At 45.0% G+C, this 144,179-nt stretch overlaps 2 protein-coding genes across 2 annotated transcripts; both read left to right on the forward strand.

The window, feature by feature from the left end:
* The first annotated feature begins 5,869 nt into the window (after positions 1–5,869).
* Positions 5,870–88,169, forward strand: Iqsec2 (IQ motif and Sec7 domain ArfGEF 2). The gene is given in 18 exon segments (XM_028857698.2): positions 5,870–6,839; positions 28,854–28,883; positions 42,770–42,865; positions 64,542–64,803; positions 65,573–65,974; positions 70,781–71,676; positions 73,177–73,201; positions 73,203–73,296; positions 73,299–73,338; positions 73,806–73,928; positions 75,138–75,304; positions 78,618–78,757; positions 79,493–79,618; positions 81,908–82,007; positions 82,721–82,882; positions 84,554–84,727; positions 85,220–85,269; positions 85,858–88,169. Coding segments are annotated over 18 exon segments (4,560 nt in total). The 5' UTR covers positions 5,870–6,132; the 3' UTR covers positions 86,824–88,169.
* An 11,696-nt stretch (positions 88,170–99,865) lies between these two features.
* LOC114683381 (lysine-specific demethylase 5C-like) lies at positions 99,866–139,954 on the forward strand. The gene is given in 30 exon segments (XM_028857679.2): positions 99,866–100,367; positions 103,929–104,006; positions 106,373–106,495; positions 106,777–106,947; positions 108,545–108,679; positions 110,768–110,891; positions 110,990–111,171; positions 112,339–112,497; positions 114,820–114,939; positions 115,063–115,221; positions 119,945–120,126; positions 120,223–120,385; positions 128,968–129,087; positions 129,196–129,390; positions 132,959–133,140; positions 133,219–133,343; positions 133,495–133,604; positions 133,606–133,643; positions 134,289–134,394; positions 134,979–135,085; positions 135,087–135,190; positions 135,193–135,334; positions 135,952–136,090; positions 136,584–136,772; positions 136,924–137,061; positions 137,241–137,482; positions 137,484–137,820; positions 138,104–138,173; positions 138,320–138,519; positions 138,807–139,954. Coding segments are annotated over 30 exon segments (4,656 nt in total). The 5' UTR covers positions 99,866–100,217; the 3' UTR covers positions 139,173–139,954.
* Positions 139,955–144,179: the final 4,225 nt, after the last annotated feature.

Below are 144,179 nucleotides of genomic sequence, written 5' to 3' on the forward strand. Positions count from 1 at the left end.
TTGAGGCTCCCCAAAACCATGAAATAAGATTCTATGATCTCTTAATTCGACTTTGTATTTTTCATGCTTTCAAACTAGTACCACATGGATGCTACCCCTAAGTTCTGCCAGATCATCCACTTGGACCACAGCTGTTTCAATTTCTGTGTGCTGACCATTGGGAACACTTCCTTAGGCTGTTACCTTTGAGGAGCTGGGAATTCTTTCACTTTAGACTTTCTTCCTTCAAATGATTTGTATCTTTATAAGATGGAGCCTCTGATGAGTGTTTTCCTGTCTTCATGACATCATTCTTACTGTCCCTGTGCAAAGCATGGGGTTTCTCTTTAATGATGCTAGTCTTTTTAACAGTTACAGCTACTTTCAAACCTGCATTGTCTATAAGGTTAAATTTGCTTGCATTCTTTTCCTCACTAAAATACACGGTTCTAATGTCTTTCTGCTTCACTTTTTCCTTTCTTACTGTAGACCTGGATCAGAACAATAAACAGTAGCCTTGCCATAGCCCCAATACAATTTGTTTTGAAATTTCCTTCACCAAACAAGTTAGTTCATTCATTACCTTTAAATCAAACCTCACTCCTGTTTTTAGGACACAGGCAGAATGCAGCCAGATTTTTTGACCAAACTATCACATGAATAGCCCCCTTAGGCCACTTTCCCAAGAATCTTTGGTCCTCTCCGAAACCTCACGAACTGGGATTTCACTATCCACATTCCTTTCAGCTCTCTTGTCTTCCAAGTTCCCATGAGAATGGCCCACTAAGTCCTACTTCCAGCATGTTAGTTTTTGTAGCCCCAAGAACCACAGTTTTCAACATTCCAGCCACAGAACAGCTCCAAAAGCCTAAGAACTACATAGTCAGGTTTATCATAGCAAGAGCCCCACTTCAGCTGGGTGGTGGCGCACGCCTTTAATCCCAGCACTCAGGAGGCAGAGCCAGATGGATCTCTGTGAGTTCGAGGCCAGCCTGCTCTACAGAGTGAGTTCCAGGACAGCCACGGGTATGTGTAGAGACTTTTTCTCAAAAAAAAAAAAAAAACCAAACCAAACAACAACAAAATGCCCAACAAACAACCCCACAAAACTCCACAAAACAAAAACAAACAAACAAAAAGAGCCCCACTTTTTCGTACCAATTTTATATATTAGTTACTTTTCCTGTTGCTGTAATCCCTGACAGAAGCCATTTAAGGGGGAAAGTTTATTTCAGCTCATAGTTTTGAGGGTACAAGTCCGCCATTATAGGGAAGTCAAGTGAGCAGGAGCTTGAAACATCTGGCCACATTGCATTCACAGTCAGAAAGCAGAGAGACATGCATCCTTACACTCAGTTCACCTTCTCATCTTTAGACAGTTCAGACTGCCAGCCCACAGATGATTCTTCCTACCTCAGTTGAAATAATCTAGATAATCCTTCACAAGCATTCCCATAAATTTGTTTTTATTATGGTTTCAAATCCTGTCAAGCTGACAATCACTATTGGATTAGAACACATTAATTTCACAGGACATTATCTTAACTTGATTAAATCTGCAGGAACCTTTATTTCCAAATAAGGTTACTCACAGTTTTTGGGTGGACATGGATTATGGAGGAACACTATTCAACACAGTTCTACATGTTCTGTTTATTGTCTCTCTAACCTGCTAGAATGTTAGCACCAGAAGATTAGGACTTGTTGTTTGTTTGTTCTAGGGTTGGGTTTTTTTTGAGATTATAGTATAATTATAACATTTCTCTTTTCCTTTTCTCCCTCCCTGCTTTCCTTCAAATTTGTGGCCTCATCTTTAAAATTAATTGTTATCATATGCATGTGTATACATGTATGTTACTTCTATATATGTTTTCAGGGCTGACCATTTATCACTGGCCAACTCATTGGTGTGCTGCTCTTCCCTGGGTAAGGCCCCCTATTCACTCCCAGCTTTCCTCAGTTACCTGTAGTTCTTTGTGTAGGGTCGAGGACTTGTGGGTTTCGCCCCATCCACTTCGGCATGTCCATTGATGCTGTACTTTTCATCTCACATTTGGGCAGTCATGTTGATGAGACTTTACGGGTGTACCTTCTGAAATTACTAGGAGATTGTTGTCTGTTTCATTCATTGTTATATCTTCAGTGTTCAGAGAAATGCTTGATACATAGTAGACACAGCATTTTGTGAATGAACCTTAGTACCTATCTGCCTCCAACTCCAGAGGGAATTTGAATGACAGATGCAGGTAAGGATGAACATGCAGGTGTTGCTTGGAATATGAACAATGCTTTACAAATGTTTGCTGGATGAACAGAAATATTCACTAGATATATGACTTTAACATTTACAGAGTGCCTCTTTTGTACAAGGCACTGGGAGAATACACAAAGAAGTGAGAAGGAAGCTGTTGAATAAGTATCCTGGTTATCTCTCTGTGTGACTACTGGCAAGTCGTTCAGCCTTCATTTTATTTTCCTTATGTATTGAATGGCGACAATAACAGAACCTACCACATAACATTGCCATGAGGATTAAGCAAGCTCATATATTTAAGTTGTTTAGCATAGTGCCCAGAACATGGGAAGCACCATAGCAGTAATAACTATTACTATAGCTGTGGTTGTTATGTGCTAGTTTTGTAGAATACTTTTCTTTTAAAACAGCTTTATTGAGATATAATTCACATGCTATGAAACTGCCTCCCCCCCCCCCCTTTTTTTTCAAGGCAGACTTTTTCTGTGTAGCCTTGGCTGTCCTGGAACTTTTTCTGTAGACCAAGCGGGCCTCCCAAGTGCTGGGATTAGAGGTGGAAACTGGACCTTTTGAAAAGTACCATTTAATGGCTTTTAGTATACAAGCAATGTTGGACTATCATCACCACAATCTACTTTAAAATCTTTTTATCCCTCCAATAAAGTTGCATACACATTAGCAGACACCTTCTACTATCTATCCAACCTATCCAACCTCTACTCCTCCTCCTCTAATTTTCATATCTATAGAGTTGTCCATTTTGGAACTTCATATAAAAGGAATAATACAATATTTGTCTTTTGTGATTGGTCTATTTCTCTTAGTATAATGTTTTTACAGTTCACCCACTATATATATAAAATTTATTTTTTGTTTTCAGTGCATCCCAACTGCAGTTTCTACTCCCTTTACTCTTTCTAGTCCCCACCTACCTCCCCTCTCACCCACATTTTTTACGTATTAATAATTCATTATTTCTGTTGTTTTGAAACAGAATTTCACTATGTAGCCTAGGCTAGCTTGGAATTCACAATCCTCCTGCCTCAGCCTCCTGGGATTACAGGCACACACAACCACACTAGACTCTTCATTTTTTTAATGGTCAAATAACATTCTGTTTTTAATTTTAGATGTATTTATTTTGTTCGTATGGGTGTTTTGCCTACATGTATGTGATGTGTAACATGTATGTGCCTGGTGCCCACAGAAGGTGTTGAATCCCCTAGAACTGGAATTATGGATGATTGTGAGCTGCCTTGTTGTTGCTGGAAATCAAACTCAGGTCCTCTGCAATAACAGCAAGTGTTCTTAACCACTGAGCCATCTCTCCAGCCCAATATTTCAATTTTTGATTATGCCACAATTTGTTTAACCATTCATCAACTTATTTGTTTGGTTGTTTCTACTTTGGGGTTATTATTATTATTTATAAGGCAACAATGAATACTCCATGGATTTTGTATAGTTGTACATTTTTCACTGCTCTTGGACAGATACCCAGATGTAGAACAGTTGGCTCTATTTTTTTTTTTTTTTTTTTACCTTTTAAGGAATAGCTAGACTGCTTTACAAAGCAATGGCTCCATTTTACATTCCTGCTTGCAATGAATGAGGGTTCCAATTTCTCCATGTCCATGCTAACATTTTTTATTGTAAATACCTTTAATTTAGCCATCATAGAGCATGTGGTATCTTACTGTGTATGTTTAAGAAACGGATGTTTAGGGACTCAGAGGTAAAATGCACTTGCTGCTCTTCCAGAGTACCCAAGTTCATTTCCCAGCACCCATATCAGCACCCACCACTCACAGCCACCTGTAACTCCAGTTCCAGGGGATCCGATGGTCTCCAAGGGCACCTGTACATATGTAGCATACACTTACACATACACAATAGTAATAGTAATAATAATAAACCTTTAAAAAGAAAGTGATTTTGTTTTTCGTTAACTTTATTTCACTTTCTGGTCAACAGCCTGTGGAAGGATAGCATAAAAACATGCACTCTGTATCTATTTCTATCAAGGCAATCCTGAGCAGTGGGAACTTAAGCCCCGCATTCAGTGGCCACCTGAGCACACTAGAGAACTGCTGCACCGACTCAGAGGGCATTTGCCGTGCCCTCAAACCATTCTGGATCCAACCTCATGTCAGAAAGCTGGCTATTCTGTTGTCACTGAGCTTCCTCCTTAGTCACAGCCTTTTCAGCACCTTTCAGTCTGTCGTTCCTGTTCAATCTCTTCAGGAGCTCTGCAGAAATACAGAACATTTATCACTGAGAAAATCAGGAACGGCTTCAAAAAAGTGGCATCTGACTTACGACTTTCTTCTTCTCCTCTCCTTCTTCATGTGTATGAATGTTTTGCTAGCAATTATGTAGAGTGTCTGGTGCCCACGGAGGCCAAAAGAGGGTGTCAAATCCCCCTGGAACTGAAGTTACAGATGATTTGAGCCACCATGTGGGTGCTGGGAATTGAATTCAGGTCCTCTGGAAGAGCAGCCAGTGTGCTTAACTTCTGAACCATCTCTCCAGCCCTCTTTGTTTTTATTGTTGTTATATTGATTTTTTGAGACAGCCCAGGATGGTGTGGAACTCATTATTTAGCTTAGGTTGGCCCTGAACTCCTGGCAATTCTCCTGCCTCAGCCTTACAAGTGAAAGCATTTTAGACCCATGCTGAGCAATAATTTAAGTCTTGATGGATAGATAAAACTTTATTGGATGGCAATGATGGAGTGAAAGAAGATACCATTTCCATGGGGAATAGAAAATGATGGTTGAAGAAGGATGTTTTGACATCAAGTCAGACTCTGATGGGGAGTCCGGGGGCTTGTTGGAATGGATGATCTTGAGGCTGCCTTGGTCAAAAGACCCAGTGACTGGCTAACATGGGGAATCCTGAGGTTGGAGAGGACTGGGACTCTGAGCATTGATTTGGATGGAGAATTTAAAGGGTGGCTGGAAATAAATGCCTATGAAGTTTCGTGGGGGTGGTGGTGGTGGTGGTGGTGGTGGTAGTGCTGCTGCTGCTGCAGCTGCTGGTGGTGGTGGTGATGGGAGTAGAATTCCAGGGGATAGGGTACTACAGACTGGGTGGGCTGTAAGATCATAGAGCTAGAGAAACACAGAAGTGAAGGGATGGAGGGATGATCTATAGACTAGTTGGAATGAAAAATCAAGGGAGTGACATGGGGCTGGAAGGAGATCGCCTGAGACAGGAAGCCAGCTGCGGTAGGGAATGGGATATTGTTTGGGGTTGGCAGACTGAGAGGTATCGAAATCTGAGTTGGCTGAGTCTTGAGACTTCCTGGGATGGCTGTTTTGATGGCTTGGATCTTGGGCCTGTTGGACCAGCGCATGTTAGAATAGGTTGGAGGAGGACTTCGTTAGGCTATTAGGTGAAGACCCCAGGACCGCTGAAATGGAGATACCTCCTGCAGACTGAGCTAAGGCTGACCTCCAGCTGAGGTGCCAGTGCCTTGGGGCTGGTCCAGCTCTGGTGCTGGTGGCCACTGCAGGTGGGGCGCGCGGGGGCGGGTCGGGAGAACTGGGTGGGGGCAGGGGCGGGGGGCGGGCCGGCGGCCGGGGCGGTCCCGCGCGGCCGCGCTGCGCAGTGACTCCGCAGCGGGCGGAGCGCCGTGGGCCGCGTCCTTCCGAGCCCTGGCGGTGGTGGTGGCGGTGACGGCGGCGGCGGCGGCTGCGGTAGCCTCAGCTCCTGCGCCCCGTGCCGCCGGCCCCAGCGCTGTCTCCCGGGCCCCCCAGGGCCCCCGGGCCCCCGAGCCCGGTGCGCGCCCTCGCGTCCCGCCGGCCCCTCCCCCGGCTGGGCCCGGGGGAGGGTGGCGCCGTGAGCGAGCGGGGACTGGGCTCTCCTGCCCGTTCCCCTGTCCCTGGGCCGCCAGGATGGAGGCGGGGTCCGGGCCCCCGGGTGGCCCGGGATCTGAGAGCCCCAACCGGGCGGTGGAGTACCTGCTGGAGCTGAACAACATCATTGAGAGTCAGCAGCAGCTGTTGGAGACCCAGCGGCGGCGCATCGAAGAGCTGGAGGGCCAGTTGGACCAGCTCACCCAGGAGAACCGCGACCTGCGGGAGGAGAGCCAGCTGCACCGCGGGGAACTGCACCGGGACCCCCTTGGCGCGCGGGATAGCCCTGGCCGCGAGAGCCAGTACCAGAACCTGCGTGAGACCCAGTTCCACCACCGCGAGCTACGGGAGAGCCAGTTCCACCAGGCGTCCCGGGACGTGGGCTACCCGAACCGGGATGGCGCCTACCAGAACCGGGAAGCTATCTATCGGGACAAGGAACGAGAAGCCTCCTATCAGCTCCAGGACACTACCGGCTACACAGCCCGCGAGCGCGACGTGGCCCAGTGCCACCTGCACCACGAGAACCCAGCCCTGGGTCGCGAGCGTGGCGGGAGGGAGGCTGGGCCAGCGCACCCGGGCCGCGAGAAGGAAGCCGGCTATTCCTCGGCGGTGGGCGTGGGGCAGCGGCCACCGCGGGAGCGAGGCCAGTTGAGCCGTGGCGCATCCAGAAGCTCCAGCCCTGGCGCGGGCGGAGGTCACAGCACCAGTACCAGCACCAGCCCGGCTACAACCCTCCAGAGAAAGTAAGGAATGTGTTGGCAACCCCCACCCAACCCTTCCCTTCCCCTCTAGATTCCTCTTCAACTTATCTGGTGGATAAAGTATATGAAGCCCATGCCTGATTCCATTTCCTGCTTCTCCTATCCCAATCGGGAGAAGCCAGGTCCTCCTCAACCAGCTGACATGCTTTCCCTAGCCACCACACACTGGTTTGGTCAGAGGAGTGCAGGCTTTTTTTTTTTTTTTTTTTTTTTTTTTTACCTTCAGAACCAAGGCCAGTTAGAGACTAAAGCAATCCCCACTACCTCCTTCCACTTCTTCAGCCCCCAGCCGTATCCTTTCTGGAAGATGGATTAAATATTTTTTAGACAGAGGTGGTATCAACTCAAAGCCCCAAAGGAGAGAAACACTCCTACACATCTTTATTTTTTTTGAGGCGGGGGGCTAGTCTTGTCTAGAGGCAAGTGGGGACCAGAATGGATTCTGGCGACTGAGATCCCTCTGAGGGGAACTGCAGCACATATTGGCATGGAGGGGGGGGGTGATGGTGGCAAAGATGGGGGAGCAAAGATGGAAGCTAGGCCCTTGGTTAGTTTCTCAAAGTCCAGCTGGTCTCCACCCTTCAAGAAAAACAACACCCATTTAAAGAGCCCTACCAGGAAGGGAAGTCCATAGATCTCCCATCTGTTGGATCAGCTTCAGTTCCGGTGCTGGGGTCTGTCCATGTGTCTGAGACAGGATAGGAATATTTTCCGAGTTGATGGGACATGGGCAGGGTCCACTTTTCCCATATGGATCCCATTGTGTGCCGGTTGGGATAAATGTTTTAGGCTGTGAGTCAAGGGCATGAAGGCTCACAGGGATGCCCTGAAGGCTCTCCTATTGCTTTGCTGCTATAGTGGAAAGAACACTGAACTGGGAGACAGGAGAACTGGGTCTCCCTTCCAGCTCTGTTGCAGATTGGCTTTGTGACCTTGACTGAGTCCGTTCTTCTGTCAGTCCATCCTTTCCCCTACATTTCTTTTAAAGGCAAGGTCTGCCAACTGAGATTCAATGGTTATGTTACTAACCCAGCCACACCAGAGAGCAAGTCTGAAGTCCTTTAGCAAATGGACAGGCTTAGCCCTCCTCTCACTGCTCAGCTGGTCCTACCATGTGCCACAACTAGTGGAGTGTCTCTTGGAGGCTGGGCTGGGGGTGGGGAAGCCTTCTGCCTCAGGAAATCTGCCGGGAGACAGCTCTCTGCAACTCCCCCATGGTGAGGCAGCAGGCTGGGGTGCTGGGTTGAGATGGCTGGGCCCCAGGAGCAGCAGCTGCAGCTTGAGGGCTTGGCTGGGCTCCACTGCAGTGCACCCTCAGATGAGTGTTGGGGTGGAGGGACAGCCCCAGAATGGGGGCAGAGAAAGACTGGATGGGGCCTCGTGGTCCTTGAGTCTGGTTGCAGACTTCTCTAGAGGGGTCAGGCCTGTGATGGAGAGAGCAGCCTCATTATGTCTGACTCCAGGGAGCAGATCCAGGAGCAGTGGGAACATTTAAGATCAAATCAAGAGAACTTTTCAACCTAGCCAGTTGTGATGCAGTAGATTGCTTCAAGGGATGAGGATGGTGGCTGGCTGGACAGGTCCAGTTGAGGGCCAAAGGGGGTCCGAGCGAGCTGCAAGAAACATATAGTTCCTGATTTGGGCATTAAGCCCAGGGAAAAGACCCGAATCTTCCTCAATTTCAGAATTCTGTTGCTCTCAGCTTCTCCATCCTGCAGACATAGGTCTGAATTCTGGGCTGGCTGGGAGCCCATTTGCCCTTCTGCCTGCTTCAGACTCCTTCCTTCTTTTTTGTGCACTTTCCAGGTGGCTTGTTGGAATCCCTTGCATCACATTTCCTACTGGGCTAATAAAGAGGTTTAAATAGCACTTTGAATGTCTCTCAACTACATATTAACTGCTTGCCTATCTGTGATTACTTCATTTGGACTTCACAACAAAGCCCACTCAGTGAGCATCAGCAGCTCCATTTTAGAGAAGGAAGAACCAAGGCTTCAAGTCGTCCAAGGGGCCTTATTCAAGGTTATGCTACTAGTTGCTAATGGAGCTGGACTAGAATCGAAGTCTGCCTGTCTTAAAGGCACATTATTTGTTCCCTAGAGCTTAAGCACCCCAAGGAGTCTTGGCCTCAGGACCTGGTGAGGTACTGAACTGGGAAAAGCGAAGAGAGCCTTAGGTCTCCAGGTTTTGAACTAGAAGAGATGGGTCTGGGATGAGTGGAGGAGTCAATGGGGAGACAAGACGGCTCCCTTCCTCTTTCCCACCTTCCTCCTTGCCGGATGTCAGGAGAACCTGTAGCCATTGCTGGAACCAGGGCTGCTGCAAGCGACTCCCCTGCTAGGCCTGTTCTGGGTTTGTAAGGAGTGGGTGAGAAGGCTGCTGTTGGAAGCGCGGGCAGGCAGGGTGGGAGTTCAGCAGCTGAGGCTGCAGCATTGGGGGAGGACAGGCAGAGCTGGTACAGGCTGGGCTCGGCTGGGCCCCAGGCTCCCTCTGGTGGACAAACTGGGGAGAAATAGGGCCTGGGTCAAGATAGAGCTTGTTGGGAGCCCACTCGGCCTCGGACTCAGTTCTCCCAACCACCCTGTGCATCGATCACTACCGTCACGTCACAGCATAAGAAACTGAGGGCCCTGAGAAGTAACGTCCATCAGAGGTCATGCTACTCACACAACATACACAACATATTCCTGTGAACTTTGCCTTCTTTGCTTTGGGTATCACCCATCCATATCCATATCAGTTACCCAGAACTCCCTCATCCTTCCATACTGCTCTACTGGACAGGTTCCAGGATGCCAGAATCTCTTCTGCCAGGCTCTGGGTGTGGTCTTCCTAGTATGACAGAAAGCAACATGAATCCCTACCTCCTTCTGGTCACTGGTACATGAGGATTTAGTTATTTGCTTACTAGTTGTTGACCTGACTACTGCTTATCTTTTTACCTGGAACTGTCACCTCCTGCCATGATTTCAAAAGAGATCTTTTTGTTGTTAAGCTTGGTCTGATTCCCCCTACAGTTCTGACACCTAGAATGATTTATGGAGGCTAGGACCCACTGCTGAATGTCCCATGCTGAAGAGAGCTGTGTTCCTACATTTCCTGCACGGGCCCAGCTCCATCTCTGCTGTATGCAGTGGTGGGCTGAAGCCAATATGGTGGTAACCGTCTCTCCTCTGCCCCCACCCACCCTGCAAGCTGGCTCCCATTTGGATACTGAACCTAGAGGGGCCAGCCTGGTGCGCTTGACACCCCGAGCGATGCGTGGTCTACTGCATCACTGCTGAACTATCATCTGCTGCAGGTGGTGGGGTGCCAGCATTGAGGAGAGAGAGAGAGAGAGAGAGAGAGAGAGAGAGAGAGAGAGAGAGAGAGAGAGAGAACGAGCAAGTGAGAGTGAGCCCCGGGAGAGACTCTGGGGGAAGTCTGGCTCCTTTTGGCATGCTGGATTCTTTCTCTAGGGTGTCTCTCCTTCCTTTCACGAGGGAAACTATTTATCGTCCCCTCCACTGTGTTGTGAGCATTATGCTGGTGTGGGAGAAAATGATAATGTTGAATTTAATGAGAATTAGGAGTCTTGCTTCTCTGTCTAGATCTGGGGCAAGAATGGGGTTGTTGTCATCCACAAATATTTCTTGGCTGTGTTCACAGAGCAGGAGGGGCCACCAGGCTGAGCAAACACCATGCTCTTGGCACGCAGAGCTCTCTTCCCACCAGCCAGGAAGACAGGGTTGCGGGCTTAGGCAGGCCACAGACACAGTAGTGAGGGCGAAGTGAACGGAAAGGGTGGGGGTTCTCAGAGGACAGAGGGATCAAGAGAGGCAAGGCCACTGGTTGAGGACCTGGGCAGGAGAGGAAGGTGCTTGGAAGAAGTGTGCACAGTCCCTTGATGTCCAGTTGAGATGTGTGGCAGAGGGGAGACACCAGGCGTGGTGTTTGCTGACTGCTCTTCCTCTGTCCACCCCTGCCAACTACGGCCCCTACACTTTCCAGGGGCAGAGTAAAGGCCTGGAGCATATGGTGAAGAGGCCATGTGTGGACTGAGTGAGTCTCAGCTTTCTGTGTGGTAGGCACTCTCCTGTGCAGCTTTATGTAATGATAGCTAACATTTTCCCACTGCATTTACTGTGTGCTGGGCACTTCATTCTAAGTGCCTGCCATACAGTCATTCATTCTGTTTTCACATGAATCCTTTCATGTAAATTGTTATTAAGTCCATTTTATGGATGAAGAAACTAAGGTCTAGGAAGGTAACATATCCAAGGTTCCTGAGTGAATAAGTGGCAGGACTGCAGAAGAGCTAGCTGGGCTCCAGGTCTGTAGCATTCTTGGCATTCTTACTCATCCGGCAGCCCTGTTTCTTATCTCATTTCCACAGGATCCTTGCCAGGTGGGTGTTATTGTTATCCTCATTTTTCAGAGCAGTGAGTTACACAGCTGGCTGAGACCGAGAGCTGTATGGCTTCCAATCCTTCCGGGCACTGTTGCCCCCTCCCGTCCGGGGGTCGGGGGGTGGGGTTAAAGACGTGAACTCTAGGCGTGACTCTGCCTTGACTCCCTCCGAGGTTCCCTTTCAAAATCACCTCCTGAGTTTTTCCATGGTGTCCTGAGAGATTACTTCTCTTTTTTCTGTCAAGCCTCTGATAAATCTGCTGGAGCCAAGCCATGTCTGCAGTCTGGCTCCTCTGTTCTCGTTGTCTGTTTCCGTCCACAGATTCCCCTTCTTCTCTCATTTTTTTGCAAATCCCTTTTCTACAGACCATGCCTGAGTTACCCTGGCGGTGTGCTGCCATCAGTAGCCCACCCACGCCTTCTGATGGCCTCTGGGACATGGCTAATACCGTTCCCTTCTCCTTGGTTGCTTACTATTATTTCTAAGGTGGAATTAGCTGTCACCTCTCCTATCTTTATTTTCTGGTCCTTTTAAAAATAATTATTTTTATTTTACTTTATGTGTATGGCTTTTTTATTTTTATTTTTATTGTTTGCGTGCGTGTATGTATGTGCACCACATGTGAGCCCATGGAGGCCAAAAGAGGGCACTGGATCCCCTGAAACTGAAGCTTTGAACTGCAGTGGGAGTTGCTGGGAATCAAACCTGGGTCTTCTAGAAGAGCCTTAAGCACTCTTAGCCAGTGAGCCATCTCTCCAGCCCTTGTTGGTCCGCCATGATGCTCCGTCTATCCCTGACATTTGCAGTGAGAAGTTTAGTCTTTTTATTTTATATTTTAACTTTCATTGTTATTTTATTTGTAGGGGTGTTTTGCCTGCATGAGAGGACATTGGATCCCTTGGGACCACAGTTACAGATTGTGGCTTCTGGGAATTAAACCTGGGTCCTTATAAGAGCAACCAATTCTATTAACCACTGAGCCGTCTCTCTAACCCCAAGACTAGCATATCTATCTATCTATCTATCTATCTATCTATCTATCTATCTATCTATCTATCTTTCTTTCTATCTATCTGTCTATGTATCTATCTATCTATGTATCTATCTATCTATCTGTCAATATTAATCTATCTACCTACCTATCAATCATCTGTCTACCTACCTATCAATTATCTATCCATCATCTATCTACCTATCAATCTTCTATCTATCTATCTATCTATCTATCTATCTATCTATCTATCATATATATCTATCTATCATCCATCCATCCATCTACCTACCTACTTACCTATCTATCTATCCATCATCTGTCTATCTATCTATCTATCTATCTATCTATCTATCTATCTACCTACCTACCTACCTATCTATCATATCTTTCTATCCATCCATCCATCTACCTACCTACCTATCAATTATCTATCTATCTATCAATTATCTATCTATCAATCATCTATCTATCTATCTATCTATCTATCTATCTATCTTCTTAGTTGTTCATATCTTGTGCCTCCTACTAGCCTCTAAAACAGTGGTTCTCAACTTGTGGGTCTCCACCTTGTTGGGGTTGCATATCAGATATTTACATTAAATTCATAACAGTAGCAAAATTATTGCAATGAAAATAATTTTATGGTTGGGGGTCACCACAACATGAGGAACAGCATTAAGGGATCAGAGCATTAGGCAGGTTGAGAACCACTGGTCTAAAAGGAGTCAGACTTAACTGACATGTATTGAGTACATGTTCTATATCAGATTCGGTGCTTGGTGCTGGGGTGAAAGGAGTGAAAAACTTGGAAATACATCACACAGCAGCTGCTCAATCAATTCTGAGTAGACATAAGGATGTCTGATCAAGTGCTGGTGAACTAATGGCCAGGTCCCTCAGTTTTTCTTTATTTTGGACTCCTGTTGAGAGAAATGTCAACTTCAAATTCCTCTTGTTTTTTTTCCTCTTGCTTTCTGGAAGCATGGGCTTAGGATTTTTCCATTTTTTACACCCAGTGCTCTCCCAGTTGACACAGTGACAGAGAAGCCGAGTTGCATGAGACTTTAGAGGTATACAGGCCAATCTGCTCATCACTCCATCTCCCTAGCAGGCCATGTCTATGTCACGCCACATTCTTGACTCTTGGTGCAAAATCTTCTCTCCTGAATGAACCAGGGAGTCCTATATGGGACCTGTATGCACTTCGCCCAAGTCCAGTTGCGAGTTGTTTATTGGCACATTTTTTCATTTCTCCCCCCCCCTTTTTTTTAAATATCCATCGGTTTTTATTGAGATCATACGCTAGGCCAGGCACAGCATCTTAAGAGTGGGAGTAGACTTGCCCTCTTTGGCTCTTTTCCTGGCAGGTCGTATGCATCGGTCACAGGAGAGAATGAGGACTAGATGACTTATTTCCTCTTGGCGGGGGAGGATGATTTGCCAAGTAGTCTAGTTTCCCCTGCTCTCTACTGTCTGCCAAAGTGTCCAGTTTTTCGGACCCTTGAAAGCACGTACACAGGAAGCCCATCTTGGCTACTTAGTGGCTGAAGCTCCGTGGGGCTTGGGAACCCTGAATACTACCTGGGAGAATCTGAAGGAAGGAAGTGGGATGTTCTGGAACGTAGACTTCATGTGAGTCTTTAAGCATCATTTCACTTGCAGGGCCTGTTTCTATTTTTTTCCCCCTCAGCAGTACATGGGGATAAAATTGTATTTTCTAACATGTATGATTCATACTAGCCCCCATCCCCTTACCACACCCCCACCCCTCAGTGTGTCAGAAACTTTCCTGCCTGCTCCTCATATTCATCAAGGTCCTGGTCGGGATGGAAAGCAAGAGAGCCAAGGATAGAAAAGAATAGATGATACTGCCCTGCCCCCTAGAGGCGAAGTGTAACAAACACCACGAAAACAGTCCCATCATATCCAAAACAAAGATGGCTAGCCAGAGCTACAGGACGGATGGGGATTGTTCCTCTGATGCTTTAGATATAAATTAATCACCACCATCACCTAAGAGGTACCCTTCACTCATACAAGATACATTTCTATGGTATAGTGTGATTTTTTTTTTTAGACTATAGGTTTTATTTCTTTTTAGTTGGCACATAGAAATTAGAGTGAGGATGTATGAATTTTATGTTTTCTTAAAGGGTTAGGATGACTGCATATCCAGGCCTTATGATTTCCTACTGGATCCCAAGATACAGTGTACTACACTCACCTGAATCAAACGAATGTTTCCTTCTGTATAGCCATGTTAGAATTACTGTCATTAGGGGCTGGTCTTTGGTTAATATATGTGAGGCCCTGGGTTCATTTTCTGTTGTATTCCCTGAAGAATAATAAACATTGGTCATGAGGAAGAATTGTGAACCAACTAGTTATTTCCTCTTTAGGGAGGAGCTCAGTTTACTCCCAGCAGTGAAAAACAAATTCCTGTTGTTGTACATGATGCAGAGTACCTAAGTGGATCCGTACACAGCTGCACAGCCCAACTCAACTGTGCTTGTGCGAATTGAATATGACCTAGCTAGTCTCAGCACACAGCATGTGTTTATTCATTGGTAAACCTTACTATCACTGATAACTTTCTAAAGCTCTGTGCTATATGAAGGGAAGGAGGAAGAGGCGGAGGAGACGCTCCCCAGAATTCTGAGGGGTTAATGCAGTGAATATTTGTGTGTCTGGTGCATGTGTCTAGGGCACAGTGCACCTTGTGTCCTAACAGGTAGAGTTTGGTGACTTACACTGCACAGTTCTGGCTTCAGAGTAAAGAAAGCAATTGTGCAGACAGATGAATACAAAGTGATATCCAATGTTGTATTGCCAGTGGGAAGGACAGGAAGTGCCCTAAGGATTGGTAGCTACCGACCATCAGGGAAGGCTTCCTAGAGGAGGTGATCTCTAAATGGAGTTAACTAGGTGAACGAAGACTATATGTGGGTTGTTGGGAATTGGGGGCAAATGGGAGGTTCAGGCAGGGGAAACAGCCTAAGTATACCCATACATGACGTATGTGCAAAGAGAAGAAAGACTTTTATCGTCACAACAAACTCAAGCAGGAGATGGGAGGCAGGGAAGTTCATCAAGGAGGAGGAGATTCTGGAGAATTGGTCAGCCTAGATCATGAAGACAGAAGGATGACAGTATTGGGAACTTTAAGGGTTTAAACTAGGGAGAGAGGTGCCCATGGCATAGTACATTGAGAGTCACATTTTGGAGCAGTCTCCCTAGAAGGGCAGACTGTAAGAGAGATTTGAAAACGTCTTGTGAGAAAGTGCATGTAACAGTCTCGATGAGAGACTGTGAGATCTGCACTCCTATTCATAAAAGCCAAGACATGAAAGCAGTGAAGATGCCTATTAACAGATGAATCAAGAAAATGTGGTGTATATATACAGTGCAGTTTTATCCATCCCTAAAAAGAATTAAATAATGTCATTTGTAAGAAAAATGAATAGAACTGGAAACCATGCTAAGCAAAATAAACTAGACTCAGAAAGACAAATTTTGTATGTTTTTTATATGCATAGTCTACATTTAGATAGATAGATGGATGGATGGGTGGATGGATGGATGGATGGATGGATGTGGGGCTTGGGAGATGGTTCCCTGGGTAAAATGCTTGTACAATCATGAGGACCTGAGATTGAATTCCCAGCACCCACTGAAAAGCTGGGTGTGTTGGTGCCCTCCTGTAGTCCCAGTGCTGGGGAGCTGGAGACTGGAGGATTCATGGGCTTTGCCTGCTAGTCAGTCTAATCAATCAGTGAGCTCCAGATTCTGTGAGCCCCTGTCTTAAGGATAAGGTGGAGAGCTGTTTTGGAAGACACTCAACATCAACCTCTGACGTGACCACACACACCACACACACATGAACAGACACATACACAATTATATATGACATGACAGCAGAAATGGGACTATTTGGAAGAGAGAAAGGGACCAGTGGAGAGAGGAGAGGAAAAATAAGATGGTGCGTTAGGGAGCTAATATGAGCAAACGACAAAAATATACATGTATGAAAATGATATAATGAACCTTTAATCCCAGTACTCAGGAGGCAGAAGCAGACAGATCTCTGAGTTCCAGGCCAGCCTGGTCTACAGAGGGAGTTCCAGGACAGCCAGGGCTACACAGCCCTGTAGCAAAAAGAAAAGAAAAGAAAGTGACACAATGAAACTAATTTTAAAAAGAAAACAATTTGTTAAGAGAGTAGATCTCATTTAAGAAAAAAAGAAAAGAAAAGACCTGCCCACTTGGGTGCCGGAGAGAGAACGGTGATGACAATAAGCTCTTCAAGTGCCATCAGAGAAGGGAACATAGCACACTGCAGGAGCTCAGAGGAACAGCAGCCATTCATGATCAGCAGGGTTGTAAATGTCAAATGTTTGAGCTGGAAGGGCCTGAAGTATGCAGCTGAAGGTGATTTACTTTACAGGTGAGAAGATTGCTACCAGAAGTGACAAAAGACTGTTTAAGGCCCTGCAAGTGTGCATAGAAGAAAGCATTCGGACCGGAAGAGTCGCTGTAGTACTAATGCCAATGCTCAAAACAGCTTCTGTCGAATGTGCTGCTCTAAAAATCTTAGGATTGTTTTTGTGTTCTACTTATAGAAAAACCAAATGAAAGAAAGAAGAAAACTAGGGCTCCAAGAGATTGGGTGGCTTGTTGGGGATGAAGCAACCAAGAGGATTCATCTCCTAAAGGGGCTTTTGCTCTAATGGGAGGGAGACTGGTCTTCTGCTCTGATTTGGCTCCTCGGAAACCAAGGTGCTTGATTCCTAGCTGGGATAGGAACTCTTTCTTCTTTTTCTCCACCCAGCTCAGGACCAAACTTCTTGCTGCTAGTTTTTGTCTTGCTAGGACTTGTTTGATGTATCTGAGGCAGCTCAAAAGCAATTTCTGGTTTGACAGCCAGGCCTGGCCACCCCCTGCCCCTGTTTCAATTTTCATACAAAGGAGGGCTGTGCTTTTGAGAAAGACAGACTTGTGTTTGAATATAAATGCTGCCTCGACGTGCTGGATGACCTCAGTGAAGACATTTTATGTTTTATAAGCTTTTAGTTCCTGGTCTTTAAAATGGAATAACAATGCCTACTGCTCAAAGATTAACTGAGATCGTTTGAATTGCACTCACTGATGTTTGTACTCGATAAACAATCATTTTTGTTCTCTATCTAAAATCTCCTGTGGACAGTAATTTGAAGAATCCAGTGCTAGGCCAAGCTTTGCTTTTCCTCAAAATGGTGTATTTTCTCCTTGCCAAGATGGAGCTTTCATCGTTCATTGTATCTTCCTTTACGCCTCAGGCACCAGTTAACTTGAATGTATAGCTCTAACGTCTTTGCTGAGCTCTCTTTCTGAGTTCCCATTTTTTTTTGGTTCAGTTTTTGGTCTGTCCTTATCTGTGCTCTTGGAATAAATAATCTGAAATCCTTCAAGATTCAGGCAGGTATAAATAATTATTGGGTGTAAGTGGTTGAGTAAATGGAAGGCTGGAGGGGCTGGAATATTTGAAGAGGACCAGAAGGTGCTGCAGACTGATCTGGTTGAAATTTCAAGACAGCTGTATGGATTGTTGTGGGGGGCCAAAGTATTAATTTAGACCAGTGGTTCTCAACCTTCCTAATACTGCAACCCTTCAATACAGTTCACCATGTTGTGGTGACCCTCAAACATAAATGTTGTGGTGACCCCCAAACATAAAATTATTTTCGTTGCTACTTCACAACTTTAATTTTGCTACTGTTATGGATCATAATGTAAATGTCCGATGTGGAGGATATCTGATATGTGACCCCTTTGAAAGGGTTGTTTGACACCCCCCACACACATGGGGTCGTGATCCACATGTGGAGAATCACTGCTTTCGAGCGTCTAGCCCTGTACTTAGCCTCTCCTGCTCCTGCTCTAACCAGAGGCAAACGCTGGAGACCAGGACCTCCTTCTGGCAGAATCAGCACCCCCTCTGCTCGGAATGTACAGTGTGGAAGACAGAGAACCCACGAAAGGAAAGGGACTTGGTTTTAGAATTTTAAAAATTATACCAGCCAGTCAAGGTGGCAGCCACCTCAGCTGGAAGGCTGCGGGAGGATGATCACTTGAGTACAGGATTTCAAGACCAAACCTGGGCAACACAGTCAAAACCTCATCTCAAATATGACAAAAACCAATCAGCACAGCTCAAAGCAGTGTGTATATACAATATTATTTTTATTTTTAATTGACACAGTAATTACACATGTTTATTAGATACAATGTGACATTTTAATACATATATATATATAATATGTGATCATCAGATCAGAGTGATTAACCTATATGCAAACATTTATCATTTCTTTGTGTTGGGGACATTAAAAAGCCCCTCTACTAGCTAATTTGAAACATTACATTAGTTTTTGTCAACTATTGTTATCCTCTTGCGCTATAGAACAGTAGAAGTTATTCCTTCTATCTAGCACCCAATAACCATCTTCTTTCCGTCCCCTTCTCATTCTTTTCAGTCTTGGTAAACACTATACTGTTCTGTATTTCTGAGAGATGAACTTCTTAGCTTCTACATTTAAGTTAGATTATGCAGCATATATACACATTTTAAAATGAGTGAGTTGTAGAATAAAAAGCCAGTGTCTTGCCAGGCATGGTGGCACATGTCTGTAATCCCAGCTCTTGGGAGACTAAGGAAGAAAGATTTCTGGGGGGAAAAAAAAGCCAGGATGGGATATGTAGGGAGAACCTGTCATAAAAAAGGCTTGCCTCTTGCTTCCTAGACCCTGGAGGTGGCCATTTCTTTTTGTTGTTGCTGTTTTTTGTTTAGTTTTGCTTTTAGACAGAATCTCACTAAGTGTCCCTCTTGGCCTAGAACTTGCTACATATATCAAACTGGCCTCAGATTTGCTAAGCTCGTCCTGCCTGGCCTCCTGATTGCTGCTATTACATGCATGGATTACTATGCCTGGCTCTTGTTTTTTTTTCAGGCAGAATCTCATGAAGTCCAGGGTGGCTTTGAACTTGTTATATAGCTGAGGCTGGCCTTGAACTACAGATCCTCCTGTCTCCATTTCCTAAGTATATATGGAATTATAGACATGAGCCCCCATGCCCAGCTGCTGGATATGATCACTTTTATCATTTAGCTTTTCTGGTAGTGACTTCATATCTCTTTATTATTATTATTATTATTATTATTATTATTATTATTATTAATGTTTTCGTGTGTGCATGTGCACTCGTGCCCACAAATGCACACGCATGCATATACTATGGCATTTAGAGGCCAAAGAACAGCTCTTTAGAATCAACTTCGCCTTGGATTGAGTTCAGCTCTTTAGAATCAACTTCGCCTTGGATTGAGTTCAGGTCTTTAGTCCTGGTGGCAAGCACCCCAAACCTCTGAGCCATCTCACTAGCCCTGTGACTTCATGCTTCTAAGTAGCGTGCTTTAACAATTATTTCCTCACTTATCAACTGAAAACATTATCTCTCTTTTTTTGCTATTTAATTTTCACTAACTTTAAAAATTGTACTCAAAGTAATGGATTTAATTATGGGATTTTTATACATACTGTCAACAAATCAATGGGTAAAGAAAAAGTGATGCATATACACATGGAATTTATTTAGCTATAAAGAAAAATGGAATCATAACATTTGTAGGAAAGTGGATGGAACTGGAAATTGTGAATTTATGCAAAGCATCCCAGACCCAGAAAGGCAGATCCCACACATGTTTTCTCTCATATGCATATCACATATATGAGCGTGCACACACACACACACACACACACACACATATATGAGAACAAGTGTAGGTCATATAAAAAGGGACTATGAAGAGTGAGAAAGAGATCTTAAGGGAGGGAGGGGGTGGGGAGAAGAGAAAAAGAAGGTAACAGAAAGCTGAAGGAGGGGCTAGCAGAGTGTGAAGAGGACTCAGAGGATGGGGAGAGGTTAGGGGAGGGGAGTAGCGAAGAGGATCAACAAAAAGATTCGTTAAAATTTCTTTTAGCTTATTTGTAACACTGAATTCCTTTCCCCATCTCAAATTGTAATAGTATTCTCTACTATATTCTCTTTTTAAAATTATTTATTTATTTTTATTTTATGTGCATTAGTATATTGCCTGCCTGTATGTCTGTGTTGGGTCTCCCAAAACTGGAGTTACAGACAGTTGTGAGCTACCATGTGGGTGCTGGGAATTGAACCCGGGTCCTCAGGAAGAGCAGTCAGTGCTCTTAACCGCTGAGCCATCTCTCCAGCCCCCCTCTCCTATTTTCTGCTTTACAAACTATGACTGAGTTAATAGAAACGCTTACGGAAATGTTTGTATATCCAGAATCACTTGTGCACTCACTGGTCTTATTTGGTGATCCAGCAGGGAGATGATTGTTATAATGGGTGTCCTTCAAATACCAAAATAAAAAGCAGTTTAGTTGGGGTCACTAAAATGTCATTAGATACTCTAATGCATCCCTCAGAGTTTAATTCCTTTCTCCAGCAGCCCTGTGACATTTCGCCTTTGCGTAAATGCCAGGCAGCTCGTGTTCTGAGTCCAGCACTTAGGGTGGCAAGGAAGGAATGATTTTATTATTATTATTATTATTATTATTATTATTATTATTATTATTATTAGTGTGTGATGCATGTAGAGGTGAGCACAAGCACTCTCATGTCATGGTGTGCATGTCAGCGCACAACTTTCAGAAGTCAGTTCTCTCCTTCCATCGTGCAAGGTCTAGGGAGCAAATGTCCATAGCAAGTACCTTCACATGCTGAGCCATCGCCCTGGGCTGAAAGGACTTGGTATGTTGTCAGTTTATACCTTGTCATTTGCCCCCCTGGTGGTGTCTACCCCTCTCCATACATGCCAAGGCTAAGTCTAGCTAAGGATCTCCTGTACCAAGGGTCTGCCTCCTCAGCTGCAACCCCCTACCAGGGTTGGCTCTTCTTCAACTCTGCTAGCCCTCTGTTTAATTTTTTTCTTTCAGAAATTTGTTGAAATCTCTTACTCACTGATACCATCTTCTCCCATCTTTCCTTATATGAGTTCATACTTAATGTACTTATTCCTTTACTTTTGTTTTACTGCAGGGAGAGAGGAGATGCACATTTATTATGCTCTTGAGTTATAGGCTTTGGTTCTAGCTAAGCCTGATTGAAACTAGAAATTATTAGTAACTCCACATTCCTAATAGCCAAGCTTGGATGAGCTTGTTTTGACCCTATGTTACTGTTGGCCATGAACATTCATCTAGCACCCCTGGTTCATCCCTTTCCTTAACCTCCTCTATCCAGACTATAGAGTCAAGGAGCTTCAGCTGCAGAACAGATACCTGGGCTCTGTCCCCATTCTGGTTATTGCGTCCTTATGAAGCCTTCAAGCCTTCTCCTTCATCTCCCTGGGTGCCTCATCTGTGACTTGATAGGCTTCTGGTCTGCTGTGAGCCAGGCTTTTCCGGGATTGGCTAGGTACTTGGAGGGCAGCCCATCTTCTTTACTCCAGCAGTGAAAGCAGCTGGGCCAGAGATGACCCCCAAGTACACCGGAAAGGGCTTGGAGGCCGAGTTTAGGCTTCTACAACAGAAGACTTGCTCTAGTTGCTCCTCCTTTCACCCACACTTTCCCATCATGGCTGAACTTCCAACAGAGACAGGGGGCAGGGGGCAGAAATTAAGGACAATAGAGCCAGTTCCTTTTTCCTGCCCCCCCATTCATCTGTAACGTCTGTACCTACCCCCCACTTTCTTTTTTGGGTGCCCCCCTTTTCTGCATCTTCTAAGAGTGCTTGCTGGGGCTGGAAAGACAGCTCAGTGGTGAAGAGCACTAGCTGCTCTTCCAGAGGACCTGACTTCAATTCCCAGCCCCCACGTGGTGGCTCACAACCATCTGTGCCTCCAGTTCCAGGGGATCCAACCCCTTCTTCTGGTCTCTGATGGTACCAGACATGCACATGGTGAATAGACACATATACAGGCAAAACATCCTACACATAAAACAGAAATAAATAAATAAATAATAAACGTGTTTGTTAAATGTTTCTGATTTAGGGTGCCTTGAGCTATGCTTGTGTGGAGGGGAGTTGGGCAACAGGTCGGTCAAGTCTGCAGGTTGGTATGGGAGATGAAGTGCCTCCTGGCTCTGGTGTGACAGAAAGGAGCAAAAGTTGTGGCAGCTAAAGACATTTGTTGTGAGCATGTATGATGACACATGCTGACTCAGGAGGCAGAGGCAGGAGGCCCACAAGTTCCCCGTAAGTGTGCACTGCATAGCAAAATCCTGTCTCAAAAAGCCAAACCATCAGACAAATACAGATTTTCAACTCATATCCACCACTTATTGGCTGGGTGGTTGTGGGTAATTCACATTGCTCCTTCAAGCTTCGATTTCTGTATCTGGACAATGAGAACAACTAACTACCTTGTGCAGATGTTAGGGAGATAGCATGAGTATTGGACCATTATAAACATGTAATAAATAGTGCTGTTGTTATTATTTGGGTTATTGTAAGTTTGGCTATGATAAAGACCAAGAATACCTGCTTATTATATTTATTATGATTATATAATGCTTGTTTAGGATTAAAAGTAGGCATACCTTGGGTGAAGCCTCCCTGGTGCTTCTCAGCAATTATAAGGCAAAGTTCATACCCTGTTGTATGGTCTTTAAGTCTTTGGTTGTAGTCTATTGGTTTTCTTCAAGATATAAATACAATGTGATCTTTGTCTCTTTAGTTCTGGAACATGACATTTAAAAAGTGATAGCCCTGTGTAGTGGTACATGTTTATAATCCCAGTACTTAGAAGGCAGAAATGGGAGGCTCAGAACTTCCTGGCCAGCCTAAGCCACCTGGTGAAATCTTGTCGCAGAAGAATAAGAATAAATACAAACAAATATTTAGTTGGGAGTATGACTTGATCTTTACCATCATCACCACCATAGCATCACCTTTTTTATTCCAGACTTGTTCAGAGAGTTATGTTGAACAATGACCATAGAAAAACTAAAGACCCTTTCTACATAGTGGGTTTTTTTTCTCTAGAAGCATTTAATATCTTTTCTTGAATCCTCGGTGTTTTGAAATGCCATAGCGGCATATCCCGATATGGGGCTTTGTTTTGTTTTATCTCGTTGGCCTTTCATTCCTTCGGCTCTGGGAAACATTCTTACATTGTGTCTTTGAGCATTTCCTTCCTGCTGTTTCCTCCATTTTCTATTTCTGGAACCCCTATTGTTAGACGGAGGAATTCCTCAATTAATCCTCTAATTTTCTCATCTTTTCTCTTCTGTCGTCCTCTTTATTGTGTTATTTTGTTTCCTAGGATATCTCTTCACCTTATATCTTCTATCCCGCTGACATTTTTATTCTGGCTCTCACTATTTTTCATTTCCCAGATTTCTTCATTGTCTTTGTTCCTTCCAAATTCCTTCCTTGGTTTGTTTTCTTTGTCCATCTGCCTTCCAGGTTGGTGGTCTCCCTCACATAGCTTTGCTTCATACAGTAATCTTTGATTGCCTAGAACTTCGTTTCCTTTGAAAATAATGACTTTTATTAAGGCTTATTTAACATAAAACAAAATATACCTAGCTTGGGGGCTGGAGAGATGGCTCAGCAGTTAAGAGCACCTGTTGCTCTTTCAGAGGACCCAGGTTCAGTTCCCAGCACCTGCATGGCAGTTTATAACCGCCTATAACTACAGTTCTAGGGGATCTGGTCTCCTCTTCGGGCCTCTGCCAGCATCAAGCATGAATGCGGTGCACTTACATACATGCAGACAAAACATTCATGCACATGAAACTAAATGAACCGTAAAAACAGGAGCCCTAACTTAAGTGTCTCTGCACGATGACGCTTTGAGAAGGGCTCCCATGACACTACACAGGGAGGTGCACAGAAGCTGTGTGCACCCGACTTTGCTGTTGGAAGTAGGAGAGTAGAAGGAAGTTAGGGTCCCACCATTTTCCAAGGAAGATCCCTTTGCTTTTAGCTCTATTTCACCCCATCTGCCACTGCACCTGGTGTTCTCAAACCCAAAGCCTCCAGTTGCTGGGATGGTGCTGGAGGTGGAGAGAGTCTGACTGGACAGCATTGAGGACAGCATTGCAATTCACTATTTTTAGCTTTATCTCTCACTCTGCCTTCTGAGGTGTACAGTACCTCCAAACCCTGAGCACTGAAGAAGTTCTGTAAGTGGAGTGGTTTACTTCTGCTCAGCATCCTAGACTTTGTCTTTCTCTCTTTTTTTTTTAATTAAAAAAATTTATTTACTCACATTTTAGTGGTATTTGGGAAGTAACAGAGACAAATCAGTTTATTCAACTCATTGTACTTAAGTGAACATTCCCTTCTTCATTCTAGCCAACTAGTATTTATTCATCGTCCATGACTCATATAAGCACCATATCCTCAAAGAGTTTATGATCATGTCCATAGAGTGGGTTAAGGAGACCCTTCTCTGTTCTCCCTTGATAAGCGCTTCTTCTCTCCCTCTCAGCCATAATCAGAATGTTCTGAAATTGCCTATTTCAAGCATGACTGACACATCTGGTGGTCTGGAGCTATGCCTCATTTCTTCCCATAGCTCTAGCTTGGGATCCGGTTCATAGAAGTATAGAGTGAATATGTGCTAATGGAATGAATGAATGACTATAAAACCAGACATAGCTAGAGGGAATGACCATCTAGAAAGAGAAGTAAGCTGGATTCAATTGCTCCTATATAAGGTTAGTTTCCTAAAAGCCATGTGTTGCTTTAAAGCTATTTGCGAAAGAAAGTTTACCAAAGCACAATGTAAACCAATGGAAAAACATACCTGTGTCTATTCTCTATATTCAGAGGATGGTTAACTACATCATGACAAATAAAAATAATGATCTTGAAGAATATGTAGTACAAGGGGAAGCATGTAACAGAAAAAGCAATAAAAATCATACAATGCAAAATCATTTCTCCTGCATGCAGAGACGGAGAGGAGTAGGGCAACTGTTCGGAGTGGTCACTGTCTCTGTGATGTCATTGTGCACATTTTCCCTCTCTTTTTCCATGGGTTCCTAGATTTTCTAATGTAAGAATGCATTCAGTGCACATTAAAAAAAAAAAAAAAGCTGTTCAGAAGTGAAGATCGATATACCGGAAGAGCTATGAATGAAATACCCCAGTGGAGAGCCTGAGAATCAATGTATTTGTTTAGTGGGGTTTGCAGTGCATACATCACTGGGCACACATCCTGAAGGCCTTGGCCCTTCGGGCATCCCTACTCCCTGAACTGCAAAGCAGGACCTAGCTAAGGAAGCCAAAGGAGGCGGATCTTGGGCTCTATTTATTACAAATCCCAGTATCATGAACTGTACTGAGAAACAGAGGCCTGGGCCCCAAACTTCAAAGACCCCTCCCCACCAAGCAAGTACATGTGGAGTCAATGAGCCATACTCATTAGGATCCCATCTCTTCTAGACCATACTCTAGTTATCTGGAACTGCAATTCCCTGTCCAGATTTCTCAAGCTTACCTTTAGGAATTGTAGTCTTATTATCTAAGTCTACTCATTAAGCCCAAGGTTAGCCTAAGGAGAAAAGGGTACACACAAACAGATATGAACATATGGGCTGATGTGGGTGTGTATGTGTGTATACACACATACATAAAGACAGACAGACAGACAGCCATTCCCTTCTACTAACTTGAGTGTAAAAAAAAAAGTGGGGTGTGGTCCCTGGGTTTTGGTTCCACATGTGAACAGCTGACTCTAGTTGATAAAAGAAATAAACTTTGGGGTTCTAAAGAAAGTTAATTTTTTTTGAGACAGGGTTTCTCTGTGTAGCCCTGGCTGTCCTGGAACTCACTCTGTAGACCAGGCTGGCCTCAAACTCATAGAGATCTGCCTGTCTCTGCCTCCTGAGTGCTGGAATTAAAGGTGCCAGGGCACCACTGCCTGGCAGAAAGTAAATGTTTTAAAGCCTAAAGAGTGCTTAGAAGTCAACTAACACAGCTCCATCATTTTACACATTGAGGATCAAAAGTCCAGAGAGGTGACTTACCAAAGTTAATACTGCCTGTTAGGGACCAAATCATAATATATCCTATCTTCTACCACTTTATACTCTCCCCCAGAAGAATGGTGGCCCAGCTTCATGAAGTAGGAGGCAGATTGACCATTGGTCCAAGTGTACTGTTCCCTGAAGAGGTGCCAGATAGCACTATATTGATGATTGTTGTTCCAGAGTTTCTGTTGATGTGATAAAACACCATGACCTTTTGGGGAGGAAAGAATTTATTTCAATTTACACTTCTACATTACAGTCCATCACTAAAGGAAATTGGGGCAGGAGCTGATGCAGAGGCCATGAAGGAACACTGCTTTCTGGCTTGCTCCCCTTGGCTTGCTCAGCCTGCTTTCCTATATATCCCAGCGCCACCTGCCCAGGAGTGGCACCACCCCTAATAGGCTGTGTCTTCTCACATCAATCATTAATCAAGAAAATGTCCCCATAGACTTGGCCTACAGGCCAAGTTTATGGAGGCATTTTCTCAATTAAGATTCTCTCTTCCCAAATATGACTAGGTTTGTGTCAAATTGACAAAAACTGACCAGCATTATTGTTATCCATATATAATATACCAAATGCTTAGTGATAGACCCATGAGGTGGGATTCACCCCCACTTTGGATCTTATGATGCTATGTCCTCCCAAACTAGAAAGAATCAGTCCAATGTGAGAAGTGGCTAATACACTCTACATCAGGACTTGGACATTTCCCCCAACCCTACTGCCATCTTGAGAACTGTGAAACATCAGAGGGATATTTTAGAAGCAGAGAGACTATGATTGGTACATAGTAGATGCTCAATGATGGTTCATGATGATAATGATGAAGTTAGACTCCTTGAGTAGGCAGTTGTCTTCCCAGGTTAGAGCCTAGGGTATATATAGTGTGAGTAAATGTGTTCAGGATTTTGAGATGGGTGCCTGTAGACCAGCCTCCCTGGAGCAGGGGATTAGCGTTAGAGATGCTGAGGGTTCTGGATTCCATTCTGTAGGCAGCTGGGGAGTCATTCAAGTTTGGCTCCTTAGACTTGACACCTGAGAATAACTGAGCTGGGATTCCAGGAGCCATCTTGCTGCTATAGAGTGTGATGGAAAGTTTGAATAACTGTAATAAGGTGCGCTGTGGCCTTGGTTTTCTGTCCCTTTAAGGGGACAAAAAAGGCAACAGATTGGTTCCACTGTTATCAAATGAACATGCACCAGGTGTCAGGCACTTTGATCCTCAAAGCCATTCCATGAAGGGAGGGTTCCTTGCCGCTGCCCCATACTGCCCCATTTACTGTGTGAAGAATTTGAGGTCCTAGATAGCAAGGTGACTTCTTCAGGATAATGTGGCTAGTAAGCAGGCAAACTCATTTAGCGCCCTGATGCTTGCCTGCCCTACCTTGCTGGAGTAAGTGTGTGCGTGTGCGTGTGCGTGTGCGTGTGTGTGTGCGTGTGTGACACACACTCACTCTCTCAACAAATGCTATTCTAAAATCATCCTCTCAATGTACATATAGATAACACCCCCCAAAAAAAACCCTAAAATTATATCTTGGCTCGCTCAGTTGAGGACAGAGTCTCTTGTGTTCATCTCTGTGCCTTTTCGTGTTCAGCCTGGGAGAGGACCAGAGGTGTGGGGTGAAGAGGGAGGGAGACTACTTCCCAATACTCTCCCACTTCCAGGGGCCCTGGTTCTCCTTTCTCTCCTCGTCTGCTCCCAATAAAACAGCTTCTCTGTCCTAACTTCCATTACACAAGCATGTGCACACATACATGCACACATAATAGCCATGTGATTGCTTGCACAGGCATGTGCTCTCCGAAGAACACACATTTTTTTGTTCCCGAGGAGGAGGAGTGAGGGGAAGGGAGTGGTCCTGGTTTTGCTCATTTCCTGGCTTTTCTTAGAGCTGGCCCTCACTCCATTCTCTTTCACCTTTCTTTTGCATCTGGGGCCACGCATAATGAAGAAGACAGCCCAGTATAGTAGAAAGGAACCCAGCAGCTGACTCATTTACCCGCTCAGCTTCATTCTCTTCATCTGGAAAATAAGCAGGTCGGACTAGGCAGTTGGCAAAGCCTATTGTATCTTGTTAATAATATCTGGCATTTGTCTGCTTGGTTCCAAAGAGCTTAATCATCCCAGCAGCTCTTTGAGGATCAACCTTGTGTTACTGGGGAACTGAGGGAAACTGAGGCTCAGACTCAGAAAAATGAAGTAGCTTGCCTAAGTCACAGGGCTAGTAACTAGCAGAGACAATATCTGAACCTGGCTGTCTCTGGCTGCTTCTCAGGCCACACTCCAAGGAAAGCCATGCTCATTGTGATTGCTGCTACCTCCTTGACTTCACACACCTCCAGTGGCCCTTTGCTTGCCTACCTAGGCAACCAGTCCTTCTCCCTACTGCTCCAACTGACCTAGCACCCACCACCATGGCCTTTGCACTTGCTCTTCTCCATGCATGGATGAAACACGTGTTCATGCTTTCATGACATATGTTGGACCTCAAGGTAGGGTAGGGGAAAGAGTGGTGAGCCTATATTGACTGTTGCTTATTTCTTGTTTCTCTTTCAGATCTGATGGTGAGAATTCCAGAACAGTCAGGTCAGTACCTCGTTTCTTTAGTAGTATTCGGGGGGGTGGGGGGGGGGGCTGGGCCTGGGGTGGAGGGTTTTTCTGGCTGTTACTTTGGGATCCATGGGCAGGGGTCAATGGCAGGGTTCTTTCCCCATTGGTATTAGAGGTGGGTGTGGAGTGGAAGGGAGGACAGGGAGAACATGGCAGGCATAGACATGATGGTATTAAAGATCATTACTCAGTCTTTGCAGTCCTAGGGGACTTGAGAGCTTTGGCGCACAGTGCAGGGGCACGTAAGAGGCTGATCTCTGGGATGTCAGCTCCAGATCCAGGAAGTTTTCTACTTTCTTCTTCCAGGAAAGAAGGGAACAATGGATGCTGGGCTTGCCTGGTCTTATTTTCCCTCTCTATCCTGAATTCTGGCAGTCTCAAGTGATGGGACTTAGATTGACTTTAGATGTGATACATTCGAGACATTAGAACTATATATGGTGACGAGGAAACATTTTTTTTTCTTTGCATGCTTGGTTAAAAGTTATAAGCTTTGGTAAGGTATAAAGGTTATCAGCTGAGGAAGAAGAGGTAAAACTGGACTAGGACTGGAGCTCTTTGTGCATCCCTCTGGCCCTCATCTGTCAGAAACCCCATGAAGTCAGAAGTGTCAAAAATAGAGGTAATGTAGGGATGGTGAGGGGGTTCAGGGTGCGCTCTAGTCTTAGCATCTGGACTTGGAACTCTGGCTTTTAAAATGAGATGGGCCCAGGGCAGTAGAGGCACACAGTGGGGACAGTCAGTGCAGTCCAGGCCTGCACTAGTAAAGATGGCCTATTTGTGATGAGTAGAAAACAGTTCACTTAAGGAGCCGTTCTTCCTTCTGAATGGACCAATTGGAAAAATGGGCCCTTTCTTGTGAATCTTGCTCACCAGGCTTTCCGGGTTGGTGAACACAGAACAAATGGGATGCGAACCCCCATTTGCTACCTCTCAGCTGTAAACCCTAGGGTGGGGCACAGCTTGTCCAACCATATGTCACAGCACTGTTCCTGTCATGCAAGTTAGTGGATATGAGCCGGGGTCAGAAGTTGCCTGTGTATAGATAGTTTGTCCTAGCATCTCTTGCAGGAGGTCTGGGGGTGAGCACATTGGTGCCCAGGTCCAAGGGAAGGGCTGTGTGTGTCTGGGGGTGGGGTCGGGGGAGACACATGCTGAGGCCGACATTAAATCAGTGAGAATGTGGTGGATATAGTCAGCCCTGGTGTCTGGGCAAGAGGTCTGTGATGGCACATAATTAATCCTTGCATGCAGCCAAGGAGCATGGCCAGGCACAGCTTGTTCTAACACTTGGGAGGGCACTTGTCTAAGAAAGGGCATAGATCTCAATGTCCTTACTGTGAGTTTGAAGAAAGGCAGCCTGGGATGACCTCAAGCCCAGGCCTCCCATAGCATCTCTGTTGGTGTGCCTGCTAACTTGTGGAGGAACCAGACTGAACACATCTCTAGTTGTCAGCTCCTCCCCGCTGGGGAGTTCCTGGAACCTTTTGCTCATGGTAGTTAATAATAACCATAATCATGAGTCACGTGATGGCATATGTTGGGCCTTTATAACTTACAGAACTTGTCAAGGATTTGTTTTATTTGATCCACCCAGTGACACTGTGGATGGAACCTGTGCTGGCCTTATCGTCTGTGTTTTATAGTTGAGGAAACAAGCCAGGATTCAAACTCCAGTCTGCTTGGCACCAAGCCCAGATTCCTGCCTATACTGTCACTATAAGACTTCTTGACAGCTTTGTAGATGATGATCATCCTTGCTATCACCCAAATATTAGTAATCATAATAATTATCATTGATTCTTCATATACTAATCACTCTAAATATGATCTTTTTTTAAATGCTCACAGCAGCTACATTAGGCGAGGATTATGATGTCTGATTTACAAATGATAGAAAGGAGCCTGGTATGGTGGCGCACGCCTTTAATGGTGGTGCACTCGGAAGGCAGAGGCAGGTGGATTTCTGTGAGTTCAAGGTCAGCCTGGTCTACAGAGTGAGATCCAGAACAGCCAGGGCTGTATAAGTGAGACCCTGTCTCAAAAACAGAACAAAGACAAACGAGGAAGAGGAGATCCTAAGATGGTCAGTGCCTCACCCAGGGAAAGAAGATCAATGGGGCTAGTGTTGGCTTTACTCCGATTTGTTTCCTGGTGTGCATACTGGGTTCATATTCAAGGAGGCTATAGCAGCTTTGAGGACTCAGCAGGCAACTCCAACTCAGGCTACAGCAGTTGCTCTAGGGCAGCAGAAGAGCCTATAGCAACAGCACATATAAAACAAGGTCTCATGGAATAGTGAGTCGACCCTCTCATTTGGAACCACAGTTGGATGGGGCTCTCTGCGGATACTTGGAGGCCCCACATATAATAACTTCGAAAGTTCACTACAGTTAGGGAGTGTTTCTTGGAGCAGATGGTGTCAAAGCAGACTGGGCTGCAGAGGACTGATTTCACAGAAGGAGAGCCCATGGATGTAGAATCAGCATGAGTAGGAAAGCAAGGGATGTGTTTAAAGCCAGGGACCAGTCAGCTGGACTAAAACAGATGTGGGCAGGAAAGAACAACTTCTAAAGGTCAGAACCCTGATTGGGTCAAGGATGTGTCACAGATCTCTTCAGGCATGTCCAGCCTTTTGGCTCCACGACATGATGTTGTCATCTACAAAGTCCACACACAAGAACCATGTAAGCTGATGTTTACAAAACAATGCAAAAACAATCTCATAATAGCAGATGGGGAGATGGCTCATTTGGTAAAGTGCATGCTATGTAAGCATGAGGGCCCCAGGCTGATGCCTAGAAGCCATATAAAAAGCTGAGCGTGGCGGCCTGCTCTGGTAATTACACTGGTAGGGAGACAGAGATCCCTGGAGCTCGCTGGCCAGCCATCTTAACAAATCAGTGAGAGGCTCTGTCTCAAAAAATAGAGAAGAGCAATCGAAGAAGACATCTGTTATCAGCCTCTGGTCTTCACACACACACACACACACACACACACACACACACACACACACACGTCCTTGTGTACCCATATACATATGTATCTACAAACACACACATAACCAATCTCATAATGTTTTAAAAAGGTTCATACTTTTGTGTTGGCACCATTTACAGCTATCCTGGAGTATAGGCAGCCTGTGGCCTACAGGTTGTCCACACCTGAGTGATCAGGAACTAAGGGAAGCTCTGTGGCATAAAAAGGGTAGAAACTTTGGATCCAGGCTAAGGGCTCCATTTGGGGCTAGGTTGCTTTCCAGTGTTTTGAATCAGCATATCTGTTTGTCTCTTGTAGAACCCCCGTTTCCTCATCCAGGAAGCACCTGCATTCATGAGTGTGTACATACATGGGTGCATGTGTGGCTGGAAAAGAGTTAGGCGAGCCAAGAAGAAAACTAGACCTTAGCTAGTGTGAAAACTGAATAGCAAGGAGTGAGTAGGGCAGGTAGACCGCAGACCACCCCATGGTAGGGCCGAGGCTTTAGGACTCCTCAGTATTGAGTGCAAGAGTATAATTAAAGCTGAAGAGCTGGTGATGGGGCAGGGGGCAAAGATGGATGTCTGGGTTTCCTGTATATCCAACAGAATTTGTCAGACCTAAAGGTACCTTAACCTGAAGTCCAGAGTGAGACAGGCCATAGCTACAGATCACAAAGCTGTCAGCACAGCCTGCTTCCTAGCGGTCTGATTTTTGTCGTCACTTAAATCTCTGCTCCTTTGTCTCTCTTTTTTAAACTGGGAACGATGGTTCTGATTTCTCTGAGTTGGGGGAAGTTGAAGTAAAGCTATGCTCAGCGTCACATAGCGGCTCAGCCAGTTGTGCTGCCCAGCCTCTCTGAAAGTGACTGTATGATTTAGAGTCATGCTGCAAAATGTGGACAAGTGTAGAACTTAAAAACGGGCAGGCAGGAGGGGCTAGATTGTTCCCATCGGCAGAAGATGAGGGAGTTCCAGCTGTCCCAGAGGCAATCATGGCTGTAAGAGGTCAGGCTGGAACTCCATGGCCCCGGGGACCAGGCTGAGGTTACTAGGCATGATAAGAGCAAGAGGAGGTGGCCTGTTGCTAGGGAAGAAGGGAGGGGGTAGGGGAGCCACTGACACCCTCAGAGCCAGGGACATCCCCATGGCAACAGAAGCCACTGATGTCTGGAGAAGTGGGAGGAGGAGCAATGGCTGGCTCTGTTCCCAGAGGAGGCCTCCCACTCTGGGCCTCAGTGTCCCTATCTGTCCCACTGAGAATTTGGTTTAGGTAATTTTGAAGATTCTTCCTTGTTTTGACCTCCTAGGTTGACGAAGATGACTAAGACCTTACAGTCCTCCCTTGGCTCCCCCATTCACATATCTGAGATACTCCCAATCCCCAGAGCGGCCCCAGCTGTGCCCAGTTCTTCCCTCCCATATGCTTCCTGTTCAGCTCTGCCTGGCTGCCCACCCTGCCCAACTCTCTGTTCCTACTGCTTCCTTTGCCTCCAACCTTGTTACTTACTGCCTGCAACACGCTCTCTGGCTGAGGAGGGGGGAAGCAATTCCCATCCTGTCCATTGTGGGAAGCCTGGCCCTCATCCACCCAGACTGCTTCCTCCGTCCTAGGCCTCCCAGGCGTCAAAGGTCTGGGCCTCTCTTGCTACCTATCCTTCGTGATCACTACTGCAATTTATTGAGCTACTTCTAAGAGCTGGGCTCGCCACATGATACTTGGCGGGTAGATTTATGGTGAAATATTGTGATTCCCCACTTTACGTAAGACTGTATTCAGTAAGTTCCTGGGATTTGTCTGAGGTCCTTCTGGTCGATCTAGATTTAGAACTTGCCTCTGTATCATTCCTTCTGCCGCTCACCTGGGGTGCAGGTGTGATTTTTCATTTTGAGCAGCAGCAGCCCTTCCAAGTGATAGCTGGGCACTTCACATGTAGTCTTTCACTTTGTTTTCAGTATAATCTTAAAGGCTATATATTGTTGTTGTTTTACAAAGAAAGATGCTAAGGCTTAGAAAGCTAAGATAATTTGCCCCATGGTAAAAATTAAGGTGGGAATCTAGATCATCAGATTTGTAATCACCACAGTGTTATGGGTTTAACCTGATTGCTTTCGTGAAGCATGTACAACATCCATTCTCTAAGTAGCAGGCCTGTGGTGGACAATCTGGGAGGAGGGTGACACAGAAGGGGGTAATCTGGGACCCTTGTCCATGGGGAGCTCTTAGTCTGGGGTTGCTACAAAGATGAGCTAGCTTTAGAATGTGATAACGAGGTAGACGGCCAGTGTATAAGAACAGAAGCCTGGAGGGGTTGATCTGGCTTCTGATAACAAGACAGAAGGTAGGACCAAGGGGAGCTGGGTAATTTTCCCAAAGGAGGAACTTTTTCTAGAAGCTCCAGAGAGATGAGATAGGGCAAATGGTTCCTCTTCTCCCCTTCCTCTCTGGGTTCTCCTGCCTCCGCTTGGCCCAGCCCCCGGAAGTGGGTGACCCCTACGCTGGCTGAGTGCCTGGTTGGCACCAAAATAAACTTGCCTTCCCTCTCTTCCCCTCCCCTTGCCTCTGTCCCCTCTGTCCTGGCTTTAATTAGAAGCCCTAGGGATGAGTCACTTGGCAGCTGGGGAGGGAGGCTATGCTGAGCCCAGTTAAGCTTCGACTCTTGCCCTGAGCCTTACAGGCAGCACCACTGTGTTCATACGTGTGGGTGTGTATTGCTGCATGTCAGGGAGGCTCCGTGTCATTGCTGCTGAGATAAGCGCAGGGGCAACTTTGCATGCTGCTCCAAGGCCATGCATGTCAGGTTGTCTGCATGTAGGCATACCTGGTGGTTGCCGCGTTTGTCTCTGTGTGTCACTGAATGCCTGTGTGTGTGAGTGTCTGCCTGTAGTGTGTGGTTGTGATAGCAAGTGCCAGGAAATGAGGGAGGGAGCTTTTGGGCAAACAAACACAAATGCCATAATAATTGCAGTCACTTCTCCTGACATAAGCGTTCTTATGTTTTCCCTTATACAAGCCCCGCACTTGTATCCCCAAATTTCACTTGTCTTAGTTTGGATACATTTTGTTGCAGGGAACAGAAGCTTACCTGCGCTAGCTCAAAAATAGAGAGGGGAGGGCTATGATGAGGTTACCTCTCACAAAATTAAGAATAGTAAATGAATGATAGCGATGCCATTCACCAACCAAAATCAAGACCAGATGTCAAGGGCCAAGATTGTTCTTCATAGCTTGCCTGACCCCTCTCCTCTCGTTTTCGCTGATGCTTTTCTGTGGCTTCCTCTGCTGCTATGCATCCTAGCATGGTCACAACCCTGGAAGCTGCTATGTGACTTAAGGTCTCTATCATCTAACTGCAGAGATCCTGCCCCGCCTCTGGTAATACAAGACAGCAAGGTGGGTTTCTGTTCTCTTGGAAAAGGATGAGGGTAGAGAGGTAAAGTGCTTAGAGCTTGGTGTTTCCTCTGTACTTAGCAGAGGGGTTATGTGCACAAAAGTGAGGTCAGGAGCTGGGTGGTGGTGGCACACACCTTTAATCCCAGTGCTCAGATGGCAGAGGCAGGTGGATCTCTGAGTTCAAGGCCAGCCTGGTCTACAGAGTGAGTTCCAGATGGCCAGGGCTACAAAGAGAAACTCTGTCTCTAAAAACAAACAAGCAAGCAAATAAACAAACAAAAACAATAAATAAAAAATTCAAGATCAGAGCCTGGAGATATTCTGTGCAGGTACCTATGATGTTAAGATTGCCCATCCACCCAGTTTTTGGTTCCTACTTATTTCCAGGTGACCTTTGTTCTCTGTTTTCAAGTTCCATGTTCTTATATCAAAACACACCATTTTATCTAAAATCATTTTTCACATTTTCTTGTGATGTTTGTATTGAACCCAGGACCTCATGTATGCTAGGCATATGCTCTATTCCTGAACGACCCTGTTTCTCTATTTTAAGTCAAAACACCTTTTAAAGTTGTTTCATTGTTGTTTTTTGAGACAGATTCCCACTATGTATCTCTGGCTAGCCTGGAACTCTCTATGTAGACCAGGCTGGTCTTGAACTTGAGAGCACTCCTGAGTGCTGTGATTAAAGGCATGTGCCACCATGTCCACCCCCAAACATCTTTTAAATGCATGGTGTAAATTACCATTGCCACCAGTTTGTGGCGATTTTCATAGCCTCAGAACAACCGCCATGATGTTACTGATGGTACAGTTGCTACCAAGGTTGTGGTGGCTTTAGGGATTTTCTGTTTTATTAGTTCAGTGACTAAATTTATAGTTATTTGTAGTATATAATTACAGACACACATTATCAATATTACCAGCGTGACGCTTGAGCTTACTTTTCCATTAATACAAACCCTGCAGTTTTTACATTAATTACAGAGGGAATTAATGACCCCTTAGACAAGTTTTCACCTATTAGTAAAGAGTTAGGAACCAGCTGTGCCAGTAATGACTGGTCTCCAGATATGAGGGCAATGCCCACAGCTCTGGACTTGGCCCTGACCTAGCATCTTCTGGTTGAAACTAGAGTCTTCCTACAGCCTCATCTGGGGCCTTCTGGTTCTGTTCCAGCACATTAGAGATGCTGCTGTTATTCTAATAAATGTGACCATTCTGTTATTACTGTTAAGTCTAAGTGACAGAAATTATCCAAGGTTCAGGCAGAGTCTCTTTCAACTCCTCTTCTTCCTTTGTTTTTATTGTTCCAAATATTAATTATTGCTTTAGTTCTGAAAATAATCTGTTGAATTTCAGGTAATGTTAGGGAACACTTGACACACATTAATTTCCGTGGCCATTCTGCCACGTAGGGGTGATTTAAGGGTGGGAAACATATATCCAGAGGAGGTAAAGTGACTTGCCCAAATCATTAATCTATCCACTCATGCATTTTTGTCTTTTATTCAAGGGTGATTTATCTAGTACCTATCAATACCAGTTGACTAATAGGATGTTGCATCATAGAGTGACGGGCCTTGTGCTGAATCCCACTGTCTAGTTAGGAAACATAAATTACCCACAATTATAAGAGAAGTGTGGTGTATTGTGGGAGCATCAAGGAAGTATGCCTAACCCAGCCCGAGGGTCAGGGAAGATACCCAAGCTGACATCCAAACTGAGACTTGGAGGATGAGTAGAACTTATCTGAGGGAGGATGGAGTGGTGTGAGATGAAAATGGACAGTATTACAGGTCAGACATGTGGGAGGGGTGGTGGGCACCCCTTTATGAGGAACTAAAGCTGCATGTGCCGTGGGAGGTGGATTGTTCTGAGAAAGGATCTAGAAATGAGAGCGTTTACCTTAGAAGGCTGCAACTGGGGCCCTGGTCAGTTGTACCCACTGAATTGCAGGGGCTTCAGTGCCCTCTAGTGTCCACTGGCCCGTCTTGCAGCTTCCTGTGTTGTGTGCATTGTCTCCCAGCAAAATATATAACCAGGTGGACCTGTGCTAGCTCCTGGGGACACGGCTCAATGAGACACCCATTCTTACAGATTTCCCAATTGAGTAGATGAAACCGTGAACAGCATTGTGAGAAGCTGGCTGAGAGAGGAACAGAGTGGAAGGACTCTAGGGAGGCGATCCACATTGCCTAGTGGGATCAGGGCAGGTTCCCAGAGAACACAGCTTCCAGCTGACTTTTGAAGAACAAGGAAGTGCTGTTCAGGTGGGGAGGTGGTTTGTAGGGGCCCAGAGGGAGAGTACTAGTTAAGGTGAGGCACGGAGCAGCTACATATGCCTCTCAGGTAATTAGAGGTAATGCTGTCTGGGTGAGGTGCAGGTCGGGGGAATGTGCTATATATCTGTAACCACAGTACTGAGAAGGGACAGGCAGCAGAAGCTTGAGTTTAAGGCCAGCCTGAGCTACAAGGCAACCCCCCCCCCAAATGGAGGAAGAGCCAGATTAGCTGAGGGTTGGAGATAGGGGCTAGGTCACTGAAGGATCTACGGGACCCGCTACTAGCTCATTTACTAGGTGTTTAAAGCATGGGATCACGTTGAAAGCTTCTTTACCCTTTGGAGTCACATGCCATCTGAGTAGCTGATGAAAGCTAGGAAGTAATATTTGCCGGAGAATACTTCTCATCCAACTCCAGGGGCTTTAGAGATACTCCCTCCCGTGTTTATCCAAGAACCACAGACTTCCAAAATAACCCTAGTGTAAGTAAGAAACCCCTATCATGGCCGCCAGGGATTTGTAAGATTGAACCCTTCCTGCATCTCCGGCCCCATGTGCGTCTCTCAATGAAGTTTTCACTCAGCCACATTGGTCTTTTGGAAGTTCCTGGAAGCAGCATCTTAGGTCCTTTCTTCTGCACATATTCTTCTTCCTGCTTCCTATCTCCACACGAACTGAGTGTCTGTCTCCTCAGTTAGACATAAGCTTCCCGAAGACAGGTCATACTGTACCTTTAGAACCCAGCACCGTGCCTAGTCCACAGTATCTGTCGAATGAAGGGCTCACTAGTGCCCTGTGGCCGGATTAAGCTCCTCACTCTGAATTCATTCAGCCCCTGGTGAGTCATCATATAAATTTATGTAACATGCTTAGCTAGGTCTGAATTACACAAAGGCCCCAGTTCATTAACAGGTATTTTCCTAGACTTCTTCCTCATCTCTGAAGCAAAGGGCTTCTTGCAAGTCCCCCCACATCTACTGGGAGAAGGGTCAGACTCTTAGTTTTTTTGAGACAGGGTTTCTTTGTGTAGCCCTGCCTGTTCTAGAGTTCACTTTGTAGACCAGGCTGGCCTCAAAAACAGAGATCTGCCTGCCTCTGCCTCCTGGGTGCTAGGATTAAAGGCGTGCGCCATCACACCCGGAATCAGACTCTCTTACTCAAACAGAGATCCTTCTGTCATCATATGCTTACTTCAGCCTATGGAATCTTGACAAGAAACTGTGAGGTAAGCCAGGGGTAGTGGCACATGCCTATAATTCCAGTACTCAGCAAGCTGAAACAGGAGGGTTGCTGTGCGTCTGAGGTCAGTCTGGCTACATAATGAGTAGCAGGCCAGCCAAAGGCTATGTAGCAAGACCCCATTTCAAAACTGACAAATGAACAAAAAACCCTATGAGGTAAGCGGAGCATGGCAGTGTAGCCCGACCTGTATCCCAGTACTTGAGAGACTGAAGCAGAAGAATTACGAATTTGAGGCAAACCTGGCCTATATAGCAAGACTGTGTTTCAAACAAACCAACCCAAACCTATGGAGTAGGGAACTGTCATCGCTCTTCTATAGAGAACCAAACTGAGGCTCATGGATATGCCCAGATAAATGGTTACATTGAATTCTACAAGGATCTGCAGTATAGCTCTTGGACTCCCCAGAGAATAGAAGAGGCTTGTCTGAGTCCTCCATCATCAGCCTGACAGTCAGGACTATAGTTTCTGTCCTCGACCCCTGTCAGGCCTAGAGGAAGGTCTGGGCCAGAGGTGAAGCACCGGCAGGAGCTGGGAAGGTTGTCCAAGAGACGCGAACAAAGCAGAGGTTGAGGTAAGGGCTTGAGTACCCAGTAATAGGAGAGGGGCAGAGAGAGAGGAGGCTTCAGAAGTCCCACAGATGCCAGGTTTGTAGTGGTTCAGAGGGCCTCTCTCGTCCTAGCAGCCTTGGCTTTCTTCAGATGAGCCAGTTGTCCTGGTAGGGAGGCAGGAAGGTTGGCCTGTAGCCTGTCAGCTCCTATTTCTTCTAGATCACTGACCACCCTGGCCCTCCCCAGGAGCCTTCTGCTCAGAACAGCCAGGAGCCTGGCCTCTGGGGCCATGAGAGGCTAGGATGCTCTGAGCTGGACCTGTTATCCTTTTTCAGGAACAGGCCCATCTTTCAGACTCCCCAAAACCTGTTTTCTCTGGTGCTACCCAGGTAGAGAGTGGAGTGCCATGGTGGGTAGGCAGGTGCCAGACACCCACTTGTACCCTGTTTATTAACTTTGCTGAGATTGTGCTCCTCACCAGGTTTCAGTTGTTGGACCTGTAGAATCAGGCTGCACAGTCTTCCTGGAGGAGCAACCTCTGGATTATAAATGGCATGTGTATGCAAACCTCTGGCTTATTTATTTATTTATTTATCTATTTATTTATTTATTTATTTGCTTACTTTTTGGTTTTTCAAGACAGGGTTTCTCTGTGTATCCCTGGCTGTCCTGGAACTCGCTCTGTAGACCAGACTGGCCTAGAACTCACAGAGATCCACCTGCCTCTGCCTCCTGAGTGCTGGGATTAAAGGCGTGCGCCACCACTGCCCAGCATGACCTCTGGTTTATACCTGGCCAGTGTACGCACAACCTCTGGATTATTATAAATGGCCTGTGCTTCTCTCTCTCTCTCTCTCTCTCTCTCTCTCTCTCTCTCTCCTCTCTCTCTCTCTCTCTGAGAGCTTACTATAGTCCTAAAGAATATTATTCAGGGACACATTGTCATATCTGAAACTGGGTGATTTGAATCTTACTTGATATGACTGTGTAGGACAGTCTACGTTCATCTGTAAATGTGCTGAGTGGAAGATGTTAGTGACAAGCCTCTGCTAGAAGATGTACAAAGTAGTAATAGAACTGATGTTACAGATTCCGGTTTTGGAATAGCCACATTAAGCCCTAATCTTGGGGTTCTGCCACTACTACCAAGCTTTGTATCTCAATTTTCTACAGAAGGTATTGAAATAGGCCTTGTGACAGAACCCTTTCAGGCTGAGACAAGTTGCTTGTGGGGATAGCAGAGGAGATGCACATAGGGGCCCAGCCCAAGTTGGCTGTGAGGAATTCGAGAGCTCTCTAAACTGCTTCCTTTTGTGAGGAATTCCCAACCCTTGGAGAGCAAGGAAGGAGCAAAGTTTCCATTTGCAGCCTGGCCTGCAGCCCAGCGGGCCTGGCCCCTCCTCCTTGGCTCCTCCTTCTGGGGAAGGACTGAGGAAGAGGAGGTGGGAATAGTGACGGGGTGGCACTGGCAGGGAGTAGGGAGGGGGCTGCCCTGGACAGGTCCAGACTCATGGAACCCCCCTGGAGGAGCAGCAGGTAGGAACCTGGGCCACTTAGCCTGATCTCCCTTCCTTCCTGCTCAGACCTAGACCCACAGCCTGGCCTGATGATTCAGCTGCCTTCTGGCTTCCTGGTTTCTGGCTCCCTTTTTGTACTCTTGAAGGCCTTTGGCTTAGGAGAGGGAGCCGACTTGAGTGAGTGAGTCTGTGGGCATCTGAAAGCCAGCTTGGTCAGGATCTTAGAGCCCCAAGCAGTACAGCCCATGGCCTGTGAGAGGTGACCTCTGGGACTGCCCTGGCGTTAGCCTAGCACACCCGGCAGCCTGCATGCTCCAGCCACTGACATTCTGATGCCAACATTCCAGCCTCCTGAGGGTGTCTGAGGCTCACATGCAGTGAGATGACGAGCCAGTGACTGGCACATAGGGGGTACCTGAGAAACAGCCACTCTGAAGATGATGATAGCCATTTAGAGCTGCAGAGAAGAACTCTCACATTCAAAGATTCTCTGTCAACATTCGGGCTTGTACTACATTAGAGAATGGGCAGCTGGGCTGGACTGCAGCCCCATTTCTGACTTTTACTTGGGCTCTTGAGTGGCTAGTACTGACCATCTACCTTTCGGACTTGCGGAGACAGGGGCTGGCTGATCTGGAGGGGCAGGCTCCACTTTCAGCTTGGCCTGGCTGTGGCCACTTGATATGACCCCCAGCAACCATACTGTGTTGGGCAGGGCAGGGACAAGGCCCTTAGCCCCCCTACTTACTGTCGCTCCTCTTCCCTCTTGCCATTCTTTGGACTTTAATCACATCAAGCAGGTGCCAGAGGGTGGAGGTGGGGTGGGGTGCAGCAGAGGGGTGGAGTGTGGGCCCAGCCTTGGGATGTGTGGGGGACAGTAACAGCCTTGGAAGCAAAAAAAAAAAAAAAAAAAAAAAAACTCCTCCTTGGAACCACCCTGTCCTCTACCTTGCCTGCCCTTCCGCCCCAAGCTCTGAGTCCCATCCTGTCGCCAAGACCACTGAGATTCTGTCAGCCTTCTCTGCCCTCGCCCCCTCTGCTCTGGCATTCTCTGGCTCTCCCTGTCTTCTCTCTGTGTCTTTTGTCTAGCCCTTCCTCTTTCTCCTTTTCTGTCTCTTTCGTTTCTCTCTGTCTTTTCCTCTGCTCCTTCAGTGCTCCGCCCTTGCCTCCCCTCCCCTGCCCTCCCCTGCCCTCCCCTGCCCTCCTATGAAGGGTTTTCTCGAAGGGGAGCCCTTGCATTGCCCACACAGCTTTCTCTTCTCTTTCATCTCCCTCTGCTTTCCTTCCTACCTTCCCCTGTGGTGTCTGCTGTGAGGAGGGCTCCTTTCTCCCTTCCCTGCTGTGGTGTCCCAGCGTCTCTCAGTAACCCAGGTCCCCACGGAGTCACCTGGAACACAGGAGGCCCAAGCCTGGCTCTTGTCTCTACTGCCCCCTGTTGTCATTGTGTTCTGTTTGTGGTTGAGTGCTGTCCTCTCTTTCTTGACTTTGTGGTTTTTTTCTTTTTCCTTCCTTCCTTCCTTCCTTCCTTCCTTCCTTCCTTCCTTCCTTCCTCCCTTCCTTCCTTCTGTCCTCCCTTCCCCCTTCTTCCTTCCCTCTCTTCTTTCCTCCTCCCTCCCTCCCCTTTCCTTCCATGCCTCCTTCCCTCCTTTTCTCCTTCCCTTTCTTCCCTCTTCCCCTCCTCCCTTTACTCTTCTTCCCTCTCACCCTCCTTTCCCACCATATCTTCCTTCCTTCCTCCTTCCCTCCCACCCCTCCTCCCTTTCATTTCCTCTGCACCTTCCCTTTCTCCATCCCCCACCTACTCTGACCCCTTGTCCCCCTTGCCCTCCCTGCCTCCCCCTTCCTTCCCTGTCTCTTTCTCTGTCTCTCTTTCCCTGTCTCTTGCTGTCTCTCAGGTCCACAGCGTCTCATACTCTACACCAGTATTGCTGTCCTACTCAGGTCCTTGACTCCATGAAGCTTACCCCCTCAGGCAGGCTGGCAGAGAGCAGGTAAGAGCTAGACCTAACCCTCCCCGAATCCTTTTCCCTTCCAAACTAATATGCACCACCATTGCCAGACACCCCCCACCCCTGCCTTGTGTCCCTTAGTCCCCCGAGTGACTGTGGAGTGGTTGTCTGAATGTCTGAGGATCTTGGGAGATCAGGTTTGGAAACTAAAGAGGACCTTTGGGATCTATTTGTCCTTTATTCTTTTTACTTTAATTTTATTTTTTAAGAAATCCATCCTTAGAGGCCTGTCTCCATAGCTAGGAGTGGTTGGTCTTGGAATATGTGGCATTTGAAAGATGTTCTGAAGTATGAATAGGAGTTCGCTGTCTGAATAGACTGTGAAAGGATGTTTAGGCAGAGGGAAGGATCTGCCTACATTTTTGGAGAAAACATTATTTCCAAGTTAATTGAAAATCCTCTTTAATATTTCTGATTAGAATTCAACAAAAGGAAGTATTATCAGCCACATAAAAAATAAAAGGAGGCCCAGCAATGTGGTGTCTTACACCTTGGTCCTAGCACTCAGGAGGCAGAGGCAGGCAGATTTCTGTGAGTGCAAAGCCAGTCTGGTCTACACAATGAGTTCAAGGCTAGCTGGGACTACACAGTGAGATCCCACCTCAACAAATAAACAAAATACCTTGCATTTAAAAGGAAGTAAGAATGGAATTTATAGGCTATTTTTAATAAGTTAATTTAGGAGACTATTGCATTTCATAACCTATGAGGTGTGTCATAGGGGCTCTAGAAGAATACCTATAGTTTCCAGTGCATTTCTTTATTTATTGTGGTGCTGGAAACTGAACTTAGGGCTTCATGAGTGCTAGGCAGACAACTGTATGACTGAGCCACAGTCCCAGCTCTCCCGGTGCTTTTATTAGAGAGCAAGGCAGGTTAAATTACATGAACTAATTATTCCACTTAAGAAGCTAGAAAAAGAACAACAAAAGGAAAACAGAATCCACTAATTACTGTAGATGAAGCCAGAAATCAATGAAACAGAAAACCAAAGTTTTGATCCTCTGGCAGATATGACTGGGGGAAAAGCAAAAAAAAGTTTTTTTAAAGTAAGGATTTACCATAAATTCTGAGGGTTTTTTTTTTGAAAAGTTATAAGAAAATGCTCTGTGTGTGTGTGTGTGTGTGTGTGTGTGTGTGTGTGTGTTTATATCAAGAAACATGAAAATGTAATTTAATTGGGTGATTTTCTAGAAACATGTAAGTTACTGAAAGTACCTTAAAAAGGGGGGAAAAACCCAAATCTGAATGGAATGGAAAAGTGAGGAATGAAATGAAAAAAGTGGCATTTTTTTCTCTTGAGAAATAATACCATGTCCAGTTGTTTTTCTGGAGGTTCTGAAAGTTCTATCAAGTCTGGCAAGGTCAAATAATAGGAAAAGATAGCCATCTTCCCAGTTCCTGATGTAAGGCTGTTCAGTGGCACACCCGCAGTCCCTGATACTCAACAGGCTGAGGCAAGAATGTCGCGTTAGCCTAGGAGTTTGAAGTCAGCCTGGGCAATGTAAAGAGACCCTTTCTCAAAAACAAAGCAGAACAGGGCTGGAGATAAAGCTAAATGGCAGAACACAAAGCTCTGGGTTTTTATCCCCCTACCCCTCCCCCCGCCACACACACACACACACACACACACACACACACACACACACACACACACACAATTATATGTCAATGAGCAACTTTATCTATCATCAGGACTGGAAATTAGATGCGGGGATTTGTGCATGTTAGACTGAGCTGTGTCTCTGGCCCGTTTTTCCTTTATCTTACTAAGTTATTCAGAGGTTGTCCTAGAAATCACTATGTCATGCAGGCTGCCCTCAGTCTCGGGTTTCTACTGCCTCTACCTCCTGAGTTCTGGGATTTCAGGCTTGTACCCCATACCTGATGTAACAAATACTGTAATAGAGTATTATGAAAAAAAAGAGCCTATTAGAGTATTATGCCTTGGTGGCATAGGTAGAGGCCAAAAGATGAAGGGCTCAAGGTCAGATTTGGCTATATAGCAAGTTTGAACCCAGTCTAGGCTACATGAAACCTTTAGAGAGAAAGAGAGGGCGAGAGAGACTATCTTAACAAATGAAGGCTTCCTAAGAGTGCAAGGATTGTTCAACATTAGGAACCCTGGTGGCTGGAGAGATGACTCAGTGGTTAAGAACACCACCTGCTCCTCCAGAGGACCTGGGTTCGATTGCCCATATCCACATGGCAACTCACAAATTTCTGAAACCCACTTCCAAGGGATGCAATGCCCTCTTCTGGCCTCTTTAGGCGCCAGGCATGCACTTGGTGCACAGAAATACATGCAAGCAAAACACCCATATACATTAAAATAATAGTAGTAGTAATAAATGATAATGATAAATATTAGGAACTCTGTTATTGTAATTTATTGCAATATTTCTCTTTTATAGGAAAGATCATTTAGTTATTTATTAATGCTGGTAAATTTACATTACATTCTCTTGCTACAGTGGAATAATTTGTTACACAGCAAAAGATAGCTAATACCTTAAGCTAGGAATTAGTGAAAACTTCCTTAGCTTGGTAAAGGTTTGTTTTTATAAGAATGCAGAGACAATCATCAAATATAAAAATGAATCACTTAATACATTTCCATTAAATTCAAGAACAAAGTAAGAATGATTGCTATCACTATTGCTTAATTAATTTTTGGGAATCTTAAACAGTGGTATTTCTTGTATTGAATTTGTTACTTGACAATTTCATACACATGTGTATTTCATTCCAATGATAAACAATGGAATTTAAAAAGAAATGAGTAGTGTAAATATTAGAATGACTCATAATTAGCATTATCTGAAGATGATATGATTGTCTAATTAGTCAAGTGAATAAAATGAAAACTTCTTTCAACTACTAAGGAATTCCAATGTGATAGGTACATACAGGACAAATATGTACCCAAAACATTAGCATCTCTGAATATCAGTAGTATCTAACTAAAAGATGTAATAGAGAAAATACTTTTCACAGTAGTAAAAACAGTCTATAAACTCCCTAGAAATTTACATGAAACAGGAAATATTTTTTGGAGAGGGCTATAAGTTTTTATTGAAGGCTGTAAGAATTGACTCTATCAAAGATTATCTTCTGTTTGAGGATGAAAGGTTCAATATGATGAACAATGATATTTTCCACCAATTTGATCAAAATTTGATCATGAAAATTTTTATTTGTCATAAAAATATCAGTGGTATTTTCTTTGGTACTGAGCAATTGCATTTTAAAGTTCATTGGAAAGAGTAAATATTCATTAATTAAATTTTTGCAAAGGAGAAATAATGTAGGAGATTTACCTATTAAATGTACCCAAACTTTACCATAAGAGTGCATTAATGGACTGGAAAGATGACTCAGTAGTTAAGAGCATTGGTTACTCTTGCAGAGGGCCTGTGTTCAATTCCCAGCACCCACATGGTGGCTCACAAACATCCATAACTCCAGTTCTAGAGGATCCAATACCCTCCTCTGACCTCCATAGGCACCAAACATACCTGTGATGTGCAGTACACATAAAATAATAAAATAAATAAATCTAAAAAAAATTAAGACTTCAGTAATTGCAAATATTGTGTCTTCACAGAAATAGAGGAATATATAAACAGAACAAAGTAGGGAGTTTAGATGCAAATCCACATGTTGAAATGGGAAATTAGTTTGTGATTTAAAAAAAAAGACATTTCAGACCATATGAAAATATGGTTGTAGGATACCGGAAGAAAAATCTGGAATATTTTAATTATAATATTAAGATACAGAAGGCCTTGCAATGTGAGACTTTAAAACCTATAAGACAAAGCTGGGTGCAGTGAGTGTTTCATAGCCTTAATCCCACCACTTGGGAGACAGAGGCAGGAAGATCTCTGTGAGTTCAAATGCAGCCTGGTCTACAGAGTGAGTATGTGGGACAGCCAGGGTTACATAGTAAGATCCTGTCTAGAAAAAAAAAAACAAACAAAAAGCCAAAACAAAATCTAGAAGCCAAGCCAGTTGTGATGGTCATGCCAGTAGTCCCAGATACTCAGGAAGCTGAAGCAGAAAGATTACTTGAAGTCAGGAGTTCAAGGCTAGCAGGAGCAACATAGTGAGATCCCAGATCCTTCTCAAACAACAACAAAACCCAGAAGCCATAAAATAGAGTAATATTTTTCTTCATTAACATTTAAAACTGTATGGAGAAAGATATTGTACACAAAGTTAATACATAATAAATAATGGCAGTAGAAAGTTTAATACATAATATGTTGCTATCTCTGTCTAAATCTAGATTGTGTTCTAGAAGTCAGTAAGAAAAAGATACACAACCCATTGAAAATGGAGAATTAGGTTGAACTTGGTAGAATTTTACCTGTAATCCAGTTACCTGTAATCATACAGTTCCTCTTGTCTCAGTTTCCTGAACTGAGACAAGAGGAACTGTATGAATTCAAGACCCACCTGTGCTACATTGTGAGTTCCAGGACAACCTACACTATAGAGTGAGATCCTGTCTCAAAGTAAAATAAAATGTTTAAATAACACCATTTGATGATTCAACAATGAAATAGATAATTATGTAATAACTATGAATAGGCACTTACCTTACTACTCGTTAATAAACTGTAGGTTTTGAAACCATAACAAAGCACCATTTTTTAAGTGTAAACATTTAAAAAGATCAGAAGGGCCGGGCGGTGGTGGCACACGCCTTTAATCCCAGCACTCGGGAGGCAGAGCCAGGCGGATCTCTGTGAGTTCAAGGCCAGCCTGGGCTACCAAGTGAGTTCCAGGAAAGGCGCAAAGCTACACAGAGAAACCCTGTCTCGAAAAAACAAAACAAAACAAAAAAGATCAGAAGGATTGTATCAAAACAGAACCTCTTATGTACATTGATTGGAGTACAGATTAATACAGGTTTTTGTTTATTTGTTTTGTAGGGCCACTTTGTCAGTTGCCAGGAGAATTTCTCTTTTCCTTTTTGGATTTATGAGATGGGGTCTTGTTATTAGCACCAACTGGGCAGAAACTCTTGATTCTCCTGCTTCAGCCTCCTGAGTGCTAACATCACAGGCTTGTGATACTGGATATCACAAGCATGAGAATCTTGAATGTGTACATTCCTCCAAGCTGAGAACCACGCCTCAGAGCAAGATTTTTCTCAGGATTTACTGAGAGAAAGCCCAGCTTAGCCAGGCAGAAACCTTTTTTAAAATATCCAATCCAAATTGCAAACATAAAGTTTGTTGTGCAACTCCTTATTAAATACCCCTGTAGAATATCACTCCTTTAAAAAAATATTCATTTTAATTTTAACTGTGTGTGTGTGTGTGTGTGTGTGTGTGTGTGTGTGTGTGGTCATGCAGGGGCGCATGTGAGTGCAGGTGTCTTTGTTGTTGTTGTTTGTTTTCGAGACAAGGTCTCACTATATAGATCTGGCTGTCCTGGAACTCACTATGTAGTCCTGGAACTCACTAGGTAGACCAGGCTGCTTGCAAGTGTCTTTAGAGGCCAGAGGCATTAGATGGAGATCTAGGAGGTTATGGTCTTCTGACGTGTGTGTGCCAGGAGTCTAACTCAGGTCCTCTGCAAGAGCATGCTCTTATAGATGAGCAGTCTCTCCAGCCTCGAATACCACTCTTGACCAAGTTTTCTAAATTGTTTTTTATTAATTCGGGTATGTGCATGGGTTTTTTGATTGCATGTATGTCTGAGCACCACATACATGTCTGGTACCTATAGAGGCCAGAAGAGGATATCAGATGCCTTGGAACTAGAGTTATAGATAATATGGGTTCTGGGAATGGAACCCAGATCCTCTGGAAGCTCAGGCAATGCTCTTAACCATGGAACCGTCTTTCCAGCCCTTTGACCACCTCTTAATTAATAGGTTAGATAATGTATCCTTCTCTTAAAATACAGGCAGGATTTATGAATAACCTTTATCTTTAGCTAGTTTATACACTTGTTAAAGCGATGGAAATAACTTTTATCTACACTTTAAATAAAATATATATATTCTTGGGACTGGAGAGATGAGTCAGTAGTTAAATGCACGTGCTGCTCTTTTGGAATGGAGTGTGTCTGGTCCTACTTTCAAGGAGTTCTAGTCTAGCAGGGAGAAAAGAAGCATAGCGTACTTTGGAATGGGACTGAATTAGGCTGAGCTGGCTGCCAGAATAGAGGCATGTAACTCCATCTGGCATCTAGGGAAGGCTTCCTATAGGAGGTGACATTTTTAATGAGTTGAAAAAAATAACTTTCTTTCATTCCCCTCCTTTATGAAGAATGACCATGTCTTCTTTTTCACTGTTCCAAACATGGTAACTTCATTGGGGAAAAATAGAGTCAGTTTAAGCTCAAGAGTTTCCACTTCCTGTGACTTTGGACAAATCATATAGCTTCTGGGTCTCTCTTTCCTCAATCTAGTCATGAGGCTAATGCCTGCCTACCTCTCAAGGCTGTTTTGGGGATTGGAGATGGTCATGTGAAAACTGCAGGTGACTGTCAACTATAGAAGAGGAAAGAGTACTCAGATTTTGTTTTGCCACTAACAAAGTGTGTAACACAATACATGTGTGAAGATGGTTCTGAATCAAAGACTGGCCCTGACCATAGCAGGCAGGATTTGGGAAAAGAGGAGGGTAAACATAGTACATGAGGATGGTGGAGAAGCATAATAAGGAGAGCACCAGGTGCCTGGCCTTGGCATGACATATATGGGAATTATAGCTCTGGCCCTAGTTCTCAATCCTTTTCTTTTGCTGATGCTCTCTTGTAACCTCACAGTCCAGAGCAGTAAGGCATGGCGTAACACTGTTTGCCATGACAACCATGGCAAGCTCTGTCCAAACTCAATCATTTGAACAACTTACTTCACATGTCTTTTAATCCCCCTTTTCTCTGTTGAAAAGGACAGAATACTGCCAACAGCATCATGGATTTTATTGGCTAAGGAGTGGGTGATTCCATTCAAATGAATTCGTTCAGAATTCATATCACTAAGTACCTGGAATACAATGGGTACTCTGTAGACTTGTTGTTATGAGTACTTACTTCAGTAGACACAGAATACTGCCTCTGCAAAGTTATTGTTGTCCTCTGTGAATCCCCAGTTAGCTGCGGGAAGACTGTGAAGGCCTGTGACAGAAAAGAACACAATGGGGCAGAGGGTAGAGAAGAGGAGTTGAAAGGAAAGGCTCCAGGCCTGTCTGGGGCTGGCACAGGTGAACTCACCCTGAGTTCTGGGTCTTAAAGAATAAGTCAGAATTAGCCAGATGGGTGAAGTACCGAAGAACATTCTAGGCAGAAGGAATAACATATGCAAAAGAACTAGATGTTTTTAGATCAAGCAAGAGAGTGGAGTGTATGGCTCCCTGGTAGGCTTCATGAGGCCCACGAACCTCCTGAAATTGAATCAAAATGCTACATGTGTATAACTATGCACATAATTTTATGAGCAAGATAGTTCATGGCTTTCATTAAATGCATAAAGGGATTTGTATCCCCTCAGAAAAGTTGGGAGCCAAATTTATTGGTAAGAAGGTATCATGTGAAAGAATCTGAAACATGGGAGTATAATTTGATAAAACTTGTGTTTTAGAACTGTCACATTAGCAGTCAGTATGAAAAATCATTGTAGCTGGACAGGGTGGGACACGCCTGTAATCTTAGCGCTTGGGAGGTGGAGGCAGGACGATCAGGAGGCCATCTTTGACTATATGAAGAGTTGAAGTTCAGCCAGGGATACAGAAAACCTTGTCTGCAAAAAGTGGATTGTGTACACAGAGGCCAATGTGAGGTCTAATTTGGGATTGGCAAAGAAAAAGTAGAGTCAGGCCAGGCCAGTTACACTTAGTACATTTTGTGACTCTGGTGGGCACCATTCATTCAGAGGCATTTTAATTTCAAAATTTGGAATCCAAATCCTTTGAGAGTTGTTAATAAGATAGCTTCAGTTCAATTGTTGGGTGATAGAAATGGTTATAGGTAGTGAAGCTGAGGTATAGGAGGACAGAAATGAGTAGACATTAACAGAATACCAGAGCCCAGTCCAGGGTAATAGTATAAGAAACAAGAACTTCCATCAATGCTCATTCCATCATCCTAAGTCCCTGGTCTCATACATAATTGCTAACTTCCAACCTATTCCTTGTTCTTAGCGATCCCAAGTAACACCAGAGACATGTATTTTCCTGTGGATTAGAGAAGGGGGAGAGGGAGAGAGAGGTATATTACTTCTAAGTTGTGAGTCAGACAGTTTCCCAAAGAAAGTAACATCTAAGCTAGTTACTTAAGATCCATAGTGATGTCAAGAGCTAAAAATAGATGATGGAGGATATTCTGAGGGTCTGCACAGAGTTTGGAGGTAAGAAAGAGCAAAAAGAAATATTAGAGGGGGCAGAGTTTAGACATGTCTCAAGCAGTTGTCTCGGGAGTATAGGCTTGTTATGTTTTTCAAGGGGGACAGCTGGGAGCTTGGAGCAGTTCTTGAATAGGCAAGTATCATTATCAAATTAACGTTTTAGAAGGAAGGAAGATTTGGGAAGAGGCTGATGTAGTAGTCATCCAAGAGAAGAGAAACTAAGAAAGTGACAGTAAGCATAGAGCAGAGGAGGTGGGCTGAGAAGTGATTGGGCAAAAGGAAGGACCAGAGTCAGAGACTTGGTGCTTAAGAAGAGATGGAGGAGGAGGTGGACATGATTGAGAATGTAGTTCACAGTTGGTTGGAGTCTTCAGGCTTGGCAATGGATGCATCTATTGCATGAATACTTACTAAAGCACTGCTCTGGGCATGAGAGATGGAGCACTGAACAAGACAGATGCCTGTCTTGGTGGATCTTACTGTAGACAAGACAGTAAACCACAGGGTGTGTGTGGTGAATAGGTGCCTCTTGAAGAGTTGAGTCTATAGTGGTGAATTGCTGATCAGAGACTTGAAGGAAGTCAGGCAGCAAGCCATGCACAAATGTAGGAGATGGAACTCCAGATGGAAGGTGCAGGTGTTTGAAGGACACAAGTGTAGGAAGGACAATGAAATTTGAAAAAGGTTGAATGAGGGGCAAAGGGAGCAGAAGATAACATGCAGAATGTTAGAGCTATTTAGGAGGTAGAATGAGCAAGTTTTAGTGACTGAAGAATCAAGTATGTGTGTCCAATCTGCAATCTTTAGGCCATGTTTGGCCAATAATAACTGTGAATGTGGTCTAGCACAGATTCTTAAACTTACTTAAAAATATTGTGAGACCTTCTGCATTTTTTTCTTGTAATGTGACTGCACAATTTTTAAGTACAAACTGTGTAGATGTCATCGTGTCAAAATGTCAAAAGGTTGGACTTGCCTGATAGGGTCTTCAAGGTGTGTTTTGGGTACAAGTGACTAGGTGTATGGCAGTAGCTTTCACTCAGGTGGGAAATGCAAGAGGCAAGGCTTGCACTGATAAGGTTGTGGGAGAGGTCCCTCTGACATCTGAGGGCTGTATGGGTTGTTCTCTTGGAGCTGGCTCACAAGCACTAGGCTTGATGGGCCTAGACCCAGCAGAAAGATCTGTGCTAGATAGAGCCACACCTGGTTATGAAATGAAATGACGTCACTGAAGGAGAGTGAGATGAAAGAAAATACGAGAGAAGAACTGGGGAAGAGGTACCAACCTGCAGGATGGGCCCAAGGAGAGGTGGAGGGATGGGCCAGAGAAGGAAAACCAACTGTGAGTGGGCTCACCAAGGAAGAAAGTGGCCTTGTTAAGACTGTTAAGTCTTGTGGACAGGAGGAGTTAAGCCCAGGGCAGAAGTGAATGTATTGCTTTAACCATCAGGAAGTCCTGGGCAACCTTTCTGAAAAACATTTTCCATGCAGTGATGAATGCGAGAGGCAGATTGCAGTGGGTTGAAGAACTCGTAGGAGGTACTGAAGTGGAGATGGCCAGTGTAGACAAATTTCTCAAGAAGCTTAGCTGTGAAGAAGAAAGAGGGACAGAGGGAGATGTGGAGGCAGGTAGAGGGTTTTGATTCCCAGATGGGAAAGACTTGAGCTTCTATAAATGGGGACAGGAAGGAGGCAACAAAGAAAGAACAGTTAAGAATATGGGAGATAGAAGGAACGGTGGTTGTGCATGAGAGAGCAAGGAGAGGGCCCAGATCTCAGGCGGAACCTGGCCTTGAGTAGTATGGGGCACCCCTATTTCTGCCAGAGAGGAAAAGTAGTGATGGTAATGGGTATATAGGTGCATCGAGATTGGTGCCAGGAATGCTTCAGGGAAGTTCAAAGACATCAACAAGCCTGCCCAAGCACAGAAATGCTGGAGCCAGCTAGAAGGAAAGAATACTTGTGGCTGGGAGTCAGGGAGGACACCTCTCAGGAAGCAGCATTGGATCAGGAGCATGAAATGAAGCATGAATGAAATCAGCAAAGGCATAGAGGAGTGAAAAGGCTGGGCATGCAGATGTAATATTGAACTAGTTTGATGACGGTTGGGCAGGAGTGAGTATAACAATGTGGATGCCACTGGCAATGGCAGCTATAATAATGTTAGCATGTGTTAAGCACCAAACCTCTCCTGCGGTAGATGCTTTAGCATTTGTGGATTCATTTAATCCGACCATACCCTATGGGATGGATATTTCCCCGTTTTGCAGATAAGGAAAATGAGTCCCAGACTGGTGAAGAAATGGATCCCAGCACAACAAGCTGGTAGGTGGTGGGGCTGGTATTGAAACTCAGGCCTGTTTGAGTCCATCTGTCCAGAAAAGCCATCTGAGCCCATATGATGAGGGAGCCTTCAATGCCAACTTGAAGTCTTAACTTTATCCAGCAGACAATGAGGAGCCGAGATGAGCAGAAGAGGTTGGTGCCGAAAGGTGAACTTTAGGGAGGCTAAAAAAGAAAGAGAAGGGGGCTGTCAGAGGGAGAAAGAGCAGGAGCCTGTCCTTGGTAAGAGGGAATGAACAGTGAGACTGGACTCTCACGTTTTCCTCATGACAGCCTTAAGAGTTGTGGCATTTTTATCACATTGTAGAGATGAATGGGAAACTAAGGCTCAGGGCTTGAGACCTGGGTCATGTGATTTTGCTGAATCACTGTGTATGTGGAACAGTGTGTCAGAGGGATCTCCTAGTTGGAGAAGGGTGTGTGCACGGATGTGTGTGTGTGTGTGTGTGTGTGTGTGTGTGTGTGTGTGTGTGTGTATGTATGTTCATGCATGTGCTAGGTGGACCACAGTGCCTTCCCCTGCTTGTTGTCTCTCCTCCTCATCTCTTCCTGATCCTTTTCGTGCCTGGATTCCAGACTTTCTTATAGTCTCTGAACTGAGGAGTCTGGGAATGGGATGTTGCCATTTCCTTGGCTGTCCCCAGAAAACCCACCTTTTCACTTCTGAAACATCTGATGCCCTCCCAGCTCTGCTATCTATCCATACACTCCATGACACTGTAGCCCCACTCCAGTGACTATCACATGCAGCCTGGCCCCTTAGAAATGAGGTGTAGGAACAGTTAACAAAATCCTCCATTGCTCCTGTTTCCATTTGGACTGTTTGCTAGGCATTTAATGTTTGTTCTAGACCTTGCAACAGTCCTGGGAGTTGGCAGTCCTGGCAGTTGGCAGCATGAGCCCCTTTTTACAGATGAGGTAACAACTCCCAAGTGGGGCAATACAATGCCCAAGGGCACATAACATAGAAGCACGTGTAGAGCCTGGGTTTAGGCCCAGGACTCCCTCCCCTCCCCTCCCTCCCCTCCCCTCCCTCCCCTCCCCTCCCCTCCCCTCCCTTCCCCTTCCCTTCCCTTCCCTTCTCTCCCCACTCCCCTCCCCTCCTCTCCCCTCTCCTCTCCTCTCCTCTCCTCTTCTCTCCTCTTCTTTCTTCCATATCTTTCTTTCTTTGCCCTTTTTTTTGTGGTTCTAGGAGTGGAACCCAGGGCCTTGCATGTGACAGGCAAGCGCTCCAGCGTTGGGCCACATCCCTAACCCATGAACCCAGGTCTTTTTGCTTCTAACGTTGTGCACTTCCATGCTTGATTTCTAAGCATCATTCTTGGTTTTGCTGACCTTGAGTCTTAAGGAAATACAAATCTTTGTTCTGTAAGGACAGAATAGATTTCTAGCACAAAACCTGGAAGGACTGAGTCTGAGACCTGAACCTCTAAGAACTCCTGATTCAGACCCTGACTGTATTTTATACACAGTTGTGTGACCTCGGTCAGTGTATCTAACTTTGTGAACTTATCTAAGTTCATTTCTAAAATGCTGCTTCTGCAGAGTTGTTGCAGGAGTTAGATGAGATGCGCATACAAAGTTCTAGCCCAAAGCAGGTTGCTGTTATTTATTGGGAAATGAAGGCTGGGCACCTGTCAGAGTCAAAAATTGTGTTTCTATACTGTGAAGGTGACCCTAAGATTGAGTCTGGGTTGGGGAGGGCTATTCTACAAGGGGACCACCCATAGGCTCCTTGGAGACTGAGTTGGATGTGGCCCTGGATAATGTGTCACACTGGCTTCCCCATTTGGACCCCCATCCTAGCCCAACCTCCCAGTTCTGGCCCTTCATGTATCTCCCCTTCTCTGCAAACTAATGTCTCTGCCTCTCTCTGTCACCCCTGCCTGTGGCCTCTACCCCGCCCTTCCTGGCCCCAGGGAAGAGGAGGAGGAGGAGGAAACTGAGGAAGAGGAAGAGGAAGACGCTCACCAGTTCTGCTGTCCGGCCTCCGAATGCAGTAGTCCCTCCTCTCGGTAACTGAGAGGACAAGGGCCATTTTCTATGCAGAAGCAAAAGCCTTAACCAGCCCCCAGCCCCCTGCCTCTGTGAATCCCTCATGGGACCCTGTCCCCTGCTTCAGGAACCAGATGGGCAAGCATCATGCTCTTTCTTCCCGACCTCCTTCTTGGAATTCCTCCCCACCCCTGCTGTCTCCCCTAGGCTCTAGCCCTTGAATTAAAGAGCTGGAGTCCTAGATTTTACTAAAATATGGGAGAAGCAGAGCTTGGAGCTTGAAGCTTGGAACCTGGACCCTCTTGCACCCATACCCCCACTTCCCAGGCACCCTGGAGCCTGTTACTACTGGAGAGGTCTCCAAATGACACCCCAAGGACCTACCTCTGTCCTCTGTGAGCACAAACAGAGATGCAGGGTGCCTAGGGCTCAGAGGACCAGACGGGAGCAGGAACCCAGACTGCCTAGTTCCCCGTCACTCATCCCCTTGCTCCTTGCTGTGGCCATAGCTGCCATTTACTCCACTGCTTGAAGGCCTCACCTCATACCCTCTCCCCAACCCCATCACTCCCATAGCGCTCTGTAAACATGATCAGGAGGAAAAGGCCTTTCAGCATGTGTGTTGCTATGTATAAAGAAATTTCCATCAATAAAAGCTGATCTCTTCTCTCTGTCTGATGTATGTTCCACCCCACCCCATCTCCCTGTCTCCATTCCCACCAGAACTTTGCCTTCTTTCCTATCCAGGGCTGGTAATGGGCTGGAAGACAGAGTAGGAGTTGATTTGTGGCATTGTCAACACCTAAAAGTCATTCAATAAATAAATGTGTGAATGTCTCCCAGCATGAGCACACCTGTTACTGTCTTCAGTGCACTAGCTGGAGGCATCTTCAAAATGGCTAATCTTGGACATGACCCTTGACTTCTGCAATACATATAGTTTACCCATCTGGAAAATGGGGAGAGTGGATTGACCAGGGTCACCAGAGTTCTTCCAGCTCTGACATTCTGAATCTGAGATGCTACCATTTTAAGAAGCTGTAATTATGAGCTTTGAAAATACGATGATGCAGGGACATATTTCATACAGTTCTGTGAGTTCTCTTTCTACAGTGTTATGATACTTGGATTGTCTAATCCTATGATTTTAAATTTCATAATTCTACCATTTAAAAATTCTGATGATATGATTTGAATATTCGGATTCCTTGGTTCTGATACTGTAACTTAAGATCTCTGAGAAGAAGCCATTTCCCCAACATGAATGTAAACATTTCCTTGACCTGGCTCTTTAAAGCAGTGGTTCGCAACCTGTGGATCACCTAAGACCATTGGAAAACACAGATACTTACATTACAATCCATAACAGCAGCAAAATGAGAGTTAGGAAGTAACAAAGAAAATAATCTGATGGTTGGGGATCAGCACAGCATGAGGAACTGTATTAAAAGGTCGCAGCATTAGGAAGGTTGAGAACCACTGCTTTAAAGGGTGCTGTTGGGAGAGAAGACAGTGGCTTCTATGGACTTGTGCTCCCCCTTCCATGATGTGTTTATATTAGGAAATGGAAAGGTGGGTGGGGAATAGTAGGATCCAGGAGGGCTTGCTGGAGGAAGAAGGGTAAGAACTGGGTCTCAAGTATTGGGAAAGATTTGATTAGGTGGCAAGAAGTGAGAAGACATTACAGGGAATAGGGACCATATGGGAAAACAATACCCACAGGGGTGCTCCAGGGTCAGGTTGGGCAGTGGTGAGTAATTAATGTGTTCAAATGTCTCTCCAGAGTGTGTGAGTCTAGGTGACCTGTGACTGGGAGAAGGAGATCATCTATGCTTTATTTGAGTGGAAATAGAGGAAGTGGACAGGGGTTAACTGAAGGAAGGAAGAGAGCAAGTCAAGGGCAGGCGGTCATCTTGGAACTGGAAGAGTGGTAACTCCCATTCAGGCAACTGAATTGGCTGGATCAAACAGGCTCTGTGGTGTGGGAAGGGAGCAGGCTTATATCCATTGTGAGAAAAATATACCTCCATGTGTCTGTGTATCTATGTGTACATGTGTGTGAGGCTGCACAGGTCTCACAGTAGTGAGAGACTGTGTGAGCTGTTGTAGATCTAAGGAAATGTGATTGTGTGAGCCAGCATGAGGAATTCTGAGAATATGAGGTTTCTGTGTGAGGTTCTGGCTTTCTGTACCTGGAAGTCTCTATGTATGTGCCCAGTGAATGTAATCACAAGGGTGAGATATGGTTGACTTTTAAACATGGGGCTGTGGCTCTTAGGGTAACAGTTATCACGCAGATGGTTACACACATGCAGACATATGTTACCAGCGGATTTAGGCAACAAGGTAGCTGAGCAACAGATGTATGCTAGGCCCTGACCTGGGCATGGTAGCTCCATGAAAGTGAATCATGCCAGGCCACTACTCTTGGAAAACAGATATGGGGATCAAGAGTGGGCAATGCATACTTCAAGAGAAGATCACGTTAGCTGGTGGTAAGGGCCACCAGGAGGTGGGTGAAGACGAGACACAGAGGAGACAGTACCTGATCTTGTTGGTTTTGGGGAGGGTGAGAGTGAGTCAGAACTGATTTGGCTGGAAGAGCTGCCTGCTCAGGGTACACAAAATGAAGATGAGCTCATCTAGGCCAGTTAAGTCCAAAGGTGAACGGAAGAAAAGACATTTTGGACAGGAAAAATAAAGCAAGTCTGTGAATGCAAGCCCGGAAAGATGATGGATGAGCTTGCTATAGAGGAATTGCAAGTAGCCTATTGTTCCCTGTTTGGAGCATACAAGACAGAGTGAGAGGCAACAGGAAGTGCTGGGTGGGGGTGGCGTGGATCTTTGTAGCTCAAAGTGCAACTTTTGCCTAGGAGATAGGGAAGTTTTGAAGAGAGGTCACTTTCACTGTCTGGGCTTCACCTGGATCTGTGGGATTGAATAGTTCTTAAAATTTGTTTGTAAAGTTCACTCCAGCTCCGTGGATCTCATGTAAGAAGCCTTGAATCATTCTTCTTAAATGCGGGAGCTTTTCCCATCTAACTTCAGGCTTTCCTGCTTCCTCGCTTACCACTCCACAAATATTTACCGGATGTCTAGTCCCTTGTGTGCCACTATGGGAAGAAATGGAGAGATGGATTGTGCAGGGACTACACTGTGGAAAGGGACAGGAAGAACATGAGCTTTGTATGCAGACTTGCTCTTGTTTTCTGTGTGTGGATGTGGGGATTGAACCCAAAACCTGGAGATGCTATGCAAATGCTCTGTCACTCAGCCATACTTCCAGCCTTGTGTGTTCTTTTGAGTCTCGGCTCCTCCACTACTTGTAGGAGACTCTGCAACTGAGTTTATCTCTCTGTACTTCAGATTCCCATCTATGTTGTATCTCCTTCAGGGAGAAAACTCAGACTTTGCACAGTTGCTAGACCTAGTGAAAAGAATAAATAAGTTACAACTAATACTTTTCTGGGGCTTCAAATGAGCAGATTCAGGATTCCTGCCCAGGTCTTTGGGCTCCCAGAATCTGCTTTCCCACTGTTTACCTGGTAAGCCCTCAGGCTAGTGGTTAGTTAATCTAGGATGAATTCGGGATTGGATTCTCTGTGGCACTGGATTGGACAGCAAAAACATCTTGCAGAAGAGCTGTCGAGCAGTGGCTGCTTTTCCTTAGTATTTCCTGCCATTCTCTGTTAGCTCCAACCTCCTTGCCCAGTCTTTTCCCTCTAGAGCCTAAAGCCATTGGTTCCATCTCCATACCCTCACCTTCTTGTTTTTTTTTTTTGTATTTCACTTCCAGTCCCTTCCCTTTCCAACCTAAGTTGTCATGGGGATAGTTTTCAGCAACCTTGCTTTCCTCTTGCCCTCATCTTATGGTATCCATAGCAACAGTCTCCATTCATTTCCATGGCAACTGCATTCTGATCCCATTCCCTGCTGAATTCCTGGCTCTGGCAGTACCAATAAAAAGACGGAGGGAGAGAAGACATCCCCACACTAAACAGAAGTAGCATCTGGGAAGGGTCAGTGCCCCACCCTCTCTCATGGTCAAGCCAGCCTCAAGTCCCTAGAAGGCATCCTATCCTGCTTCTCCCTATCTTAGAGCCTTGGCTTACAAGAGTCCCCTACTCTCATCTCTGCTAACTCCTCCTAGGCAAAGCACAGTCCATGAGCTTCCTCTCCCAGGAAGACTTCAAGACAGCAGGAGGGCCAGCCCAGGCTTTGGGTCTGAATCCCCATCCTGCCAGTTACTAGCTCTGTGACCTTCGTCAGTCAGTTTCCTTCTTAGAGCTGTCTTCTTCCTCTGTAAAACAGGAATCCTAATTCTCCCCTTGTGTTTGCCATGCAGATTAAATAATGTGTGGAAAATGCCTGACACAGGGTAGGTGCATAGTTAAGTGCCAGTTTATTTTTATTCTGCTCAGCCACCCCCAAGCAGAAGGAATCTCTCTCCTTTACTCCCCCATCACTTCCTGTATTCCCCAGCCCTGATAACTTTCCACTTTGTTCTGTGGTTATTTGTGTAGCATGGCTTATTCTCCCCTCTGCAAAGGATACTCTCATTTCCCCCTAAAGAATAGTCCAGCAGGCAGTGTGTGTTTGGGTCGACATGTATTCATGTTTACTTCCGTGTGGCTATGGATGCGTCTGTGATGTTATACTTATTTGTGTGTGTGTGTGGGGGGGTTCCATGTGATTGGCCTGTAACTAAAGTGTTTTAGTGTTTAGGGGCTCTGACTTGAAGCGTTCCACACCTCCGGATTCTTTAGCAGTATGTATGATAGCAGGAGCAACCTCTCAAGCAATCTCCATTGTTTTGGCTAGTCTCTCCAATGGGAGGTTATGCTCCCACCCTACAGTCCCTGCAACTGTTCCCTTTGCAACCAAAATGGGGCGAGTTCTCAAGAGAGGAATTACCAAAGAGGAGAGAGCCTGGAGCAGCACAGGCCTGGAAGTAGGAGAAGCGCTGAAATGTCATTAGAGGGCAGTCTGGTCTCTGAGTTTGCATCCTGGCTTTCTTACTTCATAACGATACATGGCCCTGAGTTACAATGATATCAACTCTCCCTTTCTTCATTTTGAAGGGGGCTAACAAAGCCCGTTGCAGGGAGCAGAGATGACTGCAGAGCCCTACAGTAGCATGAAGGAGGGGCATGTATGTAAGGTAACCTGTGTGAAGGAGGCAGGCAGGTGTGGAAGGGCACACCTAAGCTAAATGTCGAAGTGTGAGCAGAAGGTAGCCAGATTTGGGTGTGATATATGACTCAGGCCAAGTAAGGAAGCTGGAGGCCGTTCTATTGATGATAAGTTAGGTTACATCCATTCTATGTTCATCACAGTCAGATCAGAAGCCAAAATCTTTATTTTGGTGTCTCAGTGTCTCTTGTGTTAATTGCCTTTTGTTGCTGTGATAAAACACAAACCACAAGAAACTTGGAGGGGAAAGGGTTTATTGCATCTTACACTTCCAGGTAACAGCCCATCTCTGAGGAAAGTCAGAGCAGGAACTCAGGGCAGAAACCTGGAGGCAGGAACTGAGGCAGAGACCATGCCACTTAATGGCTTGCTTCCTTATACACCCCAGGACCACCTGCCCAGGGTGGCACCATCCACAGTGGGCTGGGGCTGGGCTCTCCCACATCTCATAAACCAAGAAAATGCCCACACATATGCCCACAAGCCAGTCTGCTGGAGGCAAATCTCAGTTGAAGCTCTGCTTTTCCAGGTGACTCTCTCTTGTGTCGAGTTGACAGAAACTAACCTGGACAAATCTCATTGCCTGTCTTATCTCTCATTACTCTCTCTTGTTCACTATGGTCTGGCTGTCCTGTCTTTTTCATTGATCCTTAAGCATGTAGACATGTTGTACTGGCTACTCTCTTGCCTCAGACAGCTGCACAGCTCACTCCCTCATTTCCATCAGGGTTCTGCTTCTGTGTCAGCCCCCACCCCCATGCCAGGGCTTTCCTGGACACCACGTCTAAAATAACACATTTGGCTGGGTTTATGGCTCCAGTGGTAAAGAGCTTGCCAAGTCTGCATAATTCTCTGACTTCTATCGCTCGTCTGTCTCCGTCTCTCTGCGTCTCTGTCTCTGTCTCTCTCTCTGTCTCACGCACACATGATTAAAACAGCACCTTTTTTTACACTCTGCTTTATTTTCCATCTTAGTGCTTAGCTCTACTTGAAATGATAGACATTTGCTTCTTTCTTTCCTTCCTTCCTTCTGTCTTCCTTCCTTCTTCCTTTCTTTTGTCTGTTTTCCTCAACTCTAATATCACCTTCCCGAAGAAATAATTTGGTGGCTTTGCTTTTTTATTGTATTTTCGGTGCTTAGTGCTGTGCATGACACATGGAAAGTACTTGGTTATTGTTTATTGAGTGAATTATAGGAAGCTGTGGCAGGATTTGATGAGAAAACAAGATGGGCTAATTTGTATGTTTCAACATTCTCCCTATCCACAGGATAGAGAAGAGATTTGCAAATAAGACTGGAGTTTGTGGTACAAATTAGGGTGAGAATCTTATTAGAGCAGTCGCCAAGAACATTCACTGACTCCCTCATGCCAGAAACACCTACTCTGGTCTATGCCCCATATCCTTTGCCAGCCAGATAGGCATTTACCAAATTCTCTTCCTATGCTGAGATACTGAGAGTCATGCACTCTTTGCCAAAGCTAATCTGTGCCAGGAAAAGGAGTCATGTGCAAAGGTAGGGGCTCTGAGCAAGATCAGCAGTCATTTCTGGCTAGTGGCAAGATTTAAGGGGCATCTCAGTAGGGGCATATGACTTGAATCTTAACAGAACTATCATGTGGGGCATTTCTCAGATTGTGCTACCAGAAATGATGGGGATGGCCATGGGAGTGGAAGATAGTATATGAGCAGTTTGAGAGGTAAGGGACTGAGGAACATCTGAGAAAAAGCAGGATCTAGGCTCAGGTGAATTATATTAGGGGCTGCTTAATGATTGAGAGTGTGAACAGCCGGGCGGTGGTGGCGCACGCCTTTAATCCCAGCACTTGGGAGGCAGAGGCAGGTGGGTCTCTGTGAGTTTGAGGCCAGCGTGGTCTACAGAGAGTGTGAATTCTGAAAGCATGCTGCCTGGATTTGAATCCTGCTTGTATTGTTGGTAGCTAACCTCCCTGGACTTTGTTTTCTATATAAAATGAAGACAAATAACAACTTTATAGGGTTGTTAGAAAGAGCAGCCAAGTTATTGAGTATGAAGTGGTCAGAACGAGGACTAAATACTAAGTGTTCTAGAAGTATTCATTGTCTGTTGAACCTCGGAGGGGCCTTTCATGCCAGAATGATGGGAAATTGGACTAACTTGTAGGCAGTGTGAGCAGTGGATGTTTTTGTGGATAGAGGAGACAGTTGACCAAAGCTGGGTTTGAAATGTGTACTGCCAAGGGAGAGGTGTGAGAGGTTGGTGAGCAGGATCCTGCCATCCCGAGGGAGACAGGAGTGTCTTTGATACTGGGCTGGGTCTAACTTGTGGAGGGTGGCAGCAGGGCTCTCTGAGGTCTGAGAGGAAGGAGAATTTAGGGTGGGAAGCAGTCCTTCAGTCTCATTCTGACTAGTACTTCGGAGGGTGGAGGATGAACATCGAGTAAGAATTCCCACCAGGGCAGAGCCCAGCTCCACTGCCTCTGACTTCCAGCACACAGGTGTAAGCTCCCCAGACAGTGGAAGCTCTTGTGCTAGTAGGCAACCCCTTCCACCCACCCAACTTACCCTTGCCTTGCACCCTGGCCTCTGCCAATAGAAGCTGAGGAGAGGCCCTTTAATCCCTTTACTAGCCAGGAGCTCCCACAGCCTGTACTGCTTCCCCCAGGGGGGGAAAAATCATACTTTTAGCCCCAGCCACACCCATTCTCCCACAACCTCCTCCACTCCTCAGCCTTCCTGGTTCTCCCCACCTCTGTGCTTCTCACCATGCCCTGGAGCTCTGCCGCCACCTGGGTTCCCTGGCAGCCTGGTTGCCATGGCACTGTGGGAGCAGGTCGGGCAGAACAACAGCTCTAGTAACCCCAGCAGGCAAGACCTGGGACCCAGCTCCTGCCACCTTTCTACCTGAGAACCCCCTGCCCTCCTCCCCCAGCTGAGCAGAGGAGGACATGAGGAGAAAAAGGAAGCTTCCCCGCAGGGCAGCTCTTTACCTGTGAGGATGCTGAATGGGAGGCACTTCCCACTGTGGCCCAGCCTGTGCCTCCACCCTGCCCTCTCACCAGCAGCAGCAGCAGAAGCAGCAGCCGCAGTAACAGCAGCACTAACAGCAGCAGCAGCAGCCGCAGCAGCCTGGGAACCCTGGGAACTGGCCAGGCCTGGACTCCAGGCTGCTAAGGGCAGGGGCAGGGCACAGGGGCAGGGCTGGGTTGGGGAGGGGGGAGGGGAGAATCTGGATGGGCAGGGTACAGGAATCATCAAACAAGACTGGGAGGGGGCTATATATCAAGGAAACTGGTCTGGGGTAGTTCTGGGAAAATCATTGCATGGGGTTATGAGGGGCTAGAGCTGGGAGGGGAAGAGGTGGGGGGGGGAAACTAGGCCATCAGGGGGAAGGAAGATGTGAGGTTGGAGCTGCTAGGGACGGGAGTGGGAGGAGACTAGGGGTAGGGTTGTGACTGGACCACATTGTGAGGAGCGGTGGGTAGGAAGGACTGAGGACAGAACTGAGGAAACACCCCGGAAGGAACGTGTCTCAGAACGAAGTTATGGAGATGGGGTTTCAAAGGGAAGGAACTGAAAGGGAATGAAGATAAACAAGGGTGCTTGAGGGAAGCAGGCAGTGAGGAAACAGATGGACGGTCTCTTAAATGTTGGGGTCCCTAGGTATCTGAGGAAATGGGAGAAGATGGGGTTGGGGGGGCAGGATCTAGTGTACTCACTCAGTTGGGCCTAGCAAGCCTCTCTCCTTGCCACATCCTAGCTCTTTTTATCTCATCCCCACAGTGTGGAGGGTGATGCCCCAGGCAGTGACCTGAGCACAGCGGTTGATAGTCCTGGGAGCCAACCCCCCTACCGACTGAGCCAGCTGCCCCCCACCAGCAGCCACATGGGGGGCCCGCCTGCTGGGGTGGGCCTGCCTTGGGCTCAGAGGGCACGCCTCCAGCCGGCCAGTGTCGCCCTGAGGAAGCAGGAGGAGGAGGAGATAAAGCGCTCCAAGGCCCTGTCAGACAGCTATGAACTCTCCACAGACCTGCAGGACAAGAAGGTGCAGAAGAGATGCTCTGGTTGAAAATGGGAGTGGGATATAGAGAGAGCCAAAGGAGGGAGGTTGGGGTGTGGTACTTGAGGGTGGTATTCAGGGAGGGACAGTAAAGCTGGAACTGGAGAAGACTGACTCCAGGGCCTGTCATTGTACAGGTGATTCACATTCACTGCACTCAGCAGACATTATTGAGCTCCAATAATGGGGTCCAAAAGATGGAGAGAGACCTGCATCCAGCCTTCAAGGACATGCAGTCTAAGGGGGGGAGGCACACACATAACGTGACGATTTCACAGTATGATACAATACACTGTCTGGAGGGGCTGGGGGTGGAGAAAAGGGAGGCCGGGAAGGGAGGACAATATACAAGACTTCAGAAAAATAGAGCCTGGAAGGGCAGTTATCAACATGTTAATTATGGCTATGCCTAGATGTTTGGACTGCAGGTGAATCCTCCCTCGCCCCCTCCCATCTTTCCTTCCTTCCTGCTTTTCTCTTACTCTGATTCTCTTTCTTCTTCCTTCAACTTATTACTCTTCATTTACTGTTTCCTTTCTTTCATTTTTTGGTTTCTCTAAGCGTTTTCTGATTTTAAAAACTATGTTTCCTTTTTTCTTGCGCCTATATACATCCTGGGATTATCAGTGAGAAAACACCGGGCACAGACAGGGCCTGTCAGGACTTCCCGCAGTTAGTTGTAACTTGAGTGGGGTATGGTTGAGGACCAAGGCCGTGAGGCTCTGGCAACTTTCTGAACTTGTTCCTCTGACAGGTGGAAATGCTGGAGAGGAAGTATGGGGGCTCCTTCCTGAGCCGCAGGGCTGCCAGGACCATCCAGACAGCCTTTCGCCAGTATCGTATGAATAAGAACTTTGAGCGGCTGCGCAGCTCAGCTTCAGAGAGCCGCATGTCCCGCCGTATCATCTTGTCCAACATGCGGATGCAGTTCTCTTTTGAGGAGTACGAAAAAGCACAGAACCCTGCATACTTCGAGGGCAAGCCTGCCTCACTGGATGAGGGTGCCATGGCTGGTGCCCGGAGCCACCGGCTTGAACGGGGTCTCCCCTATGGAGGCTCCTGTGGTGGGGGCATCGATGGTGGTGGAAGTTCAGTCACCACATCTGGAGAGTTTTCTAATGACATCACAGAGCTCGAGGACTCCTTCTCCAAACAGGTCAGGAGCCCTGAAAGGGGCTTTTCTTCTCCATTCCCAGGCTCTGGCTGCTTCTACTGCTTTTTATCTAGTTTCCAAACTGCAAGAACGTGCACTACTGAGCAATTAATAGCAACAAATAGCAGTGATTTGAATTGGGAGTTTGAGAGTGATGAGAGAGAATTGTTAACGTGAGAAAAAGTTACAGCTGAGTGTATAATAGAAGCACTGGCAGGGCTGAGACAGGAGGATTAGGAACACCTATATAAAACAACAACAAAAAACCCCTAAGGCAGGGATGCAGCTCAGTAGTGGAGCTCTTGCCTAGAATTTTCCAGATCCTGTTTTTTATCTTCAGTACTGTTGGGGGGGGACTACATTGTTAAAACAAGCATGTTAGAATATGGGGGCATAGGGCCAGCAAGATGGCTCAGTGGCTGAAGGCACTTGCTGCCAAGCTTGATGATCCCCAGAACCCACACTGTGGAAGGAGAGAACAGAGTGTTTATTTTGAGTACTTTATTTTTATGTTTGTGTATCTCTGTGTGTATGCCAGGTGTGTATAGTTTCCCAAGGAGGCTAGAAAGGGATGTCAGGTACCCTAGAGCTAGAGTTGAAGGTGGTTATGAGGGATCTGGCATGGGTGCTGGGAACCAAACTCCAATCTTCTGCAAGAGCGATATATATTCTTAACCACTGAGCCATCTCTCCAGTCCACAAAAACTGATTTATAAAAAGATTTATTTATTTTATTGTATATGTTTGGGTGTTTTGCCTACATGTATGTATGTGCACACCTGATACCTGTTACATTCAAAAGAGAATGTCTGATCCCATGAAACTGGAATTATGAATGATTGTGAGCCACCCATGGGTGCTGGGAACCAAACTTGGGTCCTGTGAAAGAGTAACAAGTGCTCTTAACCATTGTGCTGCTAGTTTTGTGTCAACTTGACAGATGGTCGTTTTAGAAGAGGAAACCTCAGTTAAGAAAATGCACATATATCAGACTGGCCCACAGGCGAGCCCACGGTGCATTTTCATGGTTGATGATTGATGTGGAGGGTCCGGATCACTGTGGGCTGTGCCACACCTAGGCTGGTGGTCCTGAGTGCTATAAGAAAGCAAGTTGAGCCAGGCAGTGGTGGCGCACGCCTTTAATCCCAGCACTGGTGGGGCAGAGGCAGGAGGATCTCTGAGTTCAAGGCCAGCCTGGTCTACAGAGTGAGTTCCAGGACAGGCAGGGCTACACAGGGAAATCCTGTCTCAAAAAATCGAAACCAAACCAAACAAGCAAAAAGGAGGAAAGAATGCAGGCTAAGGTAGCCTGCCTCCAGGTTCCTGCCTTGAGTTTCTGGCCTGACTTCCTTGGATGATGGACAACATAACGTAAAATGAAATAAACCCTGCCCTCCACAAGTTGCTTTTGGTCATAGTTTTATCACAGCAATAGAAACTGTAACTAGAATAGAAATTGGTACAAGGTTCATGGGATATTGCTGTGATAGACTTGACCATGTTTCGGGGAGAATTGTGGAAGGACTTGGAAACTTGGGGCTAGAAAAGTAACAACAGATGAGCCAACTTCCAGCCCTGAGAAATGATTCTTGACAGTTTTCCTCTCATCTTCGCATATGCACCGTGACATACAAGCACATGTGCACACACACATAAGTGCACACACATGCAAGTGCACACACACAATAAATGCAATAAAGCAATAAAATATGAGTCTATAGAACAGATAAGAAAACAAAAAGTCCCCACTGTTTGAAACTTGCTATAACAGCAAATAAAGGATTTACTAACAGATAATGAACACCTGGTGGATGCCAGGTTCTCTGTATGCTTCACAACAGATCTGTAAGGTAGAGATTATGTTCCCCATTTCATAAAGGAGGAGACTGAGGCTAAGGCTTGTGCTCTGGTTCATATTCTCTAGGATCTCCCAGTCTGGTAGACAATAGAAGACATATAGGTGCATGGTTGTATCCTAAAACAGAGTATGTTCAGAACCAAGAAGGGATTCTGGGAGGACCAGAGAAGTGTCTTGGAGAAGGCAGCATTGTAACTAGGCCTTACAGGACTGAAAAGATGTAGCTAGTTAGAGATGTTGAGGAGGGCATTGTTTGCTCAGGCAAAAATGTGGAATGATGGGAATGGACATGGCAGTGAGTGGAATGGGAGGTCATTCTAAGCTAAGGATATTTTAGCATGGCTCTCCGGGTGAAAATCCCAGTTGTGCCATTCCCCAGCTGTATGACCTTGGACAAACAGTTTCACCTTTTAACCAGCAAAAGGGAGATAAAGCTTTCTATTTAGTGCTGTTGCAGAACTGTTGGGAAGATGCATTCAACTAGATAACATGCATGAAAGCACCTGGTATATGGTAACTGCTAAGTTAGTTGGTTTTTTTTTTCTCCTAAAACTGAGGTACTTGGTAGAAATTATTGAATGAATCAGGCTTTATAAAAGAAGAAATCACTGTGATCTGAGCTCTGTTATCTGACCCTATCATTGGTCTATGCATGCTTCTATGAGGCCAGTAAAAATATGGAGGGAAGGAAAGAAGTAATGAAGGGAAGATCTGCATCATCCATCCATTCATTTATATGATAATTAAGCATCTTTTCTGTGTCAAGCAGTAGCTGATCTAAAATAGAAACTGAGCTCGCACCTATTCCTCAAGGGAAGAGTAGAGAATAGGAGAATAGCATCTGATGGAAGAGATAGAAGAACCAGGCCTGATCTAGCACTTCGTGCTATCTAAGTCAGATGTGGGGAAAATGTATTACTTACCTATTTCTGTACAGCAAACTACTCCAAAATTTAGTAACTTAAAACTGACCTTAGGGGCCAGTGAGATGGTTCAGTGGGTAAAGGCACTTGCTGGGCAAGCCTGGCGACCTGAGTTCAATCCCTGGAACCTATGTAAAGGTGGAAAGAGAGGAACCAATGCCACCAAGTTGTCCTCTGACCTTTACACACACGCTGTGGCTTCTGTACCTATACCTACACATCATGTGCTAACAGACACAGTCATAATAAATTGTAAAACAAATAAGAAACCCTGACATTAGAACTGAGCTTAAGCAACAAACTATCTCTTTGCTTTGTTTTTTCTTCAAACTTAGCCTCTGAAGTGCTCTGATTACAGGTGTGCACCACACGCACACACAACCAACCAACATTTATTATGCAGTTTCTGAGGGCCAAGAAGCTGTGAGGGGCATGGCTGGATGATTCTGCTTCTGGATCTCTCAGGAGGCTGCTGTCAAGCTGTGTAGGACACAGTCTCCAAAGGCTAGAGGGGGCCTGGCAGGTTAAGTCCTTTGTTGGCAGTTCCTCCCCGTTAGGACTGTTCACAGTGTGGCTTCCCTTAGGCAAGGAGTCTGAAGGATACAAGTCAAAGGGAGTATGCAAGACAGAATTTGACAGTCTCATTCCAGAAATGATATACCTTCATTTCTACCATGTGTTGTGGACCACACAGACCAACTCTAGTGCAGTGTGGTATCTAAGATTATGAATACCAGGAGGAAGAGGTCATTAGGGGCCAGTTTGGAAGCTAGATATACAGGGAGGTAGAGTTACTGGGTGCAGTTCAGATCCTCAAGAGTAAATATTATGGATTTCCTAAGAGATATTCACACAGAGAACTCTGGGAGGAAGCTGAGATTTGGGGTTTTCCCTGGAAGGGAATTTGAGATGGTATGACAGAGGTTAAGAGTGTGGCTTGAATGAGGGAGGAGGTACTATTTGACTTGGGTTGATACGGAGATAGACATAGTGGAGTGTCTGTGAAGGCATTTTGTCCTTGTTAGTCCTAGCCTCTGTGAACTCTGACTACCTGGGAGTTATTTTGTAAACTATTAAGAACCTATGGGAAGCTAGGCGGTGGTGGTGCACGCCTTTAATCCCAGCACTCGGGAGGCAGAGGTAGGTGAATCTCTGTGAGTTCGAGGTCATCCTGGTCTACCAAGTGAGTTCCAGGAAAGGCTCCAAAGATACACAGAGAAACCCTGTCTCAAAAACAAACAAACAAACAAACAAACAAACCTTTGGGTTTAGATTTCCTTGTAAAATAAAGGGCTGGACAACACACAATGAACTCAATGGTATTTTTGCAGACTTCTTGTTTCATACTGCTTTGTTTGGACATTTTTCATCTAACTGGTCTTTTGCTTGTGTATTATGGTTTCTGTTTTGTGTTTTATGGGTTTTGATTGAATAAGTATGTGTGTGTTTCTTGTGCTTTTTCTTTGATATTTTTTAAATTATATTTTTCTGGTTTGTTTGATTTTTTGTTTGTTTTCTAAAGAGAGAAAGAAGGCATGGTGTTGGGTAGGTAAGAAGGATCTGGGAGGAGTTGGGGGAAGAGAAACTTTGATCAGAATATATTGTGTGAAAATAAATTTATTTTCAATAAAAAATATACATACATACAAAAGGGCAACAAAGGGCTGGAGAGGTGGAAGGTTTGATTCCCAGCACCCACATGGTGGGTGATGACCCTTTATAACTCCAGTTTCAGGGGATTTGATACCCTTTTCTGGTCTCCACTGCACCAGGCATACATGTGGTGTACAGACATAACATGCAGGCAAAACACCCAACACCCATATACACTAAGTGAATAAATAAATATTTTAAAGTTTAAAATAAAGAACCTATGGGTGGGGGAAGGCGACACAGACACCTGCTTTCCTAGCCGACCCACCAGGAAGCTTTCCCTGCCTTTCCTTCTGTTTTCTCTCCTTCTGATCCTTGCACCATTCCTCCCTTCATCATTCCTCCCTTTCCCTTTTCACCTTTCACTGTGTGCAGGTTAAGTCTCTGGCTGAATCCATCGATGAGGCTCTGAACTGCCACCCATCGGGGCCTATGTCTGAGGAGCCAGGGTCAGCCCAGCTGGAGAAGCGGGAATCAAAGGAACATCAAGAGGACAGCTCAGCCACATCCTTCAGTGACCTTCCCCTCTACTTGGATGACCCAGTTCCTCCTCCATCACCCGAGCGACTGCCCAGCACAGAACCCCCACCCCAGGGCCGCCCTGAGTTCTGGGCACCAGCTCCCCTCCCACCAGTTCCTCCACCGATGCCACCAGGGACCCGGGAAGATGGTAGCCGTGAGGAAGGCGCTCGCAGGGGTCCTGGGTGCTTGGAGTGCCGGGATTTCCGGCTCCGGGCTGCACACCTTCCCCTCCTTACCATTGAGCCTCCCAGTGACAGTTCTGTAGACCTGAGTGACCGCTCAGATCGCGGGTCTGTCCACCGCCAGCTGGTGTATGAGGCTGATGGCTGCAGCCCCCATGGGACCCTGAAGCACAAGGGGCCACCAGGCAGGGCCCCAATCCCACACCGCCACTACCCTGCCCCTGAGGGTCCAGCTCCAGCCCCACCAGGGCCCCTGCCAGCAGCCCCCAATAGTGGCACTGGGCCCAGTGGTGTGGCTGGAGGTCGGAGGTTGGGGAAGTGTGAGGCAGCAGGTGAGAACTCTGATGGTGGAGACAATGAGAGCCTTGAGAGCTCCAGCAACTCCAATGAGACCATCAACTGCAGCTCTGGCTCCTCTTCTCGGGATAGCCTGAGGGAACCTCCAGCCACTGGCCTGTGCAAGCAGACTTACCAGAGGGAAACGCGGCACAGCTGGGACTCACCAGCCTTCAACAATGATGTGGTACAGAGGCGGCATTACAGAATTGGCCTCAACCTCTTCAATAAGTATGTTCTCTCAGTTTCTAGCCTCTTTACCTCTTCCCATCCTGCATGGGCACCTTGTTTTAGGTCCTAGCTCGAAGCAGTGACCTTGGTTCTACCATCCTGTCATTTGGTGAAATGGTATTTCTCCCCAGATGTCCAGGTATCAGGACTAGTAGAAGGGTGGCAGAAGGTGGATGCAGTAGTGAATGCTTGGAAACTTAGCACTCAGTAGACTTTAGTCAAAGGGATTGCCACAGTTAGAAGACAGCCTAGGCGCTGTTGTGAGCACCAGGCCAGCCTAGGCTACAGAGTAAGACCCTGTCTCAAAAGACAATTAACCAAAAATAAGAAACAAAGGTGGAAAAACAGGGTTGCCAAATAGAGAGGCCCCCAACATGCCTGAGTTCGGGTCCTAGTACTTTCAGTATCTGTTTGTCTGATCTTGAGCAAGATGGCAAGATGTTCCCCCAAAATGGCTTCCAGGTGTTGTCATCCCTATACCCCCTTTTCAGAGGGGAGGTAATCTAGAATATGGGGACTAGGACCCCTAATCTGCCTTTGTTCACTCATTGTCTAGCCTTAGGCAACTTGTGTTCTTTCTTTGGGCTCCAGTTTTTTCATCTTTCTGTAAGTAGGGTTGTGTATTTGGCAGCAGGCTGCTGTGATTAACAGTGACTAAGCTCTTCCTAGGTGCCTGGTCCTGTGCCAGGTGCTTAGGAATGGGGGTGAGAGTGTGGCATTTGATTAGAAAATAATTAGAAAACATAAGATGTAATTAGAAAACATTAGATATAGTGGAAGGCATTTGATGTAATACCTCACATCTTTATAGTCTGTTAAACACTGCCACCTATATTTAAGTTTCACAATAACTCAGCAAGGCCAGTAGTAATGTTCTTATTTTAGAGATAAGGAACTGAGATCTGGAGAAGTAAAAGAGGCTCTGCAAAGCCATACAGTTAGAAAGTGATTGCTCAGAGAGACCCCTAGGACATCAAAGTCCAAACTTCCAAATTTTGGTTTCATGGGGCATTCAAGTTCTGCACAGGGCATAATTCCAACCCAGGTTTTTTGGTCCCACTCTCTGAAAACAATGGAGGCACCTCATCTGTAGAAACAGCCACAGAGGCTGGGTAGGATGTAGGACATGGAACAAAGTAACCTATTCACTTCTTTCCTGTCCTGAGGTCCTGAGATGCAGTCTGGTCTAGAGCTCAGGCCTTTTCTCAAGACTCTGATGGTTTCTGGAACTAATCCGGGCAGAGAGTAGGTTCTCATTTCGATACTTATTTTCTTCCAACTGTGGTATGCCTCCACTAAAAGAGGAAATTGGTGTGAGGATGCCTTGGAATTTTGAAACTCTGTGAAATGGGAAAGGTGCTTCTTCTTGTGCTGTGACCACATTATAGAGCCTCAGCTCTCTGAAGCTTGGTTAGTCGGGCCTCAAATCAGTTCTAGAAATGGGACCAAGCACAGTTCTAGAGGACCAACTGTCCTCACCTACCTCTTCTCTTTCTGCAGGAAGCCAGAGAAGGGTATCCAGTATTTTGATCGAGCGAGGTTTCCTGTCGGACACTCCTGTGGGGGTGGCTCACTTCATCCTGGAGCGGAAAGGCCTGAGCCGGCAGATGATAGGGGAATTCCTGGGAACCGGCAGAAGCAGTTCAACCGAGATGTGTTGGAGTGAGGACCCCAACATGGGGCAGGCGGGCTAGGGATTCCTGGAAAAGGAAGGCAGGAGGAAGGGAGGGGGCAGTCCGTCTTTTGGGCTCAGATAAACCTTTTCAAAATAAGATGGATAGATTTTTCCTGTTCCCATATCCCTCTGCTCCTAAAGGATCTTAGCTCTCTTGACCCTATTCCTAAAGTCTTCTAAGAGTGGTTCCCCACGGGCATGCTCACCTAATACTTTGCTTTGGGCCTCAGTTTCCCATCACTGAAATGAATAGATTAATGGAAAGCACTCTTAGTGACCATGTGCCTTCAGTTTTCTTAAACTTCAAACTTTCTGTTCTCAGGTGTTTTAGGTCCAAAGTTTGGAAGCATGTCAGTGGGAGTGTTGGGCTGCTTCTGCTTGTGGGTGGCTCAGTGGTTTGTGTAGAGAACTGAAGAAGGACACCACCCACCCACCCTGCTTCTTTACTTTCCAGCTGTGTGGTGGATGAGATGGACTTCTCCTCTATGGATTTGGATGATGCACTCAGGAAGTTCCAATCCCATATTCGAGTTCAGGGTGAAGCCCAGAAAGTGGAGCGACTCATTGAAGCCTTCAGGTGTGCTGCTTCCACTCCTGAAGCCATCCCTTTGTACTTTGGTGCCCTGTTTCCACAAGGCGCTTCTCTGAGCATTTTAATTTTCTCACCATGAAACAGAAATGAAGGGCAGGTGTGCTGAGGGATGGGCCAGGAGGATCTCTGAGTTCGAAGCCAGTGTGGTCTACATAGTGAGTGCAGGCCAGCCAGGCCTACATTGAGAGACCCTGTCTCAAAGAAACAAAATAAAAACTAACCAAACAAACAACAATCCAGAAATGGTAAATCCCATCTTGAGAGGCCTTTTGTGTAAGGTTCAGAGGTAGTAAATATAAAGTATCTAGCTCTAGCAACTGAGATACAGGCATATTAATATTAATGACAACATCAGTAGTAAATGGTAACATTCATGGGATCTGGGTGTGTAGAACAGTGATAGAGCATTTGCTTGCTGCATGACTATGAGCCTTTGGTTTCTGTGCCCAGTACTGGAAAGGAAAAAGAAAAAGGCTACCATTCTATGAGGTAGATGCTTCTGTTGGTATTTCTATTTTTGTAGATGACAAATCTGAAGTTCAGGGACATTAGAGTAAGTTAGCTGAACCAGGATTTGAACTTGAGTGTATCTAATGCCATAATATCTGTGCGCAGCTCTAAATGCTTTGAAGATCAAACAGAGCTGGGTCTAAATCTTGCTCCACGCCTTTGGAGCATTTACAGGAGAGGTGGAGGAATTGTTGAGAACTCATTTCCCATTATGGTAGAAAGATTTGCTTTGCAGCCAGATGATCTGTTTTCACCCCAGCTTTACCATTCACCAGCTCTATTGCCTGGCAAGTTACCTCACCACTTTGAGCTTCATTATAACTGTGTAGAATAGGACTGCTTGGGAGTTGGAGGTGTGACTTAGTGGTAGAGCATATGCTTAGCATGCTCAAGGCCCAAGGTTCTATCCCCACCACTACATACCCAAAGAAATGGGGAAATAGCAGTCATGCAGCGGTGTGATCAACTGCATGAGACAACGCACATAAGTCTCCTGGAAAAGTTCCGAGAAGGTAGTGATTATGAGTTTTTCGTGGTAGTATTAGGGAAATCAAAGAAGACAGACTTGGAATACTAAGGGAATGTTTCTTGAAGGAAAGGGTTTATGATGGCACCCTGGGCAAATGGTGGGTAGGTGGAGATTGCTGGCACCTAAGTCTAGACTTGACCCTTGTTGTCTCGCAGCCAGCGGTACTGTGTCTGTAACCCTGCCCTTGTACGCCAGTTCCGGAACCCAGACACCATCTTCATCCTTGCTTTTGCCATCATCCTCCTCAATACCGACATGTACAGCCCCAGTGTCAAGGCTGAACGCAAGATGAAACTGGATGACTTCATTAAGAACCTGCGAGGTGACCAGAATTTCCCATCTATTTTGCCTGCCCATCCTCAGAGAAAAGAAACAAGGGTGGGGATGGGGGTAGGGTGAGAGAGATCCCAGATGTCTTTATAAATTAGCCTTCAATGCTGTCACTTTATCTCACGGCTGGATGTCCCCAGGGCATTCACTTATTAATTCACTCAATTATTTGCCAGGCTGTGTGTGTGTGTGTGTGTGTGTGTGTGTGTGTGTGTGTGTGTGTGGGTGTGTGGGTAGCTCAGTAGCTGAGTGCTTACCTCGCATGTGCAAGGCTCTGAGTTTGATTTCCAGAACTGCAAAGAAAAACCAGGTGTTTATCCATGTACTCACTCTCAAACCAGCTGTTTACTAAGTATCGACTCAGGTTGTAGAATATGACTCTTGTTTCAGAAAACAAAACAAAAATAGCCTGGCTCTTAAACTATTCACTCACTTAGTTATTCCTTTATCCATTCCTTATTATTGCTCTCCTTATCTTTCCTATTTATACCCACAAAGACTCATTTGATTATTTTAGATACCTTTCCCTCCATTCATTTATTCATTGAGCCAACCAACCAGTCAGCTACTTACTGGATGCTTAATGTGTACCCAGTAAAATGAGTACCAGGGACAATGGAGGGGAGTCTGCTATAGTCTCTGTTCCTAGAGCTCTCCCGGCTTAAGGGAGAGATTGACATGTAGTGCCTAGATAACCACGATAAGACAGAAAGTGAACAGTGATGTCAAAGAGGCCAATAGACAACCAGAGCTCTACGGAAGGAGATCTTACCTCCTACTGACTTCCCAGAGGACTCGAAGATGACAGACTAAAAATAGAAGAGGGCTTACCTAGCAAGAAAGAATAACAAAGGCCTAGATGGAAGAAAATGTGAAGTTGTTTAGAGAACAACTGAGATGGGGCAGATGAACACTTGGGAAGGTCAAGTGGATCCACTATCTGAGGTTCTCCAGTACCAGATAAATGATGTCACTTTGATCTTTTCTTTTGGTCTATTGTAATGATGTCAAGCCCTAGCTCTTGCCAAAGAGCAGCCTACTAAAATGGCACAGATATGATTATTTCAAAAGAAATGAAAAAAGGGAAATAGAGATGGGGAGAACAAGACCGTCGCTGACTGTCATCATTTATGTAGTTGAAGGCTTTGAGTTGTCTGGCAGCTAAGGTAAAAAGGCAGTGGGGAGAAGAATGTACTTTTAGCACTTGTGCAAGGAAGAAGTATGGTATTTCCAAAGGAGAAGTCATTTTTTTAAATAGCAGAAGCTTTAAAGAGAAGAGTGAGAAGGTTTCACTCAGCACACAGTCAAGAGTGGAAAAGGATGGTAGATTTGCTGTTTCTCATAATTCATTCATCCATACACATATGCTCACCACATATACAGTCAGTCCTCCATACCTGTGGGTTCTTCATCTATGAATTCAACCAACTGTAGATTGAAAATATCTGGAAAAAAACTTGTATCTGTACTGAATAATACAGTAAAACCACTGTTTACATTAACATTGCAGTAGCTATTGTAAGTAATATACAGATGATTTAAAGTAACAAGAGAATGTATGTAGGCTATATGAAAATACTACCACATTTTACAAGACCAACACCTTACCATTTAGCGACTGTACTTGACTGTCCTATTTTATATATGAGACATGAGTATCTTCAGATATGAGTATTGATGGAAGATCTTAGAGCCAATTGCCTATGGATATAAAGGGGGTGATTGTGTGTGTAACTGTATATATTTCCTTCAGTGATTGAATAAATAAGCAAACAAACAATACATGTTAATTTTAGGAATGTAGGGGCATGAGGCTCTATTTCAGCAATAGACTGTACTTAATAATCATGAGGTCCCTGAGCTTAATGCTCAGCACTGCCAACAATTATTTTTTCTTACATTTATTTGTTTGTTTATTGGGGTGTGGAGTGTGTGTGTGTGTGTGTGTGTGTGTGTGTGTGTGTGTGATGTGTGGGCATACACATGCCACGGTGTTCTTCTGGAGGTCAGAGGACAGCTTGCAGGCTTTAGTTTTCTTCTTCCACATGTAGGTCCTGGGGATGGAAGTCAAGCTGTCAGACTTAGCAGCAGGCACCCTTACGTGCTCAGTCGTCTCTCTGGCCCCCATGTATTTTATTAGCTTACTCTTCACTTAACTTGCTACAAGGATTCTCTCACATTATTGAAATATTTTAGGAAGCATCAAGTTTATAGATAAACTATCCTTTACTTAGCTATTCCTCTATTGTTAGAAATTAAGCTGTTTCAGAATTTCTTCATAAATAGCACTTGGTGAACACTCTTTGATATCAGTCTCACATACATTTCTGAATAATTCCTTAGAATAGATTCCTTGGAAAGGAATTGATGAGTCTGAATAGTTAGGCTCCTGCCAGATTAGTTTCTGAAACTGTTACATCAGTATCCATGCCAAAGCCCTCAGATTCTTACTAACTCTGGATATTATTTTCAAGTAGTATTCCCAGTTAAGAGAGCAAAGATAGCAGGTGTGGTGGCACACTTCTTTAATCCTAGCACTTAGGAAATACAGGCAGATGGAATGAGAGAGAGAGAGAGAGAGAGAGAGAGAGAGAGAGAGAGACAGAGAGACAGAGAGACAGAGAGAGACAGAGACAGAGACAGAGAGACAGAGACAGAGACATAGAAAAGGGAGGGAGGGGGGAGGGAAGGGAAGGAAGGAAAGAAGGGAGGGAGGGAGGGAGGGAGGAAGGAAAGAAGGAAAGAAGGAAAGAAGGAAGGTAGGAAGAAAGTCATTCATGGGGGATGGCTGGAGAGATGGCTCAGCAGTTAAAAGCACTGCTGCTCTTCCAGAGCACCCTGGTTCAATTCCCAACACCCACATGGTGGCTTACAACTGTCTGTAACTGCAGTTACAAGGGATCCAATACCCTCTTCTAACCTCTAAAGACAGCAGGCCAGCAACATGATACACAAACATACGTGCAGACAAAAGCACTCATATATGTAAAAACAAACAAACAAACAAATAAATAAATCTTAAAACAGAACAAAAAACCACGGAAGGAAAAAAGTAGTACCTGATCATCTCAATTACAGTGTGTTATAAGTTTTTAGACAAAATCCCTACCCTGGCTAAAAAAGTAATTGGCTGTTTTGTTGAAAAGCACCTTCCCCTGTCCCATTCATAGCTAAAAGACCAAGAATACCCACTTTTTTTTTTTTTTTGCTAAGGTTCATGCTGGGTGTGGGAGGTTATGGAGACCCCCCTACTGTCTACCCTCCATATTGACATAACATACTCCTGTGTTACATTTTTCATGTAGGGGTCGACAATGGTGAGGACATCCCCCGAGACCTCCTGGTAGGCATCTACCAGCGCATCCAAGGTCGTGAACTGCGTACCAATGATGACCATGTGTCCCAGGTGCAGGCTGTGGAGCGCATGATTGTTGGCAAGAAACCGGTGAGTGCCTGGGAAGGGGGCACTATTGTGTGGTAAGTCGCTCCCCTCCCCCAGCCCCAGATTCCCCTTATCTGTAAAATGAAGTGGAAAATATTGTATTCCTTGGGGATCATGGTGCAGATTATGGGAGATTCTCCATGTAAATGCATCTAGTATATTGCAAAGTTCATAGTAGGTGCTGTATAAATATTTTCTTCTCATCTATGGTTTTGTCTGCCCATCCAAGTAAGAAGAGTCAAGCTAATGTTTTCTATGAAACAGATATATTTTGGCCAACAAACATTTATGGATGGCTTATTCCTGATCCCAGTGTTTTACTGGAATCCAGAGGCATAGAGTGAATCAGACACAATTTCTGTCTTTAGGGGCACTCAGAGATGAGTGAGGTTCCAAGACAAAGACACAAATAATAGTTTGGCCTTGTGGTCTAATTTAGAGGAACAGAAATCAGGGAGAGGCCATTTTAAGCCAAGGGAAGTCAGAAAGACTTCTTGGAAAATAACTTTGGAATTGGCGATTTGAAAGGGGAGCAAAATACGGCCATGCAGAGCTGGGCGGTAAAGGCATTTTAGACCAATGGCTATCGGGACAAGGACAAGGTGGCAGAAAAGCTTAAGGGACTTAGTTGTTTATAGTCTTTGTGTGTCAGATGTACATTTTGCCTTGTTAAGGTACTCAGAAGCTTGAAACTGATAGGATGACCTTGCTGACGCCTATTTTTCCACATCTATCCAGGTCCTGTCTCTTCCTCACCGTCGACTGGTTTGCTGCTGCCAGCTCTATGAGGTGCCAGATCCAAACCGCCCCCAGAGGCTGGGGCTGCATCAGCGGGAGGTTTTCCTCTTCAATGACCTCCTTGTGGTATGGGCACTGGGCAGAAGGAAATGGGGGGAGATAGTCAGCACAGCTGCTGGCTCTAGAGCAAACCATGGTATGTGGAGTGTGGTGGGGCCAGTGCTCCGCATGCCATCTGCATGGTCTCCAGTGAGGCATAACCCTTCTCTGCCCTCCTTTCCCTTCATGTTGATGTAGTGACAGCCACACAAGGGCAGACAATGTAAGGATCAGGGGAAAATGGAAGACCTATAACCTGGGATGTGGTAGGAAATGTCCCTGTCCATCACAGTAGCACAGAGCGTTATGAATCTGTGGCCCCATGAACCTTTCAGTTGTCTTGATGTTGGAAGTGATTGAAACAAAGCACATCACTGGCACGGAGATACACATCTTTTAGTGAGGGGATTTGTTGGATTCTGTGCATAAGAAGGGATTTTCAGGATTTCCTGGGCAAGAATCACTCTTCAAGATGGCTTAGCCCTGACTGCTAGAATCGGTTGTAGGTTTTTTTTGGGGGAAGGGTTTTGTTGTTGTTGTTGTTTTGTTTTGTTTTTTCTAATACAGGGTCTCACTGTCCTGGAATGCACTATTGTAGACCAGGCTAGCCTCCAACTCACAGAGATCCACCTGCCTCTGCCTCTGGAATGCTAGGATTAAAGGCGTGCACTGCCACACCTGACTAGAATCTGCTTCCTAATGTGGTTCGCCTCCTACTCTATGTTCTCCACTGTTTCTCGGGATTACAAAGAATAAGTATTCCCCCTCTGCTCTGAGACAGTACTCCAGGGATTTGAGAACAGCAATTTTGTTCCTTCTTTGGTCTTGTACAATGTAGTATTTTATTGGCTCTTTGAGATACCTACTAGAAGCCAACAGCAAACCTTCAACCAAAAAAAAAAAGTGTTCTCCAGAGAAGAGCAAAAAAGAGAAGGAGGGGTGGGAGAGGGAGAGAACATCTTCAGGGAAGAAAAGGTGGGAGGGACGAAAGAAAAGAAAGCAGTGTCTTCTCCAGACATTCATCTGTATCCTGTGGAAGCAGGGGTCACAATTATCTCCAGTTGAGACTCACCACTTTAGAGAAAATGCCGCCAACATCCTCTCCAAATCTTAGTTGCTTGCTTCATGAAATAGTGCTAACCCTTCTCTCTTAGAGTTGTCAAGAAGATGAAGTAAGAAGTCAGTGCCTGGCATTTCAGTTCAGTAGTAGAGTGCTTGCTTAGTATATGCAAGGATCTGGGTTCCATTCCAAGCACTACAAAAGAAAAGAAGGGGAAGAGACAATCACACCTTAACCCTAGGCATGCCTGGCGCACACAGGTGCTGAGCCACTGTTAGATACCCTTCATGCACGGACACCCTCTGTGTATGTAGCTCTATGCTAGCCACTGAGTACATGGAGATAAATCAGACTCAGTCCTTGTTTTCAGGGACTCACAATCCAAAGGACCTAAAATGTGTTTTGCAACATGGTGTGGTGATACACCCCTGTAACCTAAGCGTTTGGGAGGTGGAGGCAAAAGGAACAGGAAGCTAAAGTCAGACTGGGCTACGTGATGGAGGCCTTATTTCAACCACCACACCACATCCCTGCCAAAAAGTGTTTGACACCATGCTGTGCTGTAACCAACGTAAAACCAAATGTTTGTTTTAAGAGCCATTTGTATTTTAGAGATAAGGGTACTTGTCTGACTCCAGGTTTCATCCCCAGCATACAAAATAAATGAAATAAAACAGCCACTTGCAGATTGTCTGAGCTTATGTTAGTGTAGAATCCAGAATGCCTAAATACTTGATAAAGACTTTGGGTTGTTGAGAGGTTGTTAATCCTGTTCACAGGCTAGGTGGAAGTTGCCGTTATAAGCTAGTTCTGGATGGTGGAGGTTGGAGCAGGTGAGAGAACCAGAAAACGAGACCCCTGCCCTCTAGGCCAGCAGGGGGAGATCACATAGTCAGAACTGCCATAGAGTCTGACAAAAGAAAAGGTATAGATAGAACGGCAACCTGGAAGCTCAAAAGAAGGAGACAGAAGTCTAGGTGAGGTATTAGGATAGGCTCTCTGGAGGGACCGCATTCATTTAGTTCTTTTAAAAGTTGCAGGTGCTTGTGTACGCTCATGATGTCACGAACTTGCATTTTCTCCCTCCTCTCTGTTCCTCAAGTTTCAGTTCTCCCTTGTGGGGGTATATGTGCTCATGTGTATATGTCTGTTACTGGGAATAGGTGGGGAAGGTGGTTACTAGAAATGGGTATCGCTTGGAAATTCCCCACCCTTAACCCAGCCTCTTATCTCTTTCCCACCCTTGTTTGCCAAAGGTCACCAAAATTTTCCAGAAGAAGAAGATCTTGGTGACATACAGCTTCCGTCAGTCCTTTCCCCTGGTGGAAATGCACATGCAGCTCTTCCAAAATTCATGTGAGTCCCCTCTTGAACCCTAGCATGCATCCAGGGTTTATCAGAGCCCATGCTCATCCTTCATCTATACTAGCTTCCAGCCTTTGAAGTCCTCTACAATTGGGTTCAAGTCTCCAAAGTATCTACTTGTCCAAGGATGAAAGGAAGTCTGGAGTATGATTTGGGTGTGGCCCCTGGAGGACGTGGAACAGCAATGTTTTATGTGTTCCTTAGTGAGCAGATGTGGCAGACACACTGTGCTTTGAAGTACTGAACTGAGAAGAGCAGGATTGAGTGCCATTCAAGAGAGCAGAGTTACTGTGAGAGGCGGAGGGACAAAGGAAATGGTTTCTAGAAAGCAGTTCAGAATTCTGTTTGCCTTTACATCCTGGAGTCTGGTATAAGGTTGCCAAGGCTACCAGGAATTTGGGGACAAGGGGAAACCACTGAAGATGCTTGGGCACAGAAGAGGCATTTCAGAGTTGGATGTTACAGAAATAATTTCCAAGATGGACAAGGGGATGTGTGTTTGTAGGACAGTGTTTGAGAGGCAGAGCAGGAAAGTTACTTGAGCCCAGGAGTTTGAGACTAGCCAAATAGCATGAGTCTGTCTCAGAGATGGTTGGCAGCAGTGGGGAGTGGGCTGTATCATTTCTCGGCTTCTTGTCTTAGCCTCTTTGCTTCACACCTGACAGAAATACCCAGCTTCTCCTGTCCCCCTCTCATTGGCGCAGATTATCAGTTTGGGATCAAGTTACTGTCTGCGGTACCTGGAGGGGAACGAAAAGTCCTCATCATCTTCAATGCTCCTAGCCTCCAAGACAGGCTGCGCTTTACCTCTGACCTGCGGGAGTCCATTGCTGAGGTGCAGGAGATGGAGAAGTACCGCGTGGAATGTGAGTAGCTACAGCCTTGACTCCTTCCCCCTGTCACCCGCAGATACCAAGAATCCTGTCTTCTGAGAACTGTAGAGTTGAGGGCTAGCTTGCCCAACCTTCCTACCCTCATTCTAGGAATCCTTCAGCTTCTGCCTGAATGGTTTCAGAGACGAGAGGGTCATTACTTCCTAACCTCAGATTATTATTCCAGTCATTGAGAGTCTATGCTGTGCTCTCCACCCCCATCCTTTCTTCCTTCTATTGAATGGTATGAGGGAAAAGACTCAGGGAATAGGAATTAGGACTGTAGCTTCATACTAAATGTCCGCTATCTGTTATCTAAGCAAGTTTGGGTGAGTTTCGTGGCCCTCTTAACCCTTTGTTTAGATCAAATAGGGATAAAGAAATCTTCACAGAGTTTGACAAGGACCCAGACATAGTGGTTGCATACCTGTAATCTCAGTACTGAGGAGGCCGAGGCAGGAAGATTTCAAATTCCCAGGCCAGCCGTGGCTATGTATTGAGTCTCTGTCACAAAGAGAGGGTAGGGAGAGGAAGAGAAAATGTAGAGGAGAGGGAGAAGTTGAAGATGAAGGAGAGGCAGAGAGAAGAGACCAGTGCATCCATGGTTTTCAACAGTACCATTTCCTGTCTCCAATCCTCAATATCAGCTCCTGAGCTGAGGTCCAGCTCAATACCCAGGGCCTCCACCAAGTTATTTAGATCATAGATGATGGAAAATGGTGATTAGATCTCATTCTTCCTGGTATCCTCCAGGTTTTCTTTTCTCTAAGCTAAGCAATCACAGTTAAATAACATGGCATTGAGGAGAAAGGAGATATAGAGGAACAGAAGCAGTAGTCAGTTCCTTGATAGGTTTTCAGCAAGGCAGAGTATCAGTTCAGTAGAGTGCTGGAACCCCTGAGGTTCCAGGCAAGAGTTTAGCTATATCAGGAGAGGCCCACTAGACCAGAATTTCCATGACCTCGTTGGAGGTATAGGGGGTGCCCAGGGGAGCAGGATAGACCTGCTTCTAGAGTGTTGGCTTCACTGATTTCAACTGTCCAACCCCGAGCAAACTCTATGACTTCTCAAGTTCTCGGATTCTTCTCCTACAAAATGTAGATGATGCTCATAATGTGGAATGAGAGGGATCAAGTATGTGCTGTCCCCAGCATACTGCCTGGCACATAATAGAGGCTTTGAGGCCCATCAGCTTCATGCCCTTGCTCTTCCAAGAGCTCCGCTGCTATGAAGCAAGGCATCTGAGAACGGAGTGAACTTTGAAAGGACTGTCTTTCACCATAGGCAAGAAGGGTCTTCCCATCCTTACTATGAGTCATCTGTTGCAGAGCCCATGTTTAAAGGGCAGGGGTGTTTAGGGAGGCCTGTCTACAAAAGGGTAAAGAAATGAAAGATAACAAGAGGGGAAGGGAACAAGAAGAGTCGGCACTTACTTATATTCACAGGGAGGGAAGAAAAAGAAGGGGTAGGTGGCGTAGGATGGGCTGGGCACCTAAGGAGCTTTGAAGATAAGAGTTGCAGTTTGTGGGGTGGGGGAAGAGTACTACTAGGGGAGTAGGGGTGGGGGAAGGGAGCAGAAGGCAGGAGGAAAACAGAGGTAGGCTGCTTGCTAGTCAATCAGGTGGATTCTTAATGTTATTCCTGACCTTTTCCCATTTTCTCCAGCGGAGCTGGAGAAGCAGAAAGGTATGATGCGGCCTAATGCCTCACAGCCTGGAGGAGCCAAGGACTCGGTGAACGGGACTCTGGCCCGCAGTAGTCTGGAGGACACTTATGGGGCAGGCGATGGGCTCAAGCGGGGTGCACTCAGTAGTTCCCTGCGAGACCTCTCTGATGCAGGTAAGTGTTCTGGGCCCCTGCCCTGGCTGGGGAGATGCGGGACCAGGTGTCCTCTTTGCCTCCTGTCACTGGCTGCCAGCCTTCCTCCATCACACACACACACACACACACACACACACACACACACACACACACACACACACCCTTCATTCAGAGCCCTGGGCACTATGTCACGGGGGCCTGGTAGCCAGGTCAGAACAGGTGGGGCCCAGGGTTTCTGCCAGGGAGTATAAAGTGGGGCCACAGACTCAGCCCCTCTCCTCTTATCCCTCTTCTGTCTCTCCTTTGCTGCCTCTCCTCCATATTTTCCTTCCTCTCTTTCCTCCTTTTCAGCCTCTCTTCCTCCCTACCTCCCCCTCTTCAATGGGGGAAAGGGGTAATGGGGTGTCTGTCCCTGGGAGGGACCTAGGCCTGGTGCCCAGCTCTGGAGCCCAGCAGGGTGGGGAGGGAGGGTTGCTGCTCTGACGCTGGGCTCCTTGCTTGTGGGTGCAGGGAAGCGGGGGCGGCGTAACAGCGTGGGATCGCTGGACAGCACCATCGAAGTAAGTGTCAGCTCCTGCCCCACTCATTGTCTGCATGAGCCCTGCCCTGGCCATGGAGCCCCAGAGGAGGAGGGGACCTGTTGCCTACCCCCCTCTTCCGTGCTGGGAACCATATGGCTGCCTCTCCCAGCCAACCACTTTCTCCATCTGTCCTCAACTCTGTCTGTCCTCACTCTGCCTGTCTCTCAGTCTGTCTTCCACTCTCCCATGTCCCTTCTTAACCCCAGGGCCAACTCCAAATAGGGATGCCCTTGGACTTGGGCCTCAAGAAACTTTAACTTCCAAATCCTGCTCTTTGACCCGGAGCGAGTCACTCTGCCTCTCTAGCCTAACATTTTCTTGGCCTGAGAAATGGTCATGAGAAGGAGGTCCTACTGATTCTTCCTCTGCCCTCTGAGGTTCAACTGAGGTAGTGGATGTGGCAACAGAGCTGGGGAGCAGAGCTGGCCACAAATACAGGACTGCTGTTTGGTTTTTGCTGTTACTTTGGGGTCCCTGTTGCTCCAGCTTCAGGGACAGGGGTGGAGTTTAAGGCTGGGGGTTTAGGATATTTAGACTGGCCTGACTTCCCCCCCTCCCCCCTTTCAGGGGTCTGTTATTAGCAGTCCACGCCCTCACCAGAGGATGCCACCTCCGCCCCCACCCCCGCCGCCAGAGGAGTACAAGAGCCAGAGGCCAGTCTCGAACTCCTCATCTTTCCTGGGCTCCCTATTTGGAAGCAAGAGAGGCAAGGGGCCCTTCCAGATGCCACCACCGCCAACAGGCCAGGCCTCTGCCTCGTCTTCATCTGCTTCCTCCACCCACCACCACCATCACCACCACCACCATGGTCACAGCCATGGTGGCCTGGGGGTGCTACCTGATGGGCAGTCCAAGCTCCAGGCCCTGCATGCCCAGTATTGCCAAGGACCGGGCCCTGCCCCACCACCCTACCTCCCACCCCAGCAACCCCCTCTGCCTCCACCCCCTCAGCAGCCTCCACCCCTGCCCCAGCTGGGCTCCATTCCACCACCACCTGCCTCAGCCCCACCTGTGGGGCCACATCGACACTTCCATGCCCATGGCCCAGTTCCAGGACCCCAGCATTATACCTTGGGCCGGCCAGGCAGAGCCCCAAGACGAGGGGCTGGAGGACACCCCCAGTTTGCTCCACATGGCCGCCACCCCTTGCACCAGCCCACATCCCCATTACCCCTGTACAGCCCTGCTCCACAGCACCCTCCTGCCCATAAACAGGGCCCCAAGCACTTCATCTTCAGTCACCACCCACAGATGATGCCAGCAGCCGGTGCAGCTGGGGGCCCTGGGTCCCGGCCACCAGGGGGATCCTACTCCCACCCTCACCACCCCCAGTCGCCCCTGTCACCACACTCACCCATCCCACCTCACCCCTCCTACCCGCCCCTGCCCCCACCCTCACCCCACACCCCACATTCACCCCTACCACCCACCTCCCCCCATGGCCCACTGCACGCCTCTGGGCCCCCTGGCACGGCTAATCCACCCAGTGCAAACCCCAAGGCCAAGCCAAGCCGGATCAGCACTGTGGTCTGAGGAATGGAGTGAGTGTGCTGGGGAACAGGATAGTCTGGGGAAATCCACGGGAGAGGGACCTGGCCCCTCTCTTCTTCCTCGGTTTTTTTCAAACTATATATACACTCAGCAGTGTCCTTCTTTCCACTTCCTCCATATCTCCAGACCCTTCTTCCCACCCCACCCCACCCCCCCACCCCCCCCGCAGTCGTCATGGGGTTGCCTTCCAGATTGGAGGGGGGGCCCTTGCCACTTGCGGCCTGAACTTAGGCACTGCAGTGCTGGGAAGTGGTGTGGGGGGGGACCTCTCCGCAGTCCTTGTCCTCCTTTTCCTGTCTTCCTCTTCTCTTTCTTGTCCCTGGAGGTCTGGTTGGTGACCTCAGACCTCTGGACAAATGTGAGCTTCCTCGCAAGCTGGTGGAGAAGGCAGGCTCCTGGAGCTGTGAGAGGGAAGGCTTCCCTAGAAACTCCTCTGCTGTGTGGGGCTAGGACACAGCTCTGTGGAGCTGTGGCCAAACCTCAGGGCCTAGCCACACACCTTCATGTGTCTTTCTGCCTGCTGGAGGACACAGACCATCAGTGCACTCCGTGGGTGGGACCCCGCTTGTGCTGGCCCCCACTGAGGGCAGTGCTTCCTCTCTCGAGCCAGTCTGTGTGCGCCCTCTCTCCTAATAGGCCCCAGCCCAGACCTCTTTGGCTTCAGGAACCTGCCTTGCCCTGCAATGTTCTTATCCTGATCAAAGTCCAGACAGGGTTTTTTTTTTTGGAGGTGGAGGGGGGGGCTCAGGTCTGGGATGAGAAGGGTACTGCCCTCCCTCACCCATATTGCATGCCCCCCCTTCCTACTTTTCCCACCAACAACTGAAGACAATGCACTTTACAGATATCACCCACACATATCTCACTGGGGCAGGGCACCCAGCATCAGCCCTGGGGAAAGACTCCCAGAGGACCACCCTGAGCCCAAGATGTCCTTCCTGAGGCAGAGATTGAAGCCATCAGAGCTGGGGCTGCGAGCCAGAATGCCCAAGCCCCTCTTGTTCATCAAAATCTCCACTGCCTCGCCAGCCCTTTTGCAGCCCTGTTTATTTATTATAAATATATTTTTTACAAGTCCCAGCTCCTCTTCTTGCCCTACACATCCAGCTCCTTTCACAGTTCCTGCCTTCCTCTCCCCTGTCCAGTATGGGCTGCAGTACAGACAGACAGATGGACCCTCTATGTCAAAGGGTCCCTGGGGCTTAGGGTTATGGGAGGGTGGTGGTGGGAGGGACTGTATGGAGAGGAGCGGGGTTCAGGCATTGTCTTTTCTCCCTCCTTGTATATAAGAATGTATATTTGATGCCTCATAAAAGACCTTGTGCTCACCTCTGGCCTCTGCCTCCTACTTCTGCCCCTTCCCCACTGTGCAGCCCATGGAGAGAGAGGCACCAGTCCAGGGAGGTGATGTGCTAATGGTAATTCAGACAACTGGGTCGGCACGATGCGTTGGTTGGGTAGGAGGGTAGACGAGGGTCGGGTTTCTGTCTCATTTCATATGTTGTCCGCGTGACAGTGGCAGGACTGTGGGCTTTGGAGTTGATCCAGTACACATCCTGAGTACACACTTGGGCACAAGAGTTTCAGAGAATCATCCTCCCAAGTCTTCGTCACTTAAATTTACCACTTGGGATGACCACGTGTTGCTATGCTATCAAATTTGGAGGTCACAACCTGTGCGCAGAGTTAGGTTCAGCCACTTGTCTTCAGTAAGCCAATTAAAAAAGAGGAAAGTGCTGAGCGGTGGTGGAACACGCCTTTAATCCCAGCCAGGCAGATCTCTGAGTTCAAGGCCAGCGTGGTCTACAGAGAGCTCCAGGACAGACACCAAAACTACACAAAGAAACCCTGTCTTGAAAAACCAAAAATAAAAGGAAAGCAGAATGAAAAAGCGATTTATTCAATGTGACCGTATTGGGAAGAAGAACGAAGAGGTCTAGAGAACCCCCCACATCTGTCTTCAGGGTCCTGAAGGGAGGTCAAAGTTTTATATAGAGGGTCAAGGATAGGTACATGGAAGCAGTCTGGGTCAAGGTGAGGTCCCAGCCACCATTGACCCTTCCTTGTCTGGCTTTAGTCTCTTCCTGTATGGTGCTTTGAACTAGGTAAAATCTCTCTCCTGGAGACAAGTTCTCCTGGCATGAGATTCCTGGGGAAATCCCCTTTCTTTGGGGCCTGTTGTTTGAATAATCTGAAAGTCAGATTGAGAGACACAACTGTCTCTTTAAAATATTCAAGCTGGAGAGATGGCTCAGTGATTAAGAGCACTTCCTGTTCTTGCTAAGGACTGGAGTTTGATTCCCAGCACCCAAATGGTGGCTCACAACTATCTATAACTCCACAACTCTGGGGGATCCAACACACTCACTTGCATATACTCACATATGCATACACACATATGCATAATTGCAAATAAAAATAAATCTTTTTTTTAAAAAGAATATTTTCCTTTCTGCCAGGCTAGTTACAGTTACATGGAACTGTGATAACTGTATGAACTAACTAATTCCAAGCAGCTAGGATGGAGTAGATATTCAGCAAGATAGTTCTCTTGTCTTCTTTGTAGATGTAGAGGTTGGCCATGTGGAAAGCATGTGGCCTCTGTTCTCACCCTTCCTGTGACTGGCCTGGTTTTGCCTTGAAACCCCTGCTACTGGCCCTCCATGCAATGGCTGGCCATATTTTTGTTCTTGAGGGCAGGGAAGTGACTTGAGCCAGGAAGCCTGGGTCTAGATTCTTTATATGTGCTCTGCGTATACACCTAGGATATTAAATAACAAAGAGCTATCTTTCATTTACAGAGAAGACAAGCCACACAGCAAGTCAAGATGAGGTTTTTCTTGACTTGTAGCCCAGATCCATTTCCACTGGCCCAAGCTGCTTCCCTGTAAAATGGACCCATTTCTAGCACCAATAGTTATGCCCTGGGTCTCAGCCTAGCACAGGACAGATGGAGCAGAGTAATGGCTCTTAGTGTCAGCAGGGTCTGACAATATTCAGTTGATAGTTTTGCTGCTTTCCCAGAACCTGAAAAGGTAGCATGGTTTAGATGACCATACACTTCTTGGATCAGTGCCTTTGATTTCTTCCTGGTAACGCATGCTGAGAGGCCATCCAAAGAAGATAGCTAGCAAGAGCAGCAGCTAGAGCCATATAAGCATTTGGTGCCTCCCTATGACTTGGACCTGAGTGTTTTGAAGAGCCCAGATGTGGGGTCCACACAACATGTTTTGGTTTCTTCCTTGGTGGACTAAGCTAGGCTATCCTTGGTCTCTCCCCATTTTTTCTACCTAGAGATGGGCTAGAGATGGGCTCTATGTTGGCAGTTTAGCCTTTAGCACTCAGATACTGACCTGTGCTTCTTTGGCAATTCACCTGACACCTGCCTGCCCCCCCCCCAGCCTGGTTTACAGGACAATTGTTAGCTGATGCATGTAAAATGCCTACCTCCTGCCAGACTTACAGTCAGCTGTTCTCAGCACTACAGAAATAAGTGCAAAAGTTAGGAGTTCTTCACAGGATGCCCTAGCCAAGATCTCAGAAGTCGTCCCCCCCCCCGGCCCCCCCCCTCTCTCTCTCTTTCTCTCTCTCTCTCTCTCTCACACACACACACACACACACACACACACACACACACACACACACACACAATTGATGAATGGAATTTTTAAAATTAAAAAAGTTACAGAATTCCAAAGCAGTGGTAGTACAGAATAAACACTCTCATTCCATAAGGAATGAGGATACAGAAAGGACAGACAGGACCAAGGCAAGGCTGAAAACCATGTAGGGTGAACATTACATCCTGTAACTTCATGTCTGGTGTCTAGGGCATGTGGTATCATAATGTGACATCCAAAGGGCCTGGAAAGTCCTGCCCCTCTGGCCCTTCTGGTGGAGCCCACATGGCCCCTTTCTTGGGCTGGCCCTGTTGGCTGGCTGAAGCTTTCCTTAGCAGATGTTTCCATTTCCCTGACGTCTTGAACGCCCCGGGATCCCCACAGACTTGTCAACTTCACCCTCACAGCTTCATCTGTTGCCCTCTCAAGGGTTGCCTGTAGGGGTCCTGACAGAAGCCAGGTGATGACACATGCTTGTACACACAGCCCTTGTGAGAGGTGGTGGCAGGAAGATTTGAAGTTCAGGGGTAACTGAGTTACATAGAAAGTTTGAGATATACTTGAGACCCTGTCTCAGAAAGCCCCAAACTAAACCAAACCCAAACTAATCAGCATCATGAGGATGATGGCCAACTTCTGCTGTCAACTATAGGATGAGGACTTCTGCTGTCAACTATAGGATGAGGGACTTAGACCATGGCACTCCCTGTCTTGTAGTGCCAGGATGGCAGAGAGTAGGAAAACATTTCCCTAGGAAGTGTGAGCATTGGTCACGAGCGTGTGTGTGTGTGTGTGTGTGTGTGTGTGTGTGTGTGTGTGTGTGTGTAGGCCAGAGGTTGATGTTGTGTATCCTCCCATCTTATTTTGGGGATAGGGTCTCTCACTAAACCTATCCATCAGTCCTTAGGGATCCTCCTGTCTCTACCTCAGTGCTGTGACTACTTGGCTTTCTTACATGGATGCTGCGGATCAAACTCAGGTCCTCTTGCTTCTGTGGCAAGCACTGTGCCAAATGACCCATCTCCTCAGCATTTTGCTCCCAGAGCTCTTTTTAATTAAAACATATTTACTTATTTATGTACTTATTTGTGTTTGTGTGCATGCTGTGTGTGGGAGGCAGTGGCACATGTGGTAGAGATCAGAGAACAACTTGTGTGAATTGTTTTCCCCCCCCTTCTTCTGTATGGGTTCCAGGGATCAAACTCAGGTCGCAGGCTTAGTAGCAAGTGCCCTTACCCACTGTGCTATCTCATCACCCAGCTTTTTGTTTGTTTGTTTGTTTGTTTGTTTTGGTGTCTGGTTTTTTCGAGACAGGGTTTCTCTGTGTAACATACCTGGCTGTCCTGGAACTCACTTCATTGACCAGGCTGGTCTGGAACTCACAGAAATCTGCCAGCCTCTGCCTCCCAAGTGCTGGATTAAAGATGTACACCAACCACCATCTGGCTCACCCAGCTTTCTTAAAGCAAAAATTTACATTCCTGAGACTGGGATTAGTGGGATCCTACCAATTTCTGATATAACCTTAAGGCATTTTCCTATTATTCTAATTTAAACTGCTTCTTTTTTTTTTTCTTTTTTCTTTTTCTTTTTTTTTTTTTTTTTTTTTGGTTTTTCGAGACAGGGTTTCTCTGTGTAGCTTTGCACCTTTCCTGGGACTCACTTGGTAGCCCAGGCTGGCCTCGAACTCACAGAGATCCACCTGGCTCTGCCTCCCGAGTGCTGGGATTAAAGGCGTGCACCACCAACACCCTGCTAAAACTGCTTCTTTTTAACTGTCTAAATCTTTCTCCCTTCTCTTTTCTCCCTCTTCCTCTTTCCTTCAAACCACAGCCTTTCCCCCATCTCACTCCTTTCTTTCTTTGTTTCTTTCTTTGTTCCTTTCTTTGTTTCTTTCTTCCTTCCTTCCTTCCTTCCTTCCTTCCTTTCTTTTTTTCTTTTCATCCCCTTCCCTTCCATCCCTTCTGCTCTCCATACTTCTCTCAATTTCTGAGACTGGGTCTCAGTATGTAGTTAGCCTAGGCTGGCCTCTAACTTAGGTTCTTCTTGTCTCAACTTCTCAAGTGCTGGGAATAATTGTGCACCACCACACCTGACTCCATTAACATCACTATTTTAGTGTCCAAAATGCATTAGCGGGGCATGATGGCACTGGCCCCTAATCTCAGCTACTCTGGAGGCTGAGGAGGGAGGACCACAACTCCTACCTTGGGCTACAGGAATGAAAAGTGGGTTCAAGACCAGCCTGGGCAACCAAGACTCTGTCTTTTTTTTAAATTATTTTATTTTATGTGTAGGGGTGTTTTGCCTGCATATATGTCTGTATACATGTGTGCCTGGTGCCTGTGGCCAGAAGAGGGCTTTGGATCCCCTGGAACTGGAGTTATAATTATGAGCTGCCATGTGAGAATTGAACCTAGGTCTCTGGAAGAGCAGACAGGGATCTTAACCACTAAGCCAACTCCAGCCTCCCTACACCTTTAAAAACTTTTGAGATAGAGTCTGGAACTTACTATGTCGACCAGAATGCCATTGAGCTCACAGAGGTGTCTATGCTCTGAGAGCCTGTCTTAAAAAGCAAAAGACATAAAGCCAGGTAGTGGTGGCACACCCCTATAATCCCAGCACTCGGGAAGGTAGATCTCTGAGTTTGGGGCCAGCCTGGTCTACCCAGAGAAACCCTGTCTTGAAGAAACAAACAAACAGGCAAAATATATTAAAGATAAGCTGGGAATAAAACTTAGTGATAGGGGCGCTTGCATAGCACACACTGGTCTTAGGTTCCATCCCAGATACTATAAAAACAAACAAACAAAATCAATGAGCACAAAATTGTAGAGATCCTTTAAGGTGATTCCTGTGTCCTTTGACATGTCTCCATCTTTCTTTGAGCATCACCTTTTTTCCTGGCACCATAAGATACCCTTAGATAGTTTTCTAATTTCCCCGCCCCCAGCCCATAAATCAGGTTTTTGTTTGTTGTTTTGTTTTTTAATGAAGATTCTTTCTTGTAAAGAGTTTGGAAATCAGGACCAAGAAAGGGCATGGTGGCTCACAAGTTTAATCCCCAAAGTTTGTAGAATGAAGCAAGAGGGATGCTGTGAATTCTAAGACTGCCTAGGCCAGTGAGTGAGACCCTGTCTTATTCTACCTACTCACCTCCAAAAAGGAGAGAGATTAAGATTTAGACATTAGGATTATAGATCTATGTTAATAATATCATCGTATTTGGAAAAAGCTTCAGCATCTATTGATGATTTTCCAAGTCCATTATTCCTTCCATATTTTTTTGTTTAGAATTCTAAAAGTTCTCAGATGAGTATAGTGATACATAATAATCCTAGACCTTAGGAGGTGGAGGCAAGAAGATCAGGAGTTCAAGGTCAGCCTGGGTTCCATGAAATCCTGTCTCAAAAAACCAAAAGAACAATAAACAAACTTTCCCTATTCTCTATTTTTCTCTATGTATATCAGTGTGGAGTTATTGATTTTTATTTGAATCAATTTAAAGTCTACTAGTGTCATAATTCATGTCGAATTATCATTATTTTGATTATATGCTTTTGTTGTTAAGTATCTGTCTCCATCTTTCTTTGAGCATCGCCTTTTTTCAGTCACCATAAAATACTCTTAGTCTTATAATTTCCTAATTTCTTAAATTATACACATACTATACACCTATATTTCTTTTTGAGTATGTCTCTGACTCTCTTTCTCTATCACATATATCTTGTTAAGGCCCTTATAGTTCAGGGTAGAATCTGGATATGGTGGTACAAACCTATAGTCCCACCCACTTAAAAGACTGAGATAGGCCGGGCGGTGGTAGCACATGCCTTTAATCCCAGCACTCAGGAGGCAGAGCCAGGTGGATCTCTGTGAGTTCAAGGCCAGCCTGGGCTACCAAGTGAGTTCCAGGAAAAGGCGCAAAGCTACACAGAGAAACCCTGTCTCGAAAAACAAAAAAACAAAACAAAACAAAAAAAAAAGACGGAGATAGTTGAATTGCTTGAGTACACAAGCTCAAGATCAGCCTGGCCAACATTATGGTGCTACTCCATCTCAAAAAAAAAAAAAAAAAAGAATAGAGGCTGCAGAGAAGGCTCATCCGTAAAGCACACTGGCTGCTCTTGCAGAGAACTCAGATTCAATTCCCACACCCACATGACAACTCACAACGGTATGTAACTCCAGTTCCAGGGAATCCAGTGCCCTCCAAAGACACAAACCTACATTCAGGCAAAACACCTGAATACATAAAATAATGATAATAATAAAAAATTTTAAAATATTCCATGGTAGAAAGATAGTAAATGGTTCACGAGTGATGTAGAAGAGGGAGGTAGAGGTGAGAGGAGATGGGTTCCAGAGAATTTGGGAGTTGGGCAAGGTGGTTCCTGCCTGTAAACACAGTACTTGAGTAGAGGCAGGAGGATCAGGAGTTTAAAGTCATCTTTGGCTACATAGCAAGTGAGGCCCCATGTTGAACAAATAAACAAGCAAACAGCCTCAATCAAAGACCAAATAACAAAAGATAATGCATACCTATTTTGGAATTTTACAGACCTAAATTAAAAGGAGGGACAGCTCAGCGGCAGAGCACCTGCTTAGCATATATGAGACCCTATGTTCAGGGCACTGGGTGTCACCACTACCACTAAAGCACAGTGTCATTCTCATGCAGTTTATTTACAGAATAGATGGGAGTATGATTGGGAGCCCAGGCAAGACCTTGAGTTATTGCTCTGCCTAATATTCTATTCCAGCCCATCTCTCCCAGGTGGCTGGGTGAGGCCAAGCCAGCCTTCACCACAAAGTCAGATCCCTGTTGCTTCCTAATTCTGAAGCCTGCAGTGCCCAGTCTCTGATTGGTCCCCAATAAGACTTGAAGCTTGGAAAAGGAACTCATTTCCCTAAACACTTTTCTGTGTGAGGAACAACATCTGAGACTTTCACAGGTAGAATTTTGGGGGACTAAGACAGTTGTAGGTTTGAATTCTGGCTCTGCCACTTTCCAGTTATGTGACTTGCACTTGAGTTTCATTCTCCTCATCTGCAAGACAGAGATAATACTACTCCATAGCATCTGGCCCTTAAAGAAAGGCAGACATAATTATCTCTAATGAAAGGATTACTTAAGTTCTTTCTATGAACAAGAAAATCAAGGATCAGGGACGTGAGGTATTTGGCAGACACCAGTGAGTGCATATCTGCTCCAGGAAGGCATGCCTTTGTATTTCCACATGCTCACAATAGTTTCTGGTGCATAGTATGACTTTCACAAATAGGAATTAATGGACTCAGTCTCACTGGCTTTAAAGAGTGTGCAGTTTTCTTCTGCCCTGAACTATGTCTAGGCTAAGGACAGTAGAGAAGACTGTAGAAGACTGAGTGGTACTGAGACCAAAAGCCTCGTTTTCTTTACCCTTTATTGAGCTCATCCAGGTAGAAAAGTCAAACTGTCTTTAGCTGAGGAACAGCAAACTCACCAACCTTAATTTTACTCACTTTTCTCCTGCCTGTCCCTCTTACTTTATATTGTTATTATCATTACTATACATGTGGGACAGGATCATGCTATATAACTCATGTTGGCTTCAAACTCAAAATCCTCCTTATTTAGCCTCCTTTGTGCTAGGATTACTGGCAGAGCCACTTTTAAAAAAAGTTTTTTTCTTTGAAGCAAATAGTCAAGTTTTTTTTTTAACTACCTGAATCCTTAAAATTTTTTTAGTACATTTATTTCTCTCTCTCTCTCTCTCTCTCTCTCTCTCTCTCTCTCTCTCTCTCTCTCTCTCTCTCTCTGTGTGTGTGTGTGTGTGTGTGTGTGTGTGTGTGTGTGTGTGTACTACATTGAGCTGCATGTGTTGAGGTCAGAGGACAACTTGTGGGAGTTGGTTCTTTCTTTTCATCATGTGGACCCTGGGGGATCAAACTCAGTTTGTCAGGCTTGGTGGCAATTGCTTTTACCGAGTCATCTCTCTGGACCCAAATCTTTTTTAAATCACATTTATATATTTATTATTTGTGTGCATTTTGTGTGTGGGCATGTTTGTGCCACACTGTGCATGTAGAGGTCAGAGAATAGGAGTCAGTCTGTCCTTCTACCACGTTGGTCCTGGGAATCAAAATCAAGTCATTAGGCTTGGCAGGAAGTGCCATACACCAACTCACCAGCCTTGAACCTTTTTAAAAAGATTTTTGGGGAATATTTATTTATTATTTTTATTTTACATGTATGAGTGTTTTGCCTGCATCTATGTATGTGCACTCTGTGCATGCCTGGTGCCCTTGGGAGCCAGAAGAGGGCACCAGATCCCCCTGGAATTGGAGTTGAGGATGATTGTGAACTGCCATGTGGGTGCTGAAAATAGAACCCAGATCTCTGCAAGAACAGCAAATGTTCTCAACTGCTGAGCCATCTTTTTCCAGCCCCCGCCCATCCGTGAATCTTATTATTACCTTAAATACTTATCCTTACTTAGCTTGTGAGGAAATGTATCTAAGCAGGGCATATGATAGGAAAAACATTTGACCAGGAACCTGCAATTTCCGCAACACTGGCAAGCTGTTAAATCTTTCTAGAACTTGATTCCTCTTCCACAGAATGGAAACTTGACTTACATCTTTCCCAAGGCTGGGTGTGTTGGCTCATGCCTGTAACCCCAACATTTAGGTGGCCGAGGTATAGTGAGTTCCAGGCCAGTTAGGGCTACATAGTCAGACCCTGTCTCAAAAACAAAACAAAACCCCAAACAACAAATGAAAAAATATGAAAATATTAGCTGGGCACAAGGGATATTCTTTCTGTTTTGAGACAGGGTCTCGAAGCTCAGGCTAGCCTGGAACTTGATATGTATGTAGTCCAGGTCGGTCTGAAGAGTCAGTTCTTCTGCTTCAGTTTAGGATTGCTGGCAGGAGCCACCACACTGCAACAACAGTGAGATCTGCAGTGAGCTTTACTTGTAATGACATGCTAACTTTAAGAAACAAAAAATAACAACTACCAAATAACTGAGGGACTGCTATGCACCAGGTACTGACGGACAATTCTGCAAGGCAGGCATTTTCATCCTCATTTCAATTTCAGTTAGGACTAGAAAATAACAGAGCTAGAGAGATGAGAAGGCAGGGTTGTGGCAGGAATCTTAGGTCTTATTAATAAAATCAAACCTGAGCCAGGTATTGGGGTGAATGCTGGAAGATCAGAGATACAGAACAAGCCACAGCCACCTCAACTCGCCAGTTCCTCAGCTGATCCTGTTTCCTCAGACTGGAAGCTTCTGTGTCCTCATCCCAATGGCTCTCAGCTGAACTGCTGCTCAAAAGCCTGAAGCTTAACCAGTTAAAAGCTTCTAGTTTCTGGTCCTCACGCCTTATATATCTTTCTGCTTTCTGCCATCACTCCCTGGGATTAAAGGCTGAGTCACCATGCTTGGCTGTGTCCTTGAACACATGGATTTCTGCCTCTTGGAATGCTAGGATTAAAGGCGTATGCTACCACTGCCTATCCTCTATGTTTAATGTTGTGGCTGTTCAGTCTCTGACCCCAGACAAGTTTATTAGGGTGCACATATTTGAACACAATACCACCACAGCAGGTCTGTGGGACTGCGGGGTGTGACCTTCTCCCTGTGTACCCTACTTCTTCTGCTAGGATGGCTTAAGCTTAGTCCTGAAGTAGAATCTACTTAGTTTGTTACTGTATGTGATTAGTAACAGTTAACAGGAACAATAATACTCCTCCTCTTCAAACACATTCAAGCTATGGTAGATTTTTTATAGTATACAAGAAATGTTTGCAAAGAGTACATTATTTTCAGTCAATATAAGCTATCAGTTATAAAATGCACTTGTTTTTCTTTTGTTTACTCAACATTTATTGCTTACTATACAAGGTACTAAGGGTCCCTGCGCTTAATTAATTCAGTCTGATGGGAGAATATAAATTTAATTAGCATGTGCACAGGTACTCAAACAGTGGACACACAATCTGTGCATATAGGTACACACTTCATGAATATTTAGATGATCCTCAAATACAGATATATGTCACCACCACCCCCAAGTACTTTTTTGTGTGTGGTGCTATGGGTTGAATCCAGGGCCTTACATATGCTAGACAATTGTCTACCACTGAGCTACATCTCCAGCACCAAAGTACTGGTTTGATATATAGCTGCCACGGATGAACCTATGGAGAAACAGCTTAAGGAACCTGCACACGGTAGATGTACATGTAGTAGGTACTAAAATACATATTACAACAGCTACCCACAATAATTACAACCTATATGCATGTAAATGTTTGGAAAGCAGTACGCTACAGGTTCACAAACTGGCAAACAGGTGTTTTACACAGAAGTCATTGGTGGGTGATGGATAAAATACACTGTTGCTTAAACATCCAATAGTTAAAATACAAAAACAGGGTTTGGGGAGATGGTTCAGTGGTTAAGAGCACTTATAACTCTTGCATCCAGCACCCACGTGGTGGTTCTCAATTATCCATAACTCCAGTTCCAGGGAATTGGACGTTGTCTTCTGACCTCGACTGGTACCAGGTGCACATATCGTGCATATACATGGAATAAACAAAAATGTAAACCTCCAGGCTTTTTGTTTTTTGTAGCAGTAGTTGCACCAAAGTATATACACCCTTAGTGTTTATACAGTTCAATGCATACAGAACAGCTGAAAGCATTCATTAAAATGCTGATGGCCAATGATGCTGGGGTAAGCATAATATATTTTTACTCTAAGTGGAATCAAAGCTTCTAAAAATCCACATTCTCTAGAGAGTGAGGAGTTTCCTGCTTTCCTTTAAAAATAAAACAACAACAACAAAAATCCCAGAGGTGTAAATCTTGTAAGTCTTCCCCCAGCAGCAGGCACACCGAATGGTTGGGGGGGGGGGAGGCGGAAGGGGGCGGAGATTCCTCGAAATCGCCGCCTTCCGTGGTTCACACAGAAAAGACATGGGAGAAGTAAAGGACATTGGGGAGGAGCTGAAAGCCTGCTTGGGATCTAGGGTGTGTGCGTGCGCGTGCGCGAGTGTGTGCGAGCGCGCATGGGCGCGTACCAGTTCGGGCCCACTACCTATGAGCACCAAGCTCCTCTTCCGGTTTGTCTAGAGACTGCGCATGCGCATCACTGGCCTTTAAACGTGCACCGCCGGTCCATCCGGTAAAAGGATCCGGTAAACAAATTACAATTTTGTTCCTCCGCCACTGAGATGAACTATTTTCTCTCTGTCTGGTAAATACTTTTAACTAACCACCTCCAAATAAGGAGCATATAACACCAGATTTATCTCAGTCATCACAGAATGAAGGCTTCCTAGGGTTTATTCTGACTCAAAGTAAATAAAACTCGGAGAGCCACCTCGCGGAGGGATCTGGTTTGTTGTGGTGAGGTGCAGAGGTGGGGGGAGGAGACGCTGACAAACCAAGATGGCGGTGGCAGCGATGAAACCTGCGGCGACTGGGACTTAACTGTAGTAGCGAAGGCTGCAATAGTTGGGAGGCAGCGGTAGGGTGTGGAAGAAACGGAACAAGATTAAGGACCGGTAATAGGAACCTTAGCCTGAGACTTTTAGAGCACGGCACCCGCCCCCCTCGGCCCTTTACGGGCGGTGGCCGTCCTGCTTAGGGCCTAGACTCGGAGAAGTGCCTCGGTTTCAGAAAGCGGCGGCGCCATGAGTCCTTAAGGGCGGTCTGAGCCCTCCCGATCTCTGGCCCAGCCCTCGGGCCCACCATGGAGCTGGGGTCCGACGATTTCCTACCGCCGCCGGAGTGCCCGGTGTTCGAGCCTAGCTGGGCCGAGTTCCGAGACCCTCTTGGCTACATCGCGAAAATCAGACCCATCGCCGAGAAGTCCGGCATTTGCAAGATCCGCCCACCTGCGGTAAGGCCGGGAGCTGATGGTCGCCGGCGGCGAGCTTGTGGGTGGATCCGGGTAGCCAGTGGTGAAGTCCCGGGTGGAGGGCAGCAGGTGTGGGAAGATGGATTGGATGGGATCTTGTGGATGCCTCGCGAATCGAAGGAAGGGTGCTGGGGTCAGGGGTTCTCTCGTTTTGTGGCATGCAAGAGACCTGGGTTTGAGCCCACTCCCACCCTACTCTTGAGAATTTCTCTTGGTTCAGTACACAGATGCTTAGTGGGCTGGGGAGAGTTCGTGGGGAGGTCCAAGAATACATCTCTTTCTTTGTATTATCTAGATCAAAGCTATGCTAAGTAAGGACTACTGTCATTTTAAGGCAGGCTGTGTGGTGTAGTGGAAAGATCACATCTTTAAAGGGAGACAGACCTGAATTTAAAACTACTTAGAAGGTTAGCATCTGTATGACCTTGGGCATGTAAGCTAATCTCTGAGCCTGTGAATTGTGTGCTAGGAATAATTAGATTAAACTAGGTAACATAGTACACTCTGGTAAGTGGTAATTACTGTGACTGTGAAGGTGCTTGATGTGGTCATTGGTTTGATCCTACGTGTGTTGACTCATGTTTACTCACACCCTGTCAGGCCAATTCATCTATGATAATATCCTGGCCTGATCAGTCAGTCAGGAAATCATTCTCACAGTGGGCGCTCTTTCTGGCGTCTCAGAGATGGGTTTAGGAAATGGTTCCGTTTTCTAGTTGAAGGCAATGTCAGAACTTTCTTGCACATGGTCTCCACAGACTTCCTGTGGAGAAATTTAGACCAGTTAGCTTGGTATGTCCTTCTCAGAAGATTTCTACTCTACCTCTGGCCAGAATGTAGGTGATCCTATAAGATAAGGCTTTCTTGGGTTCTCAGAAACAGTGGAGCTATGGAAATCTCCCCTGATTCCCAAATATTAGTAGAAAGGACCCTATTTTTGGTACTAGTCCTGACTAGACCAGAAGTTTTCCAAAGGCTAGCACAGGCTGCTGCCTTGCTGACACTGGAGGAGAAATGATCAGTGTTTAGGGACCACATGGGATTTGGTGGACTGGATTGAGTTTGCTTGCAGCAGTGTATTTCTGAGGAGGTGATTCAGAATGTGGACTCTTATTCCCACCTGAGGAGAGCACCACAGGTCTCCTTATCCAATGTAATGTTTTTGGTGCTCTTCCACTGGCTGGTTTTAGATGCATCCTCTAGGCCCTAGGGTCTAGGAAGTGTTGGGTAAGCTAATTTCTTCCTTGTTGGAGCCTGGCTACAGGTGTCTGAGGATGCTTTTCTGTGGTGAGAGAGTCATATAGCTGGCAGAGAGGAAAGGTTAGACTCTTGGATCGCCTTAAGGAAAATTCCTTGAAGTAGTCAGGAGGGGCATATCTGACATGGGATTAATGAGGTCGGAATTTCCCTTTTTGTCCCTTGAGCTTTGGGCAGGTTGGCCTTATATAGGTGCTATTACCCTGCATTGGGGGACCAGGATGGGAAGGAATGACAAGTTCATGGTGTGTGTGTGGCCACAGGGACTGTCCTTTGGTAGGCTTCTTTTCTCTGCTCCGATAGCATGTTTCTTTCCAGCCCAAGAGACCTGACTCTGTTTTTGCTATTGTTGATGATTTTGTGTGGGCGCTCCCCACTTCTCTCTATCTCCCTTCAACCACCTTGAGGCCTTAAAGTGTCTGGCTTTCTTCTGTTTGGAACTTGAATTACTCACCCAAGTGGTGCTTGGGCCCAGGATGCAAACCTGTGTGTGAGTAGGTATTGGAGTTTGTCTTACAGGGGTGGTTTTTGGTTTGAATTTCAGAGCGTAGGACATGGATGGGATATATGTGAGCATCACAGTTTCCTGAATTAGATAGCCGTCCTGTTTGTTACCATATTCTGAGTGCCATTATCCTGAGCATTTGTACTAGTATGGGACTGAAGAGGTTTGCTGAACCTTCCCCATCTATCTGTTGCGTCTATAGCTCCTGCTTTAGGATTTCAGTTCTACACTCTCCTGTCAGGTGCTTGATGTTGCACTGATTCTTTAGAACTTGGCTGAGCAGGAAAAAGGGGTGCCTAGAGTTTTGGGTTTTGAGTACCTTTCTGTCTGGGTTATCTGTGCTGATGAGAGTGTTGTAATTTGGTAGAAGGTAAGAGGGTGTGGGGAGCTCCACTGGGCTTAAGCCATACCATTTTAGCCTAATTTTTTTTCTCTCCTGCTTTACTTGGCCTCAGGTGCTTTCTGTCTACTACTGTGGGTTGGGGAAGAACATACGTGCTTTCAAGTATGAATTCTCCGAGAGCATGCATGCAGAAGAGATCAATAGCCTTCTTTCTCTTTTCCCATTCCTTTACCCTCCTTTCATATGTATGCACTGGGGTGTGAATGCTAGTAGCTTGGTGTAGTGCAAAGAACCAGTGGTCAGAGGACAGGGGTTCTGGTGTTGGCCCTATTGCTAACTAGCACATAATTTCTTCTCTGGGTCTTACTTTTCCCATTTGTAAAATGAAGACATTGATCTAGGTTATTCTAGGGTCTTTTTACTACTTCCTATACAACAGAACTCCAGGGAAGAGAAGACTGTCTGGGGAAGTATTCAGGAGGCTGTTGGGAAGGGGAGTCTTCATAGCTATCGTTTGGGTAGGACAGAAAAAGCTCCAACTTGGCATGGTAAAGCTCTTCCTGCCTTCATTAATTTTTCTTGGCTTCCCCTCCGTAAATCCTTGCATTCTTTGCCACAACTATTAGGCTTCCCACTCCCAGACTTCCTTCCCTGCTTCTTATACCAGGCAAGTGTATGAGAGAGGACCACAGGAAGGACACTTTTGAGACCTGGTGAGTGAGTAAGATGTGCAGATTCATGTTCCTTGGTCTTTCCTGCAGTGTCTTCTGTGACTCTTTAACAGAGAGAGCAGACATTGACAGCCTAAACTGTTAATTCCTGCCAGAACCAGAGCTGAGTTACCCCTCATGGGTATTCATGGGTGGGGCAGACTTAGACATCAAATGTCATGTGAAGAAGCCAGGGCCAGAATTCATATGCCCACCTTTACAGATAAGAAAACAGATTCAGAAAGGTAGCTAGTAACTAGTAGAGCTACAACATGAACCCAGGTCATTTGATTCCAGGTTCTGCGTGGTTGCCAGAACTTGATGATGCGGTGTACGGTGTGTGTGTGTGTGTGTGTGTGTGTGTGTGTGTGTGTGTGTGTGTGTGTGTTGTGGTTAACTGTTTTGAGCTTTTTATACTTCTCAAAATCCTAGCACTTTATTGTTGGGAAAGACTTAGAAGTTTACCAGGGCATGTACATGAGGCCTTGCATATGGGCCCGAGGGACTCTTATGCCCTGTTGTAAGTCCTGGAAAGAGTTGGGAGTGGGTCCGTTCAGATGTTTGCCAGGTTGATGGATTTAAGTTGTCTGGAAGTTTTAAGAAGTGTTAATGGAACACTGAGCTACTTTAGGTGCACTGTGATCTTGCATTAAAGTGGGATGATAAAATAAATAAATAAATAAAGTGGGATGATAATCTAAGTTCCTTTCCACTTTCTATTCTCCTAGGATTGGCAGCCACCCTTTGCTGTGGAAGTGGACAACTTCAGATTTACTCCCCGAATCCAGAGGTTGAATGAGCTAGAGGTGAGATTACCGGCTGGTGATGGGGTTTGGAGAGGGTTAAGTGTGCCCAGGACATAAAAGAAGCTTTGGAGCTCCAGATATAAGGGCGGGGACAATGCACTTTTTTTTTTTTTTTTTTTTCCCTGACTTTTCCAGACAGGGTTTCTCTCACAGAAATCTTCCACTTGTAGTCGTCCCCGTCTGTGTCCGCACCCCCCGCATCCCACCCCCCACCCCCCCACCCCCCCACCCCCGCTGGGATTAAAGGCATGCAAAACTGCCTCCTGGCCACTTTTTTGATTTGATAACCCAAAGGCTGGAGATGTTCTTTTCCCACAAAACTTTTCTACTTATGAATTTTCCCTGTCAATACCTACCCTACCTGTGACAACAAAAGGTAGTTGTGTGGCTGGCCGAAACCTCTTCCTTCCTTGACCAGCTCACTGTAGCCTCATATCTAATTTATCCATGGCTTTGTGCTTCCTCCTTTCCCCATTAATATGCATCTTTGAGCCTTTTTAAATATTCTAGTGGAGTATTGGGCCCAGCTGAACACCAATATCCTAAATTTTGCTTGTTTTTGAGACCAGAATTCTTCAGCATTGGCACTATTGACAATTTGGATCAGATTTATTTATTTGTTTGTTTGTTTATTTTTGGTCATGGAGTAGTTGTGTGTGGATGTACATGAACACAAAGCTGTTCCCCATTGAGAACCACTGCCCTAAACTCAGTCTATATATTGTTCCAGTCAGAACCAGAGTAATGTGTTGTAAGAAGTATGAGTTCCTTGGAGAAATAAATCTGACCAGGTTTGTGGCTGGTATAGCTGTGGCCAGGTATTACCTAGCACTGAACAAGGGCGAATCTTCCAGAGGCAAGTTAATGAGGGAAGGAGGAAGGAGGAGCAGGAATGAGGCCAAGTTTGGAAATGTAAGGGGTTCATATGGAAGGTGTTCTTAGCCCCTTAAGGATTCTCATTGCCAAGGAACTTTAATTCTTTTTTTTTTTTGTTTGTTTGTTTGTTTGTGTTTGTTTTGTTTTGCTTTTTGAGACGGGGTTTCTCTGTAGTTTTGATGCCTGTCCTGGATCTCGATCTGTATACCAGGCTGGCCTTGATCCTCACAAAGATCCTCCTGTCTTTGCCTCCCAAGTGCTGGAATTAAAGGCTTGTGCCACTACCACCTGGCTAATTCATTTCTTACCATAGGTAGACCTTAGTTCTTCTCTACCTAGGACTCAAAGAACTGACTAAAAAAGAAAAGGACCTCTGTCTCACATGATTAAGTTAGGGATTTAGGACCTTTGGGGACCCTTCTTAGGCCAGTGAGATTTTAGGCAAGCATGGGAAGTCTTGTTTCTAGTCTCTTTCGTCCATATCAGGTCTTGAGTTAGCCAGGTACCATTCTGTTTCAGTACACCATCTTAGTTCATCAGAACTAAGACCATTCTCATAATCCAGCCACTACAAAACAATTTTTGTGGTACAAAAGGAGATGAATGTGCTATTTTGGAGTCCAGTATAGAACTTAGATAAAATTCTAAAGTTTCCAGAGGGTCTTCACTACTCTTGTTAATTAAGTCCATATCTCTGGGGTAAGTGTACTATTTTCCTTTTCCCATTTTTTATTATCTGGGAAAGTGTGTCATGTAACCCAGGCAGGCTTCAAATGTAATGGAGACTATACTCGAACTGTTCATCTTCCTGCCTCTACCTTTCAAATGCTGGGATTACAGGTGTAAGCTACCACACCTGGCACTTATTTTCTAATAAAAATATATGGGGATGTAGTGAGTAGTGCTCATTTGCTCAAATGCAGGAAATCAGTAGTAGAGAGAAAGCTAAGCTTAGAGTTTACTTGATATTTGTGTATCTTAGTACTTGTTATGTGACAACTCTTCTGGTCCCTATTTCTTCATCTGTACAAGAGATAATAATACACAAACATGGGCTGGAGAGATGGCTCAGAGGTTAAGAGCACTGATTGTTCTTCCAGAGGTCCTGAGTTCAATTCCCAGCAACCACATGGTGACTCACAACCATCTCTAATGAGATCTGGCGCCCTCTTCTGGCCTGCAGGCATACATGCAGGCAGAATACTGTATACTTAATAAATAAACTAATAAAAAAAAAATACACAAACAGCTTTGTCGAGAGAATAAGTGTATACTCTTATGACCTTCTGGAAGATGAGAGAAGTGGGGCCAAGCACTGCCAGAGGCCAGAGCTCATTTCACTGGGAGAAGTCAACTTTGTTCCTTTCCTCTCCTAAGTTGGAGCCAGAACATGGGTTACTGTGGAGTGTCGGCGGTGGGAAAGAGTGTTGGTGGTAATGGATGGGTGGTGGTAGGAGGTGGCCAGTGGTTTTGAGCCATTTCTTCTTTAGGCCCAGACAAGAGTGAAACTGAACTATTTGGACCAGATTGCCAAATTCTGGGAGATCCAGGGCTCATCCTTAAAGATTCCCAATGTAGAACGGCGGATCTTGGACCTCTATAGCCTCAGCAAAGTAAGAACAGGTTTTTCCTCAAATACTCCCCAACCCTATCTCAGTAAACCCTTGCTACTCTAGGACCCCTTTTGGTTTGGATATTGGGTCTCTGGGCTATATATAATGGAAGGGGTAGACTGGTAGCATAGCAGCATGTTTCCCACCTCTTGCAGCAGTTTGAGATTGGGAGAAGGGGTAGCTCCTAGTGAAGGGCGAGGCTGCAGGCGCTTCCTTACCCTTGCTGTAGGCCTGCTTCTACACGTTCACATGCTCATGCCCCTTCTTGCTCTTCCTTTCAGATTGTGGTGGAAGAAGGTGGTTATGAAACTATCTGCAAGGACCGTCGATGGGCCCGTGTGGCCCAACGCCTCAACTACCCACCTGGCAAAAACATCGGTTCCCTGCTACGCTCTCACTATGAACGCATTGTTTATCCCTATGAAATGTACCAGTCTGGAGCCAACCTTGTGGTAAGGATGCCAGGCTGTGGTGGAGTAAGAAAGTCTTTATCCCCGGGCACATATTGGCACACTTCTTTGTTTATTTTTAATATTTATTTATTTATGTATGTATTTCTATTTGACAAAGGGTCTTGATATGTGGCAGGCTAGAAATTACCACGTAGCTAGCCCATTTACCACTTACCATGTAGCTCAGACTGCACAGAAAACTTTTTGGTGGCAAGTCCGAGGGTGACTAATAAGTCCTCCTACTTTAGTTCCCCAAGTGGGAGATTTCAACTGCCATGTCATTGTTATCTTAGATTCTTTTTTATTTTCTTTTGAAACAGGATCCTCCTATAGCCCAAGCTGGTCTCAAACTTTGTAGGCAAGGACGAGCTTTAACTCTTGATCCCCCTGCTTCCACCTTCTAGGTCACTGAGATTATAGGCATGCACCACCATGCTGAGTTTAAGCAATATTGGGGATCAAACTCTGGCTATGTCCATGTTAGGTAAATACTTTAACAACTGAGCAGCGTCCCCAGATCGATAACTTGAGCTTTATAAATTGCATTTATGGTGTGTCCATGCAGTGCACATGGAGGTCAGAGGATCATTTTTAGGACTTCATTCACTTCTTCCACCATGTGGATCTGTGGGATTGAACTGAGGTTCTCAGGCTTGACAGCAGGTACCCACTGAGCCATCTCACTGGCCCCTTGTCCTTGAACTCTTGATTCTCTTTTTCTCAGCCACTCAAATGCTAAGATTACCAATGTGTACCACTGCATACTAGTACTCTTACTAAGACTGGTTCCATGAATTGGAGACTAGGAAAGTAGACCTTACCCTTTCCTAGTGGTACTTTTTTGTTTTCTTATAGAGTCTATTGTCGAAGTCCTATAGTTAGTTATCTGGGTTTAGTCCCACCAGAGGGGGAAAAAGAAAAGAAAAGGCCTTGTCAGTGGTAGGAAAATGGCTCATGCTGGGCATTGGTGGCACACACACGCCTTTAATCCCAGCACTCGGGAGGCAGAGCCAGGCGGATCTCTGTGAGTTCAAGGCCAGCCTGGGCTACCAAGTGAGCTCCAGGAAAGGCGCAAAGCTACACAGAGAAACCCTGTCTCGAAAAACCAAAAAAAAAAGAAAAAAGAAAAAGAAAAAGAAAGAAAGAAAGAAAGAAAGAAAGAAAGAAAGAAAGAAAGAAAGAAAGAAAGAAAGAAAGAAAGAAAGAAAGAAAGAAAGAAAGAAAGAAAGAAAAAATGGCTCATTGGGTTAAGGTGCTTGCTTCTAAGCCTGGTGACCTTCTAAGCCTGGAATACACATGGTGGAAGAAGAGAACTGATTCCCAGGTGTTGTCCTCTTACATTCACATGCTCACTGTGGCATGAATGCCACACAAATAACATAGACACACACAAATAAGCAAATGTTTAAAGGAAGGAAGGAAGGAAGGGAGAAGGAATTCCCAAAGGTGTTAGTGATAAAGACCAGTTAAACTGGGGCTGTTGGTTTTGATCAGGGGTATAGGCCACAACTTCGGCCATTGGATGAAGGTGAAAGGAAGGTCTTACTTTGGGGGCTGAGATTCCATGCCCTGTACCTTACTCTTTACTTATCCCTAGCAGTGTAACACACGTCCATTTGATAATGAGGAAAAAGACAAGGAATATAAACCCCACAGCATCCCCCTTCGACAGTCTGTGCAGCCTTCTAAGTTCAACAGTTATGGACGACGGGCAAAGAGACTACAGCCTGATGTGAGTACTTTTCTTCTTGCCACTAAAGGGGCTTTGGGGTAGAAAGAATCCTGCTTGCTGACTGAAGCTGTGCACACTGTTGTACTTTCTTTTGTGCTCTTAAGCATTAGCATGCCTCTCAGTGGCTTCATTATTGATCATTTCTCTACTCAGTTGAATTGGAGATCTGTTTGTACTATACTTTTTATGTATATGCCCTGTGTGCCTGGTTTGTTCCTTTCTTTGGTCAGTCTGCTCAGAGTAGAAGTCATCTTATTTCTATACCCTACCTTCTTCAGGCAGAGAGGATTATATGCCATACTTTTTTTTTTGGCAGACATCAGAGAACAGTATATACATTATGTGCTCATTGAGGAATACTAATTTATCAGGCCATATTAATAATGTCAAACATTGTTTTACTTTTTTTTGGAGACAGGGTCTCACCTTGTAACATTGACTGGCCTAGAACTTGCTATGTAGACCAGGATGTCTTCAAACTCTCAGAGATCTACCTGTCTCTACCTCCCAAGTGCTGGGTCAAAGGCATGCGCCTCCTACACTCAGCAATAATGTTACTCTTTATTTATTTTGAAAGATTTTTTTAATTGGAATTGACTTAAATTATTTCTTCCCTCCCTTTCCTTCCTGTCCCCTCCCAGTTATCCTCCTTCAAACCATGTCCCCTCTCAAGTTGATAGCCTCTTTTTCTTTGATTATATTTTTTGTGTATGTACATGAATATATGCAACAAATATACATATAAGTATATGGTTTCAAAGCTGATCACTCTGCATTGAACAATCAAATAAAGGGGCTCATCCCTGGGAGAAGCTAATTCTTCTCCTAGCAATCAGTATTTGCCTGTAGTTCTTTGTCTAGGGATGGGACACCATGAAATTTCTCCCTCCCTCCATGTTAAAATATCCATTGGTATTGCCATTGTTCTGGTCTTGTTTATGCAGTTGTTTTTGTGTTATTTTGTTTTGTTTCTGTTTTTTTTTTTTTTTTTTTTTTTTTTGAGACAGGGTTTCTCCATGTAGCCCTGGCTGTCCTGGAACTCACTCTGTAGACCAGGCTGGCCTCGAACTCACAGAGATCTGCCTGCCTCTGCCTCCCTAGTGCTGGGATTAAAGGCGTGCATCACCACCGCCTGGCTTAGATTTGTTTTTTAATTATGTGTATGCACATGTGTTTTTGTGGAGGAGTATGAGCATGTGAATGCAATTGCCCACAGAGGCCAGAAGGAGGAGTCTGATTGTCTGAGTCTTTGGACCTGGAATTACAGGTGATTGATTGTGAGCTGCCTGCATGGGTGCTCTTAACCACTCAGACATCTCTCCAGCTCTTGAAAATTTTATATTTATTTGAAAATTTCATGTATGTATACAGTGTATCTTGATCATATATACCTCTTAACCCTCCCCCCCACACTTCCTCTAGTATACTCTTATCACATCTCCCAACTTCATATCTTCCTTTTATACTTTTTAATTAATTAATGTTTTTAACCTGTTGAGTTTAATTTGTATTGTTCATTTGTACATGGGTGTGTACACCAGGGCATGAGGAACATATCAGTTGCCTATCTCCTTTCCCTGGCAGCTGTCAACTACTAATAGGTCCTCAACTAGAGATGGGACCTCATGAATCCCTAAATTTTTTTATTATTATTATTATTAGATTTGGTGTGTGTGTGTGTGTGTGTGTGTGTGTGTGTGTGTATTTGGGTGTGTCCATATCTGTATTTCTGCTTTGGTAAGCATGTACTAGAGGACAGTTTACTGGAGTTGGTTCTTCTCTTCTACCACCTGGGTCCCAGAGATTCAACTCAGGTTGTCAGGCTTGATGGCAAGCAAGCACCTTAACCTGCTGAGTCATCTTGCTGGCCCTTTAAAGATAAGACTTGGGACTTATCCCTAGTCTTCAAAAATTAACTCTGAATTTTTGCCCTGGCCCATCTGTGCATGAGTTCTTGGTACAAACTTGCTGTTGTGTGTGTGTGTGTAGATATGGATATGTAGATATAGTCTCAGCTTTTCTTTTAGGGTTAGGCAGCCTGCTCCAGATAGTAGTCTTGACACATTTCATTTCCTGCTTTCTTCGCAGCCGGAACCCACAGAGGAAGACATTGAGAAAAATCCAGAACTGAAGAAGCTACAGATATATGGTGCAGGTCCCAAGATGATGGGCTTGGGCCTTATGGCCAAGGATAAGACTCTTCGGAAAAAAGGTAAGGTCTGAGATACTGGGGATGACTTCATATGGAGGGGGGAGGCAGGACCGTAAATGTCTCAGATTTAAATATAGAACCACTTTTCTCTCCTACAGATAAAGAAGGGCTTGAGTGTCCCCCCACTGTGGTGGTAAAGGAGGAATTAGGTGGGGATGTGAAGATGGAATCAGCCTCGCCTAAGACCTTCCTAGAAGGCAAGGAGGAACTGAGTCACAGCCCTGAGCCCTGCACCAAGATGACCATGAGGCTGCGAAGGAACCACAGCAATGCCCAGTTTGTAAGGACCCAGCCCTGACTTCCTAGAGCTCTGCTTCTCATCCCTTCAGTGAGCATTTCTCCAACATGGCACTGGACTAGGTTGCTTTAAGTAGAAAAGTGGGTCTAGAGGGCCCTGCCTACAGGTAGCTTACTTAATTGGGGAAAACAAGGCCAGCTAATTTGGAATAAAGAACAAGAAAGAGTAAGCAGCTACTGTCCATATAAAGTTCTAGAGGGGTCCAGCAAAGACTCCTATTGTCCAGTGCTTCAGGTTAAAGGCTAAAATCTTCATTATCTTCATTATCATGCATGATCCAGTCCTCGCTGACCTCTAACCTCATTGTCCAGCATTGCCTACCTCTCTTCTCTTCTATAGCTGTTCTGAACTACTTGTAGGTATATTCATTTTTTTTTCAAGAGATGAGCCTTTATTTCTTTCGTAATCCTGCATTCCTTGCACATATGGTTTCTTCTTCCTCAGAGAATTTCTCTTTGTGCTCTAATCCAGTTGCCAAGCACTAGCTTCCTTTAAAGTTTCAGGTAGCTTCAGATGTCCCCTTCAGAATGACATATTTCCTCCTAGAAGTCCTCCCTCATCTCTAATTAATAAAGTGCTGCTTCTTTCTCTAGGTTCCCACAATATTTCTTATTGGCTACTATGGCAGTTTTCAATTTTTATGAACATTCTAGAATACTGTGCCTTTTGAAGGCATATACCAGATCTTCCTCATTTCTGTGCCATAGAATGCAATGTTTATTGAATGAATAAAATGAAAAGATTGAAGACTAATAAGACTGTTCTTGCAGGGTGGTGGCAGCATACACCTTTAATCCCAGCACCCAAGAGGCAGAGACAGGTAGATCTCTGTGAGTTCAAGGTCAGCCTGGTCTACAGAGCAAGATCCAGGACAGCCAAAGCTACACAGAAACCCTGTCTCAAAAACCAGAACAAAAAAAAAGACCACTCTGCTCTTTTATCTCTACTTGTTTGAGGGAGGTGGTACATACATGCAGCTGAACTCCAGACCTTGAATGACTAGTTTGTATAGGACCATGAACAACCAAGCCAGCAAACCCCTCTGGCTTCCAATGGAGAACTCTCTGGAATAGGATATTGTCTGGAGGGGCCTGGTATTTGAAGATTGGGCAGGGCCTATATTGATAACCCTTTGCTTCTCTTTGGCAGATTGAGTCATATGTGTGCCGAATGTGTTCCCGAGGAGACGAAGATGACAAGCTTTTGCTGTGTGATGGTTGTGATGACAATTACCACATCTTTTGCCTGCTGCCTCCTTTACCTGAGATCCCAAAAGGTGTCTGGAGGTGTCCGAAGTGTGTCATGGCGGTAAGACCTCCCAGTCCCAGTCCACATGGAATATCTTACTTTCCTTTGTATAGTCTAAAGGGAGTCTCCTACCTCAGCTATATATAATATTATGCTTTGGGACTTCAGATTGAGGCTAGGCTTTGCAGAACTTTGTGAGAAAGAGGAAGAGAAAATGTAATTTATGCTCCTGTCCTGTGAGAGCTCCCAGACTATCTATGGGATATCACAATTAGATGGGCTGTGTGTGTGGATGGATTATGTGTATTGACATGTAAGCAGATGTTAAAACTGATGTTAGAAACCCTCAGTTGTAGTAGTTGACCAGATAGGACAGGTAGGGGTTTGTTTGTTTGTTTATTTGGTTGGTTGGTTGGTTGGTTGTTTTGTTGAGATAGTGTCTTACTCTGTAGCACAGACTGGCCTCAAACTCACATCAGTCCTCCCTCCTCAGCCTCCCAGAGCCTGAGATTATGGGTAGGAGTCACCATGCCCAGGTCAAGGAAAATTAAGAGTGGTGATTAGGGAAGATGTCAAGAATGAGCTTTAAATGACAGGTTTAACTATTTATCTACAGATAGACCATATAGCTATTTTATTGAATCTAGAGCTTTGAGCATGCTAAGGAAGTACTCTCTACCGCTGAACTATAGTTCCAGCCTGTGTCTTATTTTTTATTTTTGTTTTGAACTTACTTTGTGGCCCAGGCAGGCCTTAAACTTGTAGTCCTCTTTCAGCCTCCCAAGTAACTGGAATTGTGGGCTTGCACCATCAGTCCCGGCTAGAAATTAAAAAAAAAAAAAAAAGTTATGTCCTTTTGATTCCCAAGTATTTTCTTTTTCTTTAAGACACTTAAAAACTTGTTCCATACTTTATAAAGACTTGTAACTTCATACCTTTTCTTTATTAAATGAATTAAAGATATGAAGTTTTCATCAAATGGGTATAATGATTACTCACTTTCCTCTTGTTAGGGTATTTAGATTTGGTTTTCAATGATCAAGGCAGTAGAAGATGTCCATTGGTGTTCTAAGTAGGGAAACAGTATTTTGCAGGAAAAGAGATATTCAGGAGAGAAAGTGCCTAGGGGAGGTAGGTGTAGTGTGGTAAGGAGGAGCCACAAAAGTAGCAGTGCGAGCCAAGTACCCAAGATGTCTGACAGTCATTTCATGGCTTTCTCACCTTCGTCTGTACTCTCCATGCTCCTCTACATTTCCCTCTGGGTTTGTGGGCCTCAGGGTTTGAGTAGCTAGAATTATAGGCTTGTACCACTGTACCTGACTTAGAGTTTGGGTGTGTGTTTGTTTCAGTGTTGAGGAATGATCCAAGAGTTTCATACATTCTGGACAAGTGTTCTAAAGTTGTGTTTTGACATCAGTAAAAGTAAGGAGGAAAGGGGCCAAGAGTATAGCTCAGTGGTAGATGCCTGATTAACATATATAAGGCTCTGGGTTCAAACCCCAGCACCCCAAAAAAGAAACATAACAGAAACAGTATTAGAAGACATTCCCATGGAGAACGAACTCCGTGAGTATGTTAGTAACTTTCCCATTGCTATAAAGGTATCTGAGAGAAACAGTTTACTATTTATTTAGCTATGTGTATTTTATTTTATATGTATGAGTGTTTTGCCTGTGTGTACCTTGCACTGTGTGCATGCCTGGTGCCCACAGAGGTCAGAAGAGGGTTGTGGATCCCCTGGAGTTGGAGTTGCAGATGGTTATGAACACCATATGGCTGTTGGGAACTGAATCTGGATCTTCTGCAAGAGCAGCAAGTGCTCTTCAACTGCTGAGCCATCTCTCCAGACCCTGAGAGAAACAATTTAAAGGAAGAAAGATTTTGGCTTACAGTTGTAGACATTTCAGTCCATCATGGTGGGAACATGCTTATAGTACAACTCACATTATGACAGCTAGAAAGCAGACAGAAAGACACTGTTGGACTGGGGAAAGATACTGCCTACAAGAACCCAACTCCTGACCTACTTCCTCTAGCTAGGCCCTGTCTCCTAAAGTCTGTAGAGCTTTCTGAAGTAGCACCACCATCTTGGGATAAAGTCTTTAATACTCGAACTTTTAGGGGAGGGCACTTCATATCCGAACCCTAACAATGAGCAGAAGTATAATACAAATTTCGTGTGGCATGAGTAGATATGATAAGTTGAGGTGGTAAGAAGGGAAAGGTAGAGCTGTAAAGTAACGCTTGCCCAGGAGCCTTGCAGGCAGACCTAGGGCTCTTCTCCCTCCCTACTCCTATCCCATGTTTCCGTTCCCCTTGAGACGATTCGATTCTCTCTTTGCCTCTATTTTTATGACTTGTTCTCTCTCTTTTGGATTTTAGGAGTGTAAGCGGCCACCTGAAGCCTTTGGCTTTGAACAAGCTACCCGGGAATATACTCTGCAGAGCTTTGGGGAGATGGCTGACTCCTTTAAAGCTGACTACTTCAACATGCCTGTGCATGTAGGTGATGGAGGGCTGGGGTAGTGCTGGGGCTGTTTCATGGGCACTGGTACTGTGCCTCTCCTGAGTTAATATGGGCAGGATAAAATGGGCTTTGATCATCTGCTATCTTTGTTCCCCTAGATGGTACCCACAGAACTTGTAGAGAAGGAGTTCTGGCGTCTGGTGAATAGCATTGAAGAAGATGTGACTGTTGAGTATGGGGCTGACATCCATTCCAAAGAATTTGGCAGTGGTTTCCCTGTCAGTGACAGTAAACGACATCTAACCCCAGAGGAGGAGGTGAGTGGGCGATTATCATGGTTGTTTATGTCAGCTGTATGAGCTTGAGCAAGTTATTTAGTATCTGAAAGACCTGTGTCTTTCAGGGATAATTATGCCTGCCTCAAGTAGTTACTTTGCGATTTACATGAAGTGCTATATGTAAAGAACACAGCCTAGGTAGTATCTGAAATGTGCATGTATAAGATGCTTTTCTCTCCACCCCTGAGCCCCATTTCTGAATTTGTAATGTGGAGATATACCTACCATGCAAATTTGTTATAAGAATTATGTGAGAAGTAGATAAAGTGACCTAAGGAGTACTTGGCCCTTTCATACATGTTCAGTAAGTAGGGTTTGTGTGCACAGGTAGAATTGAAAGTCCACGCTTGACTGAGGGGGAGAATGTATTTGGGTTGGAGGCGGTGAGGAGTGTGGGGTTTGTTTTGGTGGTTGTTGTTTTGCTTCCCCCCCCTTTTTTTTTCTTTCTTTGTTTTGCTTTTTTTCCCTTTGTTTTGGTGTTTCTGTTTTTTTTTTTCTTTTTTTTTCCTTTTTTTTTTTTTTTTGGCTTGTTAGGTTTTAATTTAAACTTGAAAATTTGGTTCATAAAAATACTAAAAATATAAATATTAAAATATTGGAGCAGGAGAGATGGTTCAGTGGTTAAGAGTATTTGCTACTTTTGCAGAAGACCCAAATTTGATCCCAGTGCCCACATTGGGCAGTTTACAACTTGCCTGTAACTAGAACTCCTCAGAATCCAATATTCTTTTCTGGCCGCCATTGGTATTTAGGTGGTACACATGCATACAGTTACTTAAAAATAAAAATTAATCTTGCTGGGTGGTGGTGGCACACTTTTATTTATTTATTTTTAAGGATTTATTTATTTATTATGTACACAGTGTTCTGCCTTCATGTATGCCTACAGGCCAGAAGAGGGCACCAGATCTCATTACAGATGGTTGTGAGGGTGGCGCACGCTTTTAATCCCAGCACTTGAGAGGCAGAGGCAGGTGCATCTTAGGAGCTCAAGGCCAGCCTGGTCTACAGAGCGAGTTCCAGGACAGCCAAAACTGTTACATGAGAAACCCTGCCTTGAAAAACCAAAAATAAGTAGATAAATAGGAAAACCAAAAATAAATAAATAAAATAAAAATTAACCTCAAAAAATAAATTATTTGTTTTTATGGAGTGATGTTTCTAAAACATGTATGCATTGTGTAATTAGTGCGTATCTTCTAAAACATTTTTATTTCTTTATTATAAAAACATTAAGCCGGGCTGTGGTGGTGCATGCCTTTAATCCCAGCACTCGGGAGGCGGAGGCAGGTGGATCTCTGTGAGTTCGAGGCCAGCCTGGTCTACAGAGTGAGTCCCAGGAAAGGCGCAAAGCTACACAGAGAAACCCTGTCCCGAAAAAAACAAAAACAAAAAAAAACATTAAAATCCTTTCATAAAGCTTTTTGAAATATATAGTACATAATTATTGTTTCTAGTAATCCCACTGTGCGATAATGTACTAAAATTAACTACTTCTAAATTAATATTCATTAATCTATTTGTGTATCTCTCCCTCCCCTTTGCACTGCCCTGTCTCTAGGAACCAGCTTTTTACTTTCAGTATCTAAGCAATCAATTTTTTTTTTAGATTCCACATTAGAGTGAGATTTGCCTTCCTATGCCTGGAATGTAGTGATCACCAGTTTGATCTGTGCTGCCACAAATAACAGGATTTCATTCTTTTTAATGGCTGAATAGTATTCCAATATATGTATTATATATTACCTTTTTTTTTCTTGGCTGTTTTGTAAAACAAGCAAGTAAAAACAAACTCCCATGTTACAGTAAACATGGGAGTACAGATACCTTTGCAACATACTGATTTTGTTTCTCTTGGTTATGTAACCTGTAGTGGAATTGCTGAATTATATGGTAGTTTTATTTTCCTTTTTTTTTAAAAATAAGAACTTCCATACTGTTTTCCAGCATGGCTGTACTGGTTTAAGTTTTTACTACAATATTCGGGGCTTCCCTTTGCTCTGCATCACTGCTAATGTTGATTACTATTTTGTTATACTGGAGATTGAACAGAGGGCTTTTGTGCATGCTAGGCAAATATTCTGTCACCTGTTTTCATCCCTTGTCTATTTGCCTTCCTTTTTTTAATTTGCTAAAACTTTGTTATAAAAAAGTTACAAATAAAAATCGTCACACAGAACTGTGATTATGAAGCCAGGTGATACCTCATTGTGGGTTTGGCTTGTGTTTCTTTGATTAATGATAGAGCATTTTTCATATACTTGCTTTGCTGCTTGTATGTTATCATTTTAACAATTATTGAATATTTCAGTTGTTAACTTTGTTTATATCTATCTGTTGTCTGTTTTAAAATCTGGTCATCTGCTTTTTTTTTTAAACTGTGGTTGTTCATGTTAGACAAATAGTTTGCAAATATTTATTCTGTATATTCTCTTTGTTGTGTTTTGTATAATGTTGGGTTTCCTAAAAAAAAATATTTATTTATTACACATACAGTGTTCTGCCTACATATATCCCTGCAGGCCAGAAGATGGCACCAGATCTCATTACAGATGGTTGTGAGCCATTATGTGGGTGGTGGGAATTGAACTCAGGACCTCTGGAAGAGCAGCCAGTGCTCCTAACCTCTGAACTATCTCTCCAGCCCAGCTTTTTTTTGGATATAGGATCTTGCTATGTAGCCCTGGCCTGGCCCTCAGCATAGGCTCCTATTAAACTTGTGGCAGTCTGTCTTCTTCTTAGCCTTCTGAATGCTGGGATTACAAGCATCTATCTCTAGCTTGCCTTTGTTTTCTTTGCTGTGCAGAAACTTTTTAGTTTGTTGCGGTGACATTTATCTTTTTGTTGTTGTTTCTTGTGCTTCTGAAGTTTTGTACAAGAAATTGTTGCCCGTTTTAGTGCCCTGTAACATTTTCCATGTTTTGTTTCATAGATTCATAGTTTTAAGTCTTACATTAAAGTTTTAATCTGTTTAGAGTTAAAATGAGATGGAAGCCTAGTTTTTTTTTTTTTTTTTTTTTTTTTTTTGCATATAGCTGTTCAATTGATCTAGTGTCATTTATTAGAAAGACTACCCTTTTCCCAGTATGTGTTCTTTTGTTTTGTTTATTGTGTTGTTTCGTTGAGACCATGCTTCACTATGTAGCCCTAGCTGGCCTAGAACTCACTATGTAGACCAGACTAGGCTTGAAGTCACAGAGGTCTGTCTGCCTCTGCCTCCTGAGTGCTAGGATTAAAGGCACGTACTGCCACATCCAGTTTCATTTTATTTATTTATTTTTTATTTTTATTTATTTATTTTTTAAGATTTATTTATTTATTTTGTATATAGCATGTATGACTACAGGTCAGAAGAGGGCACCAGATCTCATTACAGATGGTAGTGAGCCACCATGTGGTTGCTGGGAATTGAACTCAGGACCTCTGGAAGAGTAGTCAAGTGTTCTTAACCTCTGAGCCATCTCTCCAGCCCCTCATTTTACTTTTTAACACGGTTTTTTCAATGTAGCCCAGGCTAGCCTCAAATTTGTGAACCTCCTGTTTCAACCTCCCAATTGCTAGTATTAACAGGTATGTTCTACATCATGTTCCTAGGACCTTTGTTGAAAACCTGTCGGCAGAGCAGGCCTTATGGTAGATACGTATCCATAATCTTCCCAAAGTTAAAGTGATTTGAATTGAAATTTTCTGTGTGTGCGTTTTTGGGGAAGAAGTGTAGAAAACTCATACGTTGTTAGGTATGATGCCAAACTGTATATAAAAGCAAGTAACCTACCGGGCGGTGCTGGTGAATGCCTTTAATCTCAGCACTTGGGAGGCAGAGCCAGGTGGATCTCTGTGAGTTTGAGGCCAGCCTGGGCTACCAAGTGAGTTCCAGGAGAGGCGCAAAGCTACACAGAGAAACCCTGTCTCAAAAAACCAAAAAAATAAAAATAAAAGCAAGTAACTTAAAATTTAAGTTCTTGTTGAGTATGATCACTCACTCTCAGCCCTTAAAAGGCTCAGGTAGCATTATTGTGACTTTGATGTTAGTCTGGGCTATACAATGAGATCCTGTTTCAAACTTAAAAAAAAAAAAAAACAAGCCCAAGGAGATGGCTTAGTTTTTAAAGTGACTGCTGTGCTAGCATGAGGCCCCAAGTTTGGATCCCTAGCAACCTCATAAAAAGCCAGGTGTGGTAGTTTGCCTCTGTAACTCTAGTGCTGAGGGAGATAGACAGAGGCAGGGAAATCGGCAGTCAGTTTAGCCAGTTGGTGACCTCTGGGATCAGTGAGAGATCCTGTCTCAAACAACAGCATGGAGAGTGATACAGGAAGATACCTGATGTTGACCTCTGGCCTTCACGTGTATGTTCACAAGTGTGCACCCACAAAAACATAGACTCACAATACACTAGAGAGAGAGAGAGAGAGAGAGAGAGAGAATAAGAAAGACAAAAAAAATGCTGGGCTTGGTAATTTAGGCCTATAATCCCATCTGCTCAGGAGATTGAGGCAAGAGGATCACAACCTCAAGGCCTGCCAGGGCAACTTAGGAAGATCCTATCTCCAAATAAAAAGTAGAAAAGACTCAGGGTACAGTGGTAGAACATTTGCCTAACATTTGTGAGGCCCAAGGTTCAATCCCCAGTACTGGGGTCGGGGGAATGCTCACTTCCTTAGCATAATCCTCATCCTTTTGTACAAATATTTGATCTGACAGGAGTATGCTACGAGTGGTTGGAACCTGAACGTGATGCCTGTATTGGAGCAGTCTGTACTGTGCCACATCAATGCAGATATATCTGGCATGAAGGTACCCTGGCTCTATGTGGGCATGGTCTTCTCAGCCTTTTGCTGGCATATTGAGGATCACTGGAGTTACTCTATTAACTACCTCCACTGGTGAGTGGGGCCATGGCAAGCTGGGGAAACAGTTAGGGTGGGCTCTCTACATAACCATGTATATGACCATTCTGTATCCCCTTTTAACTTGAACAGGGGTGAGCCAAAAACCTGGTATGGGGTCCCATCACTTGCAGCAGAACACTTGGAAGAAGTGATGAAGAAGCTGACACCTGAGCTTTTTGATAGCCAGCCTGATCTCCTTCACCAACTTGTCACCCTCATGAATCCTAACACCCTCATGTCCCACGGTGTGCCGGTGAGTACCCAGGAACATAAGCCAAGGATAGGAATGATGTACTGATGACGTTTGTGGTAGTAATTGTAGTCCTTACTTGTGATTTATCACTGCCTTTTCTTACTCCTTTCTGCCTTGAGTGGGCTGTAGGTCTGATTGCTCTGATATCCATGGTCATCATGGTTGATTAAATAAACAGTGTGATAGAGTTCTCTGGACCATGTGTTTGAGGGAAGTACCTCAGGGATGCCTTATCATAGCTAGCTTCCAGCTAGTGGAAAAGGGAAATGGAGGAAAGACAGGGCTAGAAAGTCTCACTTTTCTTTTTAATTGTATTCATTTGTGTGTGTGTGTGTGCCTGAGTGTCTGTATATACACCATGTGCATGCAGTGCCCATGGAGGCCAGAGAAGGGTGTTAAATCCCCTAGAACAGGAGTTATAGGTGGTTATGAGCCACTACGTGAGTGTTGGGAACCAAACTCAGATCCTCTGCAACAGTAGCAAGTGCTCTTATCTGCTGAGCTATCTTTCTGAAACAAGGAAGGAAGAAGGAAGGGAGGAAGGGAGGTAGGTAGGTAGGAAGATAGATAAATAGATCATTGATTCTCACATGAATTTCTTCTTCCTTTACCTTATTTTTTCATATATGTTTGGATAATGTTTTGTAATAACTTTTAATGACATTTAGTCAAGGATCAGGATATCTAAGGAATTAGACATGGGAAATTGCATCTAATAACATTAGTGCAGATAACATTCTGCAACTTGGGGGCCGTCCTTTTCCTTCTCTCCCTAACCACATTTAAAGATTTCAGGACTAAGTGGTAAAGGAGAACTGCAGAGCTTAGTGTTTGGGGGGGTGTATGGTGTATATGAAGCACCACACCACCAAGCAGAAAATGGTCATGGGCCCTTCCATTTCCACTGATTCACAAGTAGAGATTGGCTCTAACCTTTCCTCAGACTTTTTCTTCCTCATCCGTAGCATACTTCTTGTCTATAATGTAAAGGAAAACTATAGGATAAAAGGATTTGCTTAAGGATTAGGGCAGCTAAGATACAGAGTGGGGCAGGAGTCAGAGAGCTGTTCTGTACTTAACCTCTTTTAAAAAATTATCACTGACATTCAGACATGCACATTATTTCCACTTCCACAGTATTTTTCTTGTTGATGGTTTACCAGCTTCTCTAGCCAGCTGCTGTTGCCTCTGACTGCCCTGCCCTTATAGACTGAGTAGTTCTCAGCATCTCTAGCCTCTTTGGATTGGCAGTATACATTTCAATCCAAATCACCTGTGGCTTTCATGTGCCTACTTGGCAGGCCACAGTTTAGTAAGCTATGTTTAGGGCTTTGTATCATGTCATGTTGTGTGGGTTGTGTCCACACCCCACCCCCCACCCCCCACCCCCACAATACACTACGCTTCCTTTGGGAAAGGCCATTATTTTTAAAGAAACACCTCCTTTCCAAAAAGTGGAAAATAGGTCATTCCCTATTCCCTCCATCCTAAACATTTGTTATATTTCCATGTTATTTTTTATGTAAAGCTTGATGTAGTAATAAACTGAATTTTATAATCTCTTGTATTTATGATCTAGAACTGCACTGTTCAATTTGATAGCCATTAGCCACGTGTGGCCACTGAACATTTCAAATGTGTCTAGTCCCAGACAAAATGCACTGAGTATAAAATGGATGTAGGAATTGAAGACTTAATATTAAACAAAGAATGTAAAATATTTCACGAATACTTTTATATAACACCTACACACTGTGATGACAGCATTCTGGGTTTGTTAAATAAAAAGTTAGTTTTTTACCTGTTTCCTTTTACTTTTTTAATGTGGCTACTAAAGAATTTTAAAGTGGCCAGACTTTGTTATGTGCTGTATAATCTGAGCTGTTTGAGAAGCTGAGTCAAGAGCATCTTAAGTTCAACACCTGCAGCTTGGTAGAACATTTGTCTATCATTTACAAGGCCCTGGGTCCAGTACTCAGTACCAGAAAAGGAAGAATATTTTTTTCTAAGCACCTTTGTGCCTGGTATATTTCTCTTGGACAGTGCTGCTCTAGTATGGTTTTATAACTGCCATTGTCTTTTTTAAAGACAGCTTTATTGCAATATGGTTTACAGTCTGTAAAAGTCACCTACTTTAATTATATAATCTAGATGTTCTTACAGAGGATTGCTGTCGTCACTGCAGTCCAATTTTAAAACATTTTGCCACCCCAGAAAAACCCTCTGTAAAATACTCATTTACAGTCATTCTTCATTCTAGCCTGTAGGACTAGGTATCCATTCAATTTATTTTCTAGTTCTAGATTTGCATTTCTTGTTAGTTCATACAAGTAGAATACTGTTTGGTCTTTTGTGGGAGGCTTCTCTCAGTGTGTTTTCAAGGTTCATCTGGGTTGCAGCATGTATCTGAACTTCATTCTTTTTGTGGCCCAGTAATGTTCACTTCACTCCGGGTTTAAATTTTTGTTGTTATTTATTCATATTTCTCATTTTTCGGCCAGTGAGATGGCTCAGCGGGTCTTACCACCCAGCCTAGAGACATGAGTTTGATTCTGAGGACCCACATGGTGGAAGAAAAGACCTCCTTTTTTTTTTTTTTTTTTTTTTTGGTTTTTCGAGACAGGGTTTCTCTGCGTAGTTTTGCGCCTTTCCTGGAACTCACTTGGTAGACCAGGCTGGCCTCGAACTCACAGAGATCCATCCACCTGCCTCTGCCTCCCGAGTGCTGGGATTAAAGGCGTGCGCCACCACCGCCCGGCAAGACCTCCTTTTTAATAGCTGTAGAATAGAATGACTGCTTCTTGTTTATTTTGTTGTTGAGATAGTATTGCAGTGTGTAGTAGCCCAGGCTAGCCTTAAACGCTCAGGCTGGCTTCAAACTTGTGACTCTCCTACCTCAGTCTTCCAGATGTTGGGATTGTAGGCATGTACCACCACATCAGGATAGAGGTGCTTTTTCATAATCACCACATAGGAAACGGTAAAGTAACATTGGCAAATGAGCTTAAGAGGAAATCAGGAGCATTATTTTCCTAGGTCTGCTATCAGGGACTTCCCTGGAACTTGGCTTTTGCATCCATGAAATTAGAAAGTCTGGGAGTAGATTGTTCAACAGATATTGCTGAAGTTCTTTCTGTGTGCAAGGTCACTGGTTACCACCCTGAAGGTCAATAAAGTAATTCCTACCTTGGGTGTGTAAACATGAGTGGAAGACAGAGAACATTAAACAATTAAAATAAGTTGAGAGATATCATAGAACAGCAGACTGGGCCATTTAGGACTGGGGTACCTGGATCAGGTTTGTAAAAGTATTTATACCAAGAAGTTTCACAAAAATTTTAAAGATGAACATCCAGTGCCCAATGCACAGTCCTTGATAAAAGAGTAAGAATTTGCCTGCCTGCCAGACTCATGACTCTTTATCCATGTAGTCATGGAGTTTATTCCAGAGGGGCTTGGGCAAGGCATGCCATGGTCAGAGTTAGATTTTTTTTTTTTTTTTAAACAAAACATTTCTGGTGGAGGCCATAGCAATTATAAAAACAAGAAATATTTCAAAACTTACTGCTTTAAGAAGAAAATGTGATGGTGATACATTATTAATGGGAAGATTTATATTAGATGTTGATTTACCTCAAATTATTCTGGAATACTAGCAGAGGAATTACTAGGCTGAAATAAACTATTTTATTGATATGTATTAGCAGGTTAATGAGCTGTATGTATAGTTCAGAGATCATGGCTTTAATTGTTAGCACCAAGTAAATAAATAATAATAAACAAAAGAAAGAAAATGCATTTCTGAGAGAATTTGATTCTTATCCTGGTACTTAATCCTTTTACTGTGTATTGGCTAGCATTGAATGTTCATCTTTAAACATTTTGTGAAACTTCTTGGTTAAAGAAACAAATTAAAACAGCTGGCGATGGTGGCGCATGTCTTTAATCCCAGCACTCTGGAGGCAGATGCTGGTGCTACACAGAGAAACCCTGTCTCAGATTGGGGCGGGGGCAAATTAAACATATAAATGGCTCCTTCCACTCCTTATTGAAACCCAGTAAAGTGACAAAAAGGGATTTTTTTAAAAAAGATAAATCATAGAGATGAGAAAACAGAATAAATTGTAGAGGTGGAGAGACAATGATAAAAATTTTTTTTAATTGACATTTTAAAGATTCTTTTTAGGTTTGTATATGAGTTTTTCCTGCATGTATATATATGTGCACACACACACACAAATACACACACACACACACACACACACACACACACACACACACACACACACACAAATACACATGCACACAAATGTATGTTCCTGATGCCTGAGGAAGTCAGAAGGCATCAGATCCCCAGAACTGACTGTAGTTACAGAAGGTTGTGAGCTACCATGTAGATGCTTGGAATCAAACCTGAGTCCTCTATAAGAGCAACAAGTGCTCTTAACCATTTAGCTATTTTTCTAGCCCCAACAATAAAATTCTTGATACTAGAGAGCAGACAGTACAATTCAGTCTTTTTTTTTTAAGTTAGATTTATTTTACTTTCATTAATGTATATGTGTGGCTGTGTGTGTGTGTGGGGGGGTGCCCTTGGAGGCCAGTAGAAGATGTTTTAATCCCCTGGACCTGGAGTTACAGGAGGTTATGAGCTGCCTGATGTGGGTACTGGGAACCTGACTCAAGTCTTCAGTTAGAGCAACAAGTGCTCTTAACCACTGAGCCATCTCTCCAGCCCTGATCAATTGAATCTTAAGCTACTACTGAGAATGTATGAGAACCAACGTGATTTAATACTTTATAATCACTTAAGGGTTATACGCAGCAGAACCTGGCATTCTGAGGGTAGTGATGGATGGATTCATATCTGTATAAGAAACAGATTCCCATCATTTGTGTCTGATGATGTGACATTGCCTCACTTCAGAGATTTATTTCTGAAATTAGAACAGAGGGTTGAGATCTCCAAGGTACAGTTAGTACAGTTAAAGGTAGAATTGGGGTAAAAAAATAGTAGAATTCTCCTTTGTGTACATACTAGATTCCTGACCACCTTCCTCCACTAGGCTGTTAGCTTGCTGACAGCTGGGCTATTTTCTGCAGACAAAAAGTATGAGTATTTTTTAGGAGGGAAGGGGAGTTTGGGAATCTGACTAGTGTAAGAAGAAGAAGAAGAAAAAAAAACTCTAGAATTTCCCAAACTAAATGGTTTATCCAGATCATCCATCCTTCAGTGAAGCTCACAAGTTGATAAATGTCACCTATGTACTTTCTTGGAGCTTCCATTCAGCCTTTTTTGTCTCTTAAAAATGAGTAGGCACCAGGCGGTGGTGGCACACGCCTTTAATCCCAGCACTCAGGGGCAGAGCCAGGTGAATCTCTGTGAGTTTGAGGTCGGCCTGATCTACAGAGTGAGATCCAGGACAGGCACCAAAACTACACAGAGAAACCCTGTCTCGGAGGGGGAAAAAGTAGGCAAGTTCAGATTATCTGGTAATCAAAATGAAACAAAAACCCTAGAAAAAAATAGAACCAAATAGTGAGAAGGCAACTTGGAGGAATAGACTAGGCAGGGAGGGGTAAACTTTAAAAGGAAAACAACCCATTAATACGTTCAAAAGTCTATTATTTTGCTTTCTGTAGTTTTAGTTATCTGTGGTCAATTGCAGCCAAAAATATTTAGTAAGAAATTCCAGAAGTGAACACTTGTTTAATAAAAATGATATGCTATTCTGAGTAGAATGATGAGATCTCATGTTACTATGTTCTGTCCTACTTGAGGCATTAATCATTCATCAGTTTGTCCAATGTACCACGCTCTAGATGCTACCCATATTGTTAGTCACTGAGTCTGTCTTGGTTATTAGATTGACTAATTGACTGACTAAGTTATGATAGTGTTTGTTTTCAAACAACCTTTGTTTTACCTAATAATGCCTATAAGTGCAAGGGAGATGTAGAGAGGTCAGATATGACAAAGAGAAGCTATAAAGTTTTTGTTTTGTTTTTCTGTGAAAAGTTTCAACTTAAGGAACGAAAAAAACTTATGCTAGGGTTGCTAAGATCTGTAAAAGGGAAAAAATGGTGCCAGTTTTGTCATATTGAAGATTATAAAAGGTACGTTGTCAAGATGGAGAGGTCCCATCAAATTCCTATTTGTATGTATGTGTAGGAAAAATGACATTATATGTGGGGTTAGGTTCTGTCTGGGGCTTCCACTGAGTCTTGAATAAGTGAAACTGCAAACCTGAAGAGCAGTATGCCGTTTTAAACAGCATAAAGAGAACACTGGGCAGTGGTGGCACAGGGAGGCAGAGGCAGGCAGATCTCTGTGAGTTCAAGGCCAGCCTGGTCTACAAAGTAAGTTACAGGATATCCAGAGCTACACAGAGAAATTCTATCTCTCTCTCTCTCTCTCTCTCTCTCTCTCTCTCTCTCTCTCTCAAAAAAAAAAAAAAAAAGTGCATATAGAGAACATGCTGAGTTCTTGGGACATTGAAATTTTGATAACAAAAAGTGAAATCCAAAAGATGAGGGCATAGAAAATAAGTACTTGAAATAATAGAATGAAAAGATAAAAATGAAAAAAGGTAGAAAAAAATTATAGAATCTATATAGTAAGTTTAATATTCAAATAACAGAAATTAAGAGTAAACAAAATAGAATTATTAATAAAATTATTGAAATTTTTAAAAATGAGATTATTCTTATTTTATATGTATGGGTGTCTTGCTTGCATGTATGTCTGTGCACTATGTGCATTATGGGTACCTGTGAAGGCCAAAAGAGGGCGTTGGATCTGCAGGGATTGGGATTGCAGAAATTTGTTAGTCACCATATGAGTGTTTGTTATTGAACCTGGTTCCTCTAGAAAGTAGTCAGTGCTCTTAACAGCCGAGCCACCTCTCTAGCCCTAAAGAAAATTTCTTGAAGGATTGTTTCATGAATCAAAGTGGCCACCTAGTTAGTATACAAATAAGACAGATCTATACCAAGATATATATTGTGAATATTTTTTGTCAGACATTGAGAGCAGAATTGTATAAGCATCTTTAAGAAGAAACAGGTTTAATTCAGAATTCTTTTAACAGCACTGAAATCTAAAAGACTTCAGAAAGAGTTCAAAATGAGCTGGGCATGGTGATACATGATTCTCAGTAGTTGTGAGACTCGAGTAGGAGACTTGCCTCAAGTTCAAGGCTTCCCTGGACTATATACCGAATACTTGGCCAGCCAGGCTAGGGTAGTAAGACCCTGTTTAAACAACAAAAGCCCTTCAAAATGATTTTCATTTTGGAATTCTATATGCAGTAAAGTAAGTGTAAGAGTTAGACTAAACACCTCCCTTCCAAATAAGCTGCTTCTGACCATGTTCAAACACAGCAAAGGAATAAATCAACAAAGAGAAGAGCATAGGATCTAGGAAATGAGATCTGTCACAGGATCTAGGGAAGAGAAGTGGTTCAGATGAGAAAGATAAGAAATCTGCATGAAGCTAGATGTGTTGATACACACCTGTAATCCCAGCACTGGCTTGGCTGAAGCAGGATTGTGAGTTCAAGGCTAGTCTAGGCTACATATGTAATAATACCCCTATATCTAAAAGCAAAATCCTCAGAAAACAAAGCTGAGAGACTTACAGAAAGGTAAAAAAAAAAAAAATGTATAGGAAAGGATGTTTGGGCTTCTTATCAGAAAGTTATTGTTCAAGTTAGTATACGTATAGAAAACTAAGCAAATTGATGAAATGGATGCTGTCCTCTGAAGCTGGAGTTATAGGTGGTTATGAGCCACCAGTGTGGGGCTGGGAACCCAACTCAGGTTCTCTGTAAGAGCAGTGAACATCCTTAACTGTTATGCCATCTTTCTAGCCAGATAATGCTACTTTTTTCTTTTCTTTTTCTTTTTTTTTTTTCTTTTTTTTTTTTTTTTTTTCTTTTTCTTTTTTTTTTCTTTTTTCTTTTTTTTTTTTTTTTTTTTTTTTGAGGCAGGGATTAAATGTGTGCCCCACCATGCCTGGCTGACGATGCTACTTTTAATATTTTTAATATAGTCCAGATCTATATTATTATTTTGAGACAGGGTTTCTCTGTGTAGCCCTGGCTGTCCTGGTGCTGGGATTAAAGACATATGCCACCACTGCCAGGCTCAGATCCATATTATTTAGAGTGGTTTAGGCTAATACTCAAATAATCAGAAGAGATGAACGTGATTGGCCCTGGGAAAGAGACATAACAGCACCTGCTGGTTTTATAACCAATATCATAGAAACATTTGACTCTCCAAACCGAGTAATAAAACGAATGACTATTAAAGTGAAATCATGGTCGTCATACTGGAAAGTGATATTTATAATTTTATTAAAATATTAACAGGAAAGTTGAAGTGATTTGATGCATATATTTCCTACCTCTTGTGACTCGAATCACCTTTCAGAACAGAGGCCTGGGATTCTGTTGTCATATTCTGTTCCCTGAAGCTTTCCTCTGTCTGCTTTAGGACCCTGCTCTTAGGTCAGGTTGCTGACAACTAGAAAACCTTGATTTAGCTCAGTGGTCTTAGCCTTTTTTGTCCCCCCTTAGGTTGTTCGAACAAACCAGTGTGCAGGAGAATTTGTCATCACTTTTCCTCGTGCTTACCACAGTGGTTTCAACCAAGGCTATAATTTCGCTGAGGCAGTCAACTTTTGTACTGCTGACTGGGTGAGTCTGGAGCGTGGTGGCTGGTAGGGAGAAGCAGAAAGGTTGTGGGGAAGCCAAGGCACCGCTTCCTTCAGGCTTGGCTAAGTTCAACTTTGAACCTGTCCACAGCTGCCTGCTGGGCGCCAGTGCATTGAGCACTACCGCCGGCTACGAAGATACTGTGTATTTTCTCATGAGGAGCTTATTTGCAAGATGGCTGCCTGCCCCGAGAAGCTGGATCTGAACCTAGCAGCAGCTGTACATAAGGAGATGTTCATTATGGTGCAGGAGGAGCGGCGTCTACGAAAGGCTCTACTGGAAAAGGTGAGTGGTAGTGCTTTTGATCAGGCATCCTAGCCTGGTAAAGGTTGAGGAAGACAAGGTTAACTTCCAGGGATAGATGTAGCCTTTATTCTTGGAGTGTAGTGAAAAGAGCTAGATAGACCTGAATTGAAAACCACGTTCTATTCTCAGTGCTTACAGTGCCTGGCAACATTACACAAATCAGTTTATTTCACTGAGGGTAAGCTTCCTCATCTAAAAAATGGGAAATTCTGTTTGTCTATTTAGGTACCTAAGTGAGTTATGGATATTTGTTCAATAATAGCAGACTGTGGTTATAGATGCTATGACCCTTATGCAAATGACCCACTAAAATAGGCAGGTATAGGAAACCCCTGTTGCTGATCATTTTGGTCATTTCATCAGGTTACTTAAAATGTGATAGTCTCGATTTATCACCTTGTAAAATGGTAATAAATTCCTAAGTTTGATTTTGTTTGTTTTCAAGACAGACTTTCTCTGTGTAACACACCTGGCCATTCTGGAACTTGCTCTGTAGACCAGGCTAGCCTTTAACCCAGAGATCTGCCTGTCTCTTCATCTCAAGTGCTGGGATCAAAGGCATGGGCCACCACACCCAGATTAAACTTGTGTTTATAATGGTAGTTGTAAAGCTTGAGTGAGTTGATACTTGTAAAAGAATCTATTATTACCCTTGCAATGTAGTAGCTGCTAATGTTAGTAGTATTAATGCATGAAGAAAATGAAGTGTGGACTGTTTCTTAGGAAATTCTATTTTATTTACTTAATTTACAAAAGATTTACTTAATTTTTTGATCCTTCTTCACAATCTCCTGAGTCCTGAGATTAATAGGTATGCTCCACCATACCTAGTTGCTCTCTTGAATTTCATTTTTAAGATTTTTTTTTTAAAGATTTATTTATTTATTATGTATACAGAGGAGGGCGCCAGATCTCATTACAGATGGTTGTAAGCCACCATGTGGTTGCTGGGAATTGAACTCAGGACCTCTGGAAGAGTAGTCGGTGCTCTTAACCTCTGAGCCATCTCTCCAGCCCCATTTTTAAGATTTTTAAGATTTTTGTTGTTGCTGTAATTTATTTTCGGCTGAGTGTAATGGTGCACACCTTTAATTCCAGCATTCCAGTGGCAGAGGCAGAGGCAGGCAGATCTCTATGAATTTGAGAAAGGCCTGGTCTATATAGTAAGTTCCAGGCCAGCCAAGGCTACATAATAAGATCCTGTCTCAAGTGCAGGGGAGGTTCTGTTTATTTTTATGTGTATGGGTCTTTTGCCTGCACATATGTAAGTGCGGTGTGTGTATGCAGTATATAAAGAGGGGGATTAGAGCCCCAGGAACTGAAATTACAGATAGTTGTGAGCTGCCATGTGGGTACTGGGAACTGAACCTAGGTTCTCTGCAACAGCAGCAAGTGTTCTTAACTGTTGCTGAGTCATCTCTCCAGCACCCTCCGCTATTTTCTTACTTTCCAATGTTCCATTCATTAACTTGGGTAAAATAATGTTATCTAATAGAAAGTGATCCTACTTCAATAGATTTTCCATAAGCATGTGTCAGTTGTGTGTGGCTGAGTGGCTGTTGTTATAACTGCCTGGTTAGGGAACTGCTGTAATGAGGATCCTCTATGAGATGATGTGGAAGGTTTAGTATTATAGTTTAGTGGCAGAATGCTACCTAGCATGTGGAAGATAACTGGTTTGATCCCCAGCATTGCAAAAGAAAGAAAAGATTACAAAGGAATGCTGGTTCTAAGAGATCCTGAGAGGCCTGTTTTCTGGGGTAATGCATTTTTAGTTTAAAATTCATATATAGGCTGGCTATGGTAGTGCATGCCTATAATCTCAGCATTTAGCAAGCAGGGAGAAGAGGACTGCCCTAAGTTTCAGGCCAGCCCAGGCTACATAGCAAGGCTTGTCTTAAAACATACACACATAAATATACACTCACAATTTTGCTGTGAGTGTTAAATATAGGCCAAGTTTCAGCTATAGTGATGTTGGAAGGCTGGAGCTTCTCATTTGTTGTATTGGTTGGTAAATCTCTTGACTTTTTCAAGTACTTACTCTCTATGTTATTAAATGATGGCCCCATGCTGTGCCACAGTATGAAAAGAAACAAAATGAAGGTTGAAAGAAAAGAGACCTACCTTCCCATTTGGACAGAATTTTGAACAATTGACACTTAATACAGAGATGGGTTCTGACACCATAATCTTGAGATCCTTAAGATAAGATGTGTGTTTTTGAGTATTTCTTTGGATATGACTTAGTATGTATGTATACATATCTGTCATCTGAGAACTCTAGGGGCTTCACCCTCCAGCATTCTCTAGCTTTGGATTCAAAATTGCAGTCAAATCCTCACTTTGACAAGCTGTGGCTTTCTCTGCTATCCTTTAGTAAAATGAGATGTGCTTATGTGATGCATATTCTTACTAAATACTAGAGCTAATAATATTTGTTGAGTACTTCATAATTCATAGTGTTAATGTATATTAAGTTCTTAATTGAAATACTTAGAACAATCCAGCAAGGATGTTAGTTACTGCTGACAAGAGAAGCAAACAGATCCAGAAGATTGAAATCATATTCTCGTGATGAATAGGCTATCACAGCCGTGTTAGCAGCAGTCTGTTTTTAAAGTTGGTATGTAAGACAAAACTATTGGAGCCAGCATTTCTTCTTAAAATTCCTAAAGTTGCTCATAATTGTTGTCTTTCAGTGACTCCAACATATTTGCATATTTGGCTTTTCTTCATTTTAGGCATGGATTGCTTTTTTTAAATAAAACAAAACATGCAGTTGTTTCTGTAAGCCCTATTGGTGCCCAGTGTTTTCCATTCGCTAAGCAGTAGTTTTTTGGAACAGTAAATGTTGAGTGACTGAAGCCAGCATTGTTTCCTAGGACAGACTTTCTTCCATTTCCACCTCTCTGCTGCTTAGTCCACACTCTTTCTCTCTCTCATTATAGGCCCTTTGTTCTCATTCTAATCTTTTTTGTTTCTTTTTGTTTTAAATATTTTATTTAATTGTTTCTTTCATTGTTGGGTGGGTGCATGTGCAGTGATGATCCTGTGGAGGTCAGAGGACAGCCTTTTGAGAATCCATTTTCTCCTTCCACCTAAAAACATGTCTGCTGGGGATTGAACTCAGCTTGCCAGGCTTGTGCAAACAAGTGCCTTTACCTGCTGAGTCATCTGGCTTGTCCTTGGTTTTGTGAAACAAACAGCTTGTTGGCATTGAGTTCACAGTAATCTTCTGCCTCAGCCTTCAGAATGCTAAATTACAAACAGTTGTCATGATGCCTAGCTCCTAATCAGAATCTCACCCAGATTTTTCTATCTTTATAATTTTTTTTGTCCTGAAGTCCACATTGATCTGATCAATTCTGATTCATCTGAACCCCTGCTTTGAGATTGTGGACTTGACAGAGGGCAGATGTGATGTGAAGTTTGCCTTCTGATCTCCATGACCATCATCGTAGATTTAAGTTACACTGTGATAGCTGAGATGGGGTTTCTGCCACCATGTCTGCTTCTGAATAATGTGTGGATTTTATGCCCTCAGGGTATCACCGAGGCTGAGCGAGAGGCTTTTGAGCTGCTTCCAGATGATGAACGTCAGTGCATAAAGTGCAAGACCACATGTTTCCTATCTGCCCTGGCTTGCTATGACTGTCCAGATGGCCTTGTCTGCCTTTCTCACATCAATGACCTCTGCAAGTGCTCCAGTAGCCGGCAGTACCTTCGGTAAGTCTAGGGCCTATCAGCAGGAAGTTAGGAGAGTGCAAATTTGGGCTACAATGTGCTTTCCCGTCCTTTTCCCAGGTATCGATACACCTTGGACGAGCTGCCTGCCATGCTGCATAAACTCAAAGTTCGAGCTGAATCCTTTGATACCTGGGCTAACAAAGTACGAGTGGCCCTGGAGGTGGAAGATGGGCGGAAGCGCAGTGAGTGATTCTGCGGGTAGGGCGGTAGGGGTGGGGTGGGAGGGACTCTGCAGACAAGTTCGGTTGTCTTTTCTTCTGTATCCCTGGCCTTTTCCCTCCCTCCGCCTTTACATAATGCTGCCTACTCCTTGTTGCTCTCATTTTCCTCCAGGCCTTGAAGAACTGAGAGCACTAGAATCTGAGGCCCGTGAGCGAAGGTTTCCTAACAGTGAGCTGTTACAGCGACTGAAGAACTGCCTGAGTGAGGCAGAGGCTTGTGTGTTCCCGGGCTCTGGGACTGGTCAGTGGCCAGGAAGCAGGGTATGTTGGTGTGAGCTGTTGCAGCTACTGAAGTGTGTTACAGTGGGTGGGTCCCATGGAACAGTAGCAGGAAATTGCCAAGTGTGAGATGGCCTGGGAAGTACTGCAGAGTGCAAGACAGGCAACTTTTCGTGGAGGAGAGCCTTAACAATAAGAAAACTTAGAAGTGTTTATTTTATCAGTGTCTAGAAGATTTGAGAGGTAGCTTGAGGGATTTTGTGGGCAGGGAAGAGTATGGGAGGTTTAGGGACTAGAATAGGACACAAGAAAACCTGAACATAGTTGCAGTAGAGGGTGGATTGTGAAGTCTAAGAGCTGGCGCTGTAACTTAATGCTTACCTAGTATATGAAGCTCTGGGTTCTAGCTCCGGCTCCATGCGAGTTAGTGGAGGATGGAAAGTCTGCCTTCTGTTATCATCGGTTAGTTTTTAAGCTCCTTCACCCTCCAGCTGTTTCTCTCTCTCTGTCTATCCCTTCGTCCTATCAATATGCTTAGATTTGAAAACTCTCCCTGTAGCCAGGGCAATTGTGGGAACATTGAGGTACAAGATCAAAGTAGAACAGATATGGTGAGGAATGGTTTGGGCACAAATGGAAGGAGGGACCTAGGTTTGGATCTGAAATCTCACACATGAAACTCCATAGCCCCGACAGGGTGGCTGGTCTGCAGATGACCCTGGCAGAGCTACGGGCTTTTCTGGACCAGATGAACAACCTGCCTTGTGCCATGCACCAGATTGGGGATGTCAAGGTAAGGAGAGGTGGGCTTAGGTAAGACAGAGTGCATGTGTGAGAAATTGTGGGAAGTATGGGCAAGTTTTTAGATTTGGGACTTGGGACCGGGAGCAGGAATGTAAGTACAAGATGCTGAGTCAAGAGAGGGTTGGTCTGAGGAAGTAAAAGAGGAGGGAATAAGGGTGTTTGTTGGGCCCTGAAACAATAAATAAAGTTTATACAAATAAAAGTAGGATGGAGAAGGCAGGGACCCCAGAGTGAGCATGAAGGTTTATATAGCGTAGTACTTAAGGTAGAAGATCTCTTAGTGCTTTGAGAACAGAATCCCATGTAAAGATAAAGGAAAAGTACAAAGTTTTGATCAATCATGTATAAAAGTGTCTAGGAATGTGCATTTTAATATATTCCCCAGGGCATCGAAATGAGCAGTCAAGTGATGAAGGAGCTACTGTTTTAGATTTCAGAGAGCCAGAGTTCAGGCCATGGTAGATCTCCTTTTCTCAGAAGGTTGTGTTGGGAGGCACTGGAGCAAGGATGTGTAGTGGGGCTTCTTAAGTGGCCTCAACTGAAGGGTTTGTTCTTCATCCTGTATTTTGGTAGGGTATTCTGGAACAGGTGGAAGCCTACCAGTCTGAAGCCCGTGAGGCCCTGGTCTCACAGCCCTCCAGTCCAGGGCTACTGCAGTCCCTGTTGGAGAGAGGCAGCAGCTGGGGTAGAGGTACCTGAAGCCCAGCAGCTCCAGCGACAGGTGGAACAGGCACGGTGGCTGGATGAGGTAAAACGCACGCTGGCTCCCTCTGCCCGAAGGGGTACCTGGCCACCATGCGGGGACTGTTGGTTGCGGGCGCCAGTGTAGCCCCTAGCCCTGCTGTGGATAAGGCCCAGGCAGAGCTTCAGGAGCTACTGACCATCGCTGAACGCTGGGAAGAGAAAGCTCACCTCTGCCTGGAGGCCAGGTAAGTCCAGCCCTCCCTGCTAGTCTTTACCTTCAAAATTTAGTGGAGAATCTGAAAAGAATGGCTGTGGGTGGCTTTGGGCATCACACCTACCCCTATATAGGTATATTGAGTTTCTCTGCTCTTTTGTTCCTTGTCTTGTTCTTTTTTTTTTTCTTTTTTTTTTTTAAATCTGTATACATAGAGGCAGAGGTAGGCTGATGGAAAAGCAGAGAACAGGTGTGTGTGTGTGTGTGTGTGTGTGTGTGTGTGTAGCCCAGTACCAATAGAAGCACAGGAAACAAATGAATGAGTGGGTATAGGTAAAAAGATGCCACACACAGGGGGTGTCTGACAGACTTCAGCCACAGGTTATGCAAGTGGTTAGTATGTGAGCTTCTAGCAGGCTGACAGAGTGGTAAACATAGGTACAAAAGCTATGGCGGAGGATATATGGGTACATGCAATCTGAAGAAAGCAGAGCCTGGTAACCATCTTTACCAACATAAAATCTCGGAAGTGTAACAAGGGGGAACAAGAGCCCAGCTGTTTATAGCTACTGATCAGGCTGGGCTCTGATCCACAGGCTATGCCAAACTGGCCTGCTCCCCCGCCCCTTCTTTTGTTGTTGTTTTTAGGCAGAAGCATCCACCGGCCACACTTGAGGCCATAATCCATGAAGCAGAAAACATCCCTGTTCACCTGCCCAATATCCAGTCTCTCAAGGAGGCTCTTGCTAAGGCCCGGGCGTGGATTGCTGATGTGGATGAGATCCAAGTAAGGACCTCCCCATCCACACCTAGACCTTCCATGTAACAGGAAGGGATGATATACAGGGTTTGTGCTGTGTTTGCATGGCTAGAGAGAGGATTGAGTACCACATATTGTAAGGAGGCAAAATGTGTTTACAGAGCAATGTTCTTAAGAGAGGGACTTAGGAGGCTGGCCTGAAGGAAGTGGGGTTCTGTTTCAGGGTGAGGGTGATAGAGCATGAGAGTAGAAAAGGACAGGTACCTACCTGACGGTAGGTAGAAAGGGAAGACCACAAAAGCATAGCTAGTCTGCTCTCCCTGAAGACTGACTGGCTGCTTTGACTGAGCCAGTGAGTAGATGCACATGTCATGTATGGTAGAGGGCACTCCTGAGGACAGTGTCAGTTGTCTCTGCTTTGAGACTATGAGGACAGACCATCTTCCCAGCTCAGGCCAGACATGGAGAATTAGTAGATGATTGCAAGTTCATCTTGCCTTTCTCTCTTGCCTGTGCTTAGAATGGTGACCACTACCCCTGCTTGGATGACTTGGAAGGCCTGGTGGCTGTGGGTCGGGACCTCCCTGTGGGGCTGGAGGAACTGAGACAGCTAGAGCTGCAGGTACTGACAGCACACTCCTGGAGAGAGAAGGCCTCCAAGACCTTTCTCAAGAAGAACTCCTGCTACACGTTATTGGAGTGAGGCCTAGCACTTTTACCTACATCCTCTTTTTGCTTGGACTAGCTGTTTCGAGGTAGTTTATATGAGAATCGGAGTTTTTGAGGGGGCGTGGGGGAGGGGAGGAGAAGGTACGGGAGGTAGGGAAGCATGGTCATTTGCCTCTGTCTGCCTGCCTCAGGTGCTCTGCCCGTGTGCAGACGCCGGCTCAGACAGCACCAAGCGCAGCCGGTGGATGGAGAAGGAGCTGGGGTTGTACAAATCTGACACAGAGCTGTTGGGGCTGTCTGCGCAGGACCTCAGGGACCCAGGCTCTGTGGTAAGAAGCTTAGATACAGATGGGTGAAGAGCCTGGTGACGATTGTCTGAACCTTGTGACCATGGGCAGACCACTTGCTCCCTGAGCTCAGTTTTCCTGGTTTGGGAGTGGGGTGTTGAGGAGGCCAGAGAATGAAGGAATCAGGTTGTTTACGTTCTTCCCCTTCTTGGGCACGGCAGATCGTGGCCTTCAAAGAGGGGGAGCAGAAGGAGAAGGAAGGGATCCTGCAGCTTCGTCGCACCAACTCAGCCAAGCCAAGTCCACTGGCATCATTGACTACAGCCTCCTCTACAGCCTCTATCTGCGTGTGTGGGCAAGTGCCAGCTGGGGTGGGAGCTCTGCAGTGTGACCTGTGTCAGGACTGGTTCCATGGGCGGTGTGTGACAGTACCCCGCCTCCTCAGCTCCCAGAGGCCAGTCTTACTCATCCCCACTGCTGGCCTGGTGGGAATGGGACACCAAATTCTTGTGCCCTCTGTGTATGCGATCACGGCGCCCACGCTTGGAAACCATCCTGGCACTGCTGGTAGCCCTACAGAGACTGCCTGTGCGGCTGCCTGAGGGTGAGGCTCTACAGTGTCTCACAGAGAGAGCCATCAGCTGGCAAGGCCGTGCCAGACAGGTTTTGGCCTCTGAGGAAGTGACTGCTCTGTTGGGACGGCTGGCTGAACTCCGTCAACGGCTACAGGCTGAATCCAAGCCTGAGGAATCCCTTGCTTACTCTTCAGACGCTGGAGAGGGCTCTGGCAATATGCCTAAGGTGAGCTTCTTAGCCCAGCTCTTAAGCTCGGATTTCTGTCCCCTGGCCTGTACGTAGGCTCTAGCTCTGTCCCTGTGCTCCAGTTTGAACTCTCCTTTGGCCCAGCCTTTTTGTTCCATCCTATATCTGTCCACACTCCTAGACCCTGCTCTCTGCGGGCACCCATGTTTGCCCTTCCTCCAGTAGGTAGAGTCTCTCAGGTTTGGCGTGGGTGAAGGAAGAGTAGGGCCTGGCTCTTCAGTTCAGTTACCCCCTGCCTTTTCCTGATCTTGATATTTGATAGGTCCAGGGGCTGTTGGAGAATGGGGACAGTGTGACCAGTCCTGAAAAGGTAGCCACAGAGGAGGGCTCAGGTAAGAGAGGTAGGTCTAGCTATAGTGTTGAGTGGGATGTTGAATGGATATTATCAGTGTGGCCCCTGATGTCCTCAGCTCTGTTATAGTGGTATAGGATAAGACCAAGGACAGCCTCTAATTCAGCCTGTCTCCACAACTTCCAGATCTGGAGCTGCTATCCTCACTATTACCACAGTTGACTGGCCCTGTGTTGGAACTGCCTGAGGCAACCCGAGCCCCACTGGAGGAACTTATGATGGAGGGGGATCTGCTTGAGGTGACCCTAGATGAGAATCATAGCATCTGGCAGCTGCTGCAGGCTGGGCAGCCTCCAGACTTGGAGAGGGTCCACACACTTTTGGAGGTAAGGAGAGGAGTCATTGACATGGCCAGGTCAGGCCAAGTAGGTCGGGAGCTCTCTCAGGCCTGACTACTTGCCTGTGCTTGTCTTTTGGAAAGGGAGAGTAGATAGGATCTTGTTATGTAGACCTGACTGGTCTGGTAACTTTATTTATATATATATATATAGTCCAGGCTGGCCTTGAACTCATGGCGGTCTTCCTGCCTTAGCTATGCAAGTGCTGGAATTATAGGCATGCACCATCAGGCCTCATTTTAAAAACCTGTCTTTTTTGCCTTTTGTATTCACAGCTGGAGAAGGCAGAGCGCCATGGGAGTCGGACACGAGGCCGAGCCCTAGAGAGGAGGCGGCGGAGGAAGGTGGATCGGGGTGGGGAGGTTGATGATCCAGCCCGAGAGGAGCTAGAGCCAAAGAGGGTACGGAGCTCAGAACCAGAAGCCGAGGAAGTCCAGGAGGAAGAGGAGCTGGAGGAGGAGACTGGGGGTGAGGTCCCTCCTGTACCCTTCCCCACCAATGGCAGCCCCAGCACCCAGGAGGACCAGGATGGCTTAGAACCAGTGTTAGAGGCTGGTTCAGACACCTCAGCCCCTTTCTCTACTCTGACTTCCCAGCTGTTGATGTCCTGCCCACAGCAGCCATCTCGGCAACAGTTGTGACAGTGGCTGAGCCTAGCACAGACCCCAACAAAGATCCTTCCTTGGCCTCAAGGATCCTTTCTGACCATCAAGCCTGCTTCTTGGAGGTGGGCGGGTAGGTGGAGAGACTCCCCCCTCGCCACCACCCCCAAGACCGTGACTTTTATATTCTGACTCCAAGGTATTGTTCAGACCTCAGCTCCTGGGGGCCGGCCCCTGGAGTCCTGCGTCCCTGGTAACCTGTAACCAGCATTCCCAGACACCAGAGGCAGATAGACAGGTGGGCAGGGGTTGACTGGGGCTAGGCCAGCACCATTCCAGAGACAAATGCAGGGCACATGCAAACTGGGGACCTCTCCCTTCCCCCCAGTTCTGGCCCTGGGTCAGGCCATGCTACACTAACCTTCCCCCCCCCCACTTTTGCCTCCTGCCTCCTTTTTACTTCCTTCTTCCCCTTCATCTTTTCCCTTCCCCTTACTGTTCCACCCAGGAGGAGGAAACTTCCCATGGCTGTCCTCACTTTTTTATTTTCGATGAATTTTGTTAGGGTTGAACAGGGCTGCCTATGGTCTGAAGGCTTTTGGTGCTTGTCCACACACCCACCTCAACCCTTCCTTCCCATCCTCCTCCGTCTCCTCCTCCTGGGTTCATGCTGTAATAAAAGAAGATTGTTGGTGTGTAATTAATTTGTTCAAAGGGAGAAAAACAAAAACAAGAAACGTTGGTTCCAACTAAAGCCTATTTTAATTTTATTTTATTATTTTCCTCGTTAGAAATAAAACCCTTAGGAATGTTTTTTGGAAGCCTGTTTCTGAAGTGCATTTCTCTTCCAAAGGAGAGCAGAACCTTCCTTCCTCGCCCGCCCGTTACTGGAGCAGCTACAGTGCTAGCGGTAGTGCCAGGGCCAAGGCCAGGGAACCGGGGCTCTGACTCGGAACCTCCTTCCCAGCTTCTCTCGACCTTGGGAAAGATAGCCCGCCCCTCCCCAAGCCATTTCCCGGTCTGCAGACTGGTGGGCACCCCTCCCTCTGGGGGATCTGCACAGCAGCTTCCCCTAGCTTTGTGCTCTTATTTTCCTGGTCTCCGGGGACTTTTTCTTCACGGCTTTATTGAAGTATAGTTTCCATGCTATAAAGTCGAGCTGTTTTAAATATGTAATTTCATGAGTCAGACCATCCTTGATGTTTCTCTGTTAGTTTCTTTCTGCCCCTAATGAATGTGTGGTTAATTTGTAATTTCTGTGTCACTGTTAAACTGCTCTATTGAGATGAAATTTGCGTACCATACAGTCCATCCAATCCAGTATACAGTTCAGTGGCTTTTAGTATATTTCAGTCATTGAATGAACCGTCATTGCAAAAAAAAAAGTTTAGAATGTTTTTATGACCCTTAGAAGAAACTCCACATTCCCTAGGTGTTCCTTCCCACTCCCATTTGTCTCTTCTGGACATTTTATATAAACAAAATTATACAATATGTCATCCTTTTGTGTCTGGCTTCTTTGACTTGGCATAGTAGATTCAAGCCTATTAGTAGTCCTACAGTAGTTAGATTTTCACCCTTCTGAACCTGAAAGATGAAAGGACTGTGCTTGATTAGCGACTGCCTTCCTGAAGTATGTTTATACATGGTTTTTTGTGGGTATCTGTATGCATTCCCCCCCCATAAGACCCACCAGGTTGCATCATATTTATAAAGGGACCATAACCCCCCCCCAAAGACCAAGAAGCAGTCTTTGTTGTTCTAAGTGTTCTCTGTTCAGAGTTTACCTAGGGAATAGAGGAGGAAGCAAAAGCTTGGAGACCCTGCTTCACTAGCTAGTTTCCAGGCATCTCTGACTTCTCTAAGGTTTTTCCTCTTCTCAAGGTTGTATAAGGTTTTATAGGCTAAAGTCAAGTCTTGATCGCTAGTTCAGGAACTCAGCACACCAGCACTCTTTTTGCCCGCCCTTGTTTATATGTTCAGAAGGATCGTTTTGCTCCATTTCTCCCCTTTCCAGGATTTCCAGTTGCTAAGACTCTATGAGATACCCCAACCTCTTTTGGTGGCGCTCTGGTGGGAGCATGGCTTAGACCTGCTTCATCCACTTTTTAGTCTATGTTGAAAGGTAAACACCAGTGAACAGTAAATACCCCTGCCCTGGGTCCATTTTGATCCTAAGTTGTAAACAAGAGGAAAAGGCTGGCCTTTGCCCACCTATTGGAATTAATTACGGTTTTCCAATGAGAGTTGGAGGTAGCAGAAGAGATACCTAGAACAAGTACCCAAAGGAGCTTGATCTTGACATCTTCCTACCACTTTACTCCAAGCAGCCAGGCACTAGAAGAAGCAGCCAAAAGAGAGGAAAAGATGGTACCTACAACCCACAGCAGCTCCTAGGCTAGTGAATCGCTCAGGCTGAGGTAGGGGTCCTTTGTGGTATGGACCTGTCCCTTACCAATTTCCATACAGCTTTTCTCAGCTTGGCACTTTCTGCCTTATCCCTTTCATACACTTTCTGCCCATTTCACAGTGTACATGTAGCCATCATTGATACAAACTGTCTTATGGTTTCTATTGCTGTGATAAGACACCTCGTCCAAAAGCAGCTTGGGGAAGGAAGGGTTTATTTCAGCTTACAGCTTGTAGTCCATCATCCAGGGAAGTAGGCAGGAACTGACACACAAGCCGTAGAGGAGTGCTGCTTACTGGCTTGTTCCCCGTGGCTTGCTCAGCCTGCTTTCATATAGCACCCCGGACCACAGCCCAAGGGTGTTATATCCCACAGTGAGCTGGGCCCTCCAATATCAGTCATCAGTCAAGGAAATGCACCATGGGCTTGCTTAAAGGCCAATCTGATGGAGCATTTTCTCAATGGAGGTTTCCCTCCACACTCAAGAGAGCACAAAATGAGTGGGAACTTTTTACCTCAGAATGATTTAGTTTACAGATACCACCTTGCTGCTGCTACATTCTACCAGACAGTTCCACTCCTGTCAGGATAGCACCTGAGTATGCAGGGATAGAAAGGAGATACTGCTTCTGCTAAAAACAGATTCCTCTCTCCCTCTCCCCCTTCCTCCCCCACTCCCCTTCTCCCCTCTCTTTGAGACAGGGTTTCTCTGTGTAGCCCTAACAGTCATGGGTCTCATTCTGTAGTCCAGGCTGGCCTCAAACTCACAGAGGTCTGCCTGGCTCTGCCTCCCAATTGCTTGACTCAAAGGTGTACCACCACATCCAGCATCTAAATTCCTCTCTTGTCCCAACTATCAATTACTCCCTGCCTCTATCTTTTCAGTACCTCCACTGTGCCTTAAATCATGGCCAAAACACTGGTTTAATGAGTCTCTCCTCCTCCCTGAAACTTCCTATACTGAGAGTTCCTGGAAGAAAGCAGCAAGAGCCAGGCCTGAGTCCTCTGCTGTTTCAAGGCTGGGGGGAGGGGGGGGAGTCTTGCAGAGTCAGTTCAGAAAGAGACAGCTACAAACAGTAGTTGCTACCCTACACTGCATGTGAAATCTGTTCCTTCTGCACTGTATGAAGTTCACTGGTCCGGGATGACACTCTGGAAGTATGGCCTGCATCTGGGCCATGGTCATCAGAGCCCTGAAAGAGAAACACTAATCATGTGTCCTAGAAGACCAGAAATAGCAGTGACAAGAGAAGCAAAGTAGAGATAGTCCTTGCCCCTGGGGCACTTAAATCCTGGATGCCAAGCTCCATGTAAGATAATTGGCAAAGTTCTTAGTAAGCACATAAGGGAGAATAGGCTGGGCCTAAGCAAAACCCAACAGGGTTGTGATTCTTTTTTTTTATTTTACCCCCTTTGGTTTCTTCAGATAGGGTTTCACTGTGTAACAGCTCTGGCTGTCCTGGAACTCACTTTGTAGACCAGGCTAACCTCAAACTCACAGAGATTCCCCTGCCTCTTCCTCCCAAGTGCTGGGATTAAAAGCATGCACCACCACCATCTGACTAGGGTTGTGATTTAATCTTCTGTAAATCTAAAGCTCTATGTTTCACATCACAAGGGGGCTAAGTAATTGGTGTACCACCAGGATATTGCTCATAGTGGAACTTTACTGTTAGTAAACTGGGAACTCAGCAATGCTGACTGAGAAGGTAGAAGCCCATATGTGGCTAAGGCTCAAAATAATCATTCCTGTGCCTGTCTGTGTAGGTATATATATATATATATATATATATATATATATATATATATATATATATATATATATTGCTGTAAGGCAATAGCTTGGCTGGCACATATCTCTAAAACTAAACCTTTCGAGGTAGGAGCAGGAAGATTCCAAGTTTGAAGCTAGGCTGAGTTATACAGTGGGACCCTGTCTCAAAAGCAGCAAGCCAAAACTACCATAAAGCAACATTTAGCTCCTATATCCTTGGGTTAGAAATCTGGGTACAATTTAGCTGAGTTTCTTAGAGTTGTTCCCATGCATCAATCAAGGCATCAGCACTGCAGGCATCTCCAGGTTTTACTTGGGGAAGGATCTACTTAGAAGTTGTCATTGGCTGTTGGCAGGATTCAGTTTCTTACTGGCTGTTGGACAGGGTTCACTTAGTTCTGCTGTGGATCTTTTCACAGGACAGCTCACAACGTGGCAGCTTGTTTCATGAGATCAATTAAGATGGGTAAGAGACAGAAATGAGTCTTTATAATCTCAGAAGTGACATTCCATTGATTTTGCAATTGACAATATTCATTAGAAGCCATTAGGTTCATATCCCTTCCACATACAAAAATAAATTCATTCCTTGAGTTCTCTTAAGTCACATTCTATTACCCCTAAGGTGCTAAATATGAATGAATTGCCTTGGGTATAATCCCTACATACGATTCAAGTACTTTTTCTCCATGGGTCGAACTATGAAACTTACAAACACAAGTTCCCCATCCCTAACACTTTCTAATATATAATGGTGGGAAAGGCATGTACAAGCATTTCAGTTCAAAAAAGGCAGAGGATATGTGTGTACCTGTACCTGTACCAAGTCAAATCCAGCAGGGCAAATGAGGTTTCTTGATTT

The sequence above is a fragment of the Peromyscus leucopus genome, chromosome X (assembly GCF_004664715.2).
Source record: "Peromyscus leucopus breed LL Stock chromosome X, UCI_PerLeu_2.1, whole genome shotgun sequence".
Lineage (NCBI taxonomy): Eukaryota > Metazoa > Chordata > Mammalia > Rodentia > Cricetidae > Peromyscus > Peromyscus leucopus.